Source organism: Rosa chinensis, chromosome 5 (genome assembly GCF_002994745.2).
Source record: "Rosa chinensis cultivar Old Blush chromosome 5, RchiOBHm-V2, whole genome shotgun sequence".
Classification (NCBI taxonomy): Eukaryota; Viridiplantae; Streptophyta; class Magnoliopsida; order Rosales; family Rosaceae; genus Rosa; species Rosa chinensis.
Genome location: NC_037092.1, coordinates 70,063,388 through 70,207,566, shown reverse-complemented (window position 1 = coordinate 70,207,566; position 144,179 = coordinate 70,063,388). Strand labels below are relative to the sequence as shown.

The 144,179-nt window shown below is 37.8% G+C and overlaps 7 protein-coding genes, 2 long non-coding RNA genes, 1 other non-coding gene and 1 pseudogene across 24 annotated transcripts; 6 read left to right on the top strand and 5 right to left on the bottom strand.

Annotated features, from left to right (window-relative positions):
* Window positions 1–22,460: 22,460 nt before the first annotated feature.
* LOC112163952 (protein CROWDED NUCLEI 4-like) lies at window positions 22,461–23,072 on the top strand. The gene has a single exon (XM_024300208.1). The coding sequence runs from the start codon at window positions 22,461–22,463 to the stop codon at window positions 23,070–23,072; it is 612 nt and encodes a 203-aa protein (XP_024155976.1).
* Window positions 23,073–30,691: 7,619 nt separating this feature from the next.
* Window positions 30,692–32,691, bottom strand: LOC112163951. Its single transcript, XM_024300206.1, has 4 exons — window positions 32,408–32,691; window positions 31,840–32,306; window positions 31,138–31,576; window positions 30,692–31,034 (listed from the first exon to the last, which is right to left on the bottom strand). Exons 1-4 carry the CDS (start codon window positions 32,689–32,691, stop codon window positions 30,692–30,694), a joined length of 1,533 nt encoding a protein of 510 aa, XP_024155974.1.
* A 2,087-nt stretch (window positions 32,692–34,778) lies between these two features.
* LOC112165633 (actin-1) lies at window positions 34,779–38,119 on the bottom strand. Of its 4 annotated transcripts, XM_040506857.1 has the most exons (6): window positions 37,905–38,119; window positions 37,705–37,768; window positions 37,117–37,206; window positions 36,615–37,008; window positions 35,441–36,054; window positions 34,779–35,176 (listed from the first exon to the last, which is right to left on the bottom strand). In XM_040506857.1, exons 3-6 carry the CDS (start codon window positions 37,174–37,176, stop codon window positions 35,111–35,113), a joined length of 1,134 nt encoding a protein of 377 aa, XP_040362791.1. In that variant the 5' UTR covers window positions 37,177–37,206; window positions 37,705–37,768; window positions 37,905–38,119; the 3' UTR covers window positions 34,779–35,110. The 4 variants fall into 4 exon arrangements, with proteins under 4 accessions (XP_040362791.1, XP_024157985.1, XP_040362792.1 ...); XM_024302217.2 differs by lacking the exon at window positions 37,705–37,768 and having other exon boundaries at window positions 37,905–38,118; XM_040506858.1 differs by lacking the exon at window positions 37,905–38,119 and having other exon boundaries at window positions 37,738–37,774.
* A 32,303-nt stretch (window positions 38,120–70,422) lies between these two features.
* Window positions 70,423–71,575, bottom strand: LOC121049221. The gene is made up of 3 exons (XR_005799496.1): window positions 71,499–71,575; window positions 71,348–71,394; window positions 70,423–70,686 (listed from the first exon to the last, which is right to left on the bottom strand). It is a non-coding gene; the product is annotated as an uncharacterized LOC121049221 (long non-coding RNA).
* Window positions 71,576–72,195: 620 nt separating this feature from the next.
* Window positions 72,196–73,622, bottom strand: LOC112163950 (protein ABCI12, chloroplastic). Its single transcript, XM_024300205.2, has 5 exons — window positions 73,593–73,622; window positions 73,299–73,415; window positions 72,889–73,125; window positions 72,481–72,645; window positions 72,196–72,330 (listed from the first exon to the last, which is right to left on the bottom strand). Exons 1-5 carry the CDS (start codon window positions 73,620–73,622, stop codon window positions 72,196–72,198), a joined length of 684 nt encoding a protein of 227 aa, XP_024155973.1.
* Window positions 73,623–91,878: 18,256 nt separating this feature from the next.
* On the top strand, window positions 91,879–97,972 carry LOC112167791. 8 transcript variants are annotated; one of them, XR_005810622.1, is made up of 5 exons: window positions 91,879–92,629; window positions 92,710–92,779; window positions 93,732–93,814; window positions 96,832–96,906; window positions 97,797–97,972. XR_005810622.1 is itself a non-coding variant. In XM_024304865.2 (4 exons), the coding sequence occupies exons 1-4, from the start codon at window positions 92,557–92,559 to the stop codon at window positions 97,829–97,831; spliced, it is 261 nt and encodes an 86-aa protein (XP_024160633.1). In that variant the 5' UTR covers window positions 91,879–92,556; the 3' UTR covers window positions 97,832–97,972. The 8 variants fall into 8 exon arrangements, 6 of the variants coding, with proteins under 6 accessions (XP_024160633.1, XP_024160632.1, XP_024160631.1 ...); XR_002923939.2 differs by lacking the exons at window positions 96,832–96,906; window positions 97,797–97,972 and adding an exon at window positions 94,486–95,320 and having other exon boundaries at window positions 91,879–92,464; window positions 92,554–92,629; XM_024304865.2 differs by lacking the exon at window positions 96,832–96,906.
* A 2,417-nt stretch (window positions 97,973–100,389) lies between these two features.
* On the top strand, window positions 100,390–102,446 carry LOC112167263. 4 transcript variants are annotated; one of them, XR_002923677.2, is made up of 7 exons: window positions 100,390–100,648; window positions 100,801–100,872; window positions 101,001–101,113; window positions 101,414–101,477; window positions 101,770–101,861; window positions 101,943–101,992; window positions 102,186–102,446. It is a non-coding gene; the product is annotated as an uncharacterized LOC112167263 (long non-coding RNA). The 4 variants fall into 4 exon arrangements; XR_005800253.1 differs by lacking the exon at window positions 101,943–101,992 and having other exon boundaries at window positions 101,773–101,861; XR_002923676.2 differs by lacking the exon at window positions 101,943–101,992.
* Window positions 102,447–102,759: 313 nt separating this feature from the next.
* On the top strand, window positions 102,760–102,831 carry TRNAG-UCC. The gene has a single exon. It is a non-coding gene; the product is annotated as a tRNA-Gly (tRNA).
* Window positions 102,832–112,950: 10,119 nt separating this feature from the next.
* LOC112164943 (uncharacterized protein At3g17950) lies at window positions 112,951–115,197 on the top strand. The gene is made up of 3 exons (XM_024301309.2): window positions 112,951–113,151; window positions 113,426–113,578; window positions 114,587–115,197. The coding sequence occupies exons 1-3, from the start codon at window positions 113,137–113,139 to the stop codon at window positions 115,049–115,051; spliced, it is 633 nt and encodes a 210-aa protein (XP_024157077.1). The 5' UTR covers window positions 112,951–113,136; the 3' UTR covers window positions 115,052–115,197.
* A 2,345-nt stretch (window positions 115,198–117,542) lies between these two features.
* Window positions 117,543–120,758, bottom strand: LOC112164942 (putative E3 ubiquitin-protein ligase XBAT31). 2 transcript variants are annotated; one of them, XM_024301307.2, is made up of 8 exons: window positions 120,359–120,758; window positions 120,171–120,230; window positions 120,005–120,076; window positions 119,785–119,906; window positions 119,551–119,691; window positions 119,360–119,467; window positions 118,703–118,973; window positions 117,543–118,462 (listed from the first exon to the last, which is right to left on the bottom strand). In XM_024301307.2, the coding sequence occupies exons 1-8, from the start codon at window positions 120,536–120,538 to the stop codon at window positions 118,067–118,069; spliced, it is 1,350 nt and encodes a 449-aa protein (XP_024157075.1). In that variant the 5' UTR covers window positions 120,539–120,758; the 3' UTR covers window positions 117,543–118,066. The 2 variants fall into 2 exon arrangements, with proteins under 2 accessions (XP_024157075.1, XP_024157076.1); XM_024301308.1 differs by having other exon boundaries at window positions 120,268–120,408.
* Window positions 120,759–139,140: 18,382 nt separating this feature from the next.
* Window positions 139,141–140,942, top strand: LOC112163949 (annotated as a pseudogene).
* Window positions 140,943–144,179: the final 3,237 nt, after the last annotated feature.

The following is a 144,179-nucleotide window of genomic DNA, read 5'->3' as shown; positions in this document are numbered from 1 at the left end:
TATTAAAAGATTTAAATATTACTTCAATTTACCAGATTTCATGGATTATAATTACGATATTAATATATATATATACACACACCACATTAATTCTCCGTCCAAAATATATAAATTTTTTGGACGAATTATATATATATATATATATACACACACACACACCCATACTTTTTTTTGAATATGTATAATGAAAAAAAAAATCCAAAATAATGAAAAAGAAAGAAAGGAAAAAAAACCAAACAATATTTTTTTTTAGAAGAAAGTCAAAATAATTTAGAACCGTTATATATTCAACAACATATATATATATATATATATATATATATATATTTTGGGACAAATTATAGATAAATATATATATATATATATGTTAAAGTAAATTGAGATTGGAAATTGGTATACTCATTTAATTTCATAACCCCTTTATATAGGGAGAGAATTACAATGGAAAGAACAATTACAATGATGACATTAACTACTGATTGGTTCGTAATCCATGCTGATTGATGTTAATCGGTAATTGCTTGATTCCCTCTCCGTCAATCACTTTGACGAAGGCACACAATATGTTTTTCCTTTAACACTCCCCCTTGTGCCAAGTCAAAGACGAAATGGTGCATGAGTTGTTGCCTCACTAAAAACCTTGCCAAGTAACAATAAAAACCCTGTGGGACAAAAATAAAACTTGGTCGAAGGAAAAGAGCACAACGCACCTTCTACATTTGAGAATGATATGTGTGTGTTAGACTCCCCCTGACGTCTACATCCCCCCTGATCATTACATTAATCAAGTGAGCTTGGAAAGTCTTCGCATTCCTATGCTTTTCACATGTTTCTCAAATGTGGCCTTAGGCAGTGATTTGGTGAACAAATCTGCCACATTCTCCTCAGACCTTACTTGATTCACTTGAATCTTGAGGAGGGTCTGTTGTTGTTGATTGTAGAACAACTTTGGCGATATGTGTTTTGTGTTATCACCCTTAATACAACCTAGCTTCATCTATTCGATGCAAGCTGCATTGTGTTCATAAATGCAAGTAGACTCTTTAGTGGTAGAACTCAAACCACTAATCCCTCGAATATGTGCAATGATAGTTCTTAACCATACACACTCACGAACCGCCTCATGTACAACAATGATCTCTGAGTGGTTCGAGGAGGTAGCCAAAAGGGTTTGCTTGGTTGATCTCCAAGATATCGCCGTGTTCCATTGGTAAATATGTAACCAGTTTGGGAACGACCTTTATGTGGGTCAGAGAGATACCCAGCATCAGCAAAACCAACCAAAACATCATTTGGCGTCTTGGTGTAGTGAGTGGCACTTTCGCCATCAATATTTTCTTCAAGGATTGCAGTTCCATCTGCGGTCCCTCTTGTCTCTCTGTAGGGAAAGAACAGTCTAAAGTCAATGGTTCCTTTTTAGGTATCGAAGATTTCTTGATACCATTCCAGTGACGCTGCGTTGGCGCTGAGCTAAATCTAGCTAACAAGTTCACTGAGAATGCAATGTCTGGTCGAGTAAATTGGGCTAAGTACAATAATGTGCCTATTGCACTTAGATAGGGAATTTCAGCTCCCAACACTTGTTCGTCATCTTCCTTTGGACGAAATGGATCTTTCCTTACATCGAAACTTCGATCGATCATAGGAGTGCTAGCAGGATGTGCTTTGTCCATGTTATATCTCCTGACTTTTGGACATATGCAGACTGGTGGATTAATATTCCACAAACTCGGTGTTCTAGTTCAAGGCCTAGATAGAATCGAGTTTTCCCAAGATCCTTCATCTCAAATTCGGATTTCAAGTAGCTCGCGATTTCTCTTATTTCATCAAGAGTACCAGTTATGTTCATATCATCAACATATACTGCTACAATTGCAAATCCGGAACTTGTTTTCTTTATGAATACGCAGGGGCATAATTCATCATTCTTATATCCCTTCCCAATCAAGTAGTCACTTAGACGGGTATATCACATCCGCCTGGATTGTTTTAATCCGTAAAGTGAGCGTTTCAACCTAGTTGCAAACGCACTCCATGGTTTAGAGTCACTTAGCTTGGGTAATGTAAGGCCATCAGGCACTTTCTTATATATCTCTTAATCTAGATCCCCATAGAGATATGCAGTAACCACATCCATGAGCTGCATTTCCAGTCCTTCGGAAATTACCAAGTTAACTAAGTAGCGGAACGTTATAACGTCTAAACGTTATATCCTTTTTCCTCGCCATTTTACCAGCTGCAAATGTGCCTGCAAGGTTATAACATATATACCAAGCTAACCGTGCCCCTTGTTGGGGACTTCTAACCTTGCAGGCACATTTGCAGCTGGTATATATGATCTCGTCACTTTTACGATATCAGTAAACGCATCAGGCATCGAATTTGCTACGTTCTGAAGATCGATTATTCTTTTCACTTCACTTTCACTTTGTGAAGTGCGGGGATCAAAATGAGACAGAGTAGGGACAAACCACCACAATTCCTGTCGTTCCCTTGGAAAATCCTTTTTCCTATCTCCCTCTAACGACGGGAAGACTGTCTCATCAAAGTGACAGCTCGCAAATTTAGCGGTAAATAGATCGCCTGTCAAGGGTTCCAAATAGCGGATAATCGTTGGGGATTCGTATCCAACATAAATACTTAATCGTCTCTGAGGACCCATTTTGGTGCGTAGTGGGGGCGCAATAGGCACATATACTGCTCAACCAAATATGCGTAAGTGTGAAATGTCAGGCTCATATCCAGTTACCAACTAGTACGCAGATAATGGTTGGCTAGCTATGGGTCTGAAATGAATAAGTAAAGCTGCGTGCAATATTGCATAACCCCATGCAGATATGGGCATGTTGGTGAGCATAACCAATGCCCTAGCCACCATCTGTAGCCTTTTAATGGTGGCTTCTGCGAGACCATTTTGTGTATGCACATGGGGTACAGGATGCTCTACATCAATCCCGATAGACATGCAATAATCATCAAATGCTTTTGATGTAAACTCTAGCGTTATCAAGCCTTATAGACTTGATAGGGTGATCAGGGTGGTGAGCCCTTAAACGTATAATCTGTGCTAGGAGTGTTGCAGCATTTCTTATGGACAATAAAATGACATGTGACCAGATTGTCGAAGCATCCACCAGAACCATAAAGTACTTGAATGGTCCGCATTCTGGATGGATAGGTTCATAGACATTTCTTTGTATCCTTTGTAAGAATGGAATGTTTTGTTTTGTATCTTTAGCACAGGAAGGTCTCAATCCAGTTTTTGCTAAAGAGCAGGCTTTGCAAAACGAGTGATGTGCCTTTGAAATAGTCAATGAGGCATAATGGGAGGGAGGTAGTGCTTCTGGTACTTCAGAAGGCAATGACTGCATTTGAGCAATACTAGAACCGACACCTTGCAGTGTGGCGGATTTTTCTCCCATTTTTCACTCGAAAGAAAGGATGTCCGTGTGAGTTCTTTAAAAATACGGATCATCATGTCACGACCTCGGTGCCATAGGCGGTCATGCAAAAGCCTGTATGAGTCAGTGTCCCACATTTCATTGTTGGTGACAATATAGGATTCAATGATCCGAATTGTAGTGAGATACAGTCCACTAGATTGACTCATAAGTTTCTCTAAGATGCGTTTCCTTCCACAGTCATTAGATGTAATATCAAGGTATTCAGTTCCATTCTCACGGTGTGTTTTTTTCTACATGATAACCGTTGGCACAAATAGCTTTGAAACTTTAACAAGGTTCGATTAGCTCTTGGTGCATATAGAGCGTCTGTGACTTCAAATGTTGTGCCATTAGGCAGCAAAAATTTGGCAGTTCCTCGCCATTTTATTAGTTGTGATGATCCAATCATAGTAGTCACAGAGGAATTATAGGCTATTAGTTCAATGAATAATTGCCTATTTCTTAATATTATGTGGGTAGTTCCACTATCATCTAAGCACTCAAGTTCTCCTCCATTCATTCATACAAATAAATGGGAGGTATTTAGAAAATATAACTCATATTCTTTAGAGTATTTCTATTTGCGTAGAATGATATGCTTTTCATTCTAATAATTTTTTCTTTTTTCTAGATGTATTGCTTTACATCTTTATAGTGCTATTTCGAACCATGTAAATATGTGTATAGAAATAAATTTGAATAAATTCAGTGCTTCAGAATAAAATTTGAAATTTATTAATAAGCCAACGATAAGCAAATCAAGGTCTTTGTTCAGAAATCTAATTCATCAAACCATTCTTTAAGACCAAATAATAGTCTAACTAAAAATGAGGCATTATGCCTTCACAACTATCTTTGGAAAATAAAATGAATAAAGCAGATCAGTCAAGATTGAGAGCATCCATTGACTTACCAAGTTCCTCTTTGCCATTGAAGTCTGCAATTGTAAGGTTGACGTTTAGGTCATGACCTTCTTCTTCCATATAGTGAGCCTCTTGTTCTTTAGACTCTCTATACCTCTTGTAATTGGCTGCTACTCTGTTGTTTGCTTGGCAGTTCTTGTACCAATGCCCAATGAATCCACACCTATAGCATGGTTTATTGTCAACTCTTTCCTTTTGCATCTTGTTTCCATGATCCCCATGTCCCTTTCCACGTGGTGCATGGTTGCCACGTGGGTAGGGATCAACACGTCTAAACCCCCTTGCATTGGAGTTATTTCCACCTTTCATTTTTCCATAATTAGCCTTGAGAATTTTCTTTGTCCCAGTGGGCTTGACATTATTATTCAAGAGAATCTTATTTTGTCTCTCAGCCACTTGTTGTAGGCTTATCAACTTATTGAAGGTTGTGATTCTTTTGTTGTCATAATCCAACTGATACTGGTTCGCTAGTATAAAAGCTGAATTAGGAAAGGTGGTAAGAGTCTTGTAGATCATATCATCTTCTGTGATTTCCCTTCCACAGAAATTGAGACGTGCCTTTAAGCGCAACATGTCCTTGTTGAAGTCATTGACATTTTTATAGTCAAGCAAGCGGATTCCATTCCACTGAACAGCCAGTCCTGGGAGCAAAATATCGTGAATGTTCCCAAAATGTCCTTTAAGGGCATCCCACAGTGCTTTGGGTGTCTTCAACTGAAGGTACTCCCAGCGTAGGCTAGGATCAATATGTCGCTTCAGAAAAATTAAGGCATCTGCTTTCACCTTATTAGATAGTTCATCATCTTTGGGATCAGTAATGGTGGCAGTGTAGTCTTTTGCCACAAAGGCAATTTCCATATCGGAAACCCAACGATGGTACTCAAGTCCTTCTGAGTCCAAGATGTCAAACTCAGGTCGAGTTGGATCAGCCATCTACATAAAATAAGAGAGAAGATATAAATTACGCAGTCATAAAAACATCCACGTAAATTATTTTCCAAAAGTATGAATTAGATTTCAAGACCAAGATTCGTAATGGTCACACATTTTTTTTTTTCGATGCTATGTGAAAATACTTTATCACAGTAAGTGTGTGTATAATGCGCATGAATTTTCATTATCATGGCCAAACGGTATTGATATGTTGCATTAAAAATAATCATAGCACATTTAAATATAGCATATAAAAATAAACTACATGGCATGCTCAAATTTCACAAATATACAACAAATTATATACTACACATAATAATAGCAATAATATAGCATGCATAAAATAAAATGTAAACAATAGTAAAATACAAAGCATGCGTAGACATAATTTATATAAGCGTAAATAAAATAAAAACATGCTCAAAATTTCATAAATAATATATAACAATATATATAGATATATATGGCATGCTCAAAAATCAAATATATAATCATGGCTTAAAGATAATTATATAAAGCAGAAATGACAAAACATGCGTAAAATAATTAATATAATCTAACTAAGCATGTTCGAAAAATTTATAATAAAAGCAGAAACAATAAAATATATAGCATGCTCAAGAAAATAAATAATGAGAATTTACCATAGTATGAAATTAAATAAATTAAAGAGAACATACTTGGTTTCGAAAAATAAAACAATCCTAGTGCACGCGCGTGTTGATGCAGGCGTGCGTAGCGATGTTTTTGGGCTTATGAAACTAGGCCGCTTCCTCTCCCTTTTCAGCAGTGGGCTTTATTTTTTTTTTCTTTTTATTAGCCTGCTTTTTTCTTTCTTTCTTTTCTGGGCCGCAGGGCCTGTTTCTTTTTTTTTTCCTCTCTAGGCTGCAGAGGCCTGCTCTTTTTTTTCTTCTTGGGCCGGGTCTTTACTTCGGCCCAGGTCACGTTTTCTCTCTCTCTTTTTTTTTTTTTTTTTTTTTTTTAATTTGGGCCGGGTCACACTGTTTTTTTTTTCTTCTTTGGGCCGGGTCTGATCTTTGAGCCCGGTCACCACTTTTTTTTTTTTCCTCTCTTCATCCTCCTTCGTGTCTTCTTCTTTCTGGTTGTTTTGCGGTGTTCAGGTCCCGCCCTCGTCGCCGGTCTGGCCGAAGTGTGAGGAGCAGGTGCAGATCGCCGAAATCTTGTGCTGCAGGTCGGATTGGGCTGCAGGCGGTCTGTGTCCGGTGGAGGAGAGCAAGTGAGGCCTTGGTAGGGAGCAGGCTGCGCAGGCGGTTTGTGGGTTCAGTGCTGGGTTGCAGGGATCGGCCTTACTGTGCGGGGATCGGCCGGTCTTGGCCTGTGGGGTGAGACTGGTGAGGGAGAAACGAGGGTGGAGGCTGCAGGCACGGGGGTGCTGGACGTGAGTCTGCTGCAGGCAGGGAGGGTGGCAGGCCAGTCTGGGGAAGCCGAGGTGAGGGCAGGCTGATCGCTGATGTCCGGCTGGGGAGAGAAGGAATTTTTTTTTTTTTTTTGTTGGTTGGTGGCGGTAGAAAAGAAGAAAAAGAGTTTTCTTCTTTAGGGTTTTGGTTTTTTTTTCTTGGCTATTGGCTCTGAGCGTTCTGATAACGTGTTAAAGTAAATTGAGATTGAAAATTGGTCTACTCATTTCATTTCATAACCCCTTTATATAGGGAGAGAATTACAATGATAACATTAACTACTGATTGGTTCGTAATCCATGCTGATTGATGTTAATCGGTAATTGCTTGATTCCCTCTCCGTCAATCACTTTGACGAAGGCACACAATATGTTTTTCCTTTAACAATATATATATATACTCACAAAAATATATAAATATAATTTTTTTTTAGACGAATTATATAGATAATAAAAAAAGAAAAAGAAAAAAAATAATGTATCTTTCTAGAAGAAAGCTAAAATAATTTAAAGCCATTAAATTTTGAAATGATAAGATAGTCTTTTTATTCAAGAATGACATGACATGATTTGACAAATTAGTGAAGTGTATAGGTGACATGACTTGACACCTAGGATTGAGGTCACAAATCTTAGGCCTCATTGAGGCCCTATATCATTGCCCATATAATAAATCTCTTTTTTAATTGGGGGTATTCTTACTCCTACAACATGCTGTGAAACTTTTTTTTTTTTGATAGACACGACGTTTTTCTCACCCCCATTCATTCCATGATATGGGTGAGATTTGAACATGTAGACCCATGTGTCGGTTATTTCAAATATCCAACAAATAATAGCTCACCCACCTGTGAAAATTTCTTATTTTGTTAATAAATTAACACCAGCTTATCTTTCTATACTATTATAAGGACGACAGAGCTTGTCAACCAAAACAGATTTTTTTACCAAAATATCCCTTAGATATTAAAAAACCTTTGAACTGAAATATTCGAGAAGGAAAAAAAAGGCCAATTCACAAAATAAAAGAAATTTAACAAAAATAAAAAACAAAAGAAGTGGAGCAATTTTCTCCACATTCTGTAAAATACCTACCCAGATAGTTATTTACACCCCTAGGACGTGTTTGACGTCTAGTTTCATATATAATACTCAAATTATCAAATTTTATGGGCTCAAATTATTATTATTTTTTTGTGAATCAAATTTTTTTAAAAAACTTTTTTTATTAACTTGTTAGTAGAAAAATGATTGATCTTCCATTATGAATGTGAGAGTCTTGAATTTTTACTGATTGTTTAATAAAATTTTCCGTAAAAATAAAAAAATTGACTCTTACATCTTGCGTCTCGACAAACTCAAGGCTGGCCATATCGACATCCACTACTCATACTACCATTAGAGATGATGGTTATCACAAATTTTAGAATCGAAAACAAGAAATAACGGTGAACTCGACATCCCTAACGAACTCGTGAAAGGGAATCCCCTTCACCTAGTTTCTTTTTCTTGCGACGAGCGCTAGTCCTCACTGAGGTCGAGGGCTTTATTGAATTTTGGATCTAGAACTAGTTGATAAGCCCCTACGTTGATGTGGGGTTGATTTTTGCCTGAATTGTTTGGCTTGGCTGGGACTATCATAGTGGTTAAGAACGAAATGGTTTTTCCCACAGAGAGAGAGAGAGAGAGAGAGAGAGAGAGAGAGAGAGAGAGAGAGAGAGAGAGAGAGAGAGAGAGAGAGAGCGAGCGAGAGAGAGAGAGAGAGAGAGAGAGAGAGAGAGAGAGAGAGAGAGAGAGAGAGAGAGAGAGAGAGAATTTGAATGGAAGATGTTAAGTTTTGGCAGCCACGAAGTAGAGAAGTTATGGGAAACAATGTTTGTAACTCCCCAAGTATTTCTTTTCTACAGGGGTGAGAAATATACAGAGGAAAATTACATATAACTTGAAGATCGAACACTTGGCTGCAAATACTCCATGAAGATAAATCTTGCAAAATATAGGGGCAAAATCGTCTTATCACTATTCATTGAACAACAATGAATAGTGTTTTGGGTTTGCTTTTTAATATGGGTTTTTGTCCATTTACCCCATTTTTAGAGATTTTTTTCCCACTTACCCTATTAAGTTTTTTTAATTCCCTCTTACCCAAAACACTCTAAGGAAGTCTTCCCTAATACCCCATTAAGATTTTTTTTTAATACCATTTTACCCTTCACCCCTTTGTTACTTAGAGGGAGGGAGAGAGAGAGAGAGAGAGAGAATGGAAGAGAGAGAAACCATAGGAGACTTCGCCGGAGTCCGGTCACCGGCCAACTTTCACAGGATTCCCGTCACCGGTCGCGGGAATCCGGTCACCTGCCGCTGCGCACCGAAATTTGCTGAAAATGTCACCGGAAAGGTTTTTTTGCCCCCAATAGTCTATTGCTCCCTAATAGACGTCTATTACCCCCTAATAGAGGGGCAATAGGATTTTCAGTCGCCATAATGGGAACTAATCTCCCTAAATTTAGACAAATAAAACTTTGATTATAGAAAAAAAAAAAAAAACAAGGAGATTACATTAATTCAAAACGTCTATTGCCCCAATAGACATTCAAAACATTTTTTTTCCCCTTTCCTTCTACCCCATTCCTTCTGATTTGGGCACCCAAGCAGCCATCCAACAACGACGCCGGCGTATTTCTACCGGCAAACTTGTCTCCGACGCCACTAACAACGACTTCGGCCCCAACTCCATGGTCCTTACCTTCGCCAATCCTTTCTGGATCGAAATATGTCACCAAGGTTGGCGCTGCTCCTCGGAATCTCGCCGGAGAAAGTGTTTGAAGCGAGATCGAGGTACACGCCGGCAACATTGAGAATCTGTAGACTTTGTGGTAGAGCTTGACTGGAAGGTCATTCTAGAGGCTGGGCATCACAGACTGAGTTGACTGAGACGACGACCTCGACATCGCCGACGGATACTGCAATTACGGCGATCCTCTTCTTCTTGCTTCTCCTTCGCTTGACAGCAGTGCTCGGAATCTAAAAGAGAATTCTGGCAGTGATCCGAACCTTCGTGCTTCCTCAGACTCGATGCAGCTAGAAAATTAGCCGGCCATGGTCGCCGTGAAACTTTCTCCAGCCCATGCTCTATACGCGCGAAGAGAGAGAGAGAGAGAGAGAGAGAGAGAGAGAGAGAGAGAGAGAGAGAGAGAGAGAGAGAGAGAGATGAGGAGTGGCCTAAAATGTAATTAAATAATTAATTTAAGGGCAAAAATGTCATTTTGCTTTAAATTGGGTAAGTAGGAATAAAAATTTGTTGTTGGGGTAAGTGGGACAATTTTGGCTCATTTTGGTGCTTTGGATCAAGGACACATATAGAGTATAAATACTGCCTACAGGACAACCCTGAGCTTATTAGGCCAACTCCATCAAGTCAAAACCAGAGTATGACGAAGAACCCCAATCTTGGCCTATAATTCCTATTTTTGGTTAGTCAGAGCAGGGGGAGAGACTGCTTAAGATTCATTGTGAAAACTGAAAAGAAGTCCTCACACCCCACCATTGGTATCCCACTGATCATGGACAAGCCTTCTCTCGCCAGTGGAGACCATTTTTTGCTACCACGTTCTCATTTTGTCATTGCCTATTTCCTCTCTACTCCTTTTCCTAGACATGAGCTAGGGAATACATTAGGGTCAAACTCAAGGCATGTCACATGAGAAAGAAGCCCTCATAAACACATACCAGAATTAACACACCTCTGGTGTTCGTATTAATATCAAAAGCTCGGTCAGAAGTTGACACTACGTACCAGGGACGAAGCCAAGTGAAAGGCTGTAGCCCAACCCAAAATTCTTTCAATATTTTAGATAGTTTAGGTGTGCTACTTTAATCAAGCTTCTGAGTTTGGTTAAGTTGTCAAAGTGACAACCTCTTTAACTCTTTCTGAAGTTTTGACCTGGGTTTGAGTCATCCAAGCTGTGTTTTTTTCTTTGAGTTAATTACATATAAGTGCATCTTTGAATGCTATTTTAGCCATAAGGCCACCAACTAATTATTTCCCTCATAAGGCCACTAGATTAAAAATGGTGTTATATTTTGGATATAAAAACTAAAATATTTGCATAAATGCCACTAGAGTAAAAAGTCAACAACCATTCTCTCTCTCCTCTCTGGCGAGGTCTCCGATCAACTCCAGCCAACTCCGGCGAGTCTCCAACCACCTTCCAGCAAACTCTGGCGACCACAAAATCTACTGTCACTAACACTAAAAGCTACTGTGACTAGCAACAAAAACTACTCTGATGAGATTTACAGCAACCTCCGGTGAGGTCCCAAAGCTACTATCACTAGCAATAAAAGCTACTATCACTAGCAATAAAAGCTACTGTCACTAGCAACAAAAGCTACGCTGGTGAGATTACTAGAAAGGTCACAAAAGCTACTATCACTAGCAACAAAAGCTACTATCACTAGCAACAAAAGCTACACTGGTGAGATTTCCAACGAGGTCATAAAAGCTACTGTCACCAGCAACAAAAGCTATTGTCACCGACACAAAAAGATACTCTCACCAGCAACAAATGGCTATTGTCACCATCACCAGCAACAAAAGCTACTCTCATCAATGTCAAAAGTTATAACCAAGCAAGACAAAAACTATTATCACACATAACAAAAGCTACTCCTAGAGATTGAGAAAGCTATTCTCAAAGACTAACAAATCTATGGAAATGTAAAAGATACAACCAAAACAAAAATGCTACTGAAATCTAGAAAAGAAAACATATTCAATGATATAAAAAGTATGCAACGTTCAACAATGATATCACAATGTAAAAATTAACTTCCATAGTTGTCAATGGTGAGGCTCTAAACCCATAGGCATAATTTTGCCACCTTCAGCATGTTCAACATTTTTTGGTTGGCCAAATAATCTCTTGGTTAATGGAGGCTTCAATATCCAAATTTACATGATTTTCAAAATTGACTACTACATATGCAAAAGAATTCTACAATAACAGAGATACAACAAAATATTAGTATTTCAAATGAAAACTAAAAACAACAATGTATCGTTGTGCCGCAAACGTGGCACTCTTTATCAACTAAATAATGAAAAATAAGCAATCTAAAAAGCTACTTTCATAGGTACAAAAATCTACTATAACACATGTACAAAGCTACTGAAACAGTAATAAAAAAAAACTATTGACACAGGTATATAAAACTACTGTAAAACATGTACAAAGCTACTGGACCAGTAAAAAAAGCTATTGACATAGGTATATAAAGCTTTTGTAACACATGCACAAAGCTACTGAACCAGTAATAAAAAGCTACTGACACAGGTATAAAAAACTACTATAACATGTACAAAGTTACTGGACCAGTAATAAAAGGCTACTGACATAGATACTGATTGCACAAAACTAACTTATTATACATGTTAATAGTGTAACACAAATTCCAACAAGAAATGATAGAGATATGAGTCCGGCCCATACAGAAGAAGGATTTTCAAAATGTCACGATAAATCTTGAGCTATCTCGCTAAAACCTCTTGAGCTACTTGGTTTAATTATGACAAATGGTTGTTTAGTGTGTAATTGCTTGTGCACTCACTAGTTATGGAAGGGCCCCTTACTTTTGTACACACTCACTACACATTTCTATGCATCCTCTAAATAAACATTTCATCAATCAGCATAAAGATCCCAAACTAAAGAAATATGTATAGACCTCTTTAATGAATCAATGGACTTCAAAAGATGCAATCATTTATACACACTGATACACACAAAGGATGCAATCATTTATTTATTCGATAGATAAACAATAAAGCACCAAGGCATTGTTTTGAAAACCGAGACAATATATTTGTTAGACCTGGGCACCCTGTTCGTTATTACGTCTCCATCCTAACGAACATATTGAAGCAACCAGACTCCATAATTAAACTTAGAGATAATGATTAGACACTACAGAATTTTCATGTGAAGGCATTCTTTTCATGCTTAATAGCATGTTGTAGTATGCGAAACCAAGCAAGCAGAATCGAAGCTTATAGTCCAAATTTTATAAACAGTCATCTATAAAACTTCACAAATGTCAATCAACTAATATTGCTCCCATCAATTAATGAATATATACGAATCCAATGCCCTAATTGAATCCAATTTCAAATTAACCCCAAAATTTTCAACCCAAAACCCTAACATAGAGAGAATAGGGACTGACTGTGATGGCTGGACATTAGGCGCCGGTAGAGCATTGACGAAATTCACCAGTGAGAAGAAAGAGGTAAAAAGATAAGTGGCACCACCAGAGATGAGCCGATAAGCGAGATCAACGACGTTGGACAACCAACGCTTCCCTCGCTCGGCTTTGTTCGGAGGCGGACGAGAGTAAGGAGTACGTCGTCGGCAGCTTGCGAGACGGTAGCTTATAGCCTGAGATTATCGAGATCAACATTCTAGATCCCAACGCCAGGGTTTTTGAAAAACAGCTTTATCAAAGAAAGGGGGGAGAGAGAGAGTTGAGGGAAAAATTGGTGTAACAAAAAGAAACTGAATGCTCAAAAGCATTAAACTGGCCTTATGTGTACAAAAAAATTTAAGTGGTCTTATGACTAATATAAATTTTAAAAGGGATAATAATAAAAAATATCATTTTGAAGTGTCTTATTATAATTTAAACACCACAAATGTCCCCATGATAATTAAGGTCACCTGTTCACAACCTACCACTAGAGTTCAACTTAATTACAAAAACTGCCACCATCAATTTCTTTCGCAGTTTACTGGAAGTGAAATAACATGGGTTGCTGTTTATCTTCTCCACATTATAATTCGGAATTTCAAAGGTCCAAAAACCGCTCAAACCTACTCCGAAATAGTGAATTACTCTCATCTCATCTTCACCTCTAGCGGCCACATTCTGAGACATATACATTCTCCGACGACTGTTTTCCTCCACGGTGAAGCAGCACTGACTCTGCAAAAGTACTTCACATAAAAAGCCCCAAATTTTAGGGTTTTGAAGAATTGCAAACCTTCAATCATCTACCTCGACCCGGTAATCTTTCAGCCTCGATTCTCAGAAATTTCTCTTACTTAATTGCGATACATTGAGATAGTGTATAGTTTTGCAATTATAAGTTGAATATGATATAATTATTTCTGCATTTGATTATGAAACAAAACAATTCGATCCCAAGTTTTGGTTTGATTGAAGATTTAAAGCTTTTTTGAGTGGAAGATGATAAATAACTGCCTTTAAATTTTAGTTTGATGTTGTAACATAGCCAGTGACATAGGCTACTGAGTGGGTGTGATTTGATTTTGGTGCGGCTGTGTTTTCATTTTGGTGTGATTTGATATAGAGACCTGGACAGTAACATAACCATTTATATAGAGATAATGACCGTTTGTGATGCTGTTTAGTCTATAGGCTTTACTAAAATGGAAATGCTGCTAGTTCAAATACATACTTTATATGATCATATAATGAAACTAGCCATGTAACTTACAATGTATGTAACTGAGCATGTCACTTACAATATATGTAACTGACCAAGTAACTTCCTATGTAACTGATCATGTAACTGACGTTGTCATTGACATGGCCTGTGACTTCACTGGCCAGATCACTAGCTGGCCAAGTTACTGGTTATGTAACTTGCAAAATCAATGCTAACCTTCTTATTTTAAAAATTTTCAACAGAATTTAAACATCAGAAATGGCAAGACCAAAAAGAAAAGAAAGGGAACCAAGCGATGATGACGAAGACTACCGAGAGGTGGAATCAGAAGATCAAGAAGATGATCGAACGATACAGAGAAAGAAGAATTCGAAGAAGAATTTGAAATCAAAAAGAAAAAGACAGGAAGAAGTAGAAGATTCAGAAACAGAAGAAGAAGAAACATCAGAAAAGAAGATTGCCAGGAAGCATTCAAAAGAAAAAGGCAAAAAGCAGAAAATACAGAAAGTAGAAGATTCTGAAGAGCAAGCAGAAGTAGAAGAAAAACCTGAAGCTGCGACAAAGAGGAAGAGACATGTGAAACTAGGACAGGGGCAGTACAGGTGCACATTAATAAGTTTCTTGAACACAATTAAAGATAAAAAGAAGAATATGAGTCCAGGAACATTAGATTTGCTCAGGCAGAGACCATTTGGAAATATTGTAGATGCATTCCATGGTGGCTACATAGAGGAGAAGTTAGCTCAGAAATCTGATGATTTCATTACCCTCCTACTGCAGGCATACAACCATGCAAAGGACATCTTCTTCTTTGGAAAGAAGAAATTCAGGATCTCGACAAGAGATATTTTAAAGATCCTACGACTACCAGTAAAAGGTGAGTTGGTCCCAAAAAGTTCTGAGGGTGCATATCAGTCCGAATTTGTCGAGAAATTTTTTCCAAACACAGCAAGAATTAACAAGAAAGCTGTGGAGAAAGCTTTGCAAAATTCCAACAAAGACAAGCCAACAACAGAGGAAGGGATTGAGAAGAAGGACAAAAATGTGGCAAGGTTAATCTTGCTAGACTTGTCAATCAAGTTTTTATTCCCAAATGCAGGGGGAACAATTTCATGTGACTATGTCAAAGCTTGCGAAAATTTGGATAAGATTGGATCTTATGACTGGGCAAAAGAAGTTAGAAGGTTCTTAAAAAAAGTCTATAAAGGCTTTGAAAAAGAAGAATTCAAACAGCTCATATGGTAATACGGGGGCTGCGTTCTAATAATACTGGTAAGTTACTGTCATACTGAAATGTCACTGGTCAAGTAACTGATTAAGTCAAACTGCATGTCACTGACTAAGTTGTTATGACTAATTCTTTTTTTGTTTGTTTGTGCATGCAGTATTAGTTCTATCAAAAGACTGGAAAAATCAAGCCAATATCTGGAAGGGAGAAGGAAGAGCATGAGATGAGAAAATGGGACATCCAGAGGCTGATACAGAATTGGACAAGCTTTAACAGCTTGAAAAAACTAACTGTAAGTTGTTCTCTGTCAATGAAGTTGTCACTGGCCAAGTAATTATGTTGGTTAAGAGTTGCTAATTAAGTCACTGTCATACTGAATGTCAATGTCCAAGTCACACTTCATGTCACTGGCCTTCATAACTGTTGTAAACATGTCATTGGTTATGTCAAATAGCATGTCACTGACATATGGAACATGTTTCTTTCAGAAAATCTTTGAAAAGCTGTAGGAGAATCGAGAGGCATCAGAATCCAAGGAAGAGGAGAATAGATCAGATGAAGCAAAGACAGCTCCGGAAGGAGAGGAAAAAGGAGATGATGATCAGAATTTTGAAAAGGAAGAAGATAACCTAGAAGTTGAGGTGCCTGAACAGGAAACAACTTCAGGAAAAAAAAAAACAAGTGGGAGAAACAGCTTCAGAAAAAGGAGGAGGACATAAGATGTCTGACTGTGGAGAAAGATAATTTGCAAAAAAAACTGAAGGAAAAGGAACAGGAACTAACGAAATTCGCGGAGGACATGGAGAATCTAGAGGAACGAAATGCTGCACTTGTGACAGAGAATTTGTGCCTTGCATCATCGGTGAAGGAGTTAGAGGCAAAATTGAAGAAATTGGAGCAGAGGTTGAGCCCAAAGACTCACACCTCAACAACAGCTCGACAGCACAGCTTCCTACTACCTAACTTAACAAAAGAAAAAAATGGATCAAATGCAGCTGCATCTAAGGCTACTGAAAGCACAGAAAAGAAATATCAATCGACTGTTGAGGAAGGTCAGTCCCAAGAGATCTTGACAGTCGAAGAATTTGCAGCCGCAGTAGTTCAATCTCCACCTCACTGCACAGTGCCAGAAGAAACTCAATCGACACCTCCATCACACAAGGACTCACTGTTCCAGAGCCCCACAGTCTGCATGCTCATAGTTGAAGAAATGGAAAGACAACCTGACATGTTTTAGATAGTGAAAACTCCTATAACTGCGCATGCCTCTCCACTTCGTACGTTAAGCATAGAGAAAGAGCAGAAGACACCAGAAAAGAGCAAAAAGGGCGAGTTAACAATGCGCATTACAGAGAAACATTCCAGTGAAATTGTATCATCAATAGGTCTCTACTCATATGTTGTGAGATTAAAGAATAGGAAAAGAACACAGAAGAAGGACAACATTTACTGGTGGGGGGATGTGAAAGCAAAACGAGAGAAAAAAGCAAAGGAGAAGCAAGAGAGATTGAGAGCTGCTGAAAAGGAAGAAAAAGAAAAGGAGAAGAAGGCCTCACTGCAACCTGCAGAACATAAAAAGCTAGAAGAGATGCTAGCACAATAGAATTTGAACGGTTTACCAGAGGACGTTCTGGACGCGATAAAAGAGATGGATGCTGAGGAACAAGCACACATCAATGAAGAGCGAGAAGAAAAACAGCTCCCTCCTGAAGTCGTAGACTGGGAGAAGAGCAAAGTCTACAATTATATGGACCAGGACACCAAGAGGAGAGTGCAGAGATACTGGCAAAATGCACCATCAGGGTAATAATTTAATTAAGTTAAAATTCTATTTAAAATTTATTGTAACTGGCGAAGTCATTGTTCATGTAACTGGCTAAGTAACTGGCCATGTGAAGTTGTTGGCCAAGTAATTGTTCATGTAGCTGGCGAAGTCACTGGCCGTGTAACTGTCAATGTAGCTGGCCATGTGAAGTCACTGTACATGTAATTGTCTATGTAGCTGGCCATCTGAAGTAACTGGCCATGTAATTGTCCATGTAGCTGGCAAAGTAACTGGGCAAGTGAAGTCAGTAGCCATATCATTGTTAAAGCAACTGCATATCACAATACATGTTAGTTATACTATTTATTCTGTGCAGAGTGTTCTTCTAGGTAGGCAAGCGCTATGGAGTGGAGGTATCCAGACAGGATCTAAAGAACATGATAATGGATGAACCTATATAGCAAGCAACTGCATAGAATGCTATGGGATTCTGTTGACTGATCAACTATCAGACAAAGAATCACAAGGTCTGGAGGTGCCATCTTTTATGCATCCCTTATGCTAGGTAAGTATTGGAACGATTAATCTACATTCAAATCAAATCATTTGTAATTGGTAATAACTTGTCTTCTGTTCTGTTTTTCTTTGAAACAGCATGCCGCAGAAAATTTAACGGTGTATTTCGTACATCTATACCTCTGCGAACCACTGTTCCAGAATCTGGCAAGGTCAAACTATATATTCTTCCCAATTTCACATGAATCCGAATTTCATCATACACTGCTGATTTTTGACAAGAGTTTAAAGAACTGGTTCCATTGTGATTCAAAGAAACCGAAAAAAAACCATTAACTGGAAGTTGCTTTCAAAATGTCAAAAAAAATGGTATGGAACTCTTGCGTCATACTAATTATTTTATATTTAATTTAAAGAGAGAGCATATTATTGATTTGGCTGTGATATTGGAAATGCAGATTGAAACGGTAGAGCTTTGGATGATAGTAGTCAAAGACCAAGCAGATGACATGCTAGACCAAGGATGTAGAATGAAATTCGATGAAAAGAACAGCTCAGAAGAAGAATTGAAACTGATCGCAGTTCCATGACTGAAAATGAGATAGAAAGCATAAAATGGATCAGGGATAACTATAATGGAAAAATAAAAGTGAAAGACATCAAAACCTGCCCTCAACAAGGAGAAGACTCGTAAGTACACAGCCTTTTAAAAATTTCGATATATCATTATAAAGCTCAAATTCATTGACTTCAATTTTTATGTGACGAACAGATTGGATTGCAGGCTTTTTGTGATGTACAACATGGAGAAAATTTTGAAAAGGGAGACAGTTCAAAGCAAGCTAACAAAGGATGATATTTTGAAATTTAGAGCTCATGTTGTAAAGTCATTTGCAGAAAGTAGGCACAGCCGGAACTCAACACACAACGAATTGTAGAAATATGTTTAGGGAATAGGACAGGTTGGAGAGCTCCTTCAGTACATGTTATACAGTTTTTGGAGAGGTTCTTAAGTACATGTTATGTAGTTTTTGGATTGCTTTACTATATATAATTTTGTTTGCAATGATCTTTTGAAAGAAATTTATGTGCTTAGCTACTGTCTATGTAGCTATTCAAGTCACTGTCCATGTAGCTGGACAAGTGAAGTCGTTGGGCAAGTCACTGTCAATGTAGCTGGCCATGTGTAGCAGCCCAAGTGAAGTCGCTGGCCAAGTCACTGTCAGTGTAACTGTCCATGTGAAGTGTCCAAGTCACTGTTCATGTAGCTGGCCAAGTGAAGTCGATGACCAAGTCACTGTCAGTGTAGCTAGCCATGTGAAGTAGCTGGCGAAGTCACTGTCCATGTAGTTGGTCAAGTGAAGTCGCTGGCCAAATTAACCTCATGTCACATATTATGTAATTGGCCATGTAACTGACTATGTCACTTACAGTGTATGTAACTGACCATGTAATTGAACATGTAACTGAGCATGTAGCTGAATATGTAACTGATCATGTCACTTACAATGTATGTAACTGACCAAGCCAGTGAGGTCACTGGCTAGGTCGCTAGATAAGTCATTGGCCAGAGAAGTCACTGGAAAAGGCCAACTCTCCTTGCCAACATGTGTTAACCTCATGTCACAGATTAAGTAACTGATAATGTAGCTGATCATGTAACTGAGCATGTAACTTACAATGTATGTAACTGAACATGTAACTGAGCATGTAGCTGAATATGTAACTGATAATGTCACTTACAATGTATGTAACTGACCAAGTGAAGTCGTTGGCCAAGTCACTGTTAGTGTAGCTGGCCGTGTGAAGTCGCTGGCCAAATTACAGAGATTGCTTTAATATTTAAAAGTTTTTTTGCCATGATCTTTTGAAAGAAATTCATGTGCTTAGGCACCTTCTAAAGTAACTGACCAAGTTATAGAGAAACTAAATGTCACTAGAACTAGCAACCTGAATGTGATGGACCAGGTCACTAGTCAAGTTACTGTAGACTGAAATTAACTGGCCAAGTCACTAGCCAAATCATTAGTCAAATCACTAGCCAAGAAACTTTAGAACTCTAAGTCACTAGAGAAATCACAGCCAAAATGATATTTCTATTTTAGTTTGCAGCGTGCCACTGCACCGCTGCACAATTCAGAAAATCAATTTCTATGAATCTTAGTGGAAGACACTGAAAAATTAACCAGCCATTATTTGACAAAGTGACTGTAAAAACTAATGTCATGAGTGAAAACATAGAACAACTAACTGTGTCTATTTCAAATTACCTATCTAACCCCAGACTACAAAAATTTACGATATCTACCAGTGGCAGTTATCTAACCCGAGCACAACTATAATGACCATTTTCTGTGAGTTTTCACAATTTCAAAACTCACAGAACCCGCTCAAGATTTTCTCTCCCGCGAAAACTGCAGAAAACGTCTAATTTTCCTACTCCGTTAACCGGTGGCTAAGCAAGAGTGATTCACTGACTACGCCCCAAATTCTAGGGTTTTACAAATTTACTGAAAATCCTCTAAAATTTATCCTCGTCAGACAAACGACGGTGAACTCCTCCTCCTCCTCCTCCTTTCATATAATTTCGATTTAAATAGCTTGGGTTTTGTTTGAATTAGGAAAGATATTTCAATTGCATGTGGAGTCTTATGAGATAAAGAATTTGCATGTGAGATTTGTTTGAATTTCATGTGGAATCGGATGAGAAAATGAATTTTCGTGTGAAATTTTTTTGAATTACATGTGGAATCGGATAAGAAAATGGTGAGATTTGTTTGAATTACATGTGGAATCTGATGAGAAAATGCTGAGTTCTATTTGAATTACATGTGGAATCCGATGAGAAAATGGTGACTTTTGTTTCAATTACATGTGGAATCTGATGAGAAAATGAATTTTCTTGTGAGTTTTGTTTGAATTACATGTGGAATCTGATGCGAGAACATTTCAGCGTTTTGTCATTCTTCAATGTCTTTGTAACTGCCCATGTCGCTGCACTAGTCACTGGTTATGATCAAGTCATTGGCCAAGTCTCTGGCCAATTCATTGTTCATGTCACTGTCTATGTCACTATCATTAACATGTGAGTAACTATGTCACTGATTATGTAACTATCAAAATCACTATTGACTTCTCATTTTCTTAACTGTTTACAGGACTTTTATAAAAGTTCGAGGAAATGGGACAACAAAAAAGAAAACAAAGAGACGAATCCGAAGAAGAACAATCTGAAGAAAAAAGTCTAGAAGAAACAATTGGGGAAAAGTTGAAACAGATAAAATGGAAGAAAGCAAAAGAGAGAGAAAACAAAAAGAAAGCAAACAACTGAAGATGAAGAAGAATCTGATGAAAAACAAGTCCGTTGTAAGAAGAAGAAGAAGGATAAAAGGAAGAAAACTGGAAAGGAGAAAAGAAGAAACAAGGAAGAAGAATCAACTGAAGATGAAGAAGAAACAACTAAAGATGAAGAAGAATCTGATGAAAAACAAGTCCACGATAAGAAAAACAAGAAGGATAAAAAGAAGAAAATTAGAAAGCAGAAAAGAAGAAACAGGGAAGAAACTGAAGATGAAGAAGAATCTCATGAAGAAGAAGCTCGTGCCAAGAAGAAGAAGAAGAAAATGGATAAAAGGAAGACAAAAAAAGAGAGTAGAAAGAAAAAGGAAGAAACTGACGACGAAGAAGATACAAAGGATGATGAAGAGGAAAAAGTCCCAAGGAAAAGGAAAAGATATGTAAAAGAGGGTTATGTGCAGTATTGTTACATAATGGTTTCTTTTCTGAAAACAATTTCAGAAAACAAAAATAAGCTGACTGAAGGGACTTTAGAGCTGCTGCACAAAACACCCTTTGCAACACTGATAGATGCATTCCATGGAAGTTCAATTAAAGAAAAGGATGCAAAGAAATCAGATGATTTAATCACACTTCTGCTACAAGCATACGACAGCGACACAGACCTTTTTGTGTTTGGGAACAGGAAATTTAGAATCTCAACAAGTGATATATCTATGATTTTAGGAGTGCCGGGATGCGGGTTATCAGTACCAAAGACCAAAGAAGGGGCATACAGTTCTGAGTTCGTGACTAAATACTTTGACAAAAAGAAGAGGATCAACAAGGTGCAGAGCGAGCTTTGACGAAGGCATTGGCAGAATCTCCAGAAACAGGGGAAGAAAAAAAGAAACGGGACATAAATATTGCCATATTAGTACTCTTGAACCTTTTCATCAAACTCCTGTTTCCAAACACTGGAAGAACAATATCTTGGGACTATGTAAGAGTCTGTGAAGAGGTGGAAAGTCTGGGAAAATATAGCTGGGCAAAGGAAGTTGGGGACTTCCTTAAAAAATCAATTAAAAGAAAGGCAAAAGAATCCCAAAACATGGCAGGTTGCGTGATATTAGTGATGGTAAGTTTCCATACCGTGTTAAAAATTTGTGTATCCATCATTTTACTGTCCCATAATAACTACGTATGTTGTTGTGAGTGCAAAAACTAGATCAGTGTCACGTCATTGGTCAGGTCACTGGCCAAGTCACTGTTAAGTTTATGTCACTGGCAATGTCATTGTTTATGTATTTACCTATGTCATTGGTTATGTTTGTGATATTCATATTCTTAAGCAGCTGTTTGAAAAATAACTAGTTCTCTATTTTAATTTTTTATTTTCCAAACAGTACTGGTTTTGCCACAAGACGGGTGTAGTGCCGCCAATCGCTGGAAGGGCAAGAAGAAAATGTTGAAAAGAGAACCAGTGGAAACATGGAGAATGAGACTACATGGAATGATATACAGAAGAAAGAATTAGAGACAAATCTTCAGAAAAAGGAAGAAGAGCTAAGAGATGTGGAAATAGAGAAAAAGGGCCTGGAAGAAAAAATAAGGAAATTAGAGAAAGAACTGGAAACAAGAGAAAAGAAAGCTGACCACATTAACAATGAGAAGATGGAGACAGACATAGGGAAGAACAAATTACAGAGCAAGCTGGAGAGAATGGAAGAAGAGTTAAGTGCTTTGAAAAAAGAAGTTGACGAGAAAGAAAAGGAAATTGGCAGAATAAACAAAGAGAAGGAGGATGTGTTATTGGAAAATGAGGTGCTGAAAATTGAGAAAGCCTCCCTGAATTCAAGAGTGAAGAAATTGGAGGGCATAGTGATGGCACTAACTGAGAAGTATGAGTCGCCAATAGCACGTCCAGGTAATGATAACGACTCAACTCCTCCTCCCTCGCCGCCTAGTTTCCCTCCGCCAAAATCAAAGGCCCCTCAAGACAAGCCAACTGACAGCAAGAACTCCAAAAACACGAAATCTCAAGGTGGTATTCAGGGACTCAATCACAACCTGCCTACTTTACAGCAAGCGCATCTGAGATGACATCTGCTGCACCACACTCAACTGACTAAGGACATCAGTCACCACTTCAATGCCTTGCCCAAGCAGCTGCACAGATTCATTCACCAACCTCTCCTGAGGTTAAATTGGGAACAACAGAAGATGTTTGCACACCAAATATTGCTTGGATTAATGCATTGTTTGAGTTTCCACCTGCGGCTGCGTTATGATCTCTACCTCCACGAAAAGTCAGTTTGGAAGATATGCAAGTAGAGCCGCAGAAGTATCAGATCATTATATCACCAGAGGTTCAGCCTGTTTTTGACATTGAACCAGTTAATTACATTTCTTCTACGGAACAGATGACAAGTGCTGAGTCCACCATTCCAATTTTAGAGGACATATCAGGGCAGAACTCAGAATCTATTGGCCTATATTCTTATGTAGTTAGGATGAAGAGAAAGGAGAGAGTGTAAAAAAAAGAAGATATTTTATGGTGGGACGAGGTGAAAGACAAAAGGCAGAGGGCAAAAATGACCAGAATCACAGTAGTGAAAAAGAAAAAAGGACAGACAGCTGAACAGCAACCAGAGGAGGAAGTGATACATGATTTGACGATTCATATGGATGACGAGGAAGAAACAGAGAAAAATGAAATTGAAGTGATAGATTGGCAAAAGCTACAACTGTACAAGCTACTTGACAGCCCAACTAAAAGCAAATTAGAGAAGTACTGGAACAAGGTAGAACAAAGGTAATGTTTCATGTTATAGCTCACCGGCTAGTAACTTCACTAGCCATGTAGCTGGTTTAGTTAGTCACTGGCCAAGTCACTAGCAAAGTCACTGGCCAGATCATTGGCAAGTGAAAGTCACTGGACTAACACTGATCTATATTATGCAAGGTATTATTCTGGGAGGGAAAAGAGCCTGGAAGCGAAATCACAAGGGCGGATGTCAAAATGTTGATCAGCGATCAATCAATAGCAAACAACTGGATTGATTGCTATGGGGAAGTGTTGAAGGATGAATTTCAAAATGAAAATTCACAAAGTTTGGGAAGATCAGCTTTTATGCATAGCATGTGTTGGGTAAGTATTGTTTGAAGCCAAAATTAACATTTTTTCCCAATAAGGGGGACTCGAAGAAAACCAGGCCAAGAGTCATGGCCCAAGCTATATATTTCCAATAAGTTCAGAATATATTGTTTAGAGGCTACATAAAGCCTACTTGGAGACCAAGCAATCTCGGCGAATAGGGATATTCCTTGATTTACTATTAATTATCAAGTATTTGATAATTAAATATGATGATTTGCAATCGCCAAGCATTGTGCTAGAGGGAGGCTTGGCAGCGAGATATCAGATTACATGACCTAGTCATGCAAGGAGTTTCATCAAGGAAACATGAATCCTTTTTTCCAATAAGGCCATCATCCTTCACTACCGACAAATTGCAAGCAATTGAGTTTACCTACATATATGGCAATTAAGAGGTATGGTGGAAGTACAACAGTTTGGTCAGAAGCATGCAATCATCAAGGATTATTATATAATATATGTAATCTTATGGTACATGTATAATTGCTCATGCACAATTAAGGAAGGCCATCAAATATTCGCTACCAATAAGAGGCAAGCGATCATGTTCCCATGCAATCAAGGACTACCATGCAATTAAGGTGGACGTGGGGCAATCAATTACTCTGCCAATAACATGGATCAATTAAGGAAGCTATCAACCTTAATTGTGAGTCCTCACGAAGATACCTCGCGATATATATGAACATATATACGTGCATATCCTACCGCATCCAAGAGGAAGATTACGTCCAGGTCTCTAAAAGGTAATTAACCTTGCCTAAAAGATTGCTACGACAGAGTTAATCTATTATTGCATACGATAGGTATCAAAACTATTCAGAGTTTTGATTTGATTCTAGGCCAATAACTGTGGCCTAAAATATAGTATTGCATTCCTATTTGGAAGTGAATCTACGAGCAGCCTATATATAGAGGCTAAAGATGACACAGCAAAAGACACAACTCTCAAATCAATCAATCCCTCGGATTATCAAGTTGAAACCCGGCGACCGTACTTCAAGTCCTAGTCTCTCCAAGAGCCGATTGTTAGTGCTACTACCACCGATACTACCAGCGAATCAAGGGTAACGCCCTCGCAACCTAGCGAAGCTAAAGATATGCTTTAGCAAACTCGTGCTTTCTCCAAACTTCCCAGTGATTTCTCTGCTTAGTCTACAACACTAAGTATCGATTCGGTGAACGCAAAGAGATCACAACCAAAGCCCTTATCCGTAAGGAAAAAAGTCCTTTCTCGGAAGGCAGAGAAAAGAGCCTTGTGACGAGGTTGGTGCTCTCCTCATCCACAACGCTTGATCATTAGGTCAAGGGACGCCCCGACGACTGCACCCCACGGTGCTGGCACGCTCGCGCATTCAAAAGAGACAATTTGTACCATACTAGATTTTCGTGTCAAACAAGTATGACGAGCACTTTCTATAAACATTTAATGCTTATCTCTCATTCTTTGTTTATTTATAACTCGTTCTCTGTTTTATTTTATTATTTGTTTTTTAATAGTATTCAACAATACATTTAACTGTGAGAAACCGGCATCAATACTTGTGTGAGCCGCTGTTCCAAAACCTGGGGAAATGCAGCATGCTTTTCTTCCCAATTACCCATAATGAAGAATTTCACCACACACTCTTGGTCTTCGACAAGGACGTACTGCAATGGCTGCATTTTGATTTGATGAAACCAAGAAGAGCAAGAATAGGGGAGTGCTTCAAAAATATAAAAAAATTGGTAAGAAACTTCTTACTGACCATGTAACTAACCATGTAACTATCACTCACTGACCTGTACTGAACAGACATATAACCAGTACATTCACTGGAAGGCGAGGTCACTGGCAAAGTCACTTCCTTTTATCTCTATAATTAATTCAAAGAAAACGCATTATGTTCATAATGTTAGTTTGTTGAAAAATACAGGTTGAAATGATCAAGCTGTGGATGAGAGCAGTCAAAGATCAAGCAGACGATATGCTGCGTCAAGGCTGTAGAATGCAATTTGACAAGAATCAAAGCACTCACATAAAATTGAAGATGGTTGAAAGTATTTTGAGCGATGATGAGATAAAAACAATAAGTTGGATAAAGGAAAATTATGAGGTTGGAAGGATTCCTTTGAACCACGCCAGAATCTGCCCCCAAATAGAGGAAGGATCGTAAGTCTATATTCAAAAATTTTAAATGATAATTTTACTGTTACTAAGTTTGTCAAAATCATTAACTTGAAATTTTTATTTGCCAACATATTAGATTGCGGACCTTTTGTAATATATTACTTGGATAGAATGGTGAAAGAGGAGAAGATGCCAAACAAAGTCACCAAATCTCATATGCTGAAATTCAAAGCTCAAATATTCAAAAAATTTGCTGAACATAGACAGAGCTAGAACTCAGCAAATTAAGAATTTTAGAAATTTGTTTGTTTAGTTCAGAATTTTAGAAATTTGCTGTTTAGTTCATAATTCAAAATTTTAATTAATGAAACATGACTTGTATGGATCTTTTTATTCAAGTTTAATGCATCTTCTGAATTCATAGGCCAAGTCACTACTGTAAGACTTATGTAACTGCTTAAGTTACTGGACAAGTAACAGGAAAACTGAATATCATTGGCCAAGTCACCATGCAAGTTACAGCAAAACTCAAGTAACTGACCAAGTCACTGTAAAATTCAAGTAAAGTTACTGGCCAAGAAACTTTAAAACTCTAAGTCACTAGAGAAGTCACAGCCAAAATGATATTTCTATTTTAGTTTGCAGCGTGTAGCTGCACTGCAATGGCAGTGTTCCGCTGCATATTAACCAACCAAATTTTTTGGGGATACTTCTTTTTTTATTTTTTATAATTTGCAGCATGCCGCTGCACCGCAACGGTAGCGTTCCGCTGCCAATGACCAAATCAATATGTAGCCATCCAACTACAAGTCACTGCCAATATGACTAAAAACTAATATCAATGGACAAGTCCATGTAAATCTTAAAAAAATGATTATGTCACTGTACATGTAACTGTTAAAAACCTGTAGACACAAAGAATACTGAATGATTTATAAAAGAAGGAAGCAGATACACTATCTCATATAGGCCTGGCAATTCAGCCCATGACCCGTTAACCGCCCATTAACCGCCCGCTAAAAACTCATTTAGTTCCGCCCGATAACTTAACGTGTTAATGGGCTGCCAACCCGTTAACAACCCATTATCTTCATAAATGCATGTAGGTTCATCTATGGTAGACTTCAAACCACAAGTTCCTTGAATGTGTCTAACTACAGACCTTAGTCATATGCATTCTCGCACGGCTTCATGTAGAGCGATAATCTCTGCATGATTTGAGGAAGTAGCAACAAGGGTCTGCTTTGTAGACCTCCAACATATCGCAGTGCTTCCCATGGTAAAGACATAACCCGTTTGGGAGGGACCTTTGTGAGGGTCAAAGAGATATCCTACATCAGCAAAACCCATCAAGACATCGTTGTCATTTTGATGGAAGGAAGGAGGAGCACGGAAGGTGGCGTTTTGCCTTCTGAAGTCCGATCTCAGTGATTTTTGTGGACCTATTCAACCAACTTCTTTTCGTTTTGAAAAATGGATGTCTGTGTGAAGTCTTTAATATACGGATCATCATATCACGACCTGGGTGTCCCAAATGGTCATGCCAAAGCTTATATGTGTCAGAATCCCATAAGTCATCTCTCATAACATGGTTAGATTCAATAATTCGAATAGTGGTTGCATACAACCCACTAGAGAGACACATAAGTTTCTCTAATACTCGTTTATGTCCGTAGTCATTAGAGGTGATGCAAAGGAACTCTTGTCCATTCTCACAATGTGTTTCTACATAAAAATCATTAGCTCTTATATCTTTAAAACTCAATAGGGTTCTTCCAGCCCTAGGAGCATATAGAGCTTCGGTGACATTAATACTTGTGCCATTTGGCAACATAAATTGAGTTGGTCCTCGACCATGAATCAATTGTGATGGTCCAGCCATGGTAGTCACAGAAGATCGACTAGGTGTCATCCATAGAAATAGTTGCCTATGTCGCAATATAGTATGTGTGGTGCCACTATCAACAAGGCATTCCAACTCTCCAGGAAACATACTGAAAAATAATAAAGTTTGGAATTAAAACATGTCCATGACATTGAAGAATAATACGATACTTTATTAATAAAGATAGTCAATGATTACATCAATGGTCCCAAAAAAATCTAATCCAAAATAAAATCAAACTAAGACACATTGTAGTCACTCTATCCGTTTGGTAACTCCAATCAAATATGACCAGGAAAGTAGAGAGAGATGTTGATGGAGCGAGACTCTCTTAAGTACCATTAATCTCAATGACTTTCCTAGACATCATATTTCATTGGGTGCACCACATGAGAAAGAGTTTAATACAATTGTCATTTATTGACTAAGGCATATTGCCATTACAAAAATTCTTGGAAAATAAAAGGACTATTCTAATCAAAGTCTGCAATATCCTTGTGCCCTTCACCTTCAGCTTTGAAGTCCTCTATGGTGAGATTGACATCTCCACCATCTTCTTCTTCTTCTTCTGCAAGGTACACTTCTTGCTCCCTCAGGTCCCTGTATGCCCTGTATCTTGAAGCTAGTTGCTCGCTTGCCTTGCATTGCTTGAATCAATGCTCATTTGATCCACATCGATAACACATGTCATTGTGGTTGCCTCCCTTTAATTGAGGTGCACGTTGTGGGAGTTCCCTAGGAGGGTTGGCACCACCACCACAACCTATGGCGCCTCCACCACAAGCCATGGTGCCACCACCATAACCAGGGATACCACGACCACCTCTCCCACGTGTGGCATTGGTACCACGTGTCTTCGCACCAAACCTGCGATTTCCTTCCTTGTTAGGGCGGTTATATGGACCCATACGTCCCTCATATCCTTTATTCTTAGGGTTCCGCTCCTTGCACCCTCTTTTGGGTGTATTATAATTCGCCTCATGAACGCTCTTAGTTCCAATGGGCCTTGAATTATAATTCCTCACGAGTATGTTATCATGTTTCTCAGCTACAGATATGAGATTGATAAGCTGATGAAACCTTGTGATCCGTCCAGCATTGACTTCAGTGCTGTATTGCTTTGATACCACAATGGCTGAAACGGGGAAGGTGGAGAGAGTTTTCTCAATTACCTCTTGCTCTGTGACAGGTTGTCCACAAAACCTCAACATGGACTGTAGGCGAAGAGCTTCTGAATTATATTCAGCAACAGACTTGAAATCAACAAAGCGCAGATTGTTCCATTGAACCTTCAAGTCAGGGAGGAGGGAATCTTGGACATTGCCAAAGTGCTCTTCTAGCGCTACCCATAGCTCTCTTGCATCCTTGATCGACATATACTCCAATCTGAGTGCCTTGTCCATATGGAGTCACATCAAGATAACTGCTTAAGCATGCTTTGTAAGTGTTCGCACAAACACACGATCAGGGTTAGGTGCCTGGATTATGGGTAATATTCCCTTTGAAGTGAGGTGGTTCTCAACATCGGTTACCCAACTGTGGTAATCCGAGCCTATTGAGTCAAGCATGGGAAAGTTGAGTCTAGGTTCATTCGACATCCTGAAAATAAGAAGAGAAGATATATTAGCTTCAGAGCAAAATTTCCACGAAAACTAAAATAATAAGATTTCCGAGCTATGCAACCAAGAAACAAATTCCAAGATCTCTTTTGGATTAGACCAAACAATAATGTTTTAATATGATCGCAATTTGATGCTTATGGACGTTCTTAGTCCGAGCATTATGAACACTCTTAGTTTGATAAGTGTGAATCTCCACAATTCTGCTTTATTAAATAATCGAACCCATGTTCGTATATTGAAAATCCTGCAGAAAATAAAGGAATTTAAAAGACTAGAAAGCAGGAACTTTAATCTTTAAAACTTACTTGTTGAAATTCGGAGCAGATTCGCTTCTGAATAGCTCCTACTTCGAATGGTGTACAGATCTCAAAACGACTCAAATAGGGCTGAAATTTGGAGGTCAGATAGAAGAGGCAGAGACGATCAACTTTGATGAAGGAAGGATTTGATCTAAGGTCCCGATCAACACATTTCGGGGCGTGCAAACAGGCTGATCTGCACAGGAAAGAGCGTGCTGTTGTGCTACAGGGGCAGCAGGTGTGCGACACTGCTGCAGGGGCAGTAGGCGGCACACGGGTGCTCAAGGGCTATAGGAGCAGCGCGCGGTATTGCTAGCAAGGGTTAGGAGCTTGCGGTAATTTTTGGTGAAAGAAATTTCAGGTGTTAGGGTTTTTTTTTCCTGGCTAGGGCTTGGGTTAGAGTATTATGCTGATAACGTGTTGTAGAGAATTGGAAAAATGTATTGTATTCATCTCACCGTGAGTGAGGTTTATATAGAGTTACATCATGTATACAAAAGGCAATACATAATAGCTATACTAATCAATCGCACATTACAAGTATGTCAATCGCATACATTACGAGTCTGTCAATCGCATACATTATGAATTTACGAGTCTGTCAATCGCATACATTAAGCAATACCTATTGCATGAATAGTCATTATCATTCACAAAATTTCTCAATATTTCTCCACCATGTACAGCTCATTGACATACGAATACGGGAAGAACCATGTTGTTGGATCACTACAAGGGCATGGGAACATGGGAAGCCGTACAGCTGCCATTCTCCACACAAACAAAAGCGAGTTTCTAAATTTACCATGCTATTGTACGTCTGGCAGTGAACTTCATACACATAGGTATTAGACCTGCTCACTCTCCAATGTCTTCCGACTTCCAAATTCTCCTTCAGCTTCTTTTCAATCGCTGGGCACAACTCAGAGGACCATTCCTGCGCATCCTCCTTTTGAGCAGCAATTGAAGCCATGGACTTCACTCTAATCCTATCATTAATATCAAGAATAGGAAGACTCTTCAAATGACCGCTTTCTTAAAAAAAAAAAAAAAAAAAAAAAAAAAAAAAGCAACACCCAATTGTTGAAAGACTCAACCAAGTTATTTGTCATTTCACCAAATCTTTCACCATTAAAGTAAGCCATACACCAGTTCTCCTTCGGAAGATATTCCAGAAATTGAGCAACTATGTCACCGCCTTCACTCCTCAAGATTTCCATGTTGAACTCATACATCTCTGGTGTGCGAGAATAAGCACAACACATAAACAAGTAAGGAATCTGATCCTTGAGGTAAGAACCAACTGGAAATTTGTCAGAAAGGTTAGACATCAGGTGTCTAAAACAAAAGCCATGTGGATTATTAGGAAACACTCTAGGGAAAGCACTAACAAGCCCAACATGACTATCAGAAATGAACGTCACCCTCCTCATAGGGTGTTTTGCCAACTCTTCAGCCAAAATCTCAAGAAAAAATCTCCAATTACTCTCATTTTTAGAATCCACAATAGCATAAGCAACTGCATACAAACCTGAAACAGAAAAGAAAAAAAAATGATGTAACTGTCATGTAACTGTAAATGTCGCTGACCATGTCGCTGACATAACCGCATATTACTTGACAGTGACATAGCCAGGGACATGTCACTCAAATCACAGCACATTTAAGTCACTGTCAATAAACATGTAACTGACCATGTCTTTAGCTATGGAACTGACCATGTCACTTACATTACAAAAAACAGCACATGGCAGGAAAATAGAGAAACAAGAAAAATACAAAACTAGATTCAACCTTGATTTGGGTCCTTTGCCGATGCAGCAATAATCTGCCCCTTGTACTTGTTGGTAATGAATGTAGCATCAATAAAAAGAATAGGTCTACGAGATTGAAAACCCTTCACCCATGCACAATAGGTAACAAACATACGCTGAAATCTGTGTGTTTCTAGATGAAACTCAATCACTATCCTAGAGTCGGGGTTTGACTTCATAACACACTCACTGAACCAAAATAGCTGAGCATAAGAATCAGCTTCATCACCATGTAGGGCTGTTTTTGCCAACTCCGTACCATACCAAACTGTACGATAAGCAACATCCAAACCATAATCACTCTTGATCTCATCAGCTATATCAATTGCCTTTTTGTTTGGATTGGCACAAATCTTATCAACTACAATAGACTTGACAACCTTGGATCCCATCATCTTACTCTTCTTCAAACGAATCACACCATGACATGTGTGAACATTAACCAACCTTTTAATCATAAAGAAACCATTAGCCCTGCATAAATGAGCCTTCACAAGCCAATTGCAGCCCTGAGAATGTTTCTTAGAACACTGAGCAATACCACGAACCTTGTCATTTCTAATAAACTCGTATACTTACGCAGCTTATCCCTAAACTCAACAACCCCACCCTCAAACTTTTGGCCTTCAGAATGGATATAACTCCAACCTTTCGTCATATAACTCTTTGGTGCCTCTGCCCTATAACACCCCAAATAATCATTCTCCTCGAGCATGGTATTAGAACCCTCACACACTGTATTACTCACCACACTTTCACTACTCGAAGGCAAATCAATCATAAACACTTCAACAAAATCAGAATTGTAACGAACCAAATTCCTAAAAATCATTCTCATATCAACTTCACTCTCTAGAAAGCATGAAGTAGAATCCGGAGGAATAATTAATGTACCACAACATGAACTTGCCTTGAATCAAATCCGGAAAACGAGAGCGTATGGAATCGCATAGGTCAAGAAACGACCAATTCTGCAATAATGGAACTGTCGCTGCTTCACCAGAATAAATAAACTTGACAACATAGCTAGTATCCATAACAACTGCACAAAAATAAAACAAATCACTATCCATGTCACTACTAAGGAAATCAACACAAACAAGTCACTGCCAAAGTAATTGTTAATGGCTGAACAGAAGAACAATATTAAACGTGTTACTAGCAAAGTAATTGATAATTCCTTAACAAAAGAACAATATTATAAATGTAACTGGCCATGTCACTACTAAGGAATCAACAGAATAACACAAACCGATCACTGCCAAAGTCACTGTTAATGCCTGAACAGAAGAACAACATCATACTAGCAAAATAAATGATAATTCATGAACAAAACAGCAGTTTTAAAAATGTAACTGGCCATGTCACTGATAAAGGAATCACAGTATAGAACAAATATAGTACCGCAATAGCACAAAACATCATGAACATAGAAGTTAACACAAAACAACAAAAATACACTGCAAAAACCAAAACGAACAAATTCACAGAGAGAAGGCTAACCAATCAAATCAGAGAAAACCAGAGAGACGAAGAAATAGAGAGACTGTAACTAACGACTGAGTCGACAAAGAAGAAGAAGAAGACAGTAACGTGATCAAGACGAAGACCGATGAAGCCAGAGATCGAGAAAAAGAGAAGAGAGCTGCAGAAGCTCAAAACCACTCAAAAGTGAGATTTCAGATCGTCGCAGGGGCACAAAGAGAAATCGGAAGCTGCCGGTGGAGAGGGCGGCGAAGAAAGAAACTCTGAAAGAGATCTCCGATCAAATCGAATCGGAAGCTTTCTGATCAAAGAAGAGAGAAAATTTGAGCTCGCAGATTTTGAAATGGAAGGTTATAAAGGTTTATTAACTTAGGGGTAGAATCAAAATAAAAAATTAAAAAATTAAAAACTGACATTTTTTAACTTGACCTCATTATTCATATGGACTAAATTAATATTAATAACAATTCACAATTGACCTTTTTATCAAGTGGGAAACTAGGTGACCTTTTTATCATTTCACTCTCTAAAGTGACCTTGTCCATCATTTCCCTATTATAAAATGACACTTATATGTAATTTTCTATTTTTGTTATTAACCCATATCTTTCTCCCTTTTTTGCATCATTTTCTTTTCTTTACTTCCTATTCTTCCTTTCTTTACTTCCTTTTCTTTTTTTCTTTTTTTTTTGTCTCTTTCCTCATTTTCTCCTCCCTTTTTTTTCCCCCTTCTTTTATTACAACTTTTCTATTAGTTTTTCCTATTAGTGTCTCTTAAAAATTTCTTCTCCTAAAGGCAAATCTTGTATATTTTTCTTTGCTCTTCAACATAATCTTGAAGCCCTACCCAAAAATGGAAGCTGGCTCACGGGTGATGGGATAAGAAAAACATATGACAGCAAGGACCTTGGAAGTAAAGGAGCAATAACAGAGGAAGTGCTCGGTAGCGACGCGCACTCCCAAAACACACAATGACCAGGAGTGTCAACTCTACACCCAAAACACACGCTGACCATGAGTGTCAACTCTACACCCAAAACATGTTATCAGACCCATCCAACAACGGATCCACTCTAAATTATGTTATCAAATTAGTTCAACAGAACCAATCTGGATTAAAATCCAGTTCATAGACAAGTTTACCAACAACAACAACATCTAATTTATTGTATGAACTCAACAAGTCTTAAAAATATCAAACACTTGGGGGTCGTTGACCAAATAACCAACTGTAATGCTTGGAGAAATAATCAACAGAGGTTGAAATGTTATCGTGTATGCACCGATATATTCAAAAGATTGTAAAAAGTAACATTCCGGAACAGAGAAGGCCTACTGACCAGGGTGCCTCACCCTAAAATTAGAAAAACTTAAAAGCATATACAAAAATTAAAAATTAAAACATTTTAGACAAAAACAGAACGCACTAAAAAATTACAAAAAGACAGAAAAAGAAAAGTTTATTAAATCATCAGAGAAGCCCTCAAGATTTATATGGCATTTTAGTTTTCAATCAGTAAAGGTGGGTGGGAGAACCAAAAATATATAAACTGCAGAGAGCTTTGTCTTAGCATTGAGCTAATAATACTGTTCAGCAGTTAATACAGAAGAATAACAACTAAAAAGAGTTAAAACTCTCTCTTGTAACCTCCACGTCTCGTAGTTCATTGTTGCGACAAGCAAAGGTAGAGTGAAAAACTTGCAAGCTGCAATTGCTATACTTAAAACTAGACATCGCACTCTCACCGCTCCCATCCAGCAGAGCACTAGAAACACTTCCTGTGTACAATTGATGGACCAGATTCATCATACTCTGCCTTTGCGATCCACATCTGTGTTCCAAATATAAATAATCCACCGTTAGTTTTGTGATGCAGTAAATCCTCATCATTTTGCTAATAGCTTAGTCAGAGAATTCGGTATTTGTAATTTTGTTTTACACAAAAACTGATAAAAGTTCTCAATGCACGAGTGCTTAACCAAATATCACAAAAAGGTGATATTCGCAATGATAAAAACAATAGAAGTTATACTCAAACTCTTCTTATAGTAATATGCAAATTCAATTCGGATTCATATATACTGAAATGACATACCTGCTGGAAAGTGCTTAGAGATGCAAGGATGGATCCACCAATCCAGACACTGTACTTCCTCTCAGGTGGAGCAACAACCTTGATTTTCATGCTGCTTGGTGCCAAAGCCGTGATTTCCTTGCTCATTCTGTCAGCAATGCCAGGGAACATGGTAGACCCACCACTGAGAACAATGTTTCCATACAAATCCTTCCTGATATCGACATCACACTTCATGATAGAGTTGTATGTAGTCTCATGAATGCCTGCAGCTTCCATTCCAATCATAGATGGTTGGAAAAGTACTTCTGGGCAACGGAATCGCTCAGCACCGATGGTGATCACCTGTCCATCAGGCAATTCATAGCTTTTCTCAACTGAAGAACTTGTCTTAGCAGTTTCAAGCTCCTGCTCATAGTCGAGAGCAAGATATGCAAGCTTCTCCTTCATGTCCCTGACTATTTCTCGCTCAGCTGTGGTGGTGAAGGAATAGCCACGCTCAGTCAAGATTTTCATAAGAGCATCAGTGAGGTCCCGACCTGCTAAGTCAAGACGGAGAATGGCATGTGGGAGAGCATACCCCTCATAAATGGGAACAGTGTGGCTGACACCATCTCCAGAGTCCAGGACAATACCTGCATGGAATTTCCAGAAGTAAAATTGACAATAAGTACACCCAGAAAATAAGAAAAAAGACAAAGAAACTAGTAAGTAGATGGAATTTCCTTGCTCCGCTAAAAGAAAATTCAAGCTTCAAAAGTTAAATCAAGCTTTTCTTCAATTCCAGAACATGCCCGTTCATTCACCAGCCATCATCACTATATATCTACCTTAAGCTATTGTCATCTCAACCCCATCCTTTTCTATTAATAAGGGACTTAAGGCTTTCAAAGGTGCCTTGCCTCTAACGTATTGATTTGAACTTGGATCACTCAATTATCCCCCACCTAAACTTCTATAGGCCACTTCATTTTCCTACAATGATTCCAAACCACAGTTACACCTGCTATCTCTGAGGATCACCTTATATGATTATCTTGAATCAACATGCACATTAATCTATTCCAAAGGCAAACTAAGAGCATCTCCAATAAACTGTACAACAATATTAGTATGTAAAATTCATTCAACATGGAGTAACCCTACCCAACACAAAATTAAATTCACAACATGCTACATTACTTAGATTGCTTACCAGTTGTACGACCACTGGCATAGAGGGAAAGAACAGCCTGGATGGCGACATACATGGCAGGAGTGTTGAATGTCTCAAACATGATTTGGGTCATTTTCTCACGATTGGCCTTTGGGTTCAGAGGTGCTTCTGTGAGTAGAACTGGATGTTCTTCTGGGGCGACACGAAGTTCATTGTAGAAAGTATGATGCCAAATTTTCTCCATATCATCCCAGTTGCTCACAATACCATGTTCAATGGGGTATTTCAGGGTCAAGATACCACGCTTAGACTGAGCCTCGTCTCCAACATATGCATCCTTTTGACCCATGCCAACCATCACACCAGTGTGACGTGGGCGGCCAACAATGCTAGGAAAGACAGCCCTTGGAGCATCATCTCCAGCAAATCCAGCCTAAAAGTTTGCCAGTGCATCAGAATCAAAATATACTCGGACTGGAATTTGTAAGACATGCATCAGAAAAGGCTCAGTAGAAGGAAATACATTATTCTGGTGCCTTACCTTAACCATCCCAGTCCCATTGTCACAGACAAGTGGTTGAATGTCCTCAGCCTCGGCCATTTTGTGTTACTAGTCTTAGAGATGTATCGACTGCACGACAGTACAAAAAATGATGAATAACGGGAAATATGAATACTACAAAACGGGAGGGAAAATGAATACCATAAGCATACACATATATAAGGCGTACACCGATTCATCCAATATGCATAAAATACCAGAAGCATAACTATCATATCTAATTTGCACATCTGTGTTTAAAAAAACCTTGAACAGATTCCTCAATCATTTATAGCAAATCAATAGAACTTATAATTACATTGTATTTCCAGAAACATAATTCATCGAAACATCATTGCAAGAATCATATACAACAAATAAAAACCCAGACAAGAAATCGCACCTATTACAAATGCAGGAACAAATTTCAGATTCTGTAAATGTTTTGGATAAAAAAAAAATTCCCAATCTTTTGTTCTGTCACTGAAATTTCTATAATTAAACGTTGAATAAAGACCCAAATCCTTACATTTAATCAAATTATTCAACAAAATAAAAATTCTTGAGCGAATCAGAAAGCTATCTCACAAATCCAAAGAAACTACAGATTCATATTCTCACAGATGATCGCAGAATTAACAATGCAGCCGATCTGAAACCAAAAAATCCAGAACGAAAATGAAATTCCAGAGCGAAAACTTCAGATCAACGATGATGAATAATAGATTTGCATGGTTGGTTGAAATGCAAGAAAAGCGTGTAAATTTGTTGGGAAGAGAAAATCTGACCTTAAAAATTTTGGGGTGGGAGGAAGAGGAAGAAGAAGAAGAAGGCACTCCGATCTCGCGCCCTTGTGTTCAAAATTTAGACCTCAAACCCCACCTCAAATTCTGCTTTTAAATCCAAAACTCTCTCAGCGAGAAATCGGGGCCGTCGATTTGCTGAACGGGATCTCAGCTGGTGGCGACGCGTGCCTCTCTGATCTGTGTTCCCGTAACTACAGGCTGTTTTGAAAATGCTTTTGGCAATCCAGGTGTCACAGCAGAGCTATTACTTTTTCCAATTCCCTTTGATTTCTTTCTTTTTGGGCTCCAATTTGGGCCGTGGCTTGGTCCTAAAGGAGTGGCTCTAAAGACCCGTTTGAGGTAGGTTTTGGGTTAAGCTCCATAGAAAATATGGGTAGTCGCGCAATGAAAGAAATCCAAAATTGGGCACTAATGAGGTATTTGGGCTCCATTTGAAATTATTTCTAAATTAATAAAATTGCTTACATGATTGGGTTTTTAAGAAGTACTTAATTGTGTAGGTGAGGAATTAGTGTCGAATGATCGTTGTTCTAGCGAAATTAACGGGCAAAATCAACCATCTTTCAGTTATCATAAAGGATCCTTGACCCAAAGCACTAAAATTAGACAAAATTATCCTACTTACCCCAACAACAGATTTTAGTCCGCTTTACCCGATTTAAACTAAATTGACATTTTTTCCCTCAGCCTAATTGGAAAAAGACATTGTTGCCATGCTCCTCTACCTCTCTCTCTCTCTCTCTCTCTCTCTCTCTCTCTCTCTCTCTCTCTCTCTCTCTCCCTCCCTCTCCCAGCCCAAAGCCTTGGTGCCCGCCGATGATTGTCGTCGCCGGTCACCAAAAATTCTTAGAAACCGGCTGAAGTTCAGGCTTCGTTCCGTGGCCGTCAGTCGTCGTACGGGGAAACTAAGATCAAAAGTAGATTGTCGCTGAAGAGAAGAACCAGACACCGGTGGTCCGCCTTCTTGTCTTCGCCGGTAACCGAAATTCCGATCGGGTCTCCTTTCGGGTCGAGGCCGGACTGAAACTCTCTCTCTCTCTCTCTCTCTCTCTCTCTCTCTCTCTCTCTCTCTCTCTCTCTCTCTCTCTCTCTCTCTCTCTCTCTCTCTCTCTCTCTCTCTCTCTCTCTCTCTCTCTCTCTCCCAGCCCAAAGCCTTGGTGCCCGCCGATGATTGTCGTCGCCGGTCACCAAAAATTCTTAGAAACCGGCTGAAGTTCAGGCTTCGTTCTGTGGCCGTCAGTCGTCGTACGGGGAAACTAAGATCAAAAGTAGATTGTAGCTGAAGAGAAGAACCAGACACCGGTGGTCCGCCTTCTTGTCTTCGCCGGTAACCGAAATTCCGATCGAGTCTCCTTTCGGGTCGAGGCCGGACTGAAACTCTCTCTCTCTCTCTCTCTCTCTCTCTCAGATCCGCCGTCGGAGCAACCGTCTCGGCGCTGGGATGTTGTTGGAGGGGAGAGCCTCTTCACGAGGACCAAGACGCTGCTGAAGCTACTTTCAGTCCTGGGTCTGCAACTGTAAATAAGCACAAAAGAGATGAGAGTCTTAGAGATCCGATTGTATCGATAACGAAGTACAGAGCCAGCTAGAGATGATGAGCATGGTAAAAGATGGAGCCAGAGGAATTAAAAGCTACGTCCAGAATCCACATAGGAACGAATAGCAATATGTAGCTTTGTAGCTTTCCAGGTGGTGGTACTGTGAGGAAGATGACGTGTAGCCAGTGAGAAGGGTTTGCTTCACTGTTGGGTCATTTACTAAAAGAAGGGAGAAAGGGGACTTGGGTGCCCAAATCTTTTTTTTTTTTTTTTTTTTTTTTTTTTAAGTAACGGGACAGAAGGAAAGAAAAAGATCAGTTTTGAATGTCTATTGGGGGGGGGGCAATAGACATTTTAAAATTAATATAATCTATTCATTTTTTTCTTCAATCAAAGTTTTATTTGTCTAATTTTATGAAGATTAGTTCCCATTATGGCTACCGAAAGTTCTATTGGGGGGCAATAGACGTCTATTGGGAAGCAATAGAGGTTTATTGTCACTCTATTAGGGGGCAATAGACGTCTATTGGGGGGCAATACATGGCTGATAGACGTCTATTAGGGGCAATAAACTATTGGGGCAATAGACGTCTATTGGGGAGCAATAGAGGTCTATTGCCTCTCTATTGGGGAGCAATAGAGGTCTATTGCCCCTCTATTGGGGGGCAATAAACCTTTCCGGTGAAGTTTTCAGAAAAGTCCGGTGGGCGGTGCGTGGTGACCGGATTTCGGTGATCGGAATCCAGCTGCCGGTGACGGGGCTCCGGCGAAGTCCTTTATGGTTTCTCTCTCTCTCTCTCTCTCTCTCTCTCTCTCTCTCTAAGTAACACGGGTGAGGGTAAAATGGTATTAAAAACAAAACAAAAAATCTTAATGGGGTATTAGGGAAGACCTCCTTAGAGTGTTTTGGATAAGAGAGAATTAAAAAAACTTAATGAGGTAAGTGAGAAAAAAATCTCTAAAAATGGGGTAAATGGACAAAAACCCATATCATTAACTATAAAAGGGTTTTGTGTCTCAAATATTATAACCATGAGAGGTAAATTAATCGTCTAACTTTCAGTGATCGATGCAATATAACTCTATATTAAAATGCTACTTTTGTTGTCGTGTATCAATTCATTATCAAATTTTCTAATTATATACACTAACCGCATCCAAAATTTCAAATATCAGGATTTCAGCTAGTAGTCCCATCCAATTGAGCTCGTTATCACCATTCCAAGAGTAGGAATACTAGCTACTTTTTCACAAACTTATTGTCTTTGCCAACCAAATGAAGAAATTTTCATAATCTGTCTATCTAATGAAATGTTGAGATGCCAAAGAAACAAAGAAACAATGCAAATCAAACCAGGGTAAAAGAAGGGTACAGTTTTCCAATTCCATGATTTTTAGTTGGTGCAATATCAAAATGTATGACAAGTTCTAATTGTATATAAGCACAAATGTATTTAAGATCATTCAAAAAAAGCAAACTCAACTGCTCCGCTTTGCCTATCTGTTTTAATTGTGCTTCTGAAAATATATGTACCAATGATAAATCATCAGCAAATTTAAAAATATATATGGAATGCTCAGTCATGCTCACCTAAGATACATTTTAAAAAGAGTGTGAGGAACAAGTAGATCTCAATAACCACATATATTAAGTTTAAAAATTAAAATTAAAACAATTTAAAATTGTGTATTTATTTCTAGCTATCAGATTCATTTATTTCTTACCATCTCTAAAAAATTATAGAAAATTTTGAAACTTTATTTAGCCATAAGGCCACCTATTAATTTTTGTACACATAAGGCATTTCAAACCCAAATTATTTTCAGCAATGACAATTTTGCCCATCCACCTTATAACAAACAAAAATTTCTAATATCTCTCCGCAATTATAAAAAAAGAAATTATGATATCTCTCTCTCTCTCTCTCTCTCTCTCTCTCTCTCTCTCTCTCTCTCTCTCTCTCTCTCTTTGGTGAAACACTTTTTCTCTCCACCATCACGTCAGCGACTAGAATTAAATCTCTGACACCGTTTCGCGACTGGATCTCCAAAGCACAAGCTAGATCTCTGATGCACGACGCCGACAGGAACAAGATCTCTAATTCTCTCCTCTTCATCTCAACTCCATCGGCCACGTCTCCAGCTCAGGCTCCCTCAACGATTCCTTTAGATTCCTCCATCTCAGGTGTGTTTTGATTGTACTCCTTCTACGTTCATAGTTGTCGTCCTCCACAGCTTGAGCTTGCAATTGAAATCCGACTGCTAGTGTTAGCGGTAAAGCCTTCAAGCCTATAACTCGGTAAGTAGATTTGGTTCAGAGATCGGCTTTTGAAATTCCTAGCTTAGAATGATATCGGCTTTTCATGTTGTATGCAAATTTTGTTTAATTGATGAATCGATGCTTGTTAGCATTAAAGCCACCCTCAAGTGCAAGAGGTACAAGTTATAGAATAGGGGATTAAGTAAGGATGTCGAACCCACGAGGATTGGTAAATCATTTCCTAGTTAGGGAAAACCTAAGGAAAAACTAGAAGAATATGCAAATGTACAATCACAAACAAAGGCTCACAAGTGAACCAAAGTTCATGGTGAGTATGTGCAAGATGGTGTGTAGGGATTTGATTTTGATTTTGAGATTGGTTTCTATTCAAATTGAAACAATGAAAGCAAGTAATATAAACTAAGCTAAACAAAACAAGTTGTTATCAAATGGATGGGAGTTAGGGCATCGGGTTTCACATTTTGCCTCCCTTGCAAGCATTAAAGCAATTGAATATGAATGATGCAAAGCTAACTGTCCAACTACCCTCTTAGCATCCGGATAGGACTACTAAGGCTTAAAACCCTTTCATTTTATTAACTCTAACCGGATAAGTCTAGAGCTAACTACCTAGAGATAAATTAAATTACCGGATAGGTCTCAATCCTTTGCCCCTAAATGCATAAAACTTTGAGTTTAGGTAACCAAGCAAGCAAACCAATCCTATCTCTAGGTGATTTTAGCTCACTACCCTCACATGCACACATGGTGTGCTTTCATGCTCCCTTTTTGCCTAAAGGTAATCAATCTCTAGGAAAAACTTCATGTCATGGCAAACACATAACTCAAATTGATTAGGTCTAAGTAATGCATTCAACTATTGACTTAGCATGTGAGAATGACAACAAAAATTTGCATCAATTTATAAACAAAAGCATCAATACAAGCAAGTTTGGCTAGGGCTTTCAACCCTAGCCCCAACTAGTTCACTACTAACATATAGCTAGATACACAAGCTTCAACATTCTATTAAACATCAAATACATAAAGAGATAGAGAGTAAAGGGTGACTATTGATGATGCCAGAAGAGGTGGTGGAGATGGGTCTCCAAGAACATGATGTGGTGGTAATCACCTCCTTCTCCTGGCTCCAAGCTCTTGATATTGGTAAGAATAGTGAAATTTGGGATCTCTAAGATGAGTTGTGTTGAGTGGTGGAGGAAATGGAGGTTGTAGTGGAGGAAAATGGAGGTTTTAGAGGTGGAGATGGTGGTTTTAGTGGTGGAAATGGTTGTCTCTTCTCTAGAGAGAAAATGGATCTTGGATAGGATAAAGATGATTGAATGGAGTCAAGGATGCTGAATAATTGGTCTTTGGCCTCTTTTTGATCAGCTAGGTGTGTCATCTTTGGTCCCCAAGTGTGCAAAAGATGCTCTTACACCATTGTCCCACAAATGATTCCAAATTGGCAAGGTGATAAAAGGACAAGGTGTCGGGAGATATTTGAATTTCAAGTGATGGGAGATTCTCACCATCATGGTCCTCCATTGTTAGAGAAAAGACTCTCCATGAGTGGCGGCTCGCCGGAAAAGTTTGCCTGAAAAGTCGCCGGAAAAGTCGATTTGCAATTTTCTTCCAATCTCCGTGTCTTCTTCCCCTAGCTTCAAATCTCCGCATTTCAAGCCTCCAATAGTCATTTTATTCCCAATGCAAGGTTTCATACAATTAAAAGGAAATAGATTAAAAAGGGTAAAATAGCATGGAAGACAAATCAATTTTCATAATTATGGGGCACAATTGCATAAGTAATTTGTGACTCAACAAATACCCCCAAACTTGAATATTGCTTGTCCTCAAGCAAAAGCATTAACCCACCGAAACATAACAAAACTAACACAACCTAATCGTTCCAACATTATCCTCAAAGAACACAATTTGCTCAAGGCTAGAAAATCAAGCCATGTCTCAAAAATTTATGAAGCTATGGGACAAATGCTAGAGTAGAATGCATGTCATGCCATGATTGTCACTTTGATGCACCAAAACCAAGCTTGCACAAGAAAACCGTGCTAACCATAAACTCACTAGATTTTCACTCTAATTTTCACACAAGTGTTTAAAGATTAGCTACACTATCACTCAAACAATCTCATGCAAATGCCGCCATATGCTTGCTTTTCAATCTCATCTCCTCGGGTCATGCACAAACCATCTTGGATCAAAAAGGACTTTTATTAGGTTGTAATGAGGCTTAGGGCGAGGGTTAGAGAAATGAAGTGGATAGGAAATCACAAATTCCAAGCAACTTAGCAAGCAACTCCCTTATTGAGATTTTACGAACTTAAGGCCTTAAGATGCTTCATATGATTCACTCTCTTAACCATTCCCCCAAACTTTAAACTAAAAAAAACTATTTATTGAACTAGAGAAACTTTCTTTTTGGATTTTCTTTCTTCCTTTCTTTCTTTTGTCTTTTTTTTTTTTTTTTTTTTTTACTTTCTTGAGATGTAAAGACAAATCACAATTGTACAACAAACATAATACTCCCCCACACTTATTTCTTTTCAAGTACCCCCAAACTTTGTTTCTTGAAGCATCTTGACATATACAATCTCACATTGCTCACTAAGAAAACTTAGAAAGGGTAGGGCTAGTGTATAAGCTAGAAGGTAAGACATTTGTGGTGCAAAGAAATGAAAGGCTAACAAAAGGCACAAATTGGCAATCTAAGGATAATTATCCTTTTAGGACAAGAGCTTATTTGGCCATGGTGGAATTCCTATTGCCTCAATTATTTCCGCGATGTATCCATGCTTGACAAAAGTTTTGAGAGATATAAAGCAAGTTCTAGAGATACAATTCACAAAAGATTGATCATACATGAAGAATAAAGTGCTAAGAGCTATTGGATGCACTTTCATTAAGCTCAAAACTCACATTTGTGGTGCAAATAGTTCTCACAAATCTCATCATGCCAACCATATCTCAATGCATCAACTTGACAATCAAAGGTACCAATGAAGTTAAACATAAGTCTCATAACCTTTATTTGAAAAATTGAGTTCACAAGACATAGACATGCTTTCTAGCCCTTTGCAAATCAAGTTCAGGTTTCTTCATAGGAGTTGGAAGGAACTAAACACAAACAAAACACACAAAAACTAGAAACAATTAAAAGCTAAAAATATTTTTTTTTTTAATTTATTGAATTTAAACTAGATCTTCATTTAAACTAGACCTTCCCCCCACACTTGAACTTAACATTGTCCTCAATGTTAAAAAGTATTGTCTTGAAAGCTTTGCAATGAAAGAGTCAAGCATGGTAAGAAGGAGCATGCAAACTATCACAAAAACAAAGAAGTGACAGGAATTTAAACACAATAAAGTACATAAAGCAAGAAAAAGGTTTAGGAATGCTCCCCCTTGTAGACCATGAAGTTCATTCAATTCACCAACAATCACCAACATGCAAGGCTTTAAGCCCTTGCCTTCCAAGCTAAACTTTAATGGTGTCATTTCTTCAAGAATGGTTTCAAGGGTTTTCCTCCTCCTTCACTTGCATTATGAGCTTGGCTACCTCCAAGTAGGGCTTTGTTTAAGGACTTCTTGCCGGTCCATTGATTCTTCATTCACTCAAGGGGGCTTCTTGAGACAACCATCTCCCTTGTTTACCTTCTTTGAACTTCCAAGGCAACCTCCCATGTCAACAAGTGCTCCCTTGAGCAATCCTCCAATTTGTTTCTTCTTCTTGATAGGGGTGAGGAGTGACTCAAAGCCTTGTGAACATGGTAAGACCGGAAGAGGTGCCCAAACTTCTTTCTTATTTTTCTCATCTCCCCTTACTCTTGCCTCTCCATAATAACCCAAAAAGTAGCATTCATTCATGTCATCCAGAATTTGAAAGGGATGAAAGATTTGGAACTTGATTTTGTCTCCAAGTATCTTCATGCTCATGGTGCCTTTCTTCACATTAATCTTGACATCAGCAGTGGCCATGAAAGCTCTTCCAAAGATGATAGGAAGCTCATTGTCAACCATGGGGGCTTCCTCCATGTCTAGGACTATAAAATCCACCGGTATCACAAACCTTGCAACATTGACAAGCACATTCTCCAAAATTCCTCTAGGATACCGCACGCTTCTATCCGCCAATTAGAGAGTGATTGAAGTTGGTTTCAAATCTCCTTCAAGACCAAGCTTCTTTAAAGCCGAATATGGCATTAAATTGATACTTGCCCCAAGATCCATCAAACAATTGTCAAAAGTAGTTTCTCCAATCTTGCTTGGAATAGTGAAGCTTCCCGGATCTTTAAGCTTTGGTGGAAGCTTTCTTTGAATGATAACACTCACTTCTTCACAAAGAGCCACTTGCTCATGTTCTTTGAACTTTTTCTTCTTCATGCACATATCCTTCAAGAACTTAGCATAAGATGGGATTTTCTTCACGGTTTCAAGGATTGAAATGTTTATATGAACCTTCTTGAACAAATCAATCATCTCCCTCAATTGGCTCTCTTTCTTGAGTTTTTTTCTCTTGTTGCCATATATCTTGAGGGTAAGGGAGAGACACTTCTTCTTCTTGCACAATCTTCAAAGGAGGATTGAAGGTGATACCTCTTTTGAATGGCTTTTCAATTAGAGTAGAAGGAGAGGCTTCATTATCATGAGTTCCAACCTTGGCATTGAAATTGTCCTTCAAGGCTTCTTCTTGCTTCTCATCGGCATAAGCATTCTTCTTATCATTCAAAGCTTCTTCTTCACCATCATTGAAGCCTAAGATGACTTCTCCATGTGACAACTCTCTTGCTTTCCCCTTTGATCTTCTTTCAAAACCGAGTGGCTCCCTTGGAGTTACATCTTCCTCATTGGTAGGCATGTACACATTGTTCTCCACTTGCCTTTCACTTCTCAAGTTGGTAATAGCTTTGGCTTCATGACTTGGGTTAGTCTCCACTTGGCTTGGAAACACACATTGCCTCCTTTGACTTAACTCACTAGCTAGTTGCCCCATTTGTACCTCAAGCTTGCTCACAATTTGTTGAATGACATTGATGTTCTCATCTTGCTTTGCTTGATTGTTCACAAAGGCCGCCATCATTTCTTCAAGGGTAGGTGTCTTTCTTGCTTCTTGAATTGACACTTGGGGTTGTTGTAGGGGTAGTTGAGATGGTGTTTGATAAGGTGGTCTAGGAGCATGATAAGCATTGTTTGCTCCTTGATTGTTGAAATGTGAGCCACTCCTTGCCTTTGGTAACCTTGACCTTGTTCACGGTTTTGATTCCCACCCTAACCAAAATTAGGGTGATTCCTCCATCCGGGATTATAAGTGTTGCTATAAGGGTCATTTTTTGGCTTTGTTTGGTAGTCAAGGAGATTGCATTGCTCTATCAATTCCGGATACATATCGCTTTGTGAACACTACGTTGTTCTATGATACACACTTTCACAAATCAAACAAGCTTGCTCCATGGCTTTGACTCCCAAACTAGGCTCCTGAATTTGGCTTGGTGATGCCATTTGATTGAGGGGTCTTCGTTGTGCTTGTAGAATCATGTCAAGCTTCTTTTGCATATCTCCTTCTATCCGCTTCAACTCTTGTTGCATTTGAACACTTGGAATGTCAACATTATACATGCCTCTCCTTTGCTCTTGCTCCCTCATAGGTACTTGTGCACTCTTCATCATCATTGGCATTCTATCCGAGGCACTATCATAAAGTTGAGAAGATTCACTCATTTCATCTAGGATCTTCATCGCTTCATCTTCGGTCTTGTTCATGAAACATCCCCCACAAGCATTATCAACTCTCCTCCTTGTGTCTTGTGAAAGCCCGATGTAGAAGGCACTTAGAACCGCTACCTTAGAGAGGCCATGATTGGGAACACCACCTTCTATATCCTTGAATCTCTCCCATATCTCATAGAATGACTCATTTGGTAGCTCTCGAAAATTCATCAACTCATTCCTCAATGAATTGGACTTGTGAGGAGGGAAATAGAACTTGAGGAATACCATTTGCATCTCTTCCAAAGTGTGGATACTACTTGGGGGAAGCTTGTACAACCATTTCTTGGCTTTGTCCTTCAATGAAAAGGGAAAAAGCCGAAGACGCAAGTTGCCTTCATCAATACCCAAAGTTGAACGGTTGAGCATGCTTCATTGAACTCTTGGAGGTGCAAGTATGGCTCGTTACTTGGCAAGCCAAAGAAGAGGGGTAAGTTTGCAATAGTCCCCGGCTTTATGTCAAAAGCAACGGCACATGGTGGAAGCATGATGCAACTTGGATGATTGGAGATTGTTGGTAAAGTGTACTCCTTCATGGGGCGTGGTTCATCCATTGTGGGTATCTGGGCTATTTTAGCTTGCAACTCTTCCGCTAATTTCTTTATGAGATCAAGAGTTTCTTGAGGGATCCAAGTTTCTTCACCACTATCTTCAAGGATTTGATCAATAGATATGTTATCTCCACTTGGTGTGCTTGGGGATGATGGAGTGGAATATGTTGAATTGATCCTTGGGCTACTTGTAGGTGATTCGTGAGACATAAACACCTATAAAATTTCAAATAAAGGTAAGAAAATAAGTCAAGATACAAAAAGAAACCAAAAATGAGAAATTGAAAAATTGCTGAAAACAGGGGAAACGACCGGTCGGCGACACTTGCCGACTGGTCGGTGAGCTTCTGACCATAAAATCGACACTTGCCGACTGGTCGGAAATTTCTGACGACTGGTCGGCGAAACAAAAATCACACGAAATTAACACAAATGACTGGTCGGCGGAGATCAATGACTGGTCAGTAAACAGAGATAAAATAAAAACAAGGGAAATTTCTAGCTAATCCTTAAGGCTACCCAAGCTAGGGATTGGCTTTCACACCAATCCCTGGCAACGGCGCCAAAAACTTGTTACCATTAAAGCCACCCTCAAGTGCAAGAGGTACAAGTTATAGAATAGGGGATTAAGTAAGGATGTCAAACCCACGAGGATTGGTAAATCCTTTCCTAACTAGGGAAAACCTAAGGAAAAACTAGAAGAATATGCAAATGTACAATCACAAACAAAGGCTCACAAGTGAACCAAAGTTCATGGTGAATATGTGCAAGATGGTGTGTAGGGATTTGATTTTGATTTTGAGATTGGTTTCTATTCAAATTGAAACAATGAAAGCAAGTAATATAAACTAAGCTAAACAAAACAAGTTGTTATCAAATGGATGGGAGTTAGGGCATCGGGTTTCACCTTTTGCCTCCCTTGCAAGCATTAAAGCAATTGAATATGAATGATGCAAAGCTAACTGTCCAACTACCCTCTTAGCATCCGGATAGGACTACTAAGGCTTAAAACCCTTTCATTTTATTAACTCTAACCGGATAAGTCTAGAGCTAACTACCTAGAGATAAATTAAATTACCGGATAGGTCTCAATCCTTTGCCCCTAAATGCATAAAACTTTGAGTTTAGGTAACCAAGCAAGCAAACCAATCCTATCTCTAGGTGATTTTAGCTCACTACCCTCACATGCACACATGGTGTGCTTTCATGCTCCCTTTTTGCCTAAAGGTAATCAATCTCTAGGAAAAACTTCATGTCATGGCAAACACATAACTCAAATTGATTAGGTCTAAGTAATGCATTCAACTATTGACTTAGCATGTGAGAAAGACAACAAAAATTTGCATCAATTTATAAACAAAAGCATCAATACAAGCAAGTTTGGCTAGGGCTTTCAACCCTAGCCCCAACTAGTTCACTACTCACACATAGCTAGATACACAAGCTTCAACATTCTATTAAACATCAAATACATAAAGAGATAGAGAGTAAAGGGTGACTATTGATGATGCCAGAAGAGGTGGTGGAGATGGGTCTCCAAGAACATGATGTGGTGGTAGTCACCTCCTTCTCCTTGCTCCAAGCTCTTGATATTGGTAAGAATAGTGAAATTTGGGATCTCTAAGATGAGTTGTTGTGTTGAGTGGTGGAGGAAATGGAGGTTGTAGTGGAGGAAAATGGAGGTTTTAGAGGTGGAGATGGTGGTTTTAGTGGTGGAAATGGTTGTCTCTTCTCTAGAGAGAAAATGGATCTTGGATAGGATGAAGATGATTGAATGGAGTCAAGGATGCTGAATAATTGGTCTTTGGCCTCTTTTTGATCAGCTAGGTGTGTCATCTTTGGTCCCCAAGTGTACAAAAGATGCTCTTAGACAATTGTTCCCCAAATGGTTCCAAATTGGCAAGGTGATAAAAGGACAAGGTGTAGGGAGATATTTGAATTTCAAGTGATGGGAGATTCTCACCACCATGGTCCTCCATTGCTGGAGAAAAGACCCTCCATGAGTAGCGGCTCGCTGGAAAAGTTTGCCGGAAAAGTCGCCGGAAAAAATCGCCGGAAAAGTCGATTTGCAATTTTCTTCCAATCTCCGTGTCTTCTTCCCCTAACTTCAAATCTCCACATTTCAAGCCTCAAATAGTCATTTTATTCTCAATGCAAGGTTTCCTACAATTAAAAGGAACTGGATTAAAAAGGGTAAAATAGCATGGAAGACAAATCAATTTTCATAATTATGGGGCACAATTGCATAAGTAATTTGTGACTCAACAATGCTAAATTGATTTCAGAAGTTGATGCAAAATGAGCTCGTTCTCCATCACGCGGAAAAGGACTCCCTTCCAAAAGCACAAAGAGGGAGAAAAAGGCCAAGAAAAAGGTATTGTACTAGTGAATTTGTTAATTTTTAAATTTTTTTTCCCTAATTCAATCTCCTTTTGATTGAGCAGTTTGAGTTTACCAAGATTTGTAATTACCTAGTGAATTTGTGAATTTGTGAATTTCAAATGGGCAATGAAATTCTACAAATGCTTTTCTGAGGTGAAATAGCATGCTGCCAAGTTTTCTCTATAATTAAATAGCCAATATAGTGGTTGTGTGTGTAGCAGAGTCTCTATGCAGGACATAGTGGCTATGATTACTAATCATGCTTTAAAAATTGTTGTAGTGTTGGAAAAAGCAATCTGCTCCCGAAGCTTTGCAGGTTGTGATTTATCAAAGTTTGGACTATGATGATAATGCTTTATTTGATATGGTTTATTGGTTTCTTTTATTGATTATGCATCCTCAAAATATACATGACTCTCTGTTCTTTGGCCTGTAATGAATATAATTTATTGATATTGCGAGCATGAATTTGGAGATGGCTTTGGGTTGGTAAGTCCATTTTGTTGCTACTTATATATGGCTGCAAGTGTAACTGGCAGGGTTTAAATTTGTGCTTTGGCTTTATTAGCTTTGGCAATCAACTAAATTCTATCATTAGCTTCCTTCTCCTTATCCAAATCTTTTTACATTTATTTGTTTGATGTAATGCTTTTAATTTTTTGCTGCGAAAGGTAATTAGACATATAGTTTCATGTGGTGGGACAAGATATAGGAAAACAGAAAGATGTTAAAATCTAATACTTAGTTGTAGTTGAAAGTGATACGTGCAACTTTGCTCTGACTAAATGCTATGTGTTGAACATTGAGACAATTTGTGATAACCATATTGTCTAACTTGACAGTGACTCTCAAATTACTAGGTTTGGAGATGGTTTTTCTATTTTTATTTTGATTGATTTCAAGTCAGTAGCTCTTCATGATTGTTATAGTAGCTTTTCAACACATAAATAGTACCTTTATATGGCTACGGTAGTATATTTTTAAGTTGATGCCAATGGCTTTTCTGTTTTCGTTTTGGTCGATTTCAAGTTAGCTATAACTATTACAGTGGTTTTTCAACACAGTGATAGTAGCTTTTATATCCCTATGTTAGTATCTTTTCAATTTGATGTCAGTAGCTTTGTAGATATTTTATAGGTGTTTTCTGTGTCTATGTTAGTAGCTTTGTACGTGTATTATAGTAGCTTTATGTACCTATGACAGTGGCTTTTTAGATTTTTTATTATTGGTCCAATTGATAAAGATTGCCATGTTTGCAGTGCAATGGTACATTGCTATTTTTAGTTTTCATTTCAAATACTAATATTTTGTTGTATTTTTATTCTTGCAGAATTCTTCTCCTTTGCATTTGTAATAGTAGATTTCGAAAATCATGTGAATTTGGATATTGAAGTCTCCATTGACCAAGAGATCATTCGGCCAACCAAGAAATGTTAAAATGAAGTCTTGTGTTGAAGATGGAAAAATTATGCCCGTGTGTTTAGAGCATCACTTACCATTGAAAAATGACAGTAGCATTACAACATTGACAGTAGCTTTATACAACTATTGTAATAGATTTTCACAACTATGGTAGTGTCTTTTGACAACTGTTGAAGTTGTTTTACATAGTGATATCATTGTTGAATGCTGCATACTTTTTATATCATTGAATGTGCTTTCTTTTCTCGATTGTAGTACATTAGTTTTTGTTGCTGGTGATAGTAGCTTTTGTGACCTCGCCGGAAATCTCACCAGCGTAGCTTTTGTTGCTAGAAATAGTAGCTTTTATTGCTAATGATAGTAGCTTTTGTGACTTCGCCGGAGGTTGCCGGAAATCTCATTAGAGTAGCTTTTGTTGCTAGCCACAGTAGCTTTTGGTGTTAGTAACAGTAGCTTTTGTGGTTGCCGGAGTTTGTCGGAGACCAGCCGGAGTTCGCCGGAGGTCGACCGGAGACCTCACCAGAGAGGAGAGAGAAAATGGTTGTTGACTTTTTACTCTAGTGGCATTTATGTAAATATGTTGGTTTTTATATCTAAAATATAACACAATTTTTAATCTAGTGGCCTTATGAAGGAAAAAAAATTAATTGGTGGCCTTATGGCTAAAAAAACATTCAAAGATGCACTTATATGTAATTAACTCAAAAAATTATCCCTTAAATGAGTAAGCCTCCTGAAATAATTATACCGGTGAAACCGTCATTGGCAAACCCAGCCAATACGAACTGACAAAAAGTCATCAGCAAACCCAATATGAACAGACGAAAATGATAAAGTAATCTGAGGTTCACATTTAAAACCAAGAGACCGTGACCACTTACCCAATTTGAGCCTAAAAATTACCTACTTACTTCACTAAGAGTTTTTTAGTCTCATTTACCCAATCTAACATCTATTGACAGTATTGCCCTCATTTTAATTAACTACTACTCCCCTCAGACTAACTCTCTCTCTCTCTCTCTCTCTCTCTCTCTCTCTCTCTCTCTCTCTCTCTCTCTCTCTCTCTCTCTCTCTCTCTCTCTCTCTCCCCTCCCTTCTCCGATCTCTCCTCCCGGCGGTGTCATACGGTCCGACCCGAATTCCTAACCGCTTCGAGTCTCCGCCGACTCCGGCGATGTTGGCGATGAGCGAGACTTCTCCGTGTCACGCCGTCGTCCTCCATCTCTAAGTGGTGGCGCACTGTTTGGCTCAACACCGACTAGATCAGCTTCTCTATCTCTCTCTCTCCTATCCCAACCACCACCGGGAAGAAGACGCAAGAAGAAGAGGATCGTCGAAGTTGCAGCCTCTACAAGTCTTGGAGTAGAGGGCGAGTGGGTGAAGAGTGCCTTGACGGCTCTAATTCGTCCTTCTACTCACCAGAAGAGGAGGAGAGCCGGGTTCCATCCACGGCAGAACTGACTCTCAGTCATGTCCAAGGCCGATGCTGAGTGAAGGATTAGTAGAGAGGAAGTCCCGGCCTGGGGGGGGGGGGGTGGCAGGCTGAAGTTTGCTCCAATCTGGTGCCCAGAGCAATTTCCGGGTGGCCAATTTTAAAAAAAAAAAAAATTTGGTATACTGTGAGCTCCGAGAATGGAGAAGGAAAAAAAAAGTGAACATGTAGAATTGAACATATAAATTGATCAATTGTGTCTGTAGTGTATTCATTTTGGTTTTGGGAGTTTATGCAATTCACTGGAGGGCAATAATATGATTATTGGAGGGTTATAATATAATTATTAGGGCAATTATTGGAAGGCTGAAGTTTGCTCCGATCTGGTGCCCAGAGCAACTTCTGGGTGGCCAATTTTTTATTTTTTATTTTTTTGGTATACTGTGAGCTCCCAGAATGGGGAAGGAAAAAAAATGAACATGTAGAATTGAACATATAAATTGATCAATTGTGTCTGTAGTGCATTCATTTTGGTTTTGGGAGTTTATGCAATTCACTGGAGGGCAATAATATGATTATTGGAAGGTAATAATATGATTATTAGGGCAATAATATGATTATTAGGAGGCAATAATATAATCATTGGAATGCAATAATATGATTATTAGGAGGCAATAATATAATCATTGGAATGCAATAATATGATCATTAGGAGGCAATAAAATGAGTATTGGGGGGCAATAATATGTTTATTGGGGGGCAATAATATGATTAATGGGTATTACTAGGGGGTAATAAAATCGGACGCCGAAATCCGGCCACCGGTCCGATGGCCGGATTCCCGTCACCGGAGTCCGGCAAGGTCCGATGACTTCTCTCTCTAAGTGACAAAAAAGGAGAGGGCCAAACTGTGTCCTAAAAATAAATAAAAAGTAATAAAAAAAATACTTAATTAGGTATTAGGGAAAAATATATATAAGGGCTAAATACTGACTACTACCCTGTAATTTGGGTCTAAAATCAATTCAGTCCCTAAACTTCTAATTTCATCAAGAACACCCCTGCACTTTCAATTTTGATCTAATAGGTCCAATTTGTTAGTCTTCCGATAATTGAGTCATTTAACTTGTTGACGTGACTCATATATGACCTATGTTTTATGATGTGTTGTTGAGGTGGCCTGCATAGTTAATTTTGGAGTGAATCCCACTATTAGAAATCTATCAAATAAATAGTTTTTCAACAAATAATCCAAATATAACTTGAACTCATAACAGAATATTAATGAATTGGACCTATTAGATCAAAATTGAAAGTACAGGGGTGTTTTTGATGAAATTAGAAGTCCAAAGACTGAATTGATTTTGGATCGAAACCATAGGGTAGTAACCAGTATTTAGCCCTATATATAAAATATTGTGTAAGTGGGCAATCTCTTAGAGTATTTGGATAAGTGGGGTTAATTAACCCCAAAATTGAGTAAATGATTATTTCTCCTAAAATCAATTAGCAATGGATGGAGTAACTCAAACCCTTATAAACTTATAGACTAAGTCCCCATTTTCCCATGTAGGATTGATACTCTCAACATGCCCCCGCACGTGTGGCGAATCTTCCAGCCATACGCGTGGGCAACATATATTGGGTGACGTGGAGCCCATGTGGTCATGAGGCATGCACACGTGAGATAACCTGGCTCCGATACCATGATAAAGTAATATGAGTTTCACATCCAAAACCAATTAGCAATGGATAGAGTGGCCCAAACCCTTATAAACCTATAGACAAGGTCTCCATTTTCCCGTGTGAGATTGATACCCTCAACAGAAAAGTTATCAATAAATTTCAAAAATATGTATGAACTACTTATGCGGACAAAATATCGTCGCAAAACCAAATATTTAAGTTCGATAAATATTTTAGAGCCAAGCTTGGTCAAGTACCTTAGACTCAGTTACATCCTATTGTAAGCCTTTGAACAAATCAACTCAAATCTCAACTTAAGCCCATTTAATTTAGTTAATCGGCCATGTGGCTTACGTATTAAACTATTGATAGATTCTTTGGTAGGGCAGGCGTGCCACATGGTTGTACGCCCAGTCAATTAGTACCTATGTAGGGGGTATTTTGATTATTTCATTTTAATTAAACATTGGTAGTTTGGAATACAATTAAAATATATAGAAACATGTTCAGCTGGACATACCAACCACGTGGTATGTCTTCCCTACCTAAGAATTTCTCTAAACTATTAACACACACAAAAGTGCCAAATCTTAATATCATAATATATTTGTGTCATATTGCATCATTAAAATGTTAGTACATTGGAAGGAAAGCGAATTTTATGACCTAGCATAATTTTAACTTAATTCTCAACCTCACCCCATCACCATAATTTTGTGCGAACTCAATGCTTTTGGATTAACTAATCAAGTGGAAAGACTATGCTAAACTAACTAGTTTATTTATAAGAGCATCTTTAGCAGACTCTCTATTTTTTCTCCTTAGCTATTTTAGAGAGCATGTTTAGCTTTTTATATATTTTAGCTGCTGGATCAGACTCCTAAGTGGCTCTCTATTATAACTTTTAACTATCTCGCTCCTAAATATAGAGAGCGAGATAAGGCTCTCTATAATTTAAAACATTCCTATTGAGTTATTTTATATAACATATAAATATATTTAAACTATTTATTCTTCATTTAAAAAATAATATAAATTCAGAACTAGCTAGAATAGAGAGCACTAATGCAGACGTATTTCTAAAATGACTAGCTAAAATGATTTTTTAGCTACTTTAGCAAAACTTTAACTCAAAAATAGCTAACATTGCTAAAGATGCTCTTAGCAGACTCTTTATGGTGGCTCCTTAGCTATTTTTGGAGAGCATATTTAGCTTGTTTTCTATTTTAGCAGCTGCACCAGACTCCTAACTACGTCATGTTTATTTGGGTTTCTAGCTAGTTTAGTAACTCGTTTATCTTTTTTTTTTTCCTTATTTCAAAACAGTACTACACCATCAAACAAGATGAACGAGAGACTTTACGCAATACCGAATGCAAACAGCAAATCCCGCAAGCAGAATCTCAACGACAGAAGAAATTCTACACCCTAAATCAGGCTAGCTACACATGGTTGAGAGTTATGCATGCGCGTACTAAGTATTAATCCAACTCATTTATTAATTATTTATGCTCTCGTCAAGAAATTCAAATTATCAACTCATTAGAACAATATCATATCGTGTTTAAAGTCATGGTATTGTGGCAGTATCAAAACCTACCACCCTTAATATACTTCACCTTTGCATGTATACATTACCTTAATATACTAGGTGCATATATAACATATTGCCTTTTACCTACTAGCTAGCTAGCTAGCCATCCATTTAGCCAAACTTGATTATTGCATATACATGGTAGCCAAACCAACTCTTTGCCTCACTAATTAACCAACCTTTTAATTACCTAGCTCACCCGCTTGCAGAATTACAGTGATCGAGATCGCTCTTTAGTCTTTACCGACTAATGCTATGTCGAAACTAATTCATGCTTCGTTAAATTTAAGGGTCTTTGACGTAAAGCATCAAAATTGGCCAAAATCATCCCACTTATCCTAACAACAAATTTTTTGTTCCCACTTACCCAGTTTAGTTTTGCTCTTGATTTAATTAATTTATTACATGTGCCCTGTCTGTCTGTCTGTCTGTCTGTCTGTCTGTCTGTCTGTCTCTCTCTCTCTCTCTCTCTCTCTCTCTCTCTCTCTCTCTCTCTCTCTCTCTCTCTCTCTCTCTCTCTCTCTCTCTCTCTCTCTCCCCCTTTGCTCCTGTCTTCTTCATCGACTATGTTCTCACCGGCAATAGCGACGATGACGAGAGCCTCCAAATTCAGATGCTCCGCCTGACATGTGGTAGATCGAGAAGCTGCAACCGGACGACGGGGAGCCGTCGACAACTTAAACCCCGCAGCTTCTGAAGATTGAATAGCAGATTGGTAAGGCTTTGAGGCGGTGGAAAGAGGAGCGCTCCATGAATCACCGTCCATGATTTTATATCTATGAATTTTATTTGGGTTCTTCGAATCGCTTTGCTCCGATCCCTCGGATTTCGAAAGCCAAAAAATCCAATTTGGGTACTTGCAAGTTTATTAAATCTCTAACGAATTTGTGAAATGAGTGATATTTGGTTTCTGTTTTTGGGCATTTGTGAGGAAGAAGAAATGTGAGGTGAAATGGGTAGAGTGAAAGCAAAAGGTTACTGTATAAGTTGAAAACTGAATGTATGCATATGATCATTGTGCTCAATATAAGAATACATAAATTTACCTAAAGCTGCAGCCATTGTTGAAGACAATAGTTTGAACTTGTGAGCTGGTGTACTTGGTTTGTTCTCCTCTGAGCTATCCTTTAGTGAGAGTCTCCAATGGGCAGAGATTATGAATTCTCAATTGATGACGGTTGTTGATAGCTAGAGCAAGGACCAAGTAGTCCTGTATATAGGCTTTGGTTTAGACGCCTTCCCATGAAGGTTTTCCTTAACCTATTAGCAATAGGAACTATATTCCTGAAGTGTGTATAGACAGTTTTACCTAATGTAATAAGGCATGGCCGTATAATTCAATTTTCAGATCCTTATTGTAACAGGAATGCAATTAATTAGAACAACATAACTTATTCCAATTACATGTTTTGTATGAAGAGTAATAAGTTAATAGCTATGACTTTAGTTAATATTGATTAGTCCACAAAACCTTACATACTGGGGGCAATAGGAATTTTACAACTATTTCTCTTTTTCTATTATTCTGTCGCAAAAGGCCAACATCCCCTTCTTCTTTTTTTGTAAAATGGGGACAGAAGGCCCAGAAGGAAAGAAAAAAGAGAAAGAAAAAAAGTTTTATTGGGAGCAATAGAGGTCTGTTAAAGGTCTATGGGGGGGCAATACATGTTTTGAATTGATGTGATCTCCTCGCTTTTTTCCTTAATCAAAGTTTTAGGGAGATTAATTCTCATTCTGGCGACCGAAATGTCTATTGGGGGGCAATACAGGTTTATTAGCGGGGGAAATAAACCTCTCCGACCCTACCCGCCAATAAACCTCTCCAGCCCCATATGAGATCTCCGACAACCTCTTTGAGGATTTCTAGCGAGGTTTCATAAACCTCTATTACCCCCCAATAAAGGTCTATTGGGGGGCAATAGAGGTTTAATAGAGGGGCATTAAAGGTTTATTTGGGGCAATAAACGTTTCGGGCGACCTATGAGATCTCTGACGACCTCTTTAGGGACCTCCGGCGAGGTTTTAAGAGAAATCATGTGGGTGGCGGTCGGTGACTGGAATCCGGCTGCCGGTGACAGGAATCTGACAATAGTTGGCCGGAATCCCGCCGCTGGTGACTGGAATCCCTTGATAGTTTGCCGAAATCAGGCTGCTGGTGACGGGACTCTAGCGGAGTCTCCTATGGCTTCTCTCTCTTCCATTCTCTCTCTCTCTCTCTCTCTCTCTCTCTCTCTCTATATATATATATATAACAAAGGGGTGGAGGTAAAATAGTCTTTAAAAAAAAACTTATTCGAGTCACCATGGGGGCAGGAGTGAAACCATTTGATCATCTTTAAAAAAATAAAAAATAAATAAAAATAAAAAACTTATTAGAGTCTTTATGGGTAAGGAAGAATTAAAAAAACTTAATTGGGTAAGTGGGATAAATGACCCTAAAATTAGGGTAAATAGACAAAAACTCTAAATCTAATTCTGCAAAACAAACACCGATGACAGAGGTGATTCAAATTAATGGGGGTTTTGCGTTCCCCAAACTCCCAAAGAAGAGGAGTTTTCATTTTCTCTTTCTCATTTTCAAGTTTAAATATGGTTCATGTGGAGTTCTGGACATGCAACTAATCGGTCTCTTAGCTTATTATTCTTATCCTAAACTATCAACGAGCAGAAGAGTAAACAATCTCCAATCGGGCTAGCTGAATTTTTGTAACGATAATTATCAAAAGAGCCTACATGATGAGGGGTTCCGATAATTAAGTTATATTGTCAGTTGGTTGAGATGAATATGTCATCTTTTTATATAAGAAATACGTTTTCTCCGGAAGAAGTCTTTCCTTGTATGTAGTGAGATAATACAAATTTGTGTAACATTGTTACATTATTAAGATCTTGTTGCTTACATTGATCGTAACGAGGTTAATCGAATTCTTACCCATCAATCTTATCCTATCAAAAAATTAAAGATTACGTTGCTACTCTGTATATGATTGTACAAATATACATGCACAATAAAAAGGTAATACGCTTACTGCCGCAACAGAAAACCTATAGCCAATTACGAATCATCAACGTTATTGCATAATTAATGATCTCGATCACAGCAAATTTTTCAGTGCAATGAACAAAAGAGAGAAAAAAGTGGCGGGAATAAATGAAGTAAGATAGACGAAAAGGTATCAGCAAAAAGGGTTGAAATTTTGCGGGTGAGATGATTTTTAGAGATACTGAGATACCAAACACATGATGATCGAAGATGGGAAGCAAAATGATTAGGCATGAGCATGACAAGTAATTATGTGCCATGAGAGTGTGTGTAGTCCCTTTATGTTTAAGTATAAGTTAGGTACATACCCCCACGTTATCATTAACATGCCAATCCTTAATTTCAGTCGCCTAATAATGCATTTATTTAATTAACCCCTAAATGAAAAGAAGATCACTTTACTTGTGGGCATATAATTTTATCAATGCTTGTGGGACCATTTATATATTCGTACCTTTCTATTGTTAGATATTCTTTAATTTCCATAGCATATTGGCATGAGTTCTATCGTCTTTGAATTAGGCATCTTTGGCCCATGAATCGGAGTGAACGCTTTCGTCAATGCTAATCAATTTTGTATAAATTTTCCTCCTCATCCAGATTACATAATTTTTTCTTTAGTTCGGACATGGTGTTGTAATGTGATTCTAATGTATTACTACGTATAACTGTACAAGTGAGTTTCCCCATCAGTTTTGTGCGCTATGTTTGGCAAATTTTAAACATGACCTCTAATATTGTTCTAGGAGTTGGTTGTGCTCGTTACCTTTGACGGTGGAGGTCTAGTGCAATTTGATAACGTCAATGTCATTAGCTACATGTTATGTGTTGAATGCAACTTGATTGTAGGCCAACACCAGGCTTCACTACACCGAGTTCAATGCCCTGTCTGTGGGGAAGAGATTCGGCGTATCAAACCCTAGGTAAACACCCTCACTGTAAGCCCATCCTAACTTTTACAAGGCAAGTATAATTTAGCTCAAACAATAAATTACGAGTAAACTCCAGACGCAAGCTAAAAACAGATTGAATTGATTGCAAATTTCACTTGTATATTCTTGAAAAGAGAAAAAAAAAATTGTATGTCTAAGAATGTAAATTAAGATTAGTTGTAAAACTGGAAATTAATCCCAAATTGAATATCACGAGCGTGGTCCTGAAATTGGATTCCCTAGCCTAATTTATGACGTTCGAGATGCGGTGAAACCCAAGCAATCTAATTGGGTCCCCAACTTGGTAGACAGGGCATTCATCATATCGTCAATTTGTCGTCTCTCTCTCTCTCTCTCTCTGTAGGAGAATCACAGCCTAATTTCACTGTACGTGTATTACTTTCTATTATTAAAAGGCTTAGGGTTTAAAATACTCTTTATGGATTTTACCAAATCGATCTGAAATGGAGAATTCTGGGCGGCCGGGCCGGCAAGTATCCACATTCACACACAAGAATGACTAATGAGGAATCCAAAGCCTGAATAAGAAGAAAGAAGCAGAAGCAACATTCCCATGGATGATGTTTCATTCATTACCTGCAGCACTCTCCCCACCATCCACATCGAGGAAATGGCCTGCAGAAGGGTCACCCCTTGAGGACCCCATGTGCAAGATATATATAATGCAGCCAAGGCAGCCTTCTCTAATATGAAATAATGCGATGTTTCTCATGTCTCTGCTCGCAATAGAATGATCAGGATAATGGTCAATGATTGAATATAATCTGAGTGTAATATGACGCCGAGGCTCACCGGCTTTGTTAGCGTTTTCATTTTGGATTAGTGTTGAATTTAACCAGAAACGTAGACTTGTATCGCATACTTGACATATCTAGTATATTTATTTAATCTCTTGATAATAAATGAAAAGATGGGCGACTAAAAATTTTCTTGTCAGGGTGACCAATATTTGAATAAAACTGTAGATTTATCTCATGCACGTAATTTAAGATTCAATCGTATACGTAAACAATACTGATTACAAAAAACTTAATATTTATGTAGGAAATAGAGAGAATTGGCAATAAATTAATTTCACAAATTGATTGAGGATTATTTGGTTCGTGACAATCATGTGAAACAAACAAGAAAAAAGAAAAAACGACCTAGTGGGCTGAATTGGAGGGATCCGAATTTTTTTCTTATAGGGTGTTACATTCGTCATGTCATGACATTCATTCTTCTAAACATGAAAACGAAATTCCATACCCAATCTCAAGTTTCTATCCGGATATCAAGTGGCAAATTAGTTAGGGTACCTGAGCAACTAAAGGGATTGCATCAGAACTGGACATTAGTTATGCATTTATATCGTCATCAGACTTGAAACAATTAAAAGCGAAACCAAAGTGGTTAAGTAAAACACTACATAGAGATAATCTTGTTTAATCACCCTAGAACCTAGTTAATATTAGTCATAGGTAATAAACAAGTTAATTAAGGCTTCAATTACATCTGCCCAAAGAGAAAGCTTAAATAAGTTGTTAGACCTTTAAACGTGCATGGTGGAGCAGTTTCAGCCATGCATGGTGGTGCTACGCACAAAACCTAATTTATTTCCCCCCTAAATAAAACAATCAATACATTTTGTCCTCGACCTTCACCAAATATACGTACACTTCTGTAAACATCCCATTGTCCTTTTTGCAGCCGGACATCTTAATATCGACCCTCCCTCACAAACCCTCCATACAGAGAATAATCAAAATATTCCCAAGAAAATTGGCTGAGAAAATGAAAAAAAGAAAAGAAAAAACCCTAAAAAAAAAATTCTTTCTGAGAAGAAAACGAAAGAAACACAAACTACCCGACACACATTCCTCCTCCAAAATCCCGCGAGAAATTAGAAGCATGCAGCACGTTATAGAAAGGTGGACTTTTCAGAACGATGATCCGACGGTGTGTGGTGGCTAAACCACGTGCCTTTTGATCAAAGTATTCGTAGAATAAATCAATCAGATCACCAAAAGGGATTTTGCCCAAAACGAGATTTTAATTTAGGTTAAAATGGCTGACTCTCATGGAGAAAGCGAAAGGGTTTGGGACCCACTCTCTCCTTATCTCCCAGTTAGAGCAACACTCCTTCTTTCTATTTCTATTGCATTGGATCCTTCGCCAGACTGTGAGTTTTTAAAGTCTCACACTCTCTCTCTTTCTCTCCCCCACATTCTCTCTCTCCGCCGTCTGTGTTTCCTTCCTGGTTTTGAAGGCTAAATTCCAAAGAAGTTGATAGCTGAGAAAGGAAAAACCAGTAAAGAAACAGAAAAAGTTGGCGATTTGACACCAGATAATATTTTCAGGCAGGAGCTGAGCACCATTCCCTAGTTCTTGTACTTTTGCGTTTGTTTTGGTTCAATCTTTATTCCGAATCTCTTTCATTCTCTTCTTGAAAATCTCTATGTACACGGCGGAGTGCTACAAAGACTCAATACCTTCCTTCATGGTTGGCTACTCCGACTCGAAAACTGCTCAAATGTTGGTTTCTGATAAAGATGGTGATGGTTCTCTCAATCGCAATCCCTTGGAATTCAAACTCTTTGTTCGAGAGTTTGATGATAGGCAAGGGTGTCGAATTAAGAGCAGTAATTCAGAAAGAGATGATAAAGAAGAAGAAGATCATGATGATTCAGAGGTTCATCAACGAGAGGAGGAAGACCAAGTAAAAAGTCAAGAAGAAAAGCAAGAAGACAACTTTGACATGTTTGTTACGTCCTTGAAGGTCAAGATTCCATCTGCAGAAGAATCAAGAGGCCTCGAAGACGACGATGAAGGGCTGAAGACTCCTACATCTTTGGATCAGAAGATCATTGTGAGCCTCAAGTCTCCACCAGGTGCACCAAGAAAACCAAAAGCACTACCACTAAAGAAGCGAAAAGGCAATCGCCACCCGAGACTTTTGCTTGATCTTTCGAGTGAGATTGAATTGTTGTTTCCTCCGGTTGTTTGTCCTGATCTTGGTGGTGGTAAGATTAAGAAAAATCCAGACAAGAAAGCTCCTAGTACTAATGATTGTATGACCAGCTAGCTGATGTTTTTAAATATCGATTATTCAGCATGTGAAGCCATTTATACGAATTAATGGAATTTAGTTATTTCCTATATCTATGATAGATTTTGTGATAATTCTGGTTCTTCTTCTCCATTTTCATATTCGTACGTTGTTATCATTCCCTTCATGCATGTTCATTGGATTCATTTGGCACCTGGCCCAGATCTGAAAATGTGTGACTTCTGTAATTTGTATCAAGGAGAACTTAATCTCAAATGCATAGGATTCCAATGTTATCAGTCGATGTACGTGTCATTGGAAATTTTGTTGGTATCATTGTAACTGTACATAAGAAGAAAAAAAAACCTAATCATCCGTCATTTTAATATATATGGACAAATCATAACTTATTTTTTTGAAACGGACAAATTATAACTTATTATGTGAACACAATATTGTAGTTTACGATAAATAATAAGAATGAGAAGCGGTTCTTTCAAATATAAATATAGAGGAGCCTCTATAGCACTGTTCTTAAGAAGAGAGTAGCTCTGATTAGTGTTGAAAAGGTTGCAGGAATAGAGCCATAGCTTTTTCTGTAGGTTGGATTGGATGGCATTGACTTTGTTAATTGCTTTGGAAAATTTCTATGGGGTGTGGCCTGCATTGACTTGAATAGTTGAATGTCCATGATCAGAGATTACAGAATTACCAAGCAAAAATCCCAGTTCTAGTTCTGCATTGTTTTTACCAATTGGGTGGCTAAACCCATGTAGAATATATATCAAATATCAGCCACACCCAGTTATCTCCAACTTCACTGCATGAGCTCTTTTGCCCCACATTCCCTGTATGAAAATGAATATGTTGGGGTCACTCTAGCTAGCGTCTAGCAGCTCCCATCTTAAGTCTCTGTCTAGCTCTCACTGCCTCTCGATATTACACTGTTTCAAATTGAATGCACTATGTTTCTCAACTATCAATTATTTGATCTAACTAATTACGTTTCAAAAAAATTATTCGATCTAACGAACTATTCAGCTCGCATTTCATTCCCAAAGCCCCAAATGGATAACGGGTTGAAAGGTAGGTAAATAGGTAGATAGGCAACATGGCAATATGTCCGTGTTAATTGTGCTTGAGCTTTTGTTTTTTTATTTGTATTGACAGGGAATTTTTGTTTTACTATGGATTTTTATCATTTTTTACGTACTCGTCTTTATATTCTGTTGGGTTCAAGGATTTGAAATTTGGATAGAACTTCAAAATATATAGGAGTGGTTGATATTAAATTAATTGATAAATTTGAGACATGCATGTCATGCTTGATTTTTTTAAAAAGAGTGGAATTTTTGTTTTTAGTTGAACTTCAGATTTGGTAGCTGATTTCCGTTTTTAGTATCAAAACATACACGAGGAACAAAAAAATTTCATGGAATCTCACTCACACACACCTCCTCTACAATTTTTAACATTGATATACCAATTTCATTCTTAATCAATAGGGTCGTCTTGGGTACCTTGATATATGTCATACCCTTATTTTTTTAATTTTTTTATTTTTAATAAATTAATGTAGTGGAAACCTACTTAACCGGTTAACAGGTTATTCACTTAAATGTTGACATGTGTCATTTTAAAAAATAAAATTTACTATATTAACAACACATTCTATCTTGATATGTAATACTGTTCAGAAACATGTAACATATATTGTCAAAATAATAAATTACACCTAGTAGAACTAAAATTACTACTTATGACCACACTTATTGTGGTTATTGTAATTGAGTGGTCAAAGATGTAAATATCATAATTGAACAACTTTTATCAAATGGAGAACATTAATTGTCAAATGGAGAACCTTTTTACAATATAAAGTACTTACACATCTTTTGGTCTAATATTAAATTTACCATGTTCACAACACAATTGTTGTCAGAATTGTAAAATAGTTGATTATCTTGTAAAATGATGCAGTTTTTGAAGTTATTACTACAAATAGAACAAAAGTGAGCACTTTTACATCAATTGTTGGGGGTCGTGGTAAAAATGTGTAGTCATTGCAGTAATCATTTCATTAATGATAAAAACATAAAGATTTACCATTGTGACAACAAATTTGTTATCACACTTGTTAAATTATCCATAAACTAGTACATTAGTTTAGGTGGAGTAATTACTACAAATAGAACAAAAATTACCGCTTTTACATCAATTGACCTAGATTATGGTAAAATGCAAGGTCATTGTAGTAATAATTTCATTAATGATAAAAACATGAAGATTTACCACTCTGACAATAAATTTGTTGTCACACTTGTTAAATTGTCCATAAACCAGTACATAGGTTGTAGGTGGAGTAATTACTACAATTAGAACAAAAAGTATCGTTTTTATATCAATTGTTGTAGTTTGTGGTAACATTCGTGGACTGAAAGTAATTATAACTTCAACGACTGGAAATTACACAATATATTACTTTAATTACGCAAGGGAGAACTTCATTACACCAATGAGGACATACGTGGTTTTAGTCAAAATATAATGGTTTACTTATATGATAACACATTGTGGTAACATTTGTAATTTAGTTCAAAAAGCAGCAATAACAAGTTGTATGTGAAGTAATTACTACATCTATAACAAAGATTATCTATTTTTACATTAATGGTTGTGATTGTCGTAAAATGCATGTAAAAATAATTATATTTGGTTAAGAAAACTACTTATGATATAATTAATTAGTAATAAAGACTATTTAACTAATACTAATTTTGTAAGCCTAGGTTAAAAGGTTTTTGTTTTTAATAAGGAAAAAAAATGTAATTGTCAATTGATAATCTAGTATTAATCAAACAATATTAATTGGCTAATGATAAAATTAATTAGTAATAAATATTATTTAACTAATTGTAATTTGGTGAGCCTAAGTTAGAAGTTTTTTTTTTTTAATTTTTTGAAAAGGAAAAAACCTAATTGTCAATTGGTAATCAATTGGCTAAAGGCTAAACAGGTTACCAAACTTTAAATATTTTGGACCATTGGATACATTACTAATCTAATGGTCCAAAATATTTAACAAAATAGGTGTATGGAAAATACCCTGGTACCTAAGAAAATTCCCATAAGCAGGGGTCGTCTTGGGTACCTTGATATATGTCATACCCTTATTTTTTTAATTTTTTTATTTTTAATAAATTAATGTAGTGGAAACCTACTTAACCGGTTAACAGGTTATCCACTTAAATATTGACATGTGTCATTTAAAAAAATAAAATTTACTATATTAACAACACATTCAATATTTTGTTAGTCGAATAATCCAGTGGTAGTTGGAATATATTTAATTTTTCGATACTTGTTGGGTATAGAACTAGAGATTGAACTGATGACTGTAGACTAGTTGGAATATATCCTGAGAATTTTGACCCAAATATATGAGCGCAGCATTAACAATGTGCAGTTTTTTATTTTGATTATGCTAGGGTTAGGTTTTGCAATCATCTTATTAACGGTACCTTAGGGTTGTTGTATTTTTCTTTCTTGTTATGGACTGTCTTTATCAACTATTTGAGGCCTATCTTGGGGTCCAGTACTTCGACCATTTTTGAGTTTCTTCTTTGTGATCGACTTCATTAATATATTATATGCCAGTACATTTCGATGGCTTTACTAGTTGTTTAGTTGGATCGGTTGGTGTTGGTGTTGGTGTTGGTGGAGATGGCTATCGACGACAGTTGTTACGGATAGCTAAGTGAATTATTTGATTGACATTTTTGTTCAATGACATTTTTGTTAATCGGTAGTGTAGGATTTTTGATGTGGCGGCGGTAAGGGTGCTTTAATTGAAGCGCATGCTCAATGGAGAATTAGTGCAAGATGTGTAAGGTTGAAGCAATTTTTGTTGGCTGTCCCAGCTCTGTTAGGTTTTTTAATTTTTTTTTTTTTTAAGGGTTGGTACAGCTATCCTCAAGTCTTGATTAATAAAATTACAGAATATAAGGGGGGGGTCGTAGAGCTTGAACCCCAAATTACAATAAACATCAAAAGAAAACCCTGCAATAATACTATGGGTCTCCACTAAATCTATGTATTCTAACAAGCACCAATCAGCAAAGAGTGCACAACTGGCGACTCTATTTGCTTTGATAAAGCGGTGACATAACATAAAGATTACTCTATCATAAAGAAGCATTATTACAAATAGTATAGCTTTCTCCTACTATGTTACCGCACGGACTTAAATCTGGCGACACTTCATTTCATCCTGCCAATAAGAGGTTGCGTCTATTTGATCAAATAAATGGCTCAACGCCTCGCTAGGCCAAACAAGGCACACTGAATATGCATATCGGGACCAAGCTCACGTTGCCCTATTATACAAATCTTACTAAAAATGAAAAGTAATGAAACATCAAAGAAAAACAAAGATGGGCCCAGAGCCAAAGCCTAGGCCCAACCACTACCAAGCCCAAGTCCAAGTGAAAGACTGCAGCAGCAACGCCACCTTCATCTCGCTTGCACCTCCCTTGCCAGTCCACCACCAAAAGTGTCCCCACTCTGATCTAAGGTAGAGCAGACCGATAGGCGAGATCCCTTACACCAGATGCTCCCCTCATCACCCACCAACTCAGATTGGAGCCTGCACAAATTATATCATAGTGAATCAAATTGGATCTTGCACAAAGACTCTGTAACCCAGCCAACCAACATTGCGCCCCATTGACCCTATCTAGGTTTCATGCCGCTGATATCGAGTCCCACCCTAGACCACCATATAGAGACGACAACCCCGTTCGCCTGTCAACACATCGCCGCCGCCCAACTTTACCTTCACACGATCTGGACAGCGACATCATCATCACGCAACCTTCACCCTGACTAGGCTTACTTGGGAACACCACTATCAAACACTAGGTCCTCTCTAGCGCGTCTGACGACGACTCCACCAGGGGGTGCCGCCGGACAGGGCATGAACTTTAGGTAGAAAACGAGCAGAGTAGATATATAGTATTTTATTTATGTTCGACTAAAACGAGCATAGTACTTGATACACTACAAAAAAGAATTCATTTTGCCACGGCTTTGTGCCGTCGCGGAAAGTCTGATTGCCGTCGCAAAACACCAATGGCGACGGCTAGGTGACTGCAAATACACCGTTGTTGTTGGTGGCGTCGCCATTGGTCGTGGCTACGGCAAAACGCCGTCGCAACAAGATTTAGCTACGGCAACGAGCGTAGCAATCCATTGGTCGCTTATTAGGCGACGGCATGTAGCGACTGAAAACGCCGTCGCAAGTAACCTATTTGCTACGGCAGATGCCGTTGCTTGCAACAAACTATTTTTTCAAATATTTTTTTTTTCCAGAAATTTTCCCTCCAAATTTATTAGAAATAGGTTGGAAATTGATTTTCCCTCCATAATTGCGACGACGTCATTGCCGTCGCCACCTCAAGTATTTTTCATATGAAGCTTTAGCAACAGCTAATGACCGTCGCAACTAATTGGCCACCCAATTTTTTTGAAACCAAAATGTTTTCTGCCGTTTTACACACCTAATCAAAAGATATAGTAAAACAATATAAAGCATCAAAACAATCACTTCAATCATAGTATCTCACAACTGAAATTATATAATCAAAAGATAAGTGCCAAGTTATACTTCATTACCAAGTACAAACCAAACCAACCACATTTCATAATTATAAGGTCCTACCATACTTGATAACTGAAAGGAAACATTGCCAAACTTAATATTGTTCAAAAGCATCCTTGACCACAATACTAGTTATCATTAACTAGAGGGGCTTGGTGAGTACTGGAGCATGATCAATTTCTTGATTACTAGTTGAATGTGGATGAACTCCTTCTCCTATGGACTCCCTTCTAACTTCATGGCCACTAGTTGCATCTTGAACCTATCACATAATGCACAAGTATACAAATATCAAACTGGATTCACATGAAAATGAAACATGAATAAATCGGATACTATCACATGTAGTTTGAATTCAAAATCTGGGATTTTATCCTAATACTGATAAGAATCAACTGTTACATATAAATCTCAAGTCATATAATTGTGTACGGTCTATTATCAATAGCCTTTTAGTAATGAGCCCAATGTGTAGCATTGAACAACCTACAAGTAATCTGGACTGTTTTTTTTTTCCTCCTTCTCCATTTTTAATCGAAAACAGAAAGTGTCAGAAACATGTATTTGTTATTTGTTAAAGAACTACTGCATGAAGGTAATCCTCATGATATTGGTTACAGAACATGATGATTTTGGCTACAGAACATGATGGTTTTGGCTTACTCCATACTCATATAACATGCATTTGTTATGAAACATTTGACACATAATAGATGATACAAAATCATTGAAGCACACAAACACAACTTCCCTTTCTTTCTTCAAAACTGGGAAAAAAAAAACAATTCAACTTGCAGCAAGAGTTTCATCAATTGTCATACTATAAACGATATTGAAATGATATTAGACTCATACTTTATCCTCTCAGCCATATGAAAAACCTAAAGCTAACATAGTTTGTTCATAAACTCAAAATCAACAACCAAAACTACAACCAAGTCTGCAACCTATCTGAGCTAGCAATCTCAATATCTACACAGATCGTTTTATACACATTCAATATTTACATTATCATGCATATATATACACAAACATGTATATAAACAAATTTGTCGAAGATAAAAATAGTCAATTGTTGTAACAAATAATATTATGGATTTGTGTACCAACTTGTCCACATGGATTTCTGTTTTGCCCCTCATTGCTCTCTAAAAAGTTAATCCGAGCTTGAAGCATGTCTAATTGGTCCTGCATCTTCCTTGTGAAAGCCTCTTTCACTTTCTCTGTAACCTCTTCAGTTATTTTCTGTATGAGGTCATTGGTCTTATGAGAAGGCATTGATTCCTGTGGATACACCAAACTGCGAGGCACAGTAGAACCATAGGTACGACAATAACCATGACCATCTTCCCCAAGCAAGCAAACTAGTCAGATGAGTATAGCAAGCAAGTATTTCAAACCAGTCCAATTCCATCACTTTCTTCATTCCAAACTAACAAAATTGAACTAACAAGATAATTAGATATGATGCAGTACGAGTTTGTGACTAGATACAATTAGATATGAAATGAACTACTTATCAATCTCATAATTCTAGACTTTTTGTTTTCATTTTTTGAAGTTATACATGTCTTCGTTGCTGCCATGGGTGAAGTTAAAAGCAATTGAGAGCTTTTATTTTGCTAAGAGATAATTAAAAATAAAACTTTTGGCTACTTGTGGTGGTGGTGTTAGCACTTAGCAGATAAGAAATGGAATCATGCACTAGCCAAATATAATGGCTTCTTGTCAAAATCTTCTGGACTCTTGTTTGCATAAATGAAACTTTGTCGTGCAGCGGTGGCTTTTGGGATTTATCATGAGGTTTTAATCAATTGTAATCAAAATTGAACAAGACAAAAGCTCAAATCTTGAGGTCTGGAGTGCAGGAACAAAACAAAAAAGTTGTAATGGACTCAAATGATATTAATTGACTAATAACTTTAATTGCTTGGGTAATCCTGATATCTGCATAAGTTCCAATTTATGAATCATAAATTGACTAACAACTTGACATATTTATGGACCAACACTAACATTTCTGCAAAGCAACCAAAAAAAAATCATATCAAGAAGAATTGAGCATGCAGATCTAGGAAATGAGATTCACTTACAGCAGAGACTGATTTGTTGAGGCAATGTTTCTGTGCTTCTCTCTAAACTACTCCTTATTCAAAACCAAAACAAAATGGCAGCAAATTAAATAAATTCACAACAACAACAAAAAAGTAAAATTTTCAAACTTAACCAATATGGATCGCTTACCTTTGAGATCAGTTCTCAAGCAGACTCGAGCAATATTTTAGTCCAAGAGTTGCAGCAACAGATGCAAAGAGAGTGATACCCTGCATGAGCAGAATATACAGGAAGTAAAGATGTGTACAGTTTCAATACAATGTTTGTCAAGCAAGTTTACCAAAAGGGAGATGTCACAACAAATAGGCATTTAAGAACAGATAATTCTCCAGCATGCATAACCTTATCATTATCAATAGATTGATAGTCCATTTTCAATAACTATTTTTTTCTCGACTGACAATTACTTTAGAATGATGTTTTTACCTTGAAATAAGTTACTTTATAGTTAAACAGAGAAGGACCACAAGGTCTGCGAGTCAGCAAATTCAATAAATAACTTATCTTTGGTGATCTGAAGTGTATAAGACGGAACCGGTTCCACTCTAAGCATACCATAACTACTGACTTTAACACAAATGACACATCTTTAACATAGCACATAGTTCATGAAATACAAGGTGTCAGACTGGGGAGCTAAAATGACATTTGATATATGCCAGAATTTGTTTGTTGAAATCCGAAAACAAGAAGAGAAAGCACTTGTAAGATGTACCAACCAAATAGCATACAAATTTAATGATGAAATTTAGCCGCGGAAACTATTCCTGTTTTGAAAAACCTAACTCAGATTTGATTTTTATTGCTAAAATTGAGAAGAAGAGAACTAGTAGGAAAAAAAATGAACAATGAAATCTTCCCATACAAATGCAATAGAGGCTTTACCATCAATTGTCTCCACCATTGTTAACTGTTGCCAGTCTATCCTACGAGATACAATCCCCAATGCAACATTACGAACCTACCAACAAATTGTTATAAGTATATTGCAAACAGGGTACATATCAATTTGAGTGTATTTTAGAACTAAATCAACATCAGTGTTCTATCAAAAAAAAAAATTCAAATCATCTTTAAAATTAAAATAAAGACTGTTGACGAACTATCATACCTCATCAAACACAAGACTGATGAACCTCAACGAAAGCATGAGTGTAAGAATAACTTCAGCCACTGGAACTCCAAGATTTGTCAAAGGGAGCATAAACCACCGCAAGGCAAATGCAAGTTCTTCAGGGGTTGTGGTTGTTTGGCAAAGGCTCGCACTTTGGAAAACCTTTCACAAAAAATGAGCCCTAGTTTTCAGAATAATCAAAAGCTTGTATTCAATTTGAATACTTACGTATGTATCTGGTAAACAACTTTGCTTCTTATGAATTGTATAATTGAAATAACTATATATATGCCTGCTCTTGTTTTAAGTTTTACCACTCCATTTGATTTGTTTCAGATCAATCAGCAACTAAGCATGTCCTTACTATATGAAAGGAAAAAGGTGTGCCAGATAGAAACAACTTACCGTAAAGGTTAAACAAGCAACTGTGCTTGCTACAGACAAGCCCTTCCTTGTAAACTGTATTGGTCCTAGCTTAAAAATTAAATATGAGTAGCCTGCCAGAGATGCAGGAAGATTTGATAATCCTGTGATTGCAGGAGGAGGAGTTCTCAACTGAACAAGGGCTGGTGCGCCATCTGCACCCAGCCCTAGCATAATGAACAAAAGTCCAGAAATTAAAGACACTCTTCCCAATTGATCCTGCAACCAAGAAAAACTTCCTGCATTAGAACAGGACTATTTATTCATAAATAAATTTAAAAAGCAAAAAATAGAAAGAGATGCAGGATGCATCACTAAGGCCCTATTAATATAATTCAAATGAAATTTAGACCAAATCAGAACTAGAAAAACGATTGTGCTTAGTTACTTACCATCCACGCATGTCTCGGCAGAACCCATATTGACAAAATGGCCAAGTAAACAACTAATCCAAAATGAAGTATTATGTGTGACCTCGCTGGTAACACAACTAGAGCCAAAAGCCAAACCTTCATGATCAAGATGACAGTATATCAATATTGTATCTAAAACTGTTATAAAACAGAATATACAGGGAGTAAAGATGTGTACAGTTTCAAAACAATGCTTGTCAAGCAAGTTTACCAAAAGGGAGATGTCACAACAAATAGGCATTTAAGAACAGATAATTCTCCAGCATGCATAACCTTATCATTATCAATGGATTGATAGTCCATTTTCAATAACTATTTTTTGCTCAACTGACAATTACTTTAGAATGATGTTTTTACCTTGAAAAAAGTTACTTTATAGTTAAACAGAGAAGGACCACAAGGTCTGCGAGTCAGCAAATTCAATAAATAACTTATCTTTGGTGATCTGAAGTGTATAAGACGGAACCGGTTCCACTCTATCATCTCAAATTTTAGGGGGCACTTGCAACATGCTAATAAGATGTCACTAAACTTCTCCAAGTTCACCACTTAAACTACTACTAGGATACTAAGGAAGCCTTTATATATTCAGTAACTCTCTATTTGCTTCACCAGAACATGAAAAGAATACATTCTTTCATTTAATTTCTTTCTAAAAACATGTAAAGTTCAGAAGACCCAAGTTGTACCCTATTACAAGAGTTACCTTACTATTTCTGATATCTTTCTACACTTAGAAAATCAAAAGGAACAGTTTCTTATCATAAGCAGATCAAACTCGTAAAATGTGAAACTCTATCGTGAAGAACAAACCGACAATACCCAAAACCCACAAACCAAATTCTATCACCAAAACTTAAACAGTCAAAAACCTGCAAAACCAAAATTAGACCAAACCCACCAAATAGAATCAAAAACCAAGCATTACCCATCAAAATAGAGCATATCAATTTGACTATGGGGTCGAGAGAATGAAGAAAAGTGACGGGTTCCGACACGTACTGGCCAATGGGGCTAGCGGTGGCACCGGAGATCAATCTGAGAACTTTATCGGATCCCAAAGCTTGGGCGGGCAACAGGTTCGCCCACCACGGCGATTGGCTATTGTCGCTGGCGGCGGAAGCTCTAATTCGGAAGCTTGATTTAGGGTTTACAGAAATAAGGGTTTTGTTGTTGTTGTTGTTGTTGTTGTTGTTGAATGAACGAAGGGGAGTGAAGTTTGGGGTTTTGGGAGGAAGAAGAAAAATAGGAAGGAGGTGGAGCTGAACTAGCAGATGTCGACTTCGCAGATTGCTATGGTTGACTTCGTTGTCGGGACTGGATGGAGGGAGCGGGAAATAGCAGATGGAGGGAGCGGGAACAAGAACAATGTTCATGAACTCAAAGTTTTTGCTGACATGTTTAATTTTGGCACCTATATTCATCCAAAAGTCAAAAAAAAAAAAAAATGTATAAAAGGAAAATACACAACGGCACATTCTACCGTAGTTAAAAGTAGAGAAATTTAGCGACGGAAAAAATATGCCGTAGCAATTGAAGGTACATTTATGCCACGGCGACGCCTTGCCGTGGCAAATAATTTTTCTCTTTGCGACGCGGCATTTGCCGTAGCAAATTTTTGATCAATGGCGACGGCATTCTAACGCCGAAGCTAACTGGTGAAGCTAATTAAATTCTTTTTTGTAGTGATAGCTAGGTAAGATCTGGTCAGTTTTTACATTTTTTTGAGCTCTGTTGGTTTAGCAAGCATAGTTTGGAAGCTATGAGAGTGGTAAATACTCTAAGAAACAATCTAGACATGATGTTTCGATAACAAATTTGATCATTACGGTTAATTTTTTCTAGGTTGCTATTTAAGTACCAATGGTTTTGACCATGAAAAAGGTCTTAAGGTAAGTATCATCACTAGTGTGAGTTGAAACTTTCTTACTTACACAAAATAGTAGTCTATGAATCTAACTTAGAACCTCTCACTTATAAAAATAATGTTTATGCCACTAGACCAAATGGTCATAGCAAATGACTAATGTTCTAAAACTCGTTGCCCAGGTTGCCTAGGCGTGCGATTAGGTACCTGGGCGGTTGGACGGTTAGGCACTAGGCGGGTTGCGAAGAACGCCAAACATCCAAAACTCATCTTCAAGGTCCCAATTACTCACTCAAGGATCTAAACTCCCAACGTAAACCTGAGTTATCATCGCAAAAGTTGAGAAATCCAAATTCACCGAACAAACCCGCTGAGTACTGCATCGCAGTCCACTGCTGCTGCGGCGGCTACTGACATGGCTCAGTATTTTTCTCCTGTTGCTGCAGCGAGTAATTCAAGATGTTGGATTGCATCTCTCTCTTCCTCAGTTCCTCCACACAAGCCATCTTCTTGAAACTAAAGATTCAACGAATCTGAGAGATTTAGGGAGTTGTAGATAGAAAGAGGAGAGAGAGGGAGAGAGAAGGTTTTTGAATCTAGGGGTTTTGAGATAGAAAGTAAAACAAGAGAGAGCTTGGGCTACGCGGCTTAGGAGAGGGAATTATTTAGAGGATGATGGATTCATAGGCTTGGCCTTGCTCTCAAGTACCATAATTAATAAGAGTTATATTCTTATTTATAAATTATAACAAGTCTTTATATATTCTTTAATGGCACATTTACTTACTTGGAATGGAAAATAATCATGAATCGGAGACAACTGAAATGAGAGAAGAAAGGAATCAGTATTGATTCTGGAGTAGTTGATTCCTAAACTCATCTCCTCCCTTCATAATCAAATTCCTGAGTATTCAGGAATCGATTCCTTATAAGGAGGTGAGACCTACACCCATTCCGATTTCTTCATGTGTTAGTAAACGCATGAATACTTTTATCCGGAATCATTCTGATTCCTTTTTGTGTTAGTAAACATAGGAATAGTTTTACCCAGTAATCATTCCCTCTCATTCCAAGCAAGTAAACGTGCCCTAAGTTTATATAGACTCTTATTCATATTTTATATGTTATAAAAATAAACTAAAAAAATTAAAAAAAGTAAAACCGCTTGAGCCCCTGGACGCTAGTCCCCTGACCACAGCCCGATAAGTGCCTAGTGAATTTTAAAACCTTGCAAAAGACTAAATTCAAAATGTGAATAAATTAATTTGAGATGAACTCCTAAACAATATTGTAATCTACTTCCTAAAACAAATGGAGAGCTCACTTACTTTTTTTTTTCCTTGGGCAAGACTTTATTTTTTAACAAATTCACCTTATTATTTTCTAAACTACCACACACACACACATATTTCTTCCTACTAAGGCCACTTAGACATGAAAAAGAATAAAAAAGGAAAAAAATAAATGAGAGAGGGAGAGGTTACCTTCTCCATATATAGACTCGCAGTGACGAGAGTAACACAATTGCATCGGTCCACCGTTGGAAGGTGGCCGAACAGCGGAGATCTGGGTGAGTCAAGTTTGGCCTGAAAACGAGTCAGTAGCTAGTGGGTCGCAGTAATAGGTTTTCGGAAGATGACAATAGATTTTTCAAAGATGACATCAAATTTCCATGGTATTGAGATAAGCATTTTGGAGAGAGACAATAGCTTTCATGAAAATTATATGGCAATAGCATTTTTGAAGAATGATTGTGGTTTCTTCGATCAAAATGATACTTCCATTATATATATTGATATTGAAATTTCTAATATTTTGGTGGTCTTATTGAATATATATATATATATATATATATATATATATATATATATATATAGACACACACAAGACCCTTCTAGTGAGTGATTTTTTTTTTTATCATTTTAATGGATCGCTTATTAGACCAATTTTTCAATCACATATTGCCACATTGGGATCTCGACCGTTCAGTTCTTGGGTCTATATGAGTAGATTATTTCTGAAAATTCTGATTCAAATTGATGACTATTAAGGTATCAAACTAGAATTAATGGACGAATCAAATCTCTCTAACCTGAACCGTTCATGCTTATAATTGTAAATCACAACTATGAATGTTTTAACAATCATCAATTTGGCTGAAAATTTGCTGAAGTGATTTACTCATATAAACTCAAGAACTGAATTATTGAGATCCCAATATGTGATTGAAGAGTTAGTCTAATAAGCAATCCCTTAAAATGACCAAAAAAAAAAAAGGGAGATCTTTCACTATAAGAACCCTCCCGACATATATATATTGATGAGTGACTTTAAAAGGTCATACTACTAGAAATTTCCTCATTCCACACCAATTAGAATTAGTCCCCTTGGGACAAATCACACTGATAACAGTGGCTAATAGAATAGCCACTATGCAGCCACTAATGGGGAATCAGTCCCCTCTATTGCAGGTGTCATTGGGGCATTACACATGTGATGCCCCGGAAATTCGTATTTATTTTCCGAGGATTTTTCGGAATTTAAATTGTGGGTATCGGACGGTTTCGTGGCTCGTGGATGGAGCGGAAGTGTTTCGGGCGAATAATAATTTAGGAAGCGTCATTTAGGGGGGGAGGGGGGGCACAAGGGTTGACTTTTTATTCGTTGGGATTCTCTAAAAACTTCCTCCACGAAAGTTGTAGAGTGCGTCGATACGAGTTCGTGGACATGCGGAACGAGAGAATCGGAGTTCGTATGAAGAAGTTATGGGCTTCAGAAAAACTTTCCATTTTAGTATAAAAGGACGAAAATTTCAGGAAATTGCAAAAGAGCCAAGATTTCCTAAAATGGAAACCCGAGCTCAGTCTCTCCCTCCCGAGCCCGTGCGCAGCCTCCATTTTCTCCGGCGTCGTTCTCCTTCGTCCGGCCACCTTTGGACACGATTCAAAGTGGGTTCTCGTCGCCTCAATCCCTCTAGAGGTCTGTGGAAGGATTGAAGAGAGATTCGAGCTGTGGAGGGAGCTACATCGACTGGAAGAGGCCATTTCGGGGACGAAATTGCCTTGATAGGAGTTGGCGATTCCGGCCACCTTTGCAGGTGATTCTTGCTTGGAGGACGTAGATGCTTCTCCCAAAGTGGCTTGGAGCGATTACACTTGTGGAGGATAAATCGAAGCTTTGAAATTCTAGGGTTTCCATCTAGCTGTTTTGTTCTAAGGTAAAATTCGATCAATTGGTTCATATTGGACTTTGGTGTAGTTATGAAAGTTTAAATTGGAGTTGAGATGAAGAACTTTGGTGTTGGGAGTTTTGTCAAATTCCGACTTTGGGCTGGCGACGGCGTCGCCACTGTGTTGGTGTTTTTAGGTTATTTGCGGCCACCTCAGGGATAGTTTCTATTCCTGATTTCGATCTACTCGTCAATACGAGCATTTCGATATATTGTTTGTAATTTTTGGAGATCGTATGAGTTTGTTAGGGTTTTTACGGTTTCAGACCGTTCGATGATTCGATCCTTGAGGATCCGACTATCCGATCGACTTGTGGTTTTGGCATATCGATCGTAGAAGTATTCCGGAGACATTGGGTGGTCTCGGATGTGGTTTCTCCTGGATTGGCGTCACTTTGGGGATTTTAGTTCAAAACAGGGGTTTCAGACTTAAATCGTTTGTGGATTGTTGCTAAGTTGAAATCGTAGGTGATTAGGTACTTGATGAGGTATCCTTGGACGGTTGTTTTGTGGTGTGGCTGCCTTGTTCTGTATTGAAGACGCAGCGGGAGTTTCGAGGTGAGTAATCTCACAAGGTTCATTAATGAACGGAATACCCTTATTGTTTTGAGAGTTAGTTAGTTAACTGCAAACTATTGTTGGTATTAGTGGTATTCCTGAGTGAATGACCACGTGTGTATATATATATTTACGTGAAATATGTATATTCTTGTGGAATGATGGGTGATTTATGCAATAGGGATTGATGGGTTTCATTCTATTGCTTGAGGCTTGACTTTTCGGGAGACAATGTGTTAGGAATTGGGAATTCCTATTGTTTGGGAGGTGTCAAGATTTGTGAGGGTTGTTTAATGTTTTGATCTGACGACTGGGGAGGTCTGAGGATTCGGGGTTGCTGGGAGTGATCTGTGTGGTGATATGTCTGACGATCGGGACTTCACGCCTTTGACCGAGATACGATCAGTTAGCAATCTGTGTGACCTGTGTGGTGATCTGTCTGACGATCGAGACTTCATGCCTTTGACCGGGTGAGTGGATACGATCAGTTAGCGATCTGTGTGACCTATGTGGTGATCTGTCTGACGATTGGGACTTCACGCCTTTGGCCGGGTGAGTGGATACGATCAGTTAGAGCTCCAGTCCGTTGTTGGTATATCATGGGTGGTAGCGGGGAGCTATATGATGCTCATGAGTACGTGTTTTTAAAAGAGAGTTTCTGAGATTCTTTCTTTTAAATGTCCTGGGAGGACTTGTGAATCATATTCTATTTGTTAGATTAACGATAGATATGATTGAGGTGTGTGTTGATGTGTTGTGTGTCTAGATTGGACTGATTTGTTGTTGGTACATCATGGGGGGTAGCGGGGAGCTATATGATGCTCATGAGTAAGTGTTTTTAAAAGAGAGTTTCGAGGATTCTTTCTTTTAAATGTCCGGGGAGGACTTGTGTATCATATTTAAATTGTCAAAGTTTCAATTAATATGATTTTGTCACGGTGTGATTGTGTTGTGTTCTTTTGGGAAAAGAATGTGCTGTGTTGGGAAAACAAGGTGTGTGGTTCTTTTCACGAGTTGATGGGTTTCCTCGTTGGATGAGTTGTGCGTGTGTTGTTTTGAGTTACTCATACGGGCTTGCAAAAGCTTACCGGGTTTGTTGTGTGGCAACCCGGTGCACCATTCAAACGATGTAGGGGTTATTTCTGCAGGTCAGGATAATCGTGGCTGATGCTGAGGTAGCGTGCTTGCAGCTTAACGGTAGGAAGCCATTTATGTGACTTTACCGTTATTAAGACTTCCGATTGTGTGAGTTCTGAGGAGCATTTACGTTTTATTTTGTTGTGACAATTTAATTCGTAAGCTGTTGTATTACATAACTCTGTGGAGGGCGAGTGTATGTTATTATTATGGGTTTCAGGGCATCAATGTGTACTTGGGTTAAAAGGAAAATGTTTCCAGGTATTTTGTATTGATGGCTGAACGATCGCGCATATATAAGTATGAGATTATATATGGATTTTTATTGTGTTAAAAATCAGGGGCGTGACAACACACCAATAATTTAACAGTGTGATGTCTTTAACCAAAGCAAAATTGCATCAAAATCAGTGCCAAAGCCACTATTATCAGTGTGTCTTGCTGGTTTGGGAATGCCACTGATATCAGTGGCAAAATTATGAAGCTGGACTAAAAAAATGGGGCCGTGACCACTTACCCAATTTTAGTCTAAAAATTGTCCACTTGCTCCACTAAGAGTTTTTTAACCCCATTTACCCAATTTAAATGTAAGTGACATTTTTACCCCCAATCTAATTAACAAACTACAAACCTCTCTCTCTCTCTCTCTCTCTCTCTCTCTCTCTCTCTCTCTACAGTCGGCCGCCCAGATGCAGAGCGACACCTTCAACACCTTCTCCAAGAACGGCGCCGGCAAACACGTCCCAAGCGCAATCTTCGTCGACAATCTGCTCCTAGTCCCAATCGGTGTCATTCTTCGCAAAAACCTCCGCCATCCTAGTCCGCTCCTCATCCATCTCTTGAGGCTCCCTAATCTGCTTCTCTTTTCTTTCTTTAATCTCCCTCTCTAATTTCTCTATCTCAGGTGTCTGCATGTCGAAGAAAATTCTCAATCTCTTGCATCGCAAGAATTCGGGTTTAACTAACAGAGAATCAAAGACGCGGATTTGGTAGGAATTGGGGCTACGCGTGGGGTTTAGGGGTCAGGTTCTCTCTGATGTGGTTTTGTGTCGCAGAAATTGGGGGTCGGGAATCATAGATTGTGGACGACGCGGATTTGGTTTTGAAATTGGGGTTGGGTGTCGGGTTCTTTCTCATGTGGTCTTGCGTAGTAGGAGGAATTAGTCATAGACTGTTCCCATAGCAAATTCTGGGTGTCCACTTGTTTTTTTTTTTTTTTTTGGTAAACAATAAGAAAAGAAGAAAGAAGAATGAAGAATGAAAAAAAAGGTTTTATTGAGTAGTTATACATGTCTACTGCGGGGCAATAATATGATTATTGGGAGGCAATAATATGAGTATTGGGGGGCAATAATATGCATATAAATTGATCAATTGTGCCTGTAGTGTATTCATTTTGATTTTGGGAGTTTATGCAATTCACTGGAGGGCAATAATATGATTATTGGAGGCAATAATAAGATTATTGGGAGACAATAATATGAGTATTGAGGGACAATAATATGAGTATTGGGGGCAATAATATAATTACTGGGGGGCAATAATATGGTTACTAGGTAATATTAGGGGGCAATAAATTAAGACGCCGGGATCCAGTCACCAATCCGGCAGTCGGATTAGGGATTCCGGTTGTCGGATTCCTGTCACTGGACGCCGGAGTCCGGTCACTGGTCAGCGGAGCACAGCAAGGTGGAGGATGACTTCTCTCTCTAAGTGAGAAAGAAGAAGAGGGCAAAAAAGTCCCAAAAATAAATAAAAAGAATTAATTGGGTATTAGGGAAATAATCTCTTAGAATGTTTTGGGTAAATGGGGTCTTGCTTAGTAGGAGGAATTAGTCATAGACTGTTCCCATAGCAAATTCTGGGTGTCCACTTGTGTTTTTTTTTTTTTGGTAAACAATAAGAAAAGAAGAATGAAGAATGAAAAAAAAGGTTTTATTGAGTAGTTATACATGTCTACTGCGGGGCAATAATATGATTATTGGGAGGCAATAATATGAGTATTGGGGGGCAATAATATGCATATAAATTGATCAATTGTGCCTGTAGTGTATTCATTTTGATTTTGGGAGTTTATGCAATTCACTGGAGGGCAATAATATGATTATTAGAGGCAATAATAAGATTATTGGGAGACAATAATATGAGTATTGGGGGACAATAATATGAGTATTGGGGGGCAATAATATAATTACTGGGGGCAATAATATGGTTACTAGGTAATATTAGGGGGCAATAAATTAAGACGCCGGGATCCGGTCACCAATCCGGCAGTCGGATTAGGGATTCCGGTTGTCGGATTCCTGTCACTGGACGTCGAAGTCCGGTCACTGGTCACCGGAGCACAGCAAGGTGGAGGATGACTTCTCTCTCTAAGTGAGAAAGAAGAAGAGGGCAAAAAAGTCCCAAAAATAAATAAAAAGAATTAATTGGGTATTAGGGAAATAATCTCTTAGAATGTTTTGGGTAAATGGGGTTAAAAAACTGTTAGTGGAGCAAGTGGGCAATTTTTAAGCTGAAATTGGGTAAATGATCATTTCCCCCTAAAAAAATAAGGTGCCAACTGGCACCTCTACATTAATGGACTGTACACTGTATTTTAATATCTACCAAACTATACAAACTAAGAATTTACAACCATCAAAATTAAACAAATCAAGACACTTCCTCGCCAAGGCTGCAACCTTTCCTTACGAATAACCTGCAAGTTAAAATTTGTAATTAGTTCTTATTCTAACAATTATATACAAAAGTGATATACATTAATGCTCATAATATTCATTAGCAAAGAAGACAAGCATTAACCACATGCAGTATAGATGCATACCAAATGATGAAAGTACCTCTGTTGTTCAAGTACCTCTAGTAGGAGGCTCATGGCAATACATAAATCTTATACTATATCAGTCGTCTCCTGTTAGTAGCAGCTGCAGCTACATTATAATGCAAATATAAAATGGCCAGAAAAGGAACAAGTATGTTTAGTTATTTAGAATCAAGCTTTCAGGAAGAGAATGAACAAAAAGTCAAAGTCCTTAAATTATGGCACAAAATATATATTTTTCCTCAACTCCCTTAATCTTGATGATTTAGCATACTTTGTCTGAATCACAAAAATGGCAATGACACTTGAACAGAAAAGGTCATCTCTAATATCAAGTCCTACTACAAGTGCGTGACATAATCTAGTCCAGTACTATACAAGTTTTTGGTGTCAACCAAATAAAAAACAATCAGAATAACAATGAAAATTTTCACTTATGATCCTACTGAACTAAAATCAGACCAAAACAAGACAAGTCAAACAACAGGTATACTTGAACAAATCATAGTACAATTTCAATATCTAAACAATACAAGGAATCAGTAAAACGTTGTCCAAATCATAAAGTCCTCAAGTGAAACATGTATAGAAATTAAAATACATGTAGAAAGTGAACTAAGAGACCTGAGCAATGCAGGACCGTAAGACTTTGCTGGACTGTAAGACTGCAAGCACAATGAACCATTGTTACTCATCCATAGAAACATATAATGAGAGAATCCATATATCAAACTACAGAAATGGAATATGAATCACTTTGCTTCACGTGCATATTAGGACTTTGCTTCACGTGCATATTAGGACTACAAAAAAGTACCTCTCTTGCCAATGAAAATATAATTGTCAAAAAAAATCCTGACTGAAACCTCAAATTTACTTTATGTTTGAAGTGTCGAATGTGAATAAGCTATTCACCACTGAGTTCCTGGCACAAGTCATTAACTGATCATGTATGAAAATCATTGATAGTATTAGTACCTACTAAGATGCAAGAAGAGACTGGAAAGGGAATACATTTAGCAATATTGTCATACTGACACGAGAAGATTGATCACAAAGAAGTTTTTACTGCACGTAATTTAGGTGTTCATACTGCACAGATTTCTTATTACTTATTCCTTGATGTTGTTCATATATTATTATATAAATGTTGTTTATATATTATTATATATACACAATAAACAATGCAAGAAGCTATCTCAAATCAAATACACACAATCTAAATCATAAAAAGTTGAATGATGGAAAAAATAAAAAAAAACCACACATACAGATGTGATATTGAGGTCACCCATGGGGGAACGCTTCCGGATAAATAGTTGCAAGACAAATCTCTGCACATAAAAAGTCCGGAGTGAGGAGGTGGAAAACATATGAATATTAAACAAATTTTCAATTTTTTGTTCAAAGATGCACTAATTGCAGAATTTCACATGGAAAGAAACATATTGCTTTCATCAATCGGAAATGGAAAAGATCCTGACTGAACCTAGTAAGTTTAAGCTTAAATGATCAAATTATTAGTACGGATTGGCTTCATATTGGACCTAGAATGTTTACAATAGGTATGAAACGCAGTTCTGGACTAGCAATGTCTCGGATTATGTTTGACTATCCTTCAGCCCGGCATCTCCTCAACTTCTCCAATAAGTTTTTCCAGCTTGTAGATTATCCTGATATCCCATTTACCTACATAAACAAAATTCTATCAGACCTAAACATTCAAGATCTACAACATGCAAGCCTAAAGATTGAAACTTTAAAAACATCAGAGAAGAGAAACAAGAACATTACCGTGAACACCCAAGCTCTAGCCAGGCCCACTCCCCTGCCGAAAATAACGCCTTCGATGCCTCGTAGATCCAAACCGTAGTCGTGGTCAGAGAACACTACACAGATCCGCCACTCTACCCTAAGTCTTTGCATACCCTTTACTAATATCTCTATGTACCACCGAGTAGATCCAAAGCACCGTTGTCGTCGGAGAATGATACAACAAATCCAGATCCTCCACTCCACCACTAATAGACCACCAAAGCCTCCTTGATCTCAATAGACCACCGGTCTGATTTGATGTCGAAAAATTTTCTCTCCATTGCGCATGGGAAGCGTACAAGAAAAATCTCTTCAAACCAAGAACAGGGAAATCGAAGGGGAAGAGCATGAAGAGAGGGCTTGGTCATCGATGGATCCAGAACAACAAATGGTTTTGGGAGGAAGAGGAGGAGAGACCAGTTCAAATCTGTTGGTGGAGAAGGAAGAAAGGAAGAGAATCAGAGATAAGGTTTGGTCTCAAAACGAGCAAATCACACCTAGATGGTGGGTAAGCTTGTTTGAGGTTTCATAAGGCAGAGAGGGTGAAACTCCCACTTCGAATCTTTCTTGAAGCTCTTGATAAGGAAATTCCAAGGGGAGGAGAGAGATCGCTGAGAGAAAATGTGGAGGTGCTAGTCTCGGTGATGAGACAAATTGTGTGGCTGCTCTAATCCAAGAGAGTGGATAAGGCCCTGTTTGGGATTGCTTCGCTTTTGAAAAAAGCAGTTTTTGTTCAAAATTTTAGATTTTATTGTGTTTGGTAAATAAATAAAAAGCAGCTTTAATTGAAAGTTATAGGTCATTGGCAGCAGATTCTAGAAGCAGCCCAGAGGTTGTTTTTAGAAGCTTTTGTAGATCAAAACACGATCTGCAGTTATTTTATGTACTGACAGCACTTTTAAAAATATTATTAACCAAACACGAAACTGTTTTAATTCACAGCTGATTATTCTCACAACACAGCAGCAGTAGTTTTTTTTTTTTTTCAAAAATCACAGGAATCCCAAACTAGCCCTAAGGCTTCTTCTAAAAAATAAAAATAATAAGGCTGTGTGAACGTGCTGCCCTGCTGCCATCCCACTTTATTATTTTATTTTTTATTTTCATCTTCTTACCCATCCCACTTCTTGTCTTTAATGGTAAACAATAGCTTCTCGTCAGGGGCTCTTATGGCCATTTTCCTAATACTATTCATTTAGACACCATTAACAGTGACATAGGGATTAAACAATTAATTGCTTGTGTGTACTGTATATATTAGACACTGATGATCAGTGAAAGGCAAAAATTTCCCACCAATGTTGCATATCAGTGTAATACTATTCATTTTGGCACTGATGATTTTTTTGTGGCTAAAAAAGAGGTATTAATGGGGAAATTTCTAGTAGTGTCAAGATCACCACAAATGACCTTATATGTGATTGACTCTTTTTTTTTATTGTGGGGCTCTCTTATATTTCGTCTTCTTTTTTATTAACGAATAGAATTGGAATTATTTCCCTTGTTTTCGTATATATTCTAATTCAAATCATTGACTCTAATCTGTAATCTATAACTCTAGAGAAGGATACATATATCGGATCGTCGACATGATTTGAGATATTCAACTCAATATTTGAGACGTGTTTTGCATTCACAATTCCTAACAGCAAGTCCGCGCCCTTTATCTGTATGGAAGGAGTTTTGTATTTGCAATGGCGTAGCTAAGCGTGGATATTCTTCCACCCTAGCTAGCTTTGTCTGGTTGGTGAAGGATTGTTAAATCATTGGTCTAATTAGTTCATGTCTCTTCATTTACACATAGAAGCATGCCAGCCAACTTATTGGATATAATCATATAGAGGATTTGTGACGTCGACCTATATATGATCGAAGGAGTTAAGACATGTTCATATCATGATTATAAGCTTTCGATCGGTTTTGTCTTTACCATGATAATCATTTCAAATCATTGATCCGTTAACAATCCAATGAAGGATAAATATGTAAGATTAATTATTCATCTTAATTAGACTCTATACTAAGCCTTGATATTTAGTTATTCACCTGAACATTGGGAGCAAATTCAGAAAAAAGGGCAATCTTATATTGGCATTTGTGCATCCCAGACTCATGCTAGCATCAACTTTATAAAAACAATCATTTTGTGTCAAAATAAAACACGTTACGACAATAGTTTAAAGTTTAGTAATTCTTAAGCGATTAAATTTAAGTTAAAGTTAAGATACATCGTGAATCATGTATTAGATACAAAAAATATTTTCGATCGCCAACCCTACAGCTCTCGAGAGAGTTTTAAGCTAGGAATTAAAGGAAGTACATAAATGAATGTCTAAGTTTGCATATAGGAAGTTGCAACTTTGGGAACTTTCCCTCGGAGTAACTGATATTCGCGTACAACTAATACCTTGTCCTTAATTATAAGACGACGTAACTATTACAGGGTCTGAATAATACGTCCTATACGCACAGTACTGGTTCAAACGAAAAGCGCAGAGGGCTAGCTACCCACTTCATCTCTGCTACATATTAAATTTGTCAAGCGCAGACTGCTTTCTGATATAACTTTCAGTACTATATCTTTCTATGGCCCCTTCTTGAATACAGCCATAGGCATGACGATGATAGATTCAGGCCATAAATGCAGTGGAAACGATCAAAACGAGTTATAAAACTTGATTGTACATCAACTTGAGAGTCGGGGCCTAGTTGAGTTCACCAGTGTGTCCAGTATATATATGGATCTACTTCGATTGTGAAGTCTAAAGTGGGATAAGTTAGGGGGGTGTATTGTATTTGGATTTGTGCAGACTTTTTTTAAATGATAGACTTTTTGAAAAGTCCACAGACTCTTTAAAAAGTTAATAGACTATTATGGATTTCTTAAAACCATTGATTTTAGCAACAGACTTTTATTGATTCATGAAAATCTATATACTTTATTATGAATGACTTCTACATATTTCCTAGGATGTACAAAACAAAAAAAAACAAAAACAAAAACAAAAAACAAAAATAAAAAAATAAAACAAATGCAGCCCAAACACAAAACAAAATAATAACTTGTTGTCTCTTCAATGTTCCAGTATCTTCTAATAGAAATTACTCAAATAAATGATTGTTAGTCTGTCTAGCGAGTTTGTTCTCGTTCCTAATCTCCCAACAACATAAATATACAATATAGATGACTTGATGTTTATGGTTAATTATTCTCATCAATTTTGTTTTCGCCGATTAACATATATTGTAGCAATATTGGTCAATGTATTGATCTATAATCAATCAATTTAAATTCAATTGTTCAACCTTTTTTTGAACCATAATATAAATTCAAATTAATGAGAATAATTAATTAATAAAATAAAATTTAGTATGGTTCAAGGTCTTAGGGTTAGACCACAATATTTGAGTTTTAGGGTTTCATAAATCATTTTTATTGCTATTAGGGTTCGAAGTATCACAATTGAAAAAAAAAAATCACATTCAACAACTACAATGAACATGTTGGGTATCAAAAAAGCTTAATATCATAAAAGATTAGAGAAAAGACAAAAAATTGAGAGATGATGAAAGACAAACTTCTTCCGTGCGTAGAGAGAAGAACTTTGATAAACCTTTTTTTTTTTTTTTTGAAGAGGAAACTTTATAGACTTTTTGAAATCTTTGGTCTGGAGGCTGGAAAATTATTGGAGTTTGGTATGTATAGTTAACACTACAAAGTCCATGATTATCCATGATTTTCTAATTCCATAAGTATGAATGATATTTTGAATACCTCTGTACTTTTATTCATTTTTAAAAGTCCTAATTGAATACCCCTAGATTTTGGTGGAATTCATAAAGTCTTTAAAAATCCTAATTGAATACCTCAAGACTTTCATGGACTATTAAAAGTCTATATTGAATACACCTAGACTTTTAAATTCCATAGATTTCTTTAAAAGTTCCACTAATTCCATATAAAATACACCCCCTTAATTTCACTTTGAAGTTTTGTTCCCAATTCTCATTGTAATCTTCGTTCTTATTAATGAAGTTTTTCTTGATAAAAAAAAAAAAAATTGAGAATTTAGAGGCCTTTTCGAAGAATTTTTGTTTTAAATTAATTCGAGTAATCTTAGTGGTTGAACTTGAATGTACCTACAGCAATTTGTGATGGAATTAATTCTAGAGGGCTCCAATTGAAAACGGCGAGAAACTCTCGGTACGTTAACATAACGGTTTATCATTTTAACTATATGGTGTTAGTGTTATTGACTATCATTTTTTGAAGGGGGTTGGTGCAGCTGCCATTAAGTCTTGATTAATGAAAGTGCAAAACACAAGGGGGTCGGGGGGACGTAGAGCCTGAATCCCAGATTATAATAAGCATAAAGAGAACATCCTAAAATAATACCAAGAGTCTCCACAAAATCTATGTATTCTAACAAGCACTAATTATCAAAGAGTGCTCGAATGACTACTCCATTTGCTTTGACATAGCAGTGAAATACCGGAAAGATAACTCTATCACAAAGAAGCATCATTAGAAATAGCACAGATTTCCCACTATGTTGCCGCATGGAAATAATTCTGGTGACACTCTATTTCATCCTACCACTAGGAGGTTGCGTCCATTTGATCAAGCAAACAGCTCACTGTCTCACTAGGCCAGACAAGGCACACTAAGTGTGCATACCGAGACAAAACCCACATCACCCTACCCAAAAGTGGTAAGGATTTATTACCAGCATAGAGTCACGTCTTACTAAAAGTAAATAACTATAAAATAAAGCATAAAAATAAAATGGGTCAAGGATAAAAACCCAACCCAACAAAACTAGGTCAAGGGTCAAAGCCCAGACCCAAAGCCCAAGTTTAAGTAATCGGCTGCAGAAGTCATGACGCTCCCATCCTGCCGGCGCTTCCCATGCTGTCCCACCACCGGCAGCAGCGCCACCATCACCTCCCTCTCGCCAACCAACCACACCGCCCTTTCCTTTATCGGAATGACACCACCCAAATCGAATCGAGTCCAACCGATCCTATTTAAGTCCAGCAAATCTCAAAGATGTCACCACCCTCAGGCAACCTTCGATGCTGCAAAATCACCTTAAAACGCCCACCAAGCCTTCCATGCTCCTCCCTAAGACAAGGCGACACCGGTCCCGACTTCCGGCCATCAACCCGCCACTACTCGTCACCGTTTACTCCTCCAAGCATCTTAGACAGCAACATTGCCACCCTACAGCCATCTTTCCAACTGGGCCATCCACCACCAGCAGACACAAGGTCCATTCTAGCCCATCCGACGCCTCCGCCGCTGGGGCGTGTCGTCGGACCGGGCATACACACTAGCCGGGACAATCAAGGCACCTCCTAGGGTTTTGGGAGAAAAAGTTGTTTTTCGTTTTTTTATCTATCTGAGTTTGTTAAGTGTTATTGACTATCATTATATGAAGCAAGTCTCTAAGTGTTTAATGGACTAATACATTTACGATGACAAATTTTAAAAAAAAAACTCTAATATTTTACTTGCTCAATGATATTGTAGCTATTACAATAGTAAATACTATAATTATTCTAAGACATTAAGTGCGCGCCTAGCTAGTAATACATAACTTGGCATACTTCCTACCATTGTGATCAATGACGGATCCAGGATTGAAATCTTGGGCGGGCTTGAATTTCTTAAACAATATATATATATATATATATATATATATATTATGGAGAATCTCGACGGTGCGAGAGAATTTTATTAATTTTTTTAAAAAAGGTACACCTAGTCAGGGGGGGACGTAGTGAGCCTTACCCCTCAAATGCATATTTATACAAAACTAAAAAACAAAATCAACAACAACTTTGAATTAACTACTTTTCATAATAACTAATTTAACAAAAACAAAAGCCACAATTTTATATGCACAATGAAAAGAAAAGAAAAAAGTACCTTGGAAAGCAGTAGCTTTTAGCTACTCTAATAATGGACTCAAGCTTTTGTCATTCACTTTGTGTTCTAGTTCGTAGTTCCAATTCATAGTGCCATTCACAATTAAACAAACAAACAAAAAGAAGCCTTCTGTTTGAAGCACAAAGTTGATTAGCACAGCACTTTAATTAAACCCAAACTTGATTAGCAGAGCATCGTTATACAACTTGATTAAACCCAAACTTGATTACTCATTAGCACGACAATTGTTGCGTTATACTTTAATTAAACCCACTGATCTTGATAAGTATTGAAATCAATTAAACCCACAACAATTACACACCAGAAAGAAGACCCACTGATCGACCTTGCTAAGTTTTGAAATCAATTAAACCCACTTACCCACATCAATTAAACATTTAAACCCACATAAGTACATCACATTTAACCCACATCAATTAAAAAATAAATTGCAGATTTGCAGAACAAGGAGATGGAGAGAATGCTGCATACCTGATTTCCAGAGCAAGAGAATTTGATGCAACCTTCATTCTTCAATCCACGAAATCTTCAATCCAATACAACCTACGAAATTGAATTTCACATCAATCCTTAACCCTATAAATTGCCCCAAATTTGATTGATTCAATTAAACAAAATTGAACTTACATTGAATTCATTGTCCCAAATTGAAGAGGGAGAGTAAGAGAAGTAGATATGACTTATCTCTAAGAGAAGTGGAGAAGGGAGAGCCGCAATATGAGCCCCTGAAAATTTTAGTTAATTTCCGAAAGTAATTTCTTGCCGATAAGATTTTTCCTCAAGGTGATTTAAGTGGAGGAAATGATTCTGTACATTGTTTTAATGTCGAGACCGCCTAATGGGCCTTATGAGTTAAGTTTGGGCCAGAGTTCTTCGTTTTGGGCCTAGAAGGTTACTAAAGTTCATTGAAGCAAAAGATCGTCGAAGCAAATTTGAAAGGAAGACGAATTGAGTTGAAGTGAAGATTTGAATTTTTAGTTTTTACGAAATCGAGTTTCGGGTCTAAGACGGAGTCGAGAAATCAATAAAGAAGTTGTTGACGAAAAACGAGTAAAGAGCCGAAGACCCGAAATAAATTAACTAGGAGTGTTGCGTAATTTGCAGCAAGGGCAAAATGGTCCTTGCACATCTAAAGTATAAATAGGAGGTTGAAGAGTTGGAAAACCCTAAACTCTCTTCCTCTCCCTCTCGGCCGCGTCCTCTCTCTCTCTCCCCGACCTCTCTTTCTCGTACACTTTCTCTTCTTCCCTCTGCAATCACCCGAAAACACCATTTCCGGCCACCACCTCTAGTCACCGCCACCACCAATCGACGCAGCTCCTGTATCCGACCTCAACCCGAGCCCAGCAAGGCCATGCGTCGTCTCCAGCCTCCACATGTGACCACCAAACCTGCGACACCATTGCCATCCTTACTACTCCGATCTCTAGTCGCTGATTCACACCACCGCTATCAGAAATTGAAGCACCTAGCTGTAGAGTGCAAACCCGAACCATAGCCTCAAACTCTGACACCGGAAAATGCCGTGCAAGCTCGCCGGAACTCGAGGCTCTGCATGCCTTCGTTCTCCAATCTCCAGTCCGAAACAAACCAAACCACCACCATACATGGAGTCAGCATCTCTCCCTTGACCAAAACCCCATAACCCCGATCTCCGACTTTGACTGGAGCCCCCGCACCGGCTACACGCGTCGCCGCTGGCATGTGAGCCACCACAGCACTGCCGCTTATGGATGCCGGATCTCCAAATAGTTTCGATTAGGTAAACTTTGTGTCTCTCCTTTGATTGGAGCTTCTGGTTTGACGTGAAATGAAATCCCTAACTCTGTCATTTAATTGGAATTGTGTGAGGTTATGTGGAGTCTGCGAATTTGGGATTTTTGGAAAGGAGGAGCTCTCGAGTCAGTTTCGAGGGAAATGGGAAATGGTAAGGATTATGTTCAGATTCTGTTTTGGAATGCAGAAATTGGGCAATGGGTGGACTGTTAACTTTGTTGTGTCTATTAGGGAACAGAATGAATGATGATGATGGAAATGCAGCCATGCTGAATCGAATCTCTGTGGAAAAGAAGTTGTGGTAAGGGTCTTGGTACTTGGAAATTTGTTATGCAGTGAAATGTTTGTACATATTGAAGTTATGGCTTTGTGGATTACTTGAGATGAAATTGGTTGATTGTATGGACATAGTTGGTTTTGTCAATTAAGAAGATGTATCTGGTTTGGAAATGTCATTTTGCAGACGAGTCTAATTTGGTGGTAATTGAGAACTAAAGCTCGATGTGTTGAACGAAGTCAAGGAGATTAAGTAATCACAATTATTTGAGAAAATGATAATGAAATTGATATTTGTTGCTCGAGTTATAGATGGTGTTAATCGGACAAGTTTGGTCTGGTTATTTGTGTAGAAAATTGGTCTTGTGAATTTTATTAGTAAGCTTGATCCAATTTTGAAGTGTGACTTAGGAATGAAAGCGATGATTTGGTTAAATGCATGAGAAAAATTATAAATAAGAAAGGACCGGTTTTGATAGGTGAATTAATTTGTTGGGAATTAAATTTAAAGTTCGTGAAACACTTGAAGTATTCTAAACCTACCATATCCCGGAATTACTGAAGGATGAAATTATTTGGGAATGGTGGTTGTTGCTATTTAATTTGCTTAAGGTTTAAAAGCTAAATCAAATGGGGTCAAACCTGTTAACCGAAAATTTAACATGGAAAGAAGTGTGATCACCATATCCCGAATGAGCGTTACTACATTAAGTGAATCGTTCGGGAATAGTAATCGTCATTTGTTTTCTTATAGTAGTAATGCTAAACAATTTTTGGGTCAAAGTGCTAAGTATAATCACCATATCGTAAATGATTCTAATGCTACATCATTTGGATTATTTGGGAATGGATAATAGGTTTTAACGATTAAAGGAAAATTCGATGGACTTCAAGGAAGTTAAATAAATGCTTTGGTTGCTCGGTTAATTGAGTTATAGTGTAGTCAATGTACTCATTGATTTAATTTTATTTCAAAGGACTCGAGCGTGTGCACATGGATTTGGACAAATGATCGAAAGTCGGGAACGAACTCGAATGTGGACGAGCACTCCATATCCAGGTAGGGTGAGATGTCCCTTCCATGTTAGAGGTTTTTCGATATATGTGGAATGCTCTAGTACAATAGTATGTTGCCTACAAGTACGTTTTTGGTTGTTCATTAGTTGATGCCTCGTCATACCTGTGTTTTCATAGCTGATTGTGAAAACCGAGGCTAGACTTGCATGTTGAGATACTGTACCCATTGTATGTTTGTACTTGTGACCTGAAAGTGAATGGGACCTAGATGCGTAGATTCCTAGGGATCCCACGGTGTCGATAACCGTGAACCTTCGGAGGAGGCTGTGCTCCTATGTTTGTCGAGAAAATGTGAGTACAGACTATGAACCAGTCATAGGAAACTCAGAGCCAGGAAATTGACATTTTCGCTACTTGTAGTCACAAGACTATAGAGTAGTTGGCCGGTTCTTGAAGGATGACAAACCGGGTCGGTCACCGATTTGTTTTACTTTAGCCGGCAGGTAAGTATCTCAGAGCTCCAAGTGTGTGAAGCATTCTGCATATGTTTTATAAAAGAGAAAAAATGTTTGTGGTTGCCTCTTTTTAAAGTATTTTCGATAACATGCACAATATTATGTAGTAAATATTTTCAAGTATATTATTTTTCAAACTTAGCATAGTTGGGTCGGCCCCTACTGGGCATGTGAGGACGAAAGCTCACCCCTACAATAGTGTGCAGGTTTCGAGCATGTGGTCGGGGAGTGTACAGAGGAGGCACATGGCCCGGCTTGGCGCATTCTTCTTTAATTTTATCAAAAGAAGGTTTTAGTTTTTATCGGATTTTGAAGTAGCTTGTTTATTTACTTTTTATTTATTTCCTACTCGATCGTTTACCAAAACTTCGAGAGGCCCGTAACCTTGGGGTGCGTCTCTCGCACTTGTAGATACTTAGTGATTTGTTTTCCAAATTGGGCTCCAATTGTAAGCCCAAAACTCATAGCCCATTTCAAATTCCGCTTTTGAAAATATGTTTTTCGGTTGCTAGAATGATTTGTCCAAGAAAGTGTTTTGTAAACCAACAATCTAAACCCAAAAGGCCTTGCGATTTCGGGTTGATGAGTTATCGGGATGTTATTCGTGACATGTAGGTTTCTCATTGGCTCGGGGTCGCGGCGCTGTGGGACCCCCCTCTCGGGTCACCACACGCAAGCTGCGAGAGGAGGAAGAAGTGGGAGAGAGTGAGACTTTGAGAGACGATTCTCCAGTTTGAAACTTCGAATAGGCCGTAGTCAATGAGTGGAGTCGGGAGTGGGGGAGTTAGTTCGGGTGGGCTACTGGGCTTCTGGAGTCTAAACAATACCCAATTAAAAAAAAAACGTATACATCTATTTTTTTTTTTTAAGCCCAAAAATCTCGGATGGGCTTGAGCCCGCCCCAGTCTGTACCTAGATCCGCCAGTGATTGTGATAGACAATGTATAAGTAGGAATGTAGGAAATTAAGGGTGAACCGGAAAACTGAAAAAAAAAAACCGAACCGCAAACGAAAAAAGCCGAACCAAACCAAAACCGCACCAAAATGAAAAAAACAGAACTGAATCGAATCAATTTCAGTTTATGGGTGTCAAAAATCGAAAAAAAATGAACCGAACCGAAATCAGCTTAACTGACGTCGTTTTGGATTTAACTTCAGAAACCCTAGTGGCCGCCATATATATAGATGCTAAATCCCTCGGTCAGAGACTGAAGATTCTGTCGAGAACTTCTGTACGTCTGAAATTGGAGCACTAACGTTTCAACTTACATATACATTACTGTGAAGACCCGAAATTCTCCGTTAAATATTTTGGAATCCGATATTTGTTCAATTAGATGAAATATGAATTGTGGGCATGATTCGTATGTCGTTGTATGAGAAATTTGGTTTTGAATAAGTTTATTTTCGAAACAAACGTTATTTAGGGGGGTCACTAAAATCGACTTTTTGTACGTACGGAATTTGAGAAAATTCCTTCATGAAAGTTGCAGAGCTCGTCGATACGAGTTCGTGCATATGCGGAACGCAAGAATCGGAGTTCGTACGAAGAAGTTATCGCGTTTGGAAAAGTTTCCATTTTGGGTATATATACCTAGCTATTTTTGGGAATTTCCAAAAATAGCTAGGGTTTCCATTTTGGGTAGCCGGTACTGTGCATCTCTCTCTCTCTCTCTCTCTCTCTCTCTCTCTCTCTCTCTCTCTCTCTCTCTCTCTCTCTCTCTCTCTCGCGCACCCGAGCTGAAAACAGAGCAAGGTTTCTCCGATCGATTTCTCCCTCCTCAGGCAACCTCAAGACGCCAGACTACGTCCCACGCCTTCCCCTCGACCTTGCGCAGCTGCCAGTGGCATCCTTGCGCCGCCTAGTGGACTGTAGCGGCGGCGGGAAGCCAGGGTCGGTTTGAGCCCGTTTTGAGTTCAACGTCGATTTCTACTTGTACCAGCCACCAAAATTCGAGATTCTTGGCTCATTAGACTCGCCTCAACTTTCTGAACAAGCACCAAGAAGGCCCGGACCTGGGGAGATCGATTTCACGCTCGTCGGAGGCTTCGCCGTTTTCTGCAATTTTTCCGGCCAAACCGGACTGTTTGAGGTATTTTCGATCACTTGCGTTCATTTTCTGACTTCAAGCTAGTTATGAAAGTTGCTCAAAATGATTAAACGAAGAGGGAAAGCTCGGCCCCAACACCATTGGCGGTGGTCGGCGGCGGATCTGTCCCTAACTCTGGCGGCCTTTTCCGGCCACCTCCGGGGGTCCCAAGGGCAATTTCTGCCCATTTTTATGTTCTACGTGTTCATACGATCATTTAGATATTTAGCATGTGAATTTTGGAGATCGTATGATTAAGTTATGAATTTTCCAATTTCGATCGTTCGATTTGTGATCTGTGAAGATCGGACCGTCCGTTGGACTTGTAGTTTGATATGATGATCGTAGGACTGTCCCGATGACTTTGTGTGGTCACGGGTGAAGATCCGACCGTTGGATCTTCATATAAGTGCGTTTTTGAATTGTACGCTAAGTTAATTATCGTATTTGGTTAGGTGATTGACGGTTTGAGTTGGCAGACGGTTGTGAACCGTATTTTAAGCTGTTGAGAAGACGCAGCGGGATTGGAGGTGAGTAAATCTCACATGGTTCATTTACGAACCGAATTTCCTTATTGCACAAATAATTGTTATGTGTGAGAAAATGGTTTTAAGAAAATGAGATTTAAAGTATATAAGAAAATGAATTTCTTGGTTTTACTACGTGTGAACTATAGTTGGTATTAGTGGTCATTCCTGAGTGGATGATTACGTATATATATATATATATATATATATATATATATATATTTACGTGATTTTATACGGAATGGTGTGACATTGAAATATGTGGTTTTTTGATGATTTCGTTTTTATACTTGAATGACGGATTTATTTTTCCATGAATATTATGATAATTGGTATTGTTGTGAGTATGATTTGGGTGGAGACGTGATATTGTGAAACGGGTGGGATTCTGTTTATATTTTGTTCTGCGGACTGATATGTCCAAAGTTCGATGGTTATAATAACCAAAGTTTTTTGTTCTAAGGGCAGAAATGTCCAAAGTTCGACGGTTATCATTGTGATAAACGAAGTATTTTTGTTTTGCGGGCAGAAATGCCCAAAGTTCGACGGTTATAGTAGTAACCGAAGTATATCGGATGCTTGCACCTGGGCCAAGGTGACAGGTAACGATTCAGATAGAGCTCTAGTCTGTTGTGGGAGTACGGTTATGGTGGTAACTAAGTTATTGCATTGTGAGTACTTTGTGCCACGTGAGTTGGGTTGTTGATTAAATTGTTGGGGTTGTTATGTGTGTTCAGATTGTTGGATTGTTTTACTTGAATTAAAAGAATTGTGATTTATTAAATCAACTGTTTATTTCTTATTTACTCACGAGCTTTGCAAAAAGCTTGCCGGGTTTTGTATTGTTGCAATCCCGGTACACTATTCAAACGGTGTAGCGGATAATCCTGCAGGTCAGGATAATCAAGGTGGAGAGCGAGCTGAGTAGGGCAGCGGGTTCGACGTCATCACTTGGTCTATTTTGGTGTGTTTTATAGACTCTTTTGAGCGTAACTTTTATTTATGGTGGTATTGTAATATTTGACTCGAGAGATAGTTTGCTACGAGGTTTGTTTTATAATTTGTGAGACGCTGGTTAAGAAAAAAATTCAGGACGTTATTTGCATTGGTTATTATTCATGTTTCAGATTTGAATTTGTTATTCAAAATTCGGAGCGTGACAATTACACAAATTATAAAACTTTGTGGTAAACTTGCCCTACACAATTCTACATAATTGGTGCTCGTAAGATTCAAGTCTTATCTCAAAAGGAGTTCATAGTCATGGCAAAATTTAGGGGACATGTTTGATTGATGATTAAGGCGTTTAGCCCTTTGACTCATCCCTGCTATTCTTGATGTTGCTTAATTAGTTAACTCATATGTATTCCCAATGCACACCTTTTGAGGAGCAAGTCCTCTCCCTCTCGAGTCACTCAAAAAACCAAGCATCAATTAGAAACTATGTGTTTGGATACTGTAACGTTGTTTCGTTAGATATCCAATCTTATTATGTTTGTGAGATAATGCGATTGTACAAGAATATTTTTTCCTTTTAAATATTTTAAGTAATTAAAAACTGACAGGTTTTATGTTATTATTGATCATTTTGAATGAGAAACTTAACCGTACAATCTCAAACACAATAAATTCAAAAAAATTAGAATTCTTCTTAAATCAAAAGTTTTGTGCGGCCGCACCTCATTTCACTGACTCACTGTAACATTAGTTACATTACTAGTACATTTGCAACTGATATCCGTGTGTATTTATCTCGGTATCTAATAACATACATGTTAATTGTCATTCGATTGTTTACACTGAATTCTGTGTTTAATAGAGTTTTTCACACAGAATTCTGTAGCTAATGGTTCTTTTCACACTGATTTTCGTGCTAACATTTCACACAGATATTCGTGTGTTACTCATTTCACACAGATGTCTGTACCAAAAACCGGTCAACCCTTTAAACGCTTCTACTTCCCTAAGGGGAGCCGACCCTTGAGGAGATAAAATTTCAGAAATTTTTATATTAGTTGATATAGGTTCTACCCATGAGAGCATGAGAGTTTACAGATAAAAAAAATAAGTTACGAATGAGCGGTCATGAGCATATTAGTTTTATGTAGTATTTAAGGTTTAGGGTTGACCGACTAGATCGAAACCCAAACAACGACGAAATAGCTGAAATTTTGAACACAACCATTTATTCTTATCATGATAACATCCTACGGTCGATTTTGATAAAGTCTATTTCCTACACATTGTTGCTTATGGAAGGTATACTTTTCATTATAACTAATAAACTAGTTATACCACATTAGTAGACATATAAGAATTTTGTGCAATCCAAAAAATAAAAATTGATAAATTTGACATTACCCATCTATTTATAGTGTATTAATATGTATGGTGTAAAAAAATTAACTCAATTCGCCGTTCTTTCAATATCAAATAAAGTGGTTAACCGTATATACACCTAAACTTCCCTAAGGGGAGTAAAACCACGAGGAGATAAACTTTTCAAAATTTTTACATTATTTGGTATACCTCATATTCATGAGAGTATGAGAGTTGACAGATCGAAAAAATAAGTTGCGAATGAGCGGTTATGAGCATATTAGTTTTATGTGGTTTTTAGGGTTTAGGGTTGATCTAGTAGATCGAGACCTAAACGATAACAAAAATAGCTGAAATTTTGACCATAACTATTTATTCTAATCATGACAACATCCAACGGTCGATTTTGATAAAGTCTATTTCCTCCACATTGTTGCTCATGGAAGGTATACTTTTCTTTACAACTAATAAACTAGTTATACCATATTAGTAGACATATAAGAATTTTGTGCGAACCAAAAAATCAAAATTGAAAATTAATAAATTTGACATTACCCATCTATTTATAGTGTATTAATAGGTATTATGTAAAAAAAATTAACTCAATCCGCCGTTATTTCGATATCAAATAAGTGGCCAACCTTATATACACCTATACTTTTTCACACGGAATTTTGTAGCTAATTGTTCTTTTCACACGGATATCCGTGTGAAAAAAAAAGTTTTAGTTTTTACACAGACATCTGTTACTGTTATTTATTCACACGAATTTCGGTGTTAACATGTCACACAGATATTCGTGTGATATTCATTTCACACAGAAATCTGTACCAAAAACTTATTGTAACGGAAATCCTTCCCTCCATAAATCACATAACATAAAAAATTAACGATTTCGAAATAAACTAATTTATAATACATATAGAAATAAGTGTGAATTGATTTTTACACAGATATCTGTGTAAAAATGTTTTAGTTTTTACACAGATATATGTTACTGTTGTTTATGCACATGGATTTCCGTAGATATTGTTATTATATAAATTATTATGGGCCCAATTATGCTCATTTCACACGGATTTCTGTTAGTATTTCTATTTCACATTAATTTCTGTGGCTTTTAACTACAGTAAATCCGTGTGTTGTTATTTTGCTAGTAGTGTCTTCAGCCGCTCTCTCTCTTCTCTCGCCCTCTCATTCTTCTCTTCGTCAATCCTTTCAGTTTTCTCATCGTCATAGTGAATTCGAGATCCCAAGGACTAGATCGATCAAGCTCACGAGGCTAAGGTCTCTGTTGGGTCATGAAGACCAGATCGATGGCCAGGGATCTGAGCGGGATAGTGAAGGAGATTCTCTCGGCCGGGTGTCGGGTCGAAGGCAAGGATCTCTAGGATTTTCATCGGAGATTACCCAGGAGATTTTCATCGTATGATTTCAAGCTTTTTCAATTTCAAATCTCGCTGCTCTTGGTGCTGGGTTTATATCTTTGTTTCATCGTAGCTTCATCTTTTTGTAAACCCAGATATGATGAATATTTCTCTTCTTTCGGTTTTAATTAATATTTCTCTGTTTTTTCAGTACCAATCTTTATATTCCTCAGTGATACGTCTTCTGCACCTTGGTGCTTGGTATCTCAATGCCGAAAGACCTGTAAGTTGTTCATTTTCTTTTCTGATATTGAGTTGATAGTTATGACAAACAAGCCTCAGTGTGAGGTATGAGTTATGATACTGATACATGATATCTTGTTTTGCCTTTTTGTTTTTTGTTTGATCCAGAGCTTGAAACATCAAAGGAAATGGAAATCAGATCCAGATTGCTGTTGAAGCTGATGATGTCTTCAAAATTGCTTGCTGCTTAGCTTTTTCTAGACCAAGATGGTTGGAAAACTGTAAGTCTTCACTTGTGTACGCTTAGCTTTTTCTTTAGTTTTTTATTTTGACTTTTCCTTCAGTTCTTTTTTATTTTGGCAATGTTGTTGGAATGGGATAGAATGATAGATGAATGTTGTGTGCAAATTGGATACATAATTGTTTTATTGATCGCATAATGGCACTTAACTTTCTTTTCATTTGCTTGGTTCTGGTGGCAATGTTGTTTAAATTGCAAATTTGGTACATAATAGATGGAAATGACATTTGCTTGGTCTGTGTTTTATCACTGATGAGTGTTGTCATTTTGCTTTGTGCAGTATCAAAATTGTTAGATTCTTTTATGTTGGTGGAAGCTGCTTTAGCAGAGCATGAAATTTCTGGGTATGGAATGCTAACTTTTGCATTTACTTTAGCGGATCAAAAGGCATATTTCCCTTGATGGGTTGCAAAATTGAACTGGTTTTTGTTGAAATTAAACATCTGATCGGGAAGTGCAGTTTAATTATAAGAATTGATGACCCATAGTACGTAGCTTTGCTTTTACTTGCTAATATTCATCATCTTATTGTATACCTTTGAAATTATGTTTGTCTTGCTTTTTCCTTTTACTTGCAGACTGCAAGTTTTATTTAAGTTATTTAGTATGGTTTTTCTGAATCAGTACAATTACCAGCAGGTGGAATGAAGAGCTCTTACCATCTGGCAGTACAAATTACAGAATCAACTCAAGCTGGGGAACTAACCAATGGTTCGAAATTGATGACAGTAAGTTCTACTTTGTTTACTTTCTGTTCTCTTTCTAGTTCAGCAAATAAACCTTTGAATACTTTTGCTAAACTGTCTCAGATAATTTCAATTTAATCATTGAACAAGTGGCAACTGTGAAACTAGTCAAGGTATCTGATATTGGGTTCTCAATTAAGGGTAATTTTAGGTTTTGTTTGGACAAACCGCAAGAATCCTATTTAACTCTCCTTTTGAGATGGAAACTGACCTAATTAAAGGAAAAGATGTATTGCTCTTCCATTGCCTTGGCTGTTTATGTATTGCTTTATCAGTTGATCAATTTGTAGTACTTGTCTGTCACAGCTTTTGGTACCTCTTGTGAGTACTTTCCAATACGAAGGAGATCATGAACGTTACAGACTTACAGTGGCGAAAGAGAGGCCAAGACTTCATGAGAAAACCCAAGGACAAACACTACAATGATGAGGAGCTTGTCATGATCATCACTACCTGATGGTCTTTCAATTGTTTTTGGGTCTTTCAATTGTTGACGGGCTGTTCTTTTTATTTTTATTTATTTTTATATCAAAATGGCTCCAATGGCCTTCATTCCTAGTTTCTTAATTTTTGATCAAGGTGCTTAAAAGGCCAGCAAAAAGTGGAAGAATTAACCATAAAACTGGAAACACTACTCAAAACATACTTGTATGATAGCTACATTTTTCATTTGAATTGAATCACTATTTACAATAAATAAATAAAAACATAACTTCAGTGGTTAAAAATGTTTATTTATATTTTTTTGAAATCTTAGAAGGAAAAACTAATTTAGCTGTAAATGTGTGATTTTTCGAATGGATACTGGTCTTCAATGAAGGTTCATTTCCTACACCCAGACCATAGCAAAATACCACAGATGAAATTAAAAAAGCAATTAGCGTTTGTAGTCCAACGGTTAGGATAATTGCCTTCCAAGCAATAGACCCGGGTTCGACTCCCGGCAGACGCATTCGTTTTATGCTGTTGTTCTTAATGTTAGGCAACAACTTGGGCTCAATTGTCACCCTTCGGGGCGATCGAAGAGCTAAGGAGCTGAGGTCCCTAAGCCCACTAATTTGACAAAACAATGCACAGCTTCAGGTCTCTTCATAGTTTATATAGCTTAGCTGCATCATTTTTTGCCTAATCGGAAGCTGAAGCTGGTTGGTGCATTTTATGGAATGATAACAGGCTATCTTGCATTGACAGCAGTCCTCCTAGATGGTGTCAAGATAGGATGTCAATGGTTTCACTTCTTGCCTCGAACGAAAAGGGATGACAATTCACATCGGACATACACTCTTTAGATGCAACTTATCTTGGCAGCTCAATCGAGTTCCTTTCTGTTTTGTGCCTACACAAAGCAACAATGTGGCGCGGTTTAAGTTATGTTTGCTTTCAGTAGCATGAGATAGCAGATTTCCAACATATTCCTCATATCAGTCTCATGTGGCATAGTCTTTGTCAATCGTCAGTGAATTCTGTGCTTTTTGATAGCACTCTCTAACTGTGACCAAGTTCCCATTCTCTGTGCTCATAATCCACCCTAAAGGCCTTCTTTTTTTTTTTTTTTTTGTCTTGAACACAGAGGATTAATTAGCCACCCCAAGGCCAGCCTAGTAGGTGTGATAAAACTAACAGGAAACCGGTTCTGATGGACACAGCCATATATAACAAAAATAACAAAGAAAATTTAATTTCCAAACTAAGCTACATAGAGCCAGTAAGAGGGAATTAAACCTGAAGACAAAAACTATAAAAACACAAAATCGCACATAGCCGACAGAAGCCGCACGAAGCCGCTTGTAGCCTACAGAAACCGCACGAAGCAGATACAAACCGCACAAAGCTGCCCAAAGCCGCCGAGTAACTCTGTAATAAAAAACCCTAGAGCAGATCTGATACATGGGTTGGATAATCTGAAACCACACCTGGAAGCACCTTCCTCTTCTCCACCAGTGATGCGTCATCCGTGAAAGAGCCGAGGCCACTGAAGTAGGACAAGATCAAAAAGCAAAGGACTGTAACAATGGAGAATGGTGGTAATGAAACCTGTGCGTGAGCACCCATACTCACCTAGGTAAGTGATTTTCACTACCCTAAAGGCCTTAAGTCCTTATAAACTGAACAACTATATTAAAGAAACAAAAGTTGGGCTTTATTTGGCCCGGTGGATATGTGCATGAGAGAGAAATTCAATATCTCTTGGGCATTTTAGGCTATTAGGAAAAGGCCCGGCTTATCAAACACACCAAACATGAAAATCTAATGGTTCATATATACAGAGAGAAAGAACTTCGAATGAAGACCACTAAAATGAGGATTTCATGATAACTTTCTAATCAACCGTTGGAAGACTCACTTTTCAATTACATTACGGAAAATCAACTGTTAGATGTTTATGTAGGCAAGAGTATATCACTTTTAAAATTTTTCTTCCAAATTGTTAATCATTAAGGTACTGAACTAGATCAAATCAATGGACGAACCAAATCGGTTAAACATGAACCATTCATGTTCATAAATGATAAATCATGATTATAGATGCCTTAACGATTTTCAATTTGATTGAAAAATTGCATAAATGATCTACACATGAATATCTAAACATCTACCAGTTGATTTGTGGAAATGTGGTCTAAAAGTGAGTCTCACAAAAAAGTCGTCATTTAAAGCTCTCCCCGTATATATAACCGTCTATTTTTTTTTTTTTTAAGGGGTTTGAAACCCAGCCTTATTAGGAGGCTCAACCCCACGCCCGAATATTTTTGATAATAGAAGGATAATTGTACACCGAGGGGAACATATAACCTTCACCTTGAGTACTAGTATAAGAATCCTCATAGAGTGCATCCTGAATAATAACAGGTGCCTCCTCTAACCAATACTCATCTAAAATAGATAAACTAGCAAAGTGCACCAATCTATGGGCTACACTATTTGCTTCATAGCAAATGGACTGTAAATGAAAAGAAGAAATAGTCTGTAAATAGGCCTTACAATCCTCCACAATACAGCCAACCTCTGAAAGATCCTCCATCTCTCCATTAAGTGTAGTAACAACAACACAATTAGTTTCAATGTCAACATTAATCATGCCCTGATGTATAGCCAATAGGAGTCCCGCTCTCATAGCCTCAAACTCCATATGCAAAGCAGAACGTACAAGAGAAAAGGGACGTGCAATTGCAGCTAAAAACGTACCATTTTACCGTCTATTTATTTAACAAAGTGAAACTATGAACCTGTTTTTGATTTAGTTGACTATTTTCAAAAATAATAAGTGCCATTATGAACGGAACTTGGTCTGATTATGAGGCTTATACTAAGGCTAAAGGTAGTAAGACAGTTACTGAAGAAGGTTGATAGAAGAATGTTACTAATGTTGTAAATGATAATGACTATTCATGCAATAGGATTTACTTAATGTATGCGATTGACATACTTGTAATGTGCGATTAATTAGTATAGCTATTATGTATTGCCTTTTGTATACATGATGTAACCCTATATAAACCTCATGGTGAGATGAATACAATACATATTATCCAATTATCTACAACACGTTATCAACACGATACTCTAACCCAAGCCCTAGCCAGAAAAAAAAACTCTAACACCCGAAATTTCTTTCACCAAAAACTGTCGCAAGCTCCTAGCCCTTGCTAGCCATACAGTGCACTGCTCCTGCAGCCCTTGAGCACCCATGTGCCTCCTACTGCCCCTGCAGCATCGTCGCACCCCTGCTGCCCCTGCAGCACAGCAGCACGCTCGTTTCTGTGCAAATCAGCCTGTTTACACGCCCCAAAACGTCTTGATAGGGACCTCAAATCAAAATCCTTCCTTCATCAAAGTTGTTCGTCTCTTCCTCTTCTATCTGACCTCCAAATTTCAGCCCTATTGGAATTGTTTTGATATCTGTACACCATTCGAAGTGGGAGCTGTTCAGAAGCTAATCTGCTCCGAATTTCAACAAGTTTTAAAGATTAAAGTTCCTGCTTTCTTGTCTTTTAAATTCCTTTATTTTCTGCAGGATTTTCAATATACGAACATGGGTTCGATTATTTAATAAAGCGGAATTGTGGGGATTCACGCTTAACGAACTAAGAGTGTTCGTATGAACTAAGAGTGTTCATAATGCTCGAACTAAGAGCGTCCGTAAGCATCAAATTGTGACCATATTAAAACATTATTGTTTGGTCTAATCCAAAAGAGATTCTTGGAAATTGTTTTCTTGGTAGCATAGCTCGGAAATCTTATTATTTTAATTTTCATGGAAGTTTAATTCCGAAACTAATATATCTTCTCTTCTTATTTACAGGATGTCGAATAAACCTAGACTCGAATTCCCATGCTTGACTCAACATGCTTGGATTACCACAGTTGGGTAACCGATGTTGAGAACCACCTCACTTCAAATGGAATATTACCCATAATCCAGGCACCTAACCCGGATCGTGTGTTCATGCGAACACCTACAAAGCATGCTCAAGCAGTTATCTTGATGCGACGCCATATGGATAAGGCACTCAAATTGGAGTATATGTCGATCAAGGATACAAGAGAGCTATGGGTAGCGCTAGAAGAGCGCTTTGGCAATGTCCAAGATTCCCTACTCCCTGACTTGAAGGTTCAATGGAACAATCTGGGCTTTGCTGATTTCAAGTCTGTTGCTGAATATAATTCAGAAGCTCATCGCCTACAGTCCATGTTGAGGTTTTGTGGACAACCTGTCACAGAGCAAGAGCTAATTGAGAAAACTCTCTCCACCTTCCCTGTTTAAGCCATTATGGTAGCAAAGCAATATCACACTGAAGTCAATGCTGGACGGATCACGAGGTTTCATCATCTTACCAATCTCATATCTGTAGCTGAGAAATATGATAACATACTCGTGGGGAATTATAATTCAAGGCCCATTGGAACTAAAAGTGTTCATGAGGTGAATTATAATGCATCCAAAAGAGGGCTCAAGGAGCGGAACCCTAAGAATAAGGGATATGAGGAACGTATGGGTCCATATAACCACCCTAACAAGGAAGGAAACCGCAGGTTTGGTGCGGATACACGTGGTGGCAATGCCACACGTGGGAGAGGTGGTCGTGGTATCCCTGGTCGTGGTGGTGGCGCCATAGCTCGTGGTGGAGGCGCCATGGGTCGTGGTGGTGACACTAACCTTCCTAGGGAACGCCCACAACGTGCACCTCAATTAAAGGGAGGCAACCACAATGACATGTGTCATCGATGTGCATCAAGTGAGCATAGGTTCAAGCAATGCAAGGCAAGCGAGCAACTAGCTTCAAGATACAAGGCATACAGGGACTTGAGGGAGCAAGAAGTGTACCTTGCAAAAGAAGAAGAAAATGGTGGAGACATCCATCTCACCATAGAGGACTTCAAAGCTGAAGATGAAATGCACAAGGATACCGCAGACTTTGATTAGATTAGTCCTTTTATTTTCCAAGAATTTTTGTAATGGCAATATGCCTTAGTCAATAAATGGCAATTGTATTAAACTCTTTCTTATGTGGTGCACCCAATGAAATATGATGTCTAGGAAAGTTATTGAGATTAATAGTACTTAAGAGAGCCTCGCTCCACCAACATCTCTCTACTTTCCTGGTCATATTTGATTGGAGTTACTAAACGGATAAAGTGACTACAATATGTCTTAGTTTGATTTTATTTTGGATTAGATTTTTTTGGGACCATTGATGTAATCATTGGCTATCTTTATTAATAAAGTATCGTATTATTATTCGATGTCATGGACATGTTTTAATTCCGAACATTATTATTTTTCAGTATGTTTCCTGGAGAGTTGGAATGCCTTGTTGATATATAGTGGCACTACACATACTATATTGCGACATAGGCAACTATTTCTATGGATGACACCTAGTCTATCTTCTGTGACTACGATGGCTGGACTATCACAATTGATTCATGGTCGAGGACCAGCTCAATTTATGTTGCCAAATGGCACAAGTATTAATGTCACTGAAGCTCTATATGCTCATAGGGCTGGAAGGACCCTATTGAGTTTTAAAGATATAAGAGCCAATGGTTTTCATGTGAAAACACATTGTGAGAATGGTCAAGAGTTCCTTTGCATCACCTCTAATGGCTACGGACATAAATGAGTATTAGATGTGTCGATCTAGTGGGTTGTATGCAACCACTATTCGAATTATTGAATCCAACCATGTCATGAGAGATGACTTATGAGATTCTGACACATATAGCCTTTGGCATGACCGTTTGGGACACCCAGGTCGTGATATGATGATCCGTATATTAAAGACTTCACACGGACATCCATTTTTCAAAACGAAAAGAAGTCAGAACCAAAATTAGATTCAAGGTAGGGCTGGCGCCGCCTACCCCCTGCGGCCCAAAAGTGGTATTGACGCCACCAATACCTCCTTGGTTCCTTTTTCTACTTCTAAAGTCAATTGTGACTTCGTGGCTCAACCCGATACTTCCCTGGTTGCTTCTAAAGCCCATCTTTCGTTTTGCAAAGCCTGCTCTTTAGCAGAATTAGGACCGAGACCATTCTATACAAAGGACACTAAAGAAAATATTTCATTCTTACAAAGAATCCAAGGTGATATTTGTGGACCTATTCAACCAACTTTCGGACCATTTAGATATTTTATGGTGTTGGTTGATGCATCGATACGATGGTCACATATCATGCTATTGTCTACAAGAAATGCTGCATTTGCTAAACTCCTAGCAGAAATCATTAAATTAAGGGCTCACCACCCTGATCATCCATTAAGTCAATTTGTCTTAACAAATGCTGGAGAGTTTATATCAAAAATATTTGATGACTATTGCATGTCCATTGAGATTGAGGTTGAACACCCTGTTCCTCATGTTCACACCAAAAATGGTCTCACAGAAGCTGCCATTAAAAGATTTCAAATGGTCGCTAGAGCATTGATTATGCGCACCAATCTCCCTGTTTCTGCTTGGGGCTATGCAATATTGCATGCAGCTGTGCTCATTCGTCTGAGGCCTACTGCCACTCAACCCTTTTCTGCGTCCTAGATGGTTACTGGATATGAGCCTGATGTCTCACACTTACTCATATGTGGGTGTACAGTTTATGTGCCAATTGCGCCGCCACAGGGCACCAAAATGGGTCTTCAAAGACGATTAGACATTTATGTTGAATATGAATCTCCAACCATTATCTGCTACTTAGAACCCTTGACAGGCGATCTATTTACCGCTAGATTTGCGGATTGTCACTTTGATGAGACAGTCTTCCGTCGTTAGGGGGAGATAGGAACAATAATGTTCAACAGGAACGACAGGAATTGTCGTGGTCTGTCCCCACTTTGTCTCATCTTGATCCCTGAACCGCACAGTCTGAAATTGAAGTGCGGAGAATTCTCGATCTTCAGAACGTAGCAGACTCTATGCCTGATGCGTTTTCTGATATCGCTAAAGTGACAAGATCACATATACCTGCTGCAAACGTGCCTGCAAGGATTGATGTCCCTAAAAATCATGGACATGGTGCCACCCCTAGGGGTATTGGGCATGGCACCGTCACCACTAATAGTGATGGCAATGTGGCTCAGGCTAGGTTCCTAGCAAGGAAACGTGGGAGGCCCAAAGGTTCAATGGATTCTCGCCCGAGAAAGAAAGCGAGTTTGGCACAGAAAGATCCATTAATCATCGACATAAATAACCCGTCTCTTGAAGATATTCCGGATTATGGTTATGTCCAAGAGACATCATTGGGGGACGCTCAAATGTTAGAACCAATTCCAGGGAATAGGGAGATCTCTATGAATTACACTAGTGTACATGAGACGTTGAATCGAGATTCTATTATTCTTGATGATGTGTTTGCATATTCTATTGCTCAAGAAATTATAGAACACGATGATATCGAACCTCGCTCCGTTGAAGAATGTCAACGAAGAGCAGACTAGCCTAAATGGAAAGATGCAATCTAGGTTGAATTGGATTCACTAACAAAGAGATAGATATTTGGGCCTATAACGCTGACACCCCCAATTATAAAGCCTGTTGGCCATAAATGGGTCTTTGTTAGAATGCGTAATGAGAAAAATGAGGTTGTTAGATACAAAGCCCGCCTTGTGGCACAAGGTTTCTCACAACCCCCTGGAATCGACTACGAGGAGACATATTCTCCCGTAATGGACGTTATAACGTTCCGCTACCTTGTCAGTTTGGTAGTTTCTGAAAAACTTGACATGCAGCTTATGGATGTGGTTACAGAATATCTCTATGGGGATCTAGATTCAGAGATATATGTGAAGGTTCCAGATGGACTTCAATTACCCAAGTCAAGTGGCTCTAAACCACGGAGCGCGTTTTCAATAAGATTGAGACGCTCACTATATGGATTGAAACAATCCAGACAGATGTGGTATAACCGTCTAAGTGACTACTTGATTGGGAAGAGATATGTCAACAATGAAATATGCCCATGCGTGTTTATAAAGAGGACAAGTTCCGAATTTGCAATTGTAGCAGTTTATGTCGATGACATAATCCTAATTGGAACTCTAGATGAGTTAAAGGAAACTGCTAAGTACTTGAAATCCGAATTTGAGATGAAAGATCTTGGGAAAAACACGGTTTTGCCTCGGACTAGAACTCGAGCACCGTAGTGATGAGATTATGATCCATCAGTCAGCATATACTCAAAAATTATTAAGGCGCTTTAATGAAGATAAAGCAAAGCCTGTGAGTACTCCCATGATCGGTCGTAGTCTTGAGCCTGAAAAATATCAGTTTCGTCCAAGGGATGAGGACGAAGACTTATTAGAGGCTGAAGTGCCCTATCTAAGTGCAATAGGCACATTATTGTACTTAGCTCAATGCACAAGACCGAACATCTCATTCGCAGTGAACTTGTTAGCTCGACACAGTTCTGCGCCAACACGCCGCCATTAGATTGGCATAAAGACAATCTTTCGATACTTGAGAGGTACGATTGATGAGCTTGTTCTATCCCTACAGAGAGAAAAGAAATAACGGAAGTGTGGGATCGGACTCCAAAAAGCAAAACGCCACCTTTCGTGCTCCTCCTCCCTTCGATCAAAATGACAATGATGTCTTGATGGGTTTTGCTGATGCAAGGTATCTCTCTGACCCTCACAAAGGTCTCTCCCAAATGGGTTATGTCTTTACCATGGGAAGCACTGCGATATCTTGGAGGTCTACAAAGCAGACCCTTGTTGCTACTTCCTCAAATCATGCAGAGATTATCGCTCTACATGAAGCTGCGAGAATGCATATGGCTAAGGTCTGTAGTTAGACACATTCGAGGAACTTGTGGTTTGAAGTCTACCACAAATGAACCTACATGCATTTATGAAGATAATGCAGCTTGTATTGAGCAAATGAAGTTAGGTTCATCAAGGGCGACAACACCAAACATATATCGCCTAAGTTCTTTTAGAATCAGCAACAACAAACACTTCTAAATATTAAAGTGAATCAAATCCGTTCAGAGGATAATGTAGCGGACTTGTTTACCAAGTCGTTACCTAAATCCACCTTCGAGAAACATGTGAAGAGCATCAGATTAAGAAAGTTATCCGAACTCCCATAATTGTAGAAATCAGGGGGAGACCTTGACATCAGGGGGAGGTATGATGTCTACATGTTCGATCTCGAAGAGTGAAGGACGTGTTGTGCTCTTTTTGCCCTTCGACCAAGGTTATTTTTGTCCCACAAGGTTTTTGTTACCTGGCAAGGTTTTTAGTGAGGCAACGATCAAAGCGTCATTACCAAGTTTGAGCGGCACAAGGGGGAGTGTGGAAGGATGTCGACTACTCCACATTCACGCGCGTTGTGCTCTTTTTCTCCTTCGACAAAGGTTGTTTTTTCTCACAGGGTTTTTATTACTTGACAAGGTTTTTGACGAGGCAACTTAGAAACGCATAGCAGAAGCAACACTATTGACATGGAATATCCAAGGGGGAGTGTTGTAAATGATAATGACTATTCATGCAATAGGTATTGCTTAATGTATGTGATTGACAGACTTGTAATGTGCGATTGATTAGTATAGCTATTATGTATTGTCTTTTGTATACATGATGTAACACTATATAAATCTCATAGTGAGATAAATACAATACATTTTTTCCAATTCTCTACAACAACTAATACACATCAGGCTCTCAGATCAGTAGTAATACCAATAAAAATTTGAGAAAAGTTTTCAACTAAAAGTCCCAAGTCGTCAGATGGTTTTAGGACCCAGAAGAAGATGGTCGGATGGTGTTGAAATATTTTACTCAAATTTGGTCCAAAAAGTCAACAAAAATAATACTTGTGTCTTTCAACAGCTGGAGCATGAAATTGAAAACTTGAAAGGTATGGTGAATTTTACCCCACACACACTTTAGATACGGAGAAAGCAACTGGTCCTCTGCTTCCTCTATATCAGTACTGTGTGGGCCGAAGACGAGGCACACTCAATGCCTCAATGGCAATAGACTACATTGATCATTGCCTCCAATGATCCAAGAAACCATAATGTTTCTCTTTCCCAAATTTTTAGGCTTTATTGGAGGCAGATCTCCACAATTTCGATTAAGAAATAGTGTACAATATTAGCTGATCACATTGTTGTTCGTATTTCTTGTACAATGAAAATTTACATGAATTCGGAAGATGGAATACTTGAATGTCTTTCCACTGTCGAATCCGGTTGAAATTTTGTTCATCCATGAGAAGAACTCGATATAGTGATATACCATACTCCCATACAGAGGACAAATCTTGCAAGTAGAACTGTTCATAGCACTAATTAATCTACTGTGGAAATGGGGTAAGTGTCCTTACTCCTTACCAATTTGTAGAACAGCTTCTGAACCTTTTCTTGGATTCATGCTTTTGTTTACACTTGTTTTTTTCTCTGTGTACACCAAATGATTCTGTTTTCTCTTTCCAGTCAACAATCAATCAACAAAGCCCAAGAAAAAGCAGTGAAACAGTGCCAACAAATGATTACTCTTTTCCAGTCATTATTTTCTTTACTCCTTTTGACTCATCCAGGTGATAGTCCCTACTCTTCTGTACATTCATAGACCCTCTATATAAATTTACCAAGTTACCACACCTGGGTTCTGTCACTTCTGTGGCTCACCTCAGCCTTCTCTGAATCTCTGATACTCCTCTGCTTTGCTACAATCCCAATTAAGGAAATGACAGTTCTTTCTTTTACCTGAGGGTGTCCACATTCCACCTTCACCAAAGCCAATCAGTCACAGACATGGCTCGTGAGCAGGTGCTGCTGCTTTGTCTTCTCCCTCAGTTTTGTTTGGCTTTTCCCTTCTGGGTTCAACCTCAAACTTTTTTTTCCTGCTCAATTTCAATTATGGGTCTGTTTTTTTCTTATAATTTCTCTGCTTTGTGGGTCAAAGACTCTGGCTTTTCTCATCACATTGGTCAGTCCTGTGATTTCTCTAAGTGCACATGTTAGTGTTTGTCTTCATGCCTTAGAGAACTTTTGCATAGTTAACTTGATTTTGATTTTGCATGACTGATATGATTGATTGCAGGAGGAAGGCTGGCCTCTGGGTTTGCAGCCAATGCATGTGAGAGTTGGGCTGGCTGCTCGAGACCGTGAAGTTTCTGGATCGGTGTCATTCAATACTTTACTAACTGGCTCTCCGACCTCCTCCACAGACTCTTCTTCGGATCTGGATACAGAGGTCAGTGCTGTAAATTACAGAGGTTAAGGTTTAAGCTTTTTCAGATACTGATCTTGTCTTTGATGGTTCAGTGTATGATTGATTAATTACTTTGTGTGTAGGTAGGTATATTATATACATGGTTGGTATACAGTATTTAGTGCTACTGTGCTGGTACCTTCTTTTTTGTTTCTTTCAGCTTGCTTTTGTGCATGGAAAATATGGTTTGGAATGAAAATTGTTATCTTCTTTTGCAAGATTGTGAATTAAGATGAAGAAGATAAGAAATGCTAGGAGATTTAGAGATGACAAGGACTGAATGAGCAATATGATAAAGACTAGATGAATAAACCTTTTAGGAATTGGGAATTGAACTAGCATCCCATCTTTTCTTTATTCATATTAGACAAGACTACTCCCTTATTCATGTTCTACATAGAAAGCATCTGTAGGACAAGATGGGATGACATATGTTGGCAACCACACAAGGCATTCTTGGATTTAGTCTTTGGCTCATGAGTGATTTTGGACTTGATATTTAGAGGTTCCTACAGTTTCTTCAAGTGGAACTGTAAGTTTTTGACCCCTGCAGAGTATTAATAACATTTTTCCACTGGTATTGTACATAATATATATATATATATATATATATATATATATATATATATATATATATATATATATATAGTGGGCAAGCTAACAGACTGAAAGGATTACACATATGATATATGCAATGCTTTACTATATAAGAACACTGTGGACCTGACAAAAGAAAGCTCTTGAATGGTCTGCTCAGATTAGAAAAGGCGGTGGTATGCATCCTCAGATTTCAATTTTTACATAAGCCAATTCTATATGGAGCAAGTAGCAAGTATGCTCACCAATTAACTCCTTTAAAGAACTTTTTAACTATCCTAATGCATCAACAAAATTATATGCTGCTGGTATCTATTTGAAATGAAAAGAGTATTGCATGGTGACTCATAAGTTGCTAACCAGGCCAAATTGTCTTTGGTTAATTGGGTGCAGTCGACAGGGTCTTTCTTCCATGATAGAAGCATCACACTTGGGAATCTTATAGGAATCAATAGCATTCTAGAGCTATCAAGGAGATCATTAAGAGGAAGAAAGACTGATCAGATCTGTAAGGATAAAAAGAGCAGCAACAACAACAACAACAACACCAAGTTCAGATTGTGTTGTTTCTCTCTATGCTCAAGGGACAGTACAGATGGTGAGAATGTGAACGGTACTAAAACTCCTCCATCCCTCGGCCATTTCCTTGCAGAAGAGAGAAGAGCTGCCATTGATGAATACAGAAGAAACCCTCAAATTTATGGCCCAGATGATGAGCTTGCCATGGCTCAGCAGGCTACTACAGAACCCAACTCCCTTTTTGTTAATGGACAAGTAGCTCCTCCTCCTCAATCTAGTCCATGGTTTGATTCAGATGTTGACAGAAGAAAACCATTGCTATTTTCATGCATGTGTTGATTGACTACTCTTATGCTCGTCTCAGTTGTGTTTCAATCAGAATTTCATGTCCTTGGGAGAAATAAAATGGTAAAATTGTTGTGTCTCACTTCTATGTAGCACATTATGTTGTTTTTTCATATATCAGTAAAATTTAGCTTAGTTTACCTCTTTCTATGATGTATATTATTAATGCAGCTTTTTTCATTTACTTCTTTTGGTTCCAAAAAAGAAGGGCCAAACTGATATGGAATCCTAGGTACTCTTTCCTACCTATTGACTAGATGGATTCAGAAAATCTAAGAAGAATTAGACAACTTGTCTATACTGAGCATCTTTCATACTTTTAGGGGAGCGGGAAATGGTTCGAAAATATCTGAAGGGGAAAAAAATTATTTTATGCTAACTATTCAAAATTTTAAACCTTCTCTAGTTTTACTAGCAATAGTGTATATCCATTGCAAGTACATGGAGATTCTTTAGTTCTTAAGCAGTTACGTTTCTCCAATTTGGGTACTCAGGGAATGCCATTCTCATTAGAATTAGGAATGCCATTCTCATTATGCCTCTCTTCGACTAAAAAGCCTTCTGTTGCCAAACATTCTTTGCTTTTGCAAATGACACCACTTTGGAAAAAAAAAAAAAAAATTCTAACTCAAGAGTGATGATCCTATGAGTTCATGACCAACTTTAATTCTCATTCTCATACTTGATTTGTAGCGTTGAAAGCCGAAAATATTTATATGCTAAGCCTTCATTTTCAAATTAAAATAAAATAAAATGGCGCTAAAATAACACTATTCGTGAGGATTGCACTTTAAGTTCACTTCAAATTCAACAAACGTACTTTAAATTTGTTCACCGTCAAATCTTACAATAGCACAATCCAACATATGACGTACTCCTGAGTAAGAATGAGCAAACGGGGGATTCCCCCGCCCTCGCTCCCCCCGCCCCCGCCTCAAGGCATTTGCCATTTTCTCTATATGAACTTTTTTTGTTTTCTATTTTGAAATTTTTTACTTTCTATCTTTTTAGATTTTTTTACCTTTCCTTTTTTGACAAAAAATAATTCACAAATCACAATTATACGACGATCCAAGCGTCGGATCCTCACAGATCACCTAGAGGATCATCTTTACCGATTTATACGATGATCCAATGGTCGAATCCTCACGGATAACCCTTAGGTTCATCATCTCAAAATTATACGAAGATCCAATGGTCAGATCCTCACCGATCACCTAAGGATCATCTTTACTGATTTATACTATGATCCAACGGTCAGATCCTCACGGATCGCCCTTAGGTTCATCCTCTCAAAATTATACGAAGATCCAACGGTTGGACTGTCTTGGATCCCCCTTAGAATCATCCTCACAAAATTATATGACGATCCAAAGATCAGATCCTCACAGATCGCCTTTTGAATCATCTTTTCACAATTGTACGAAGATCCAACGGTCGGATTCTCACGGATCGCCCTTCGGATCATCCTCTCAAAATTATGTGAAGATCCAACGGTTGGATAGTCCCAGATCGCCTTTAGAATCATCCTCACAAAATTATACGACTATCCAACGGTCGAATCCTCACGGATCTCCTTTTGAATCGTCTTTTCTCAATTATACGAAGATCAAACTGTCGGATCCTCATAGAGAATAAGAAAAATGATTAAAATGCCCTGGTTGAAAAAAAAAAAAAAAAATGGGGAACCCACATGGGTAATGCGTAACCCCGCCCGCACCTGTGATGGGGAACCCTGCCCCCACCCCCGCTTGACAAATGCGGGGAAAACTAGCGGGTACCCCGCCCCCGCCCCCGTTTGCCCATTTCTACTCCTGAGTAGTATAGACGGTTTTATTTAGGGTAATTACTAACTCAAACTTCAAATATAGAGATAAAAACAAAAAACAAAAACACTCCACCGACAAAATTCTCCCTTTGAATCCAGAAAAAACTCTCCCATGAACTCAGCAGAAACTCTCCTCACAAGTCAATAATCGGTCTCCATCAAACTGAGATCTTTATACTGTCCCTAGTTCCCTAACTCTAATCTCTCATGCATCATTCCTCATTAGGATCATCTGACATAAATGGAGAAAAAGACCACCCAATACGGGCCACACCCGTTTGGTACTGGGTACTTGTCCAAGACATTGAAAAGGCCGGGCCAACTGAAACCGGGTCCCCTACAATAAAGTGGGTCTCCCCAAATTACTTAGGCTTTTTCACACTCACACTCACACTCACACTCGCAAGCCATACTTAAGTAGTATGCTTTGAATCTCATCTTGTCACGTAATGTTTGAGTCTGACCCACCCGACTGTTCTTGTGGATGATCCACCTGACTTGTCCTGAACCGGCCTTTGATTTTGTGGTCATATGACTCATATCATCAACAAAGACGGTCACAAGAACTCCATTGGTGACAATGGACTTTTCACTTGTTTGTTTTCTTATCCCATTTTTATGCAAAAGCCAAAAGCTACAGAAAATATCAATGAAAAATTGACAGCCCAAAAATAATAAACTTTATATTACATCTCACACAGAAAGAGAAGACTTTGGTAGGGATCAAAAGCTCAGTCCTTCCAAGTCTTTATGAGGGTTTTGTGACTCTCTGTCTAGATACAGAGATAGAGCAGCAGCCATTCAAGAATGTTGAATTTTACTTTAAACAAGAAAAAGATTTTTTTTTCTTTTTTCTTTTTTCTTTTCCTTCCCAATTAAGATATCTAACAGACTCAAATCACCAAAGAATGAGATTCTTGAATCTCAAATATAACAGCATAACCAGCGCATCTAACCTTAAACCTAAACCCAACCCCTGCAACTCAATTTTTTGCTTATTTCCAAAACCTACATTTGCAAAACTACACAACAGATGGATTTTTTTTCTTTCTTTCTTTCTGTATATACCAAATGGGTGAGGCACCAACAGCAGCCTTAAATTTGTTACTCTTTCACAGTTACGTGAAAGCAAATCCCCGGTCGCACATGGGAATGTTTTGATTGCCAAATGCCACCGAGCATCAAGGCTTGTCAGCCCACTCATTCTCTGCAACAATCCTTCCTGAGCCACGACCACCCATTTTTCCAAACGAATTCATTGCCGACAAGCTCTTGAAGCTGCTGCTACCCTCGCTGAAGTTTCGGGACTTTCTTGCCTTTCTTAGCTTGGAGGAGATGTTGTCACCAGTGTCAAGATCAGCATCATCATGACTTTTGATCTTTGCCACCACCAGACGGGCTATGGTGCTTCGGCAGAAAGGGCAAACTGGCGGGGTTAGGCATAATGTATTAGGGTTAGGCTTGTTGTGGCAGCAGAGGGCTAGAGTGCATTGCGCGCACATTTGGTGGCCACAATTCTGGACCTCAATTGTGCACACCTGCTCAAAGCATATGCAGCATAAATCCGAATCACTTGCCTGCAATTAACAAATGTCACAATGAATATTTTGGTCCCATGCATTAAATAATATGCTCAATGTGTTTATACGATTCACATGACTTACGAATACATAAATTTTTTGTGAATTTTCCAGTCTGGAAAACTATAAGCAAAGCTATTGAGGTGCATCCTACTAGTAGGAGTAGTAACTAGAAATTGAAATGTGTAAAATATTTGAGAACAGAACTTAGAAATAGACAGGAAGGTAGGAAATTACCTCAGAAAGATTGTCATCCATCCCTATATCAGAATGCACATCAGAATGCGATGGAGATGCAAGAGAGTAACCGCTTCCTTTCAAGATGTTCTTCTCCCTCTCCTTGTTTGCCTCCGTTAAGGCCTGTTCTAACAAAGCTTTTGCCTCCTCATTAAGCTCACTAATAAACTTCAAAGGTGATGGCCACACCAGAGGCTCAGCTGATGACGGATTTAGCATAGCTGCACAAGCTCCATGTTTGTGTTTCAAAGCAACTATATATGGCATTCTCCTGCATATTTACAAAAAAAAAAAAAAAAGGATAAAGATCAAACTTTCAAATAAAGTGTTTAAAATCAAGTCAAGAGATATGATCATTGGTTCAGGTTTTCTTGAATAAAAAAACAAAATATCTTAAAACAGAGTTAGACGCCCAATGAGGCCTTAATGTTTAACACTTGTTGGCCTTAGTGTTTGTCACTTAATGCAAATAGATTCAATTCTTGCCCTCTCCATCAAGAAAGATTTTTTTTTTTTTTTTACAAAACTATGGTGGTTGGATAGACGAAACAGAAAGAACAGAACATGAACTGATTTAGAGATAAACAACACAAGGGGATCTGTGTGTTACAGACTACAGAATTTGATTTTTGAATATAGATGGAAATGGAATTATACCCCGATCCATCTCTTTGAGCGCGATCTGCACCCCATGCCAACAATCCTCGTATACAATCCAGAGATCCCCCTCTTGCAGCCAAATGCAGCGGAGTGCTTCCTGGGCAGCTGTAAACACCAATTTCTCAGTCTAAGAGTAAAATCGACACTACAGATCAATGATGATTAAGAACTTTGAGTTTAATTCTTACACATATCCGCCAGTTGAAGCACAAACAAGAGCTCCGTTGTCTAACAATATATGTACACATTCAGGCCTACTTCGCCTGGATGCTAAATGCAACGGGGTCGCTCCCCTACCATCTCTAATATTCACAAATCGCGCAAATCCCCTGATATTCAATTCAACATATCATGTCATCATTTACCAAATTAGTAAGATCAACCAAAGCAGGACCAAATCACTTCAGAGAGTTTATACTTACCATGAAACAGCTACATGACTTGATTGAGCAGCGGAAACAATGGCCTGGAGGCAATCGGCATGGCCATAGTAAGCAGCATAATGCAAACAGGTTCTTCCGTGAAGGGAATCGAACATTAATACCTGACACAATAGCCCACATTAGCCTCACACTCCATATCTGGAGGAAAAAAAAAAATTCAGAAATCCAAACCAAACCAAAGCTGTGATTTTTCACATACATTTGCTCCTACTTCAAGAAGCTTTCGCACGCATGAGATCTTGCCATGCATTGCAGCCAACATAAGCGGAGTCTGAAAACCATCCAAAACCAACAAACCATGAGCAAATTACATCCAGCAAAAACTAAAGATCAAACATTTTCAAAGCAATAAACTTTCACATCACCTGCTTGTGACGATTCAACGCATCAGGATTTACAGATCGTTCTAACAGCAGAGAAAGAATCTGCAAATCAAACCCAAAATGATCAGACCAAAAAAACAAAAAGAACACTGATTCCCCAGCAAGAAACAAAAACCCATTTCTCCAAAAATTCTTGAACGCAATCACCGAAAACAGAAGGAAGAACCCACCTCGATCTGGCCATTAGCGGCAGCAATATGAAGAGCAGAGTGACGATCATACACGGTGGTGTGACGCAAGATAGCCGAGTCTCTCTCTACCAAAGTCTCCACCGTCTCCAGGTCCCCAAGTTGCACGGCGCTGAAGAGCCCATGCTCGTCACTCGCTCCGCAACTCAGTCCCTGACCCATCACTCGGACTCCGACTCACCGAGTCGCAGTGACACAGCAAAATGGGTTAGGCCACCTTAACGAGACGAAGAAGAAGGTGGCTGGTTCCTCCATGGCGCTCTGAGAGCGAAGAGGGTCGACATTTATGTGCGTTTGAGACTTTGGACTCTCTCAAGTCTAAAGAAGAAGAGAGGCCATTGGAGTTTGGAGCTGCCCAAATGGGGGCTGACCGTGTCAGTGTTACGGGCAGCTGTCAGATATTTATCGGGGCAGTTGGATTCCTGATGGGCCAACCCAAGCCTTGATTTTTCAAACCGGGTCTTCTGGATCAACCTCAGCCGTCGGATTAGTAATTGTGAAAAATCGTTAAAATGCGGGAAGTAACGAGGTAATATTGCCGTGTTTGACTGGCTGGGTTTATTTTGGGCAGAGCTGACAGTGACGGTTTGTAACACATCATCAATGCAAAGACTGCGTCGTTTTGCTGGCGCTGTAAAATTGAGGAGGCAAGTGTTTCTGGTCTGCTCAACTATATGGTCCTTGTGGACCATTGACCATATTAATTTTGAACAATAATCCATATAGATTTGACCATACTAGGGACTCAGTCAGACTAAAAGAAAAAAAAATTTAGGGACTCATCTAGTCAATATGGTAGAGCAAAAGATTAAATTTAGACAATTACTGACTAAATGAGTTCCTAATATGGTCAAAATAAACCTTTTTTTAGGGTTGTAAATAGATTCATTACAGCTCGTGTTTGACTCATATTAGGCTCTATTTTAGCTCGTTCGGCTCGTGTTCGTAAGATAAATGAGCCGAGCTTGAACTTAATAATAAGGTTGACAAAATAACGAGCCGAGTTTGAATAATAATATATTCTGCTCGTCTAACTTGTGAGTTGCTCGAGTTTGTTAAAATTTAACGTGTATTAAAACTTGACACATGAAAATTTATAATATAAATAAAAATATAATTTTCTAATCTTCAAACTTTAATTTATTTTTAGAGAGCTTCTATTCATACCTCCAAATTTGTCATTTGGACCTCCCTCGTTTTTCAAATAATAGTCGACTTTGTCAACTCATGTCAAATTACTAATAAAGACATAAAAGAGGGGAGGGAAAAAAAAATTCTTACCTCTACTTATAGTAGTAGTAGTATTTAATTGGAGAAAACTTTCTCCTCCAACGTAAATCCTAAAATATACATCGGCAAACGTTATTTATGTTGCTATCTATCACCCATCAATGGAAATAAGTTTCTTATGAAAAAAGAGTTTCAGTTATGAAACTGATAGAAAATAATGAAGCAAAAAATTGTCAAATTGTTAGCAAGAATTATGGTGGAAAGAAGATTTGACAAGGGGGAAAGAGTCATTATATATCATTAATTCAACAAAAAAGAAATATAAGCTATCTCCATAAGATTATAAAACATTGAAAATTTCATGGAAAGAATTCACCCATACAAGGCTGTAAACAACCACTATAAAAATACAAATGACAGTAAAAGATAGAGATAGAAAAGCAGCCAGAAGAGAGATATGATGACCAATTGGAGGTGTTTTTTTTTTTTTTGTTCAGCTTAATTGTATTAAGAAAAAATAAAATTGTGAAATCTTCAAAAATTGAAAGAGGTCCAACTATTGATTTTTGGAGGTATGAATAAAAATAAAAATAAAAAGGCTTTTTTTTTTTACCATGGACATTGTGGGAAAATTAGAGCGGTGTAGATAGTAAATTAGTTATTTGTAAAAGTAAATTGGAAGTCTATTAAGTGAGGAGGTCCAAATACCAATTTTGGAGGTATGAATAGAAACTCCCTCCTTTTTATTATCTTCCTTTTCAATTGGAAAAGAATCTAAGCATTTAAGTAAAACATATTACAATAAAGTCAAAAGGGATTTGTGTGATGGTTAGCCGAGCCTAGCTTAAGCATGGAAAAAAAAATTTAAGCTTTAGCCCAACTCGAGTTCAATAAAAAATAAATGAGCCGAACAAGATCACTTTGGTATTCGTTCCGGCTCGGCTCATTTACACCCCTATCTTTTCTTTGAAAGACATTTCCATTTTGGTTCTTTTATGAAAATTTCCAACAAGTATATTCTTTTCTTTGAGAAAACTTCTCAGAAAATTTAGACAATAACTGAATTTATTTTTTTCTGAAAGAAAAAATTGCAATAAAGACTTAAGTATTTACTGGAGGTAGAAAAGAATAAATCAATGGGGAATGAAAGGAAAAAAAGGTTGACTGAAAAATTCCAAATTTGTTTTTATGGGTTGAGAACCTTTTTTTTTTTTTTTGCCTAAAACAGAAAGAATCGTATAAACTTGTGGGAATTGTATGAGGACGTTTTTTTTTTTTTTTTTTTTTTAAAAAAAAAACCCCACCCCATTCCCACCCATGATGAGGCTCGAACTCCTGACCTCTTATATATGAGACCAAAGCCTTACTTCAGATCCTTTATCTTTCCCTCCCTGCTACTTCATTCCAACATACAATACTACTTAATATGGGACTAATTTTGGCTCATACACTTGCTCGTTGGGCTTTATATTGTCTCTCTGGTGATATGATTGTACGGGATACTACTTGATTTCTAATACTGAAATTCCATTGCTTCTCCTAAAATGAAAAGAGTACTGTAAATAGTGGATTTAAAAAAGATAATAAAGACTAGGAGTCTCCCTGTGTAATTTTTTTTTTATTTTTTGAGTGAAAACAACTAAATGAGTACAAATCTCAACAATGAAATCAAATAAAAAAAGTTAAGATTACATATGAGTTTCATAAAAAGGACAATGTAATGCTCGATGAGCTAATTGTCGAAAAAACATAATTAGCTTCAAGATAGATAAGAAGAGATGACGAATCAACATATTTAAGCCAACCGTCCCCTCACAACATCAGCATTATCCGGAAAATGCTAATTTACGATATTGCCGATTTGGTCAAAAATAATTCTAACAATATATTTGTAAAACGCGTTTTTCAAATTCCAATAAGATTAACTCTAAATATATTGGTGAGTGTTGGAAAAATATGAGCGAGTAGCAATAGCGTCAATCTACTTTTAGTGAAGAATGTTTTTATTTTGCTTTTTCAATTTTTGTGTTGGATAAAATTATGCTTGTTTCATTGAAAAACATGTTTCATCCTCCCTTTTGCTGCAAGCCTGCCATCACTATGATGACATAGCACCATAATGTAATTTGTGAGGAAAAGTATAAAAATAAGGACTTCATTGCCTTTCTTGGGATCAACTCCATTTTCTAATTTTCCTTGCAAAATTACATGGCCAAAAGGAGTGACTTTAGTAATAGGGAAAATATCACAAATGGTGTATGAATTTTAGGCATTTCTACACTTTGGTGTACCAACTTTCATAACTATCAGAATGGTGTATCAAGTTTGCTCCAATCTTTCATTTTGGTGTACGCCGTTAAATTTTCCGTTATCTTTACAAAAAAAAAAAACTGACAAAATTAAGGGAAAAATAAAGGAAATTTTTTTTTTCAAAGATAACGGAAAATTTAACGGCGTACACCAAAATAAAAAATTAGAGCAAACTTGATACACCATTCTGATAGTTATGAAAGTTGATACACCAAACTGCCAAAGTATAGAAATGCCTAAAGTTCATACACCATTTGTGAAGATATCCCTTAATAATTTCCTAGTTTCCTACCAATAAAGTTAAATCCCCAAACAACCTTATGTTTTTCTTTATTTTTGGGTAAATTTAGAGGTTGTTTATGCTATCAGTTATGCTAAGCTCACTCAGCCTTTAAAAATTCTCAGCATATCAATCTTTTCTTGTTGGAAAAGGGATTCTAGAGGAAAGTAATCTCCTTAACTAACAAGCATTTGGGACCTGCTTTTACCAAAGAATCATATGATTTATGATGTCCAAGCCAAAGCAAAGAATAGATTGAAACCCTGTGATGATGGTTACTGCTACTTCCACTTATTACAAAAGAAAAAGATTTGTTTCTTATTTATTATTCTGCTAGCTACCAAACACATCTTTGTATCCTTGCCCAAAAATAAAAATAAAAACATCTTTGTAGCCCAAATTTAATATTGATATTGGTGTTCATTATTCGAAAAATAAAAATAAAACTTATTTAGAATGTAAACCCTTAACTCATCTAATCCTTACATATGTAGTGAGAATCGAACTCATAACTTTTACAATGTTAGAATTATAACTTACTAACATATCACAACTCACCGACGAATATAAACTTTAGTTAAACAAATTAGATTGTAAATTTCTCTATTTCATTTATAAAAAAAAGAAAAACTATGAGTTGTGCTGATACTCGAAATTAACACTAACAGCAAAAATTGTCTCGATCAAAGTGACGCCTAAAGTAACGGTGCCCTGAATTAATACTTTGAGTTTGATTGAATGCTTCCCAGTTCCTAGTTCTCACACCTCATCAAGCAAAGGCAATTCTGGTTTTGCTTTGTATGATACAAGGAGATTCCTACTTTGTTGTTCTTTCCCAAATCATGTCGGTACCAGTGTTCAATTATTCGGTTCAGGTAAACGATTTATTATCCATATGTAATCACATGGGGGCCATACTATTGATTTTGATATTTATATGGTTAGTTGTAATGAAGCAACGCATTTTTGTTAAAATCAAGCTACTTATATGATTCTATATAGTTTTGGGTTTCCTCTCTTTCTGTTACTCTTTCATTTTCTATTTGATGTTGATTCCTCTGGGTGGATCCAATGGATCAGAATAAGGTGGACCGTACAAGTGTAGTCTTGCTCTTAGGAGGCAAGATATCTGCTTCTTTTATTTTATAAGCTTAATTATAACCCATAATTGATCATTTTCATGATTTCATGTGATCAAGAAGATTATTGGGCATAATGTGCAGAGGAACCTTAAAGGGCACAGATATCCAACAATGTCACATGGTTAGCGTTATGGTTTAATTAGTAATATATGGTATTTGTAGGAGACAATTAGACAATCTCATGGAAAGGTTTACCAAAATCCAAGAGTAAATCCAATTCCAACTATCGAAGCCACTATTATATAGTTATAAGGATGACATCTGATTACTAAAGTTTTAGTGGCTTTTATCTTGGAATCCTATAATGATGCCCTGGTAGAGTGGTAGTCAATCCAAAATTAACATCCCCCTAAAGGGAAGGTAAAAAAAGAGACCAGCAATTGAGTACCACGGTTGACTATCTCATAACATCACTTCATTTGAAATAGGTTCGATCTCTGTTCACAATTCAACAAAATCCATAGAAAGTGGTTGTCACATATATTAATTAATTGCACGCTCTTTAGCCTCCATTCAGCGCGCAGTAATTAGAATTGATGCATGTGTTTATTAATATGGTTCAATTAAGTTTCTTACATTTTAACGGATTTAGGTCAATCTCATTTAAATAGTATTATCTTTGTTTTTATTTTTGATGTGATCGTGATTTTTCATGAAAATGATTTAAATATTAGGCGCTTAACGGTTACTTCAATATTAGAAAACACTTTGTGAAATTTTTAGGAAAAAAAAAAAAGTTACTTTACGGATACTCAATCTCTAAGATTGCAACAAACTTTTTATACTATTGAGCATAACATCAATGCGAAAACGTACGAGTAGAGAATTCAAACTTGTATATAAATAGACTGCTAATTAATTTTCGCTTTATCTTGTCCATTGTTAAAGAATGGATGCCTCTTAAATCAGGTACCCTTTACTCATTCTCTAACAACAAATATACCCACAAGCAAGAAAAAAATTCCCCCAATAACCAATGGTTGGAAGCAAATTAATCCCCTCCTTCCCATTTCTAGCCTAGTTGAGCTAAAGCCGCCATCACTAGAGTTAAGCATCAAAATTATGCCTAGCAACCTAGTGGAGCTCTTTCTCCATCGATCTCATATTATTGGAGATTGAAGTATCTTGCCTTCCAATGACCAAGAATACATGTCATGCTCTGTCCATCATCCACGTACCTAGACAACACATACTTTAATATATACAAATCAAAATCAAAATCAAAATCATCTCTATCTCTGCTATTAGTGGTTGTTAGACTCTAACTTCCAAGGCTCTCAATTTGAAAACGACTTGCAAATAGATTAATTAATCACAGAGATTAGTGGTTAGAAATAGAAAAGTCAATTATTCCATATATGTAATGTTGTGGTACGTGTAGATATTTCTTATTTGGTAGCCAACTTGGGAGTAAGATATTTAATTCAATTAGCCGCAAAAACTGATATTTCGTCGTGACGAGTTTGAGGACATAGACTAACATACAATTGCTTAGTGTGTTTCATATCAAACAACAAATAAAACCTCTTGCCCTTCTTCTTCCCCACTAGCCGGCCCATGAAAATAGGTATAGCAAGATTACGAGGGAATGCGGGCTCCCAAATTTAGCAAAATTTTATGCATTTAGCAAGCTTGATTGTCATCCCCTCTAAGCTTTCAGTTGTTTTATGCTAGCTAGTAGCCCTAGCTAATTATAGCAGGGCACCCGGCCCGCATAGGACTTCTTCCGACAAAGTAAAAAGAAAGACAAGTAAACTATATAGTTGAATTGTTGGTGTTAGCATTGTACTCGCGTGTAGACAATTGACTCATGTTAACCAATAACGTAAATCATATAATGAATTATTTATTAAACAATGAAGATAATTAGCATTAACAAAGTTCCTTACATGTTTACGCTATATATGTAATTTAACACTAAGCGTCCAGATCTACATATTTTATAATTAGGTTGTTAAAGTCTTGTTTTGTATTATAAGTTTTCTAATTTGATCAACGTAGGAGACAAAGAAACAAACACCAGAAAGAGATGCTTGTTAGGATCCAATTGATCTACTTGCAAGAATTACTGCATTTGGAATATTAAAACACGTTTAGAATCCATTTCTTGCCTATTAGATCCGTCAAAGCATGAAATTATACCGTGTCAAGATCATCTTGGTTTATAGATGTATGAATTTTCTTGATTTGTTTGTTAAAGAATGGAACAAATTGTAACTTGTACGCTATGAAACAACACGTACAATGACCTTTTGGAATTAGATTCAATCCATGTTGAGATTCATTGCTCCAGAATATACCAACCATTAAAATTTTGACTACGTTCAATGGATTATTAATTGTAAAATATAAGTCCTTGGAAAACCAAGTTATATGCTTAAAGAGTAAAAGTTAATGGCGGAGATAATATATAAGTAGCATTCAGTCCAATTCGGAATGGACCCGGTCTAATTCATTTCTGCATGACTTCTGGGTCAAGAATTGAACAGTTACTACTAAATTAGGTTATCCTCCAACGAATCTGGTACGCATTCTGGTCAAGAATTGGCTGGCCAAGTCATTAACATTAATGCTCTAGAAGGCTAGAAGCAATTGACAGTAAGCTCTAACCAAAAACCCTAAAACAATTATATTTTCGTTTTACTGATTATGAAGGTGGCCAGAAACATTAATTGGAGAAAGTATAGGAAGATCAAGATCAAGAGTAATGTTTCATGTTGACATCAGTACGTGAAAAACAATAATTTGACAATGTTTCAGTGGAATCAAAAATATTACAAGATAGACGTCTTCAGATCTTAATTCTGAACTGTGGATGGTGGTGGTCTGGCGGCTGTGGCTCTTGATCTTGAGCTCTCTTTCCTTGGCGAAAGAGTTGGCTTCTTTTAATTTTGAAGTAATTTCTTTCAATATTAGGCATGCCTGGATAAATAGTTACAATCGAGCAGGCTAGCTGCCTGTGCTCTTAAGTTTGGACATTTTGGAGTAGGGTTGGAGCTCCCTCATGAAATCAAAGAGTAGACATTCCTCTTCATAATTGGATATTCAGGGAAGTTGAAAGAAGGTCTTCACATATATACTTGCATATGAGACCTGTACGTTTGCTTCAGGCTCATCACACACGTCGGACCACAACCAGGCGGGAACACCGAACTCTCCTCCATTTTGCCGGAAATTCATGCACCCTCAGCATGGATTTAATTCAACTTTACGTCTTCTCGTTACGTGGGCAAATTTTGATAAGGTGAGCATTCATGCACTTAAACTAAATAGTACGAACACCCTTCTCAAATATGTAGTAGTGTGTCATTTTTGTTATTTGGTAGCCAAGTTGGAGCAGTGAGATATTTAGCCGCAAAACCTGATTTAATTTCATTTAATTAATAAAGATAAATTTTATTACAGGTTCCTGTTACTTGTTTGGTGGATATCGGACACATTTCATATTCACATGTTGCAATCAAAACATTAAACATTTCATAAGCCCCCAACTGGAGCATTATTAGGCAAATTTATATTGTAACGTTGTAAAGGAATGCTCTCAAATTTAGCAAAGCTTTCTGCATGGCCTGCCCAATTAAGCATATCATAAATGCTCGCTTCTCAGCTTGCAATTTTCTAGTGCAGGAAAATGTAGATAAACTGAATTTTTTTGGTGTACGTTGGACTCAAAATAAGTATTTTAAACCTGAAAATGACACACACACGTATATATTGTTGAAATGGTAATGAGATTTCTATTCAACTTGTCTCATGTACAAAATCATGGCCCTTTTTGTAGCGTTGATTATGATAATACCAATACCATTTTAGCATACACTTAAAGGTGATCGAATCTAGACTAATTTATGTCCAAGTACAATCATGAGAGTTACAAATCTGGGAGTTAAGTACAATCATGGAAGTTAGAATAAATCTATAGTTACATATGACAATAAAGCAGAGAGGGAATTTAGGAATTGAATATCAATTATGATTAATTGAGAATCAACCAATAATTACACTAACATCCCCCCTCAAACTTAAGGTGACAAATTTGAAGCCAGCTTGAGTTTGGAAACTAACTCTTTAAAAAGGCTAGGTGGATGTGCCTTGGTGAACAGATCTGCTGGTTGATCAATGGAGGAAATTGGACGAAGGTTTGTACCACGAGCAATGTGTTGACGCACATAGTGACAATTATTTTCAATATGCTTTGTGCGTTCATGAAAGACATCATTATGGGCAATGTAGATATATAGCACTTTGGTTATCACAATGGTAGTGGCAGAGGAGTGAGAGACGCCCATATTCTCAAGTAACCACCGAAGCCAAATATGCTCTTGAGCAGTATCAGCAATGGTACGGTACTCAGCCTTAGTGTTAGACCTGGAGCTGAGAGATTGCTTTTTATTGCACCAAGATATGAGAGACTCACCTAAGAAGAAATATAAGCCTATGGTAGAACGACAATCCGTAGAATCACCCTCCCAATCAGCATCAGAATAAGCAGAAAGCTTAAGGGATGAATGAGTAAAAAAATGAAGACCATGAAATAAAGTGCCCTTTATATATCGAAGAATGCGGAGAACAGCAGTGCAAAATGAGTAGAGTGAGGTGCAGACATAAATTGGCTCACAATATGAACAACGTAAGCAATGTCTAGCCAAGTAACAGTGAGGTAGACTAGACTACCAACAAGCTGGCGATAGAGGCTGGCATCAGTGAGTGGAGTACCATCAACAGGAGTGAGTTTCACATTAGTCTCAAGTGGAGTAGATACAGCCTTGTTATCTGTTAAGCCTGCTCGAGAGACAAGATCATCTGAATGGGATGAGACTTCGAGACCAAGAAAATAGCTAAGATGGCCAAGATCTTATTTCAAACTGCTGACTGAGATAATTTTTAAGATTAGAAATACCAGAAATATGATCCTCAATAATTATCATATCATCAATATAAGGTAAAAGAAGAGTAATACCTTGTCCCGTCTTACAAATGAAAAGAGCTGAATCATGAGGACACAAGATGAAACCATATTCTCCAATAACACTACTTAACTTAGAAAATCAAGCACAAGGGGCTTGCTTAAGTCCATACAAAGCTCGACAAAGTTTGCAAACTGTGTTAGAAGGAAGATAATAGCCAGGAGGAGGTTTCATAGAAACATCTTTAATGAGGTCTCCATTAAGAAATGCATTCCTAACATCCATCTGAAATAATGTCCATTTTTGGATTGCAGCAACAACAATCAGGCTTCGTACAGAAGTAAGACGAGCAACAGGTGCGAAAGTCTCTTCATAGTCAATACCATATTCTTGTGTAAAACCCTTAGCAACCAACCGAGCCTTATATCTTTCAATAGAGCCATCAGAGCGAGTCTTAATTTTGTATATCCATTTACAACCCACAACAAACTTATCAAGAGGAAGAACAACCAAATCCCATGTGTGAGTTTTGTCTAAGGCTTGTGATTCTTATGTCATGCTTGTTGCCAAACAGGGTTAGAGCAAACCTCACGATAAGACTGAGCTTCATATAAGGGAAGAATAGCATAATAACAGTGAAAACCCTTTAGAATAGTGGATGGTTATATTACCCGAGTAGAATGACGAGGAGGTGGATCCTCCTCAGAAGAGGAGGAATAAGAAGAATCATTAGCAGATGATTCAGAAGAATCATTAATAGATGAATCAGTGGAAGGAGGAGCCAAAGATGTGTCCAGAAGAAATGTGAGGATCATCAGATGAAGCAGAACCTTAAGGCGGGGCAGTAAGATCAGCTTGACCAATGATAAAGACAATAATAGAAGGACCTGTAGTGACATCACTAAGAAACAAGTCAACTGAACAATTAGTAAAAAATGAGAAAGTATTGGAAGAGGGTAAATGGAACTGGGACAATGAGGAGAACATTTTATGTTCCCAAAAGACAACATGACGAGAGACACGAAGACGATTGGAGGAAGGATCCCAACACCTATAGCCTTTATGCTCAATCTTATACCTAAGAAAACAACAAAGACCAGTTCTGGGTTCAAATTTTGTACGTTCATGAGGTTGGAGAAGGACAAAGCAAGCAGCAAACCCAAAGACTCTAAGAGAAGTATAATCAGGAAGAGAACCATACAAACGTTCAAATGGAGATTGACTTCCAATTTGAGAAGATGGCACACGATTGATGGTGTAAACAGCAATGACAGCGGCTTCATCCCAAAAATGTTCAGGACAAGAAGCAGAAATAAGTAGAGTGCGAATTGTTTCTAACAGATGTCTATGTTTACGCTCAGCGCGCCCATTTTGTTGAGAAGTTCCAGGATAAGAGCGATGACAAATAGTCCCTTGTTTGGAAAGAAAATTGAGAAATTATGCACTTTTATATTCCATGGCATTGTCAGTTTGAAATATTTTAATGGATCAAGAAAATTGAATTTGTATCATTTAAGCAAAATTATAATAAATCTGAGGCAATTCAGAGCGATTTTGCATAACATACAACCAAGTAAAATGAGAGTAATCATCAACAGTATGACAAAGTATTTAGATCCTCCCATTGTAATAGTAGGAGATGGCCCCCAAATATCTGAATGGATTAAATCAAAAGGTGCAGATGAAACAGAAACACTATTATTAAATGGCAAAGCAGCTTGTTTTGCAAGTTGACAAGATAAACAATCAACATCTTCAACACTAACATGACCTAAATGACCATTGGAAATCAAAGTACGTATACGACCAAAAGAAGCATGACCCAAACGAGAGTGCCAAAGATGAAGAGAAGGAGTAGAAGTGGTGGAAGTGGATGCGGAAGCGACAATGGAAGATGAAAACTTTGACGGAGTGTGAAGACTAAAGAGCTCAAACAACCATCCAATCTTACGCCCGATCTCAGGACTTTCCCCATATGTGGATCCTGCACACGACAACCAGAACGAGAAAATATGACATAAAGACCAAGATCACATAGTTGACCCACAGAGGAGATTTAACGTAAGTTTGGGAATCGAATAGTGTCAAAAAGTGATAAATTGGAAGTGAAAATTGTGCCATTGTGGGTGACAGACATATTTGAACCATCAACTGAATGAATTTTTGGCACATGAGAAGTATATATTGTTTAAAACTAAAAATGGATGGGTAAGATGTCATGTGATTACAGCATGCAGAATCAAAGAACCAAGAGGAGTTACCTAAGGTAGCAGACATAGCAGAAGGTAGAGGTGTACTAGAATTAGAAAGAACCTGTTTGAGAATGGATTCTAAATCACTCACAAAACAAGAGAAGGAGGGAGACTCTGAAGGAATAAGATCATCCACATTGGAACCTTGGTTCGTAGCAGCAGCAATAGAATGAGAATTGAAGCTGGATTTGTGACTGCATATGTATTGGCCTCCTTTAGGTTTATTATTCGGGTGTTTGTTGGGATTGATTGGACAATCATCAAGGTAATGACCTGTTTTGTGGCAATATTTGCAAACCCTTTTTGGACAATCCAACAGAAAGTGCCTGGCTGATCGATGACAATATTTGCACACCCTCTGATTTGATGAAGACATATCTCCTTTGTTATAGGGAGTAGCAAGAACAACATCTGTGTGTCTAGTCTGAAGAGTACTGAGGCGAGTTTCTTCATTAATGAGATCAGTTATAGCACTTTCAAAGGTTGGGAGAGGACTCTGATAAAGAAGTGAGGTTCGTATGGGCTCAAATGTAACATTAAGAGCCATAAGTAAATGCATTAAACGTTCTTGGTCTCTATGGTTAGAGAACTTTGTGGCAACACCATCACAATCCCATGTAGGTTTTGCAAGTGTTAATTGATCCCAAATAAATTGCATTTGAGAGAGGAATGAATTGATTGACTGACCAGGTTCTTAGCGCATACGGTGAAGGGAGCTCAAAAGTTGATATATGTGAGCAAGATCTGTGATTGTATAGAGCTTCTTTAAAAAATTCCAAACGCTCTTGGTTGTGTTGAACTGGCCAAAAGGCTGTGTTGAACGGGCCAAATTGATGGTTGATTGAGGAAGATGAGGTGTTGCGAAACCAAGTGATGACCTGGTGGTTCTAACTGTCCCAATCTTCAAGTTGTTCAGCAAACTTGTCATCAGTTTCGTTATTGAGCTTGGTTGGTTGAGTAATATCTCCAGTAGCATAACGCCATAGCTTACATCCTTTGAGAAAACTACAAATGGCTTGAGCCAAAAAAGTGTAATTTGGACCCTCTAGTATAATTTGTATGGGTTGAGAGACATCTGACCTGTCTATGGTAAGACAACAAGAAGGAATTCAACAATGTGGTTATTTTTTATAAAAGACACTTTGAGGGAAAATGAACCAAATCAAAAGGTTGTGAGTGGGTGAACTGGTTGAGGTCACAGAGTCAAAAGACCTGATACCATGTTAAAATGGTAATGAGATTTCTGTTCAACTTGTCTCATGTACAAAATCATGGCCCTCTTTATAGGGTTGATTATGATAATAACAGTACTATTCTAGCATACTAGTATAAAGGTGAATCTAGACTAATCTATGTCTAAGTACAATCATGGGAGTTACAAATTTAGGAGTTATACATATGACAATAAAGCAGAGAGGGAATCAATGAAATGATTATCAATTATGATTAATTGAGAATCAACCAATAATTACTCTAACATATATATATAAAAGCTTTTTTACACACACACACACACTAGTCTACAAAAGATGAAGTTATCAACAAAAGAAATAGATTCAATATTGGGTAGTTATTGCAGACAGAAAATAGTGGGAGAGAAAAATGGGGGTTGTGAGATCATTTTTTTTCAATTTTCATAATAAAATCTATTTTATAATTGCCCTATTTACCCTTGTGATTTAATTTATTGTCAAAGTTTTTTAATCTTTCAGGGTTAAATCTGTCAAAATTTTCTGTTTTGGCTAACAAGACATTTTCTCTTAATAATAGTGTGTGTGTGTGTGTGTATATATATTATTTTTTTTACACATAAGCATGATACAATCACTAATAGTATTAAAAAATAATCTTTTTCTAGTGAAATGATCGATAACTATAATCATAAAGGCCCTATTTGGAAACAGGATTTGAATTTGAATTTTGATTTCAAATAAGATAGATTTAAAATATGCGTAATTGAAATCTGAATATTTAAAATTTTACTGTTTGGATTACAACTATTACTCTGACGATTTAAGATGGAAGATTTGAATTTTTTCCTTTACCATTCTATACCTTCTACACCTTCTACACATGTGTAGAACTCTCACAACTTCTTCTTCTTCATCTATGAGCTCAAAATCGTCATCGACTACTCTCACTGACGGCACGCACTATCTGGCCGCTCATTGCAAACCCAGCACCTCACCTCTTCTCCATCACCATCTCCCCAATCGACTCCAGCCTATTCCTCTTCATAGATGATCGTTGCACGCTCCTTTTCTTCCCCTCCGGTCTCCTCTCCAACTGCCCGGTGATCATCATCTTCACAGATGTGAATTTACAGCCCGGGCATGTTTCACCGTCGGCCAAGACCTAGCGATCAACTCCCATCAATCTACCGCGGGTCAAAACCCAGCAGGCGTACGACCGCGGCCACTAAATTCACCTACATCAATCTCTCATTACCGGTGAAGCCATCAATCTCACCTATTCTATATCACCTGATCAGTCACCCAACCACAGCGATGTCATCAACTCTATGGTGGACGTTTTTTTTTTTCTTCTTCTTCTTTCTTGGAGGTGAGGATTTCAAATAACTAGGGACCTCTAGTTATTTGAAATCATCAAATTTTCAGGTCTAAAATCTCAGGGAGGATTTGGGAAAGGAAAATGATTTGCGGCCTCAATGAGGCCTAAGATTTGTGGCCTCAATGTTAGGTGTCATGCCTTGTCATCTGTACACATCACCTATTTGTCAAATCATGTCATGTAATTCTTGAGAAAAATACTATCTTATCCTTCCAAAATCTAATGACTCTAAATTATTTTGGCTTCTTCTAAAAAGAAACAAAATTTGGCTTTCTTTCATTTTTTTTTTTGAATCAAGTCCACAGGGGGAAATATTATATTCATCACAAGCCAGAATAGGCCGTTACATACCCTGCTGCTGTCATTTAAGGACGTAGACAGACAAGGAGGTAGTGGTACGTAGAAATAGACTTACTCATTATACATTTCAGACTGTAGAGATAGCAGAGATCCTCATTTGGTACTACGCCGGAGACGCTAAAGTTCTAGGTTCTTAATACAAGGAAACTTATTGTAATTAGACAAAAAAATCTAAAAACATAGGTTTGGGCCAAGAGCCTAAACCCTAGCCCAAATTTAGAAGCTAATGGACTAGGATAGAACCCAGCCCAGCAACTAGGCCCAATAGGGTAGCCACCAAGGAGAGCACTCCAGGCCCATCAGCTTGACTCGGGCCCAGTTCACCATCTTCTTCAATCTCCCTCATCGTACGACGTCACCTACCAGTCGAATTCCATCTGACCCATGCCGCCGACTCACGTCGTCGCGATCTACAAAACCACGCCACTGACCCACGTTGTCCAGAGCCCCGCCGTCGACCTGCGTCACCATGGAACAAAACCAACCCCGATTTGGGTTCTCACAAGCCCACACCACCTTCAATCGAAATCCCAGGCGGCGCCGACGCTCCATGATAAACCATCGCAGGGACCAAGTAACAGCACAACCCTCCCTCTGCCACCAGCCCAGCAGTACCAAACTGACAAAACCTGGAAGAGAACCCCTCCGACAAAGTCTTATGGGCGATAGATATCGATCTCCCATTTGGCAGCAACCCTATGACGACTGTGAGGCCGGAGGCCACCCAGACGCCAGAGGGCCGCCGGACGAGACGATGTTGCAGCCAAAAACGTAGAATGCTCGGTTTTAGGGTTTTTTTTTTTCTTTTCATTACACTCATGTTAGATTTAAACAACAATTTTTTTTTCTTTAATCAAGAATAGAAAAAACTTCATGTAATTCAGTCAATAGACTTGCATGTACATTCGATTAATAGATTTGCAGAACACATGTATATGAATTCAACCTTTATTGGGTTCCTACAAATTTTGAAAATATAATGTGAAAAATGCATATTCATATGATTGTATATATTCTTTTGTTCATTGTTTTCTCTTTATGTAAGTAGGGTTTAAAGTTAGATCTGAATTTATTATTATTTGTTTGTTTTTCTCTTATATTTAGATTGTATATGTTAATTAATGCTGCTAATTAACGTGAAATTTTTTCTTACCTCTTAATTTAGACATTTTTTTTTTTTGAAATAATGGTAATTCCATTGATAATAGCGCATGCCAAGAAGGCCATTACATACTCATCCGCTGACACATAACAATAGCCAGACAAGACTTCGTGGAGGAGCCACAGTAGTACATAGGATAGACCAACTATATTAGAACTTATCGCTCACTTATTCAGAACAAGCCTATAAAACTATGACTCATAAACATAGTATCTAGACTCATTGCAAACATAGAGAAAAAAAGTGTAATTTGCTGGATTAAGCCTCCTGGATCCCAAATACAAAATCCTAGAGAGCCCGAGTCCGTTAGCTTAATCCATACTTGAGGCCAAGACCAATTCCAAGTAGCATCACACACCCAAAACAATTTAGGCCTTCCACTAAACTTGGGCCTCCACATTAGTTTAGACACCCAAAACAGATTGGGCACCCAACTAGGTTTGGGCCTCCAACATACTATGGGCACCCAACAAGTACTGGACGCCACCTTTTTTCCATCGCCAGCACATGTGCGCAACGTCGTATCAGCAGCCCTTGGCTTCAGAAACTTGGCCGCCCCATCCGAAAGCTCACCACAGCGCATCACCGCTCCTGCAAATCTGAGCGCCGCAATCTTCATCGCCCTACTTTGGGCACAGGACCTGAACCACTGCCCTATGTGATCCCTCTGTGCAGCCAACCGTAACCAGCCCGCCTTGACCACCATCTGCTCTAGCCATCTCCGCCGATCTTCAGAAAATTTTAGACGGCCTCTGCGTGGTCGGGTCCGACCCCCCTCATTCGAAACTTCCAGCCCTTCTAGCTTGCCCCGGAGAGCCATATTGCCCACCGCCACCATCCAACGCTGGAGGCCGGCCTTCACTTGAGGTTTCAATGCTCCCAGATTGGAGCGCTTAATCATTCGGGCCAAGCCACAACGTTCCTCCTCTACTTCGGGAAGTGGAGAGTCATCGCAGCTAATATGGCAGCGCATTTTCTTCCCCTCTCCAGGCAAGAAAACGTCACCAATTAGAGTTTTGATTGGCGAAAGAAATCGCCATTGGAATCCTTGCCGGCGGCGGCTAGGGTTGAGAGAAAACATGATCTCCAGTAACTTGTATTAATGAAGATTAGAAATTTCTTAATTTAGACATGAGTATTTCCCAAATTCGATTTATTAATGCTATTTTTTTTTGGATGAAATTAATCAATATTTGAAAAGAAAAGTTAACGTATATTTCTTGACATATAATTCAATATAGGAAAGCATTTAATTAAATGAAGAAAAATATTGATCAAAGAATCCGTAGATATATCTCTTAAATTAATACATAATTAATAGCTGATATTTTTTTTATCACCTGATTAAATTCATTAATGTAATTGATTCACCCCCTAATATCTAAAAGGAAATGTAAAAGGGTAAATTTGGTGTTGCAATTGTATGATGTGATAAGATATATTATGTGGAATTGAAAATAAAATTTGTATTTACTTACATGGCATGACATCTAGGATTTGAGGCTACAAATCTTAGGTCTCACATATCATTGCCCTTTGGGAAAATCCAATTACCCATCGGATAAATTTACCAAACGGGTTGATTTGGACTTGGATCTCAACTCCAAATCACCCTATCCAAACAGGGCCAAATGTAATTTCTAGAATTAATTTTGTACGTACTTACACAACTATAAATGATTCGAACACGCAAAGATTACAATACATGTCAACAAGCTCATGCTGCTTGCAAAGTACGTACATCTAAAATACCAATTTTGAATTTGTAACAACGTTGTCAAAGTCTTCCCGTGAGTTTGGTTTACAAAGATATATAGTTTCTTTGATTATTAGTTTTACTTGGAAGGAAACACCACCAACGAAACAGATATTAACTTGCATGTTAGGATTTGGCATAATTAGCTCACTTGATATTGATTGATGAAGATATAATTTTGTATTCCAAATTTACAAAATATAAAACACAAAGAGAATCTATTTCTTACTTACTAGATCCCGCAATTATATAATGCAAAGCATTAACAACAATTTTTGTTTCTTTAAAAGAATCAATGTTTTCTTGATTTGTTTGTTGGAGATCATGATATGCAACTTGGAAATTTATAAGCTGATGTGCTTGTAATAACTTGTACGCAAACATCAACATGTATATAGATAATGACTACTGGAATTAGATTCCAACCATTTTGAAGATTCATTGGCTCCAGAATCTAGAATATACTTGATTGCCGTGAGAAAACCAAGTTGTGTGCAATTGGAATGGAAAAGATAATATAGAACTAGCAATCAATCCAGTTCAGAATGGACCTATTACATATATATGGTCAAGAACTGAACAGGGACTACTTCGGAAAGAGGAATATTAAGAAAGTGTCGATAATTTCTTGAAAATTATTACTTGGATTAGAATATCATATATCTTTTTTTTTTTTTATCGAAAGAGAACTTCATTCGTAATGAACTCAAATACAAGGGAAATTCTAGTATACGTTGATGTATGTCATACATCAACTCTTTCAAATATTTTAGGCCGTTGGATATAATTAAAATATGAATATATCTAACGGTCTAGAATATTCAATAGTGGTGACCTGCTTACCAGGTAGCTTGTATAATTTTTTTTTTCTTTTTCAAAATTCTGAATTACATATCTACAATGAAATAAAAAAACCCTAAATTGAAAAAGAGAAGAAGACGAGGAAAAGAGGAAGAAACTGTCCAGTTTTGTTCTTGTACAAAGAGAGAAAACAAAACCCTTTCTGTTTCATATAAATTGGATGATGTGGTTCAGGGATTGTGTGATTTGAATTGGATGATTATGTGCAATATTCACTAGGATTGAAGAGACACGACAGGGAACAAAGTGAAGAGGAGAAAAGGAGAAGAAGAAGGAAGAGCATTCGTAAGTTGAAGCTTGAATATCTGGTTTTAGAAGCAAAGGTCGTCCATATTATCCTGGTTTCATTGTTTGCACTCAGGTACGTAGAATTCTTTAATCGATGGTTTTAGGGAAGTTGAGGTTTCTGGGGAATTAGTTACTTTTCTTAATTGCAGCGCCTTACAGATGAAACTAAGAGACATAGCCCTAATATAAACGTGATTATAAGATACGATTATAAGACTTTGTAGTGGTAGGTTGCACCATTATCAGATGATGGGTTTAGGGTTTTCTGTTGAATGTCCCTTATTTTATGTTTGAGCACCGAGACAAGTTGAAGATTAGACTATCGAGTATAAAGATCTTGAAAGCTTATATTCTAACGCCCGATAACTGGCCTCAGGTATTTGCGTGGTTTTGCATGTAAGGCTACGGAAGAGTTGAGTTGATGTAGGGAGAAGCCGAGCAGCTTTTTGACTGTTCTGTAATTGAAATATGTCGTTTTGGTCTCACTGTTCTTGCATGTACTGTACAATCCATTAGTTTTATGTTGTTTATTACTTCACCTGGATTGCTGTTTTGGTACTACTGATCATGGGTTGTCTGTGGTAGCTACTAGTTGCCCTTCATTACAAGTCATCAGCCTTTATCGCTGCCAAATTACTGATTCTGGGCTAGAAAGTTTGTCTAATTCTTGCTCAACTTTGAAGGATGTGAATCTCTTGTACTACCATGCTATTTCTGACTCTGGTTTAAGGGCTCTTTCACAGAGGTGTCACCAGCTTCAGGCAGTTAGGATATCAAATTGTAAGGGTGCCACTGGTATTGGCTTTCAAGGTTGTTCCTCGACTTTAGCTTATGTAGAAGCTGAATCTTGCAATCTTGCGCCAGAGGGCATTTCGGGAATCGTCAGTGGAGGTGGGATTGAATATTTGAACCTATTTGGTTTGATTTGGCGTAGTGGTGGAACTGGTTTGGGAACAATTGGAAGAGGGTTCGCCCTTAGGCTTAAGATTCTTAACCTCCGGATGTGTAGAACCGTTGGCGATGAGTCTATTGTAGCAATTGCGGAAGGTTGTCCACTACTTGAAGAATGGAACTTAGCATTGTGTCATGAGGTCAGGATAGTTGGGTGGTCTTCTATTGGGACAAACTGCAAAAGTTAGAAAAACTTCATGTGAATCGGTGTCGCAATCTATGTGATCGTGGTTTGGAGGCATTGCGAAATGGTTGCAAGCAGCTCTCTGTTCTGTACATGAACGGTTGTGTTAAGGTTACATCTACAGCAGTAGAGATATTCAAATGTTATAGGGGTGATCTTACTGTCGAGGTAGAAGAAAAGATGTGTATAGGGCCTAGCTGGTCATTATGTGTATGATTTATTTGACATGAAAATGTCAATATTCTCAAGACTTGCTTGAACATGTGTCTTTGAGTTAGTGCTTTGGTGATCAACAACCTAAGATTTTCACTTCACTTGCACTGATGATTGATGAAAGCAATAAGAGGGTGTTTGTTATGATGGTCCTATATTTGTACATGTATTTCCAAGTCTAAATTTAATTGTCTCATTCAATTAGAGTTGTTTGTATGTGTTTTCTTGTCCTCTCCTCTCTTTTTTTTAATGTTTTTATTTTATTTTAGTAGTACTCTTTTGTTTCTCACTTTTTGTACAGTTCTACGTTAAGTTCATATGATTTTAAGAATATGCTCTAATATATATGAAGCTTTTACTAGTTTTACATTGCTTTCATCTCATTAATTGGTCCTCTGTTTTACTCCATTAATTACTAGTTAATACTTGGGTAATATTTTCTTTGTTTCAAGCATGCATGGATGGACCCAATCTGCAACGTGTCAGCTAGTTCTTGAATATCATATGCTTCACTCTTAACTGGGCGTGAGGGATACGGATCACTTTCGCCATAATCAGCATTGTCAAAGAAGAGAAAATATACCCTTAACTCGTCAACGAGTTCCTGACCATAAATAGAACACAAGTTAACTTTTTTTTTTTCGCAGTGAATTAAACAGAACATAATGGGAGGGTTTCCACTTTTATCAAAGATGGGGTGAAACAGTAATGATGCTATGTACTAGAATGTAGCATGTAAAAATTGAGATGTGATGCAACTTCCAAATTGAGGTGATAGAAGACCAGAGAAGTTCGACGTTAGCATTCATGTATGTTCAGGAATCGGTAACCAGGATCTCCATTGAAGCAATAGGAATCAGTAACTCTAATCTGACATATACAACATAAACATATCGAAACTACTTTTCAACTTTTGGATAAGTAGCTATACCTATACAACATCCATTACTTGCAATCTGCAAAAGCCAAATACAATACAAACCAAATCACTACTCACATTACTTTGAGACCAAAAATATTTCAGGTTTCTGGATATTAAACTAACTTACTGAACACATTGTTCCTAGGCAAACCAAAAAGCAGTCAAAGAACAGATCTAGAGAGAGATTCTTAAAGTACTTGTATCTATCTTGAAAAGTAGTCAACGAAAGAGGAATTCAATACGCAAGTAATGAGAAACTAATAAACTAAAACTAGCTTATCTTGAAAAGTAGCCAAAAAGTAATGAGAAAAACTAGAAGGGAATATTGGTGAAGTAATGCGTCAGGGAGGGAACAAAACCCCAATGGATTGGACATTACTGGAATTGGAGTTCGAATTAGTCGGCTTCTGGCTCCGAGGATGACTAACAAAGATTGAAAATTTTAGGGTTTGGGAATTCTGATTTAGGGGTTTTGGTGCTTCTTCGATTAGATTCATGTAAATTCAAAGACAAGAGAAACTAAGGATGGAGAGAATTGCAGCGGAGAAGTGATAGCGGAGTGATGTTCAGGCAGCCATGGATCTAACACGCTAGAATTTCAACTATGGACCAAGAAGAAAGAAGGAAGAAGGAAGAAGGACGCCGGAAGAGAAAGGCAAATAGAGAACCCCAGTCCTCAGTTCGAGAAAAAAAAAAAAAAAACACTTGATTAACCATGTTCGATATTCCAACCAGACTTATTGTAAAAAGTGGTAGTCAAGTTGTAATTAGTGTTAATATTTCACTATAACAAGTTTGAGAACCGTTTTACCAATAAAACAATGAATTGTGGTAAAAAGTGGTAATTTAGTTATAATAAGTGTTAATACTTCATTATTACAAGTTTTCAGAACCACTTTACTAATAAAACAACGAGTGTGTTGCTATAATAGTAAAACTTCATATATTTAAGTAAATTTGCGGTGAGTCCTTTATGGTGTAATAAGGTTGTCTATCTTGTAACTACTGTCCTTTATGAGTTATTTACTTATTTAACGATGTTTTTTCCTGATTTTACGACAATTGAGGTCCAAAGTAGTAACTAAGGTTGTATTTATGGTAATTCTTTAATATTACAAGTTTGAAAACCATTTGACCGATGAGACAACGAATTGTTGTAGAAGTAGTAATCAAGCTCTTATTTGTGGTAATTTTTTATATTACAAGTCTGAGACCCATTTTACTAATGTGACAACGAATTGTTGTCAAAGTGGTAAAACTTTATTTGATGTTTGTAAATGAGGCGCAAGTCCTTAATTGTGTATTAAAGTTCTCTAATTTGTAATTTAATACTTTTCTTCTGTAAATCTCATCATCCATGAGATAATTACTCGTTTGACAATGCATTTTTACTATAAATTACAACAATTGAGGTATAACGTTGTAATTATGGTTGTTTTTATGATAATTACTTGAAATGTAATTCTATTTACGAAAAAAAACGATCATTTTACCACTTCTACAACAAATGTTTCGTTTATATGGTAAATAATCATATTAGACCTAAAATTTTTCAAGTCCTTATTCTTGTAATCCAGTTGTTCTTTTTGTAACTAGAGTCCTTTCTTTTGTAAATTATATCATCGATGAGACATTTTACAACAAACAACCACATTGGACGTATTTAGTGATAATTATAGTTGTAATCAAAGTAATTACTGTTGTAGAGAAACTGAAATTGAGAGGAATTTGCTGCTGTATTCTCATTGATAATAGGGGCCTCTTTATATAGAGGATTACAATGCATAGAATCTCAATCATACAAGGAAAGTAATTCTACATTGATTAGGATTCTAGATCCTTCTAATTAAATCCTATTACCACTAGGTCAAGTAACCTAGAGTTTGGGCTAAACACAAATTAGGTTTTCCTTCAACACTCCCCCTTGTGTTGCCCAAACGCGGTGCTTCTCTCGTTGCCTCGTTAAAAACCTTGTCGAGTAACAAAAACCTAGTGGGACAAAAATAACCTCGGTCGAAGGGGAAAAAGAGCACAACACACCCTTCACGATTCGAGACGAACATGTAGACATCTCCCCCTGATGTCTGCACCTCCCCCTGATGACTACGATCATGGGAGTTCAGATAATTTCTGCAAGCCAATTCTTGCCACATGTTTCTCGAACGTGGTATTGGGCAATGACTTAGTAAACAAGTCTGCCTCACTGTCCTCAGATCGAACCTAGTTCACTTTGATCTCGAGGAGTGTCTGTTGTTGCTGATTATGCTTGGTGTTGTCGCTTTTGATGTAGCCTTGCCTCATTTGTTCAAAACAAGTAGCATTATCCTAAATGCTCGTAGGCTCATCTGTGGTAGACTTCAAACCACAATTGTTCGAACATGCGTAATTATGGATCCAATCCATATACATTCGCG

Excerpts from the sequence above, each read along its gene's own strand:
- LOC112164943 (XM_024301309.2), top strand. Across the intron at positions 113,579-114,586 it reads CTTCGGATCTGGATACAGAG|TCGACAGGGTCTTTCTTCCA; the intron begins GTCAGTGCTGTA and ends AATTGGGTGCAG.
- LOC112163951 (XM_024300206.1), bottom strand. The coding sequence starts at position 32,691 with ATGATTTTTAGGAATTTGGTTCGTTACAATTCTGATTTTGTTGAAGTG. Across the intron at positions 32,307-32,407 it reads AGTTTATTAGAAATGACAAG|GTTGGTTAATGTTCACACAT; the intron begins GTTCGTGGTATT and ends TATGATTAAAAG. Across the intron at positions 31,577-31,839 it reads GGCAAAGGACCCAAATCAAG|GTTTGTATGCAGTTGCTTAT; the intron begins GTTGAATCTAGT and ends TTTCTGTTTCAG.
- LOC112163950 (XM_024300205.2), bottom strand. The coding sequence starts at position 73,622 with ATGGACTATCAATCCATTGATAATGATAAG. Across the intron at positions 73,416-73,592 it reads AATCCATTGATAATGATAAG|GTTTGGCTTTTGGCTCTAGT; the intron begins GTTATGCATGCT and ends TTGATCATGAAG. Across the intron at positions 72,331-72,480 it reads TCAGTCTTGTGTTTGATGAG|GTTCGTAATGTTGCATTGGG; the intron begins GTATGATAGTTC and ends ATTTGTTGGTAG.
- LOC112164942 (XM_024301307.2), bottom strand. The coding sequence starts at position 120,538 with ATGGGTCAGGGACTGAGTTGCGGAGCGAGTGACGAGCATGGGCTCTTC. Across the intron at positions 120,231-120,358 it reads CCGCTAATGGCCAGATCGAG|ATTCTTTCTCTGCTGTTAGA; the intron begins GTGGGTTCTTCC and ends TTTGATTTGCAG. Across the intron at positions 118,463-118,702 it reads TGGATGACAATCTTTCTGAG|GCAAGTGATTCGGATTTATG; the intron begins GTAATTTCCTAC and ends TGTTAATTGCAG.
- LOC112163952 (XM_024300208.1), top strand. The coding sequence starts at position 22,461 with ATGGAGAATGAGACTACATGGAATGATATACAGAAGAAAGAATTAGAG.
- LOC112165633 (XM_040506857.1), bottom strand. The coding sequence starts at position 37,176 with ATGGCCGAGGCTGAGGACATTCAACCACTTGTCTGTGACAATGGGACT. Across the intron at positions 37,009-37,116 it reads ATGGGACTGGGATGGTTAAG|GCTGGATTTGCTGGAGATGA; the intron begins GTAAGGCACCAG and ends GCAAACTTTTAG. Across the intron at positions 36,055-36,614 it reads TGCCAGTGGTCGTACAACTG|GTATTGTCCTGGACTCTGGA; the intron begins GTAAGCAATCTA and ends AATTCCATGCAG.
- LOC112167791 (XM_024304863.2), top strand. The coding sequence starts at position 92,557 with ATGTGGAGTCTGCGAATTTGGGATTTTTGGAAAGGAGGAGCTCTCGAG. Across the intron at positions 92,780-93,731 it reads TCTGTGGAAAAGAAGTTGTG|GACTCGAGCGTGTGCACATG; the intron begins GTAAGGGTCTTG and ends TTTATTTCAAAG. Across the intron at positions 93,815-94,485 it reads GACGAGCACTCCATATCCAG|TGTGCAGGTTTCGAGCATGT; the intron begins GTAGGGTGAGAT and ends CCCCTACAATAG.